The sequence below is a fragment of the Dermacentor andersoni genome, chromosome 4, assembly GCF_023375885.2.
Source record: "Dermacentor andersoni chromosome 4, qqDerAnde1_hic_scaffold, whole genome shotgun sequence".
Lineage (NCBI taxonomy): Eukaryota > Metazoa > Arthropoda > Arachnida > Ixodida > Ixodidae > Dermacentor > Dermacentor andersoni.
Window position 1 is genome coordinate 132,440,965 of NC_092817.1, and position 144,179 is coordinate 132,585,143.

Below are 144,179 nucleotides of genomic sequence, written 5' to 3' on the forward strand. Positions count from 1 at the left end.
ATGAGCAATGCGTTTTCTAGGTGCCTGTTTCAGAGAACGGTGAAACTATAGTAGCAAACTTTTCAATACCAAACTCGCCCACCTCTTTCTTTTACGCATTAATAAAGTGCCCGTATTTCACTAGAACAACTAACCAGAATAATAAGAATCGTATTGAAAGTTTCGCTGGGCAGTGTTGAAACACGGATTGATAACGTCGACATCAAATAGGAAGATTCTTCTTCCATGTAAAATGAAATGCCCCTTATAGCTAAGTACTAAAGGAATGTTAAGTGCTTAGCCGAGCATCACACATAATTTCACGTGTTGAATTTGCAGATATTCGCTTTACGCAAAATTTATGGACAGACACGGCGCATGTATGCATTGCAATACCACTAGACCCTTTCAACGCTAAATAGCTTGCGATATCCAAGCCGCAAATTTTCACGACTCCCGCGGTTTTGAAGAAGAAACTGCGGTTCAAGCATGGCAGCAGAAAGAATCCGACATATCCTTCAATAAGCACAAGAGCCACCAATATCCGAAGTATCCAAAAAAAGAACGAGTGCGCGCTGCAGCCGAGCGAGCTGGAGCGAGCGGTGTCATGGCCGTGACGTCACTCGCGAGAGGGCCCCTCGCGGGAGACGCCCACTCCATGAGAGCCCAAAGCTCTCGTGGCCTGCAGGACCTCTAATAAAGTTGATCTCCTCCTCCTCCTCCCACTACAACTTCTCGCCGCTAATGATGTTGCGCTGTTAAGCAGGAGGTCGCGGGATGAAATCCCAGCCGTGGTGGCCGCATTTCGATGGGGGCGAAATGCGAAAAGGCCCGTGTGCAGTGCTTTGGGGCACGTTGAAAATACCCTGGTAATAGAAATTAATCCGGAGTTTCGCACTACGGTGTGCCTCACAATAAAATCGTGGTTTTTGCACCTAAAACGCAAAACCTAAAATGTCAGAATTCAATTCCCTGCCATCAAAAAGTCGCAGCAGCAACAACAACAAACGCTTGATAGTTATTTGTAATGACGCAAAACTATATGAATATTAACCTAATCTAGCCGCATGTGTGCGTGAAAGAGTATGGTCATTTATTTCTGGCGATGGCATTTATTAAATACGACAATGCGTGACAGTTCCTCTGTAGACAAATGTCGTGTCCATGAAGCTTTATGCATTTCCGCCCCATCCGGCCCATGCCGGTCCATGTGTAGCAAACGTGTGATGGGACGAGCACAAACCTGCAGGTATCGCAGGATTGTGCTCGTTAAGAATGCTTATCTTTCAAAACGCAGGAAGCCTAAACGTCAGAACATCAGTGAAGAAAATACATAAGGAATTTATAGTAAAAAAGGCAAGTGCTTTATTAGGCGCTACTCATAAAAACACCAACACTAAAACGACATTAAAGCAATCACACGTGTTGACCGCAGCAATCTTGAGAAGATTTGGACCACGTATGTCTACTATTGAGTCAAGTACTTTATTCAACAGGAGTTTTGGGGGATAATGACTGTGAGCACGTCACAGTATACAAGTGGATACATTGACTTTATGTCCATGATCTCGACAAGAAGATTTAAATGGTGAGAATCACGAGAGAGCGAAAAGCTGCATTATTATAATACAACTTATAAAAAGGTAACATATGAACTTGCTTCAGGCGAACAGCTAGTAATGGGATGTTAGGAGTAGTTTTCATTTACGTTACGCTTTTTACTTACGTCATTTTTTAGACACATGAAAAATGACTGTGAAAAAACAACACTTTCTTTCTGTAACTGCTTCACAAATTACCAGCCCCATAGTAAATTTCGGAGCCGTAATTGCACTTTGTTAAATAAAGACAAGGGCCCCTTTACAGACAGCGAATTACAATAAAGTATACACACTAGAAAATGAGAACATGCAGTTAATAAAAAGTAACAAATCTCTCGTGTCAATTTATATAAATCTGTGCAATATAAAATGAAACAAAACAAATTGAAATGCAGTAAGCTACAAAGATATAATTAGATACAAGATATCTGAATCACAACACTGCATAGCAGGAAAACAAGCTCAAAGCTGGATGAAGAAAGCACTATGTACAGCTACAAAAAATCTAGAAAGAAGAATATCCATTTGTGAAAGAAACACGCTGCGTAATAACTAAAAAAAAATTGCCGATCCTGCACTGTGGGAATCGCTGTAATCGAAGCTTTGTATGCTGATTGTTTTCATCGACGATAATTAGCGATGATGTTGGCACCGAATGGGTAATTTCTTCAGCGTTTAGTCTAATACGACAGTGGTGAGTTGATGTTAAACGTTCCCTTGCGTGCACCACTGCTGTTTGTCTGCGTAGTCCGCAGAACACACAGGGAGACGCGCTTGTTTGAGGCGTTGATGTGCGTCATTGTTCATAATCTCTGCTAGAGTTGAGCATTATCGTCTCACATTGCACATCGTATCATGTAGGTGTTAAATTGACTTATGAGTCCGCATGTAATTCAAGGAATATTATATAATTGTACGTATACACTGTATACATACATTCGCGGTCCACACCACGTTTCGCTCCCCAGCGAAGACTCTCCTATTTCGCGCGACGCTTTTTGCGGGCCAAGGTGTCCTCGACGCCGAGTGCGCGCTTTTGAGCCATCTTTCTGGCGCCTGTTAACGTGCTCTTTCTCTGTACGTGACCAGCACACTGTTGAGACGCCAGCTTCAAGCGCTCTCTTCAGGTTATGAACGACTGCAATTTTACATTACCAAAGCTCAGCACGCGACCTCCACAGCCCAGCATCAGCATGCTTGTCCCATAGGAGTGCAAGCACAGCCCGTGCCATGCGAACAAACTATGGGCGTCTTGCGCTGGAGTTTGAGGTATAGTAGCGGCGCCTGGTGGCGGCGCGGGAAACGACATTTGGGTCGTACCAGCTTGGGTCGTATTGAGCCCTGGCTGTGGCGAAGCACGTTTCTAGGCCGAGTTTTGCGTCGATTCGCACTTTTTTCTGCCCTGTTGCGAGTGCGAAAAGGCTCGTCACTTCTCACAGACCACATCGACCACGCTGCGAGCTGGTCGCAGCCTATAGTTTTACGAAAACGGACTCTCCGTGTGCCGTGGGACGTAATGCTGGAAGCAGAAGGAATCGGCGACGCCGATCCGGAGGGACCTAGCTCAGCATCGAAAAAAGCGTCACCGTCGATACTGCTGCGTCGTGGGCTCCCATGAACAAGAAGGCCTGAATCCCAACATCCGATTCTATCGTTTCCCTTCAAGGCCTCACGAAGCGGAGCGTCGGGCGCGCTGTATAACTGCATTTCGTCGCGCTGGGTAAGCGAAACTTCGTGCCATGCTGACTGCTTCACCTGTCTTGAAGCTTGCTTGATTATAGATCTGCGTTCTAAAATTTGGTCTTTTGCACCTACAGTCCCGACGGCAGACCGACATAGCAGCAGGCATGGCTGGTGATTCACGATTCGAAACCCGGCCACAGCGACAATTAACAATTCGACCGGTGCGAAGTGGTGAAGTGCCCAGGTGTGTACAAATGACCACAAATGGCCGGGTTGATTCGGTGATAATTCACTACCCCACTACGAGCAGCACAGGTTAGAGAGTTAAATGTGCTCATACTTGACCTCAAGCCAGCTTGTTGAGGCAGCGCAGCAAGATAGTATTGATTACAGCAGATCGATTTTCGAGCGTTGTCATTAAAAGCTACATCAAGCGAGCAGCGCACGAGCTCGCGCTGCAGCGCGATTCGCACGTACGTGCGAGCTCATATGCATTGCATCAGTTATTACCAGTTACTAAAAGGGACAGATGGCCGCTACTACAACGCAGGCATAACTACTTGTTTAGCGGCATGCAGTCAACAAAGATTGCAGGAGACCCGCCGTTTCGCGGCATGTCGAAAGACCACTGCCGTCGCGGCGCGTACCGTCGTGTGCTCGAGCAGTTCCGTACACATGATGTCTGCTTATCGCTGCTGTTGATTCATTTATAGCAAGCATTTCCTCGCGTTTGTGCGCCTGAATCTAGCAGCGTGCAAACCTTACCTGAAGTTCCACTTCGTACGCGACTCGCTTCACTTGCGATTGACACCGCGCTAAAACTTCGCCGCTTAATTCTTGAATGGCATACACGTATTCGGCACTGCATAATTTCTTGCCTTTACGCAGCGTGCCACTCCTGAAAAAATCTTCGGCGCCCGATATTCGCTGCACGCCGTGATACAACACAACCGAAAGTGGCGGGTCCATATTGTAAACGTGCTTTCCAAAGCAGACGACCGAGCTTGGTACGACCCATTTTAGGACAGAGGGCGCTTTTTAGCACCTTTTTCGCAGTGCCCCCTGGGCAATGCAAGAGCCCCATGCATCCCGGCGGCGCCGGCCGGGATGTGTAGTGTTCCTGTATATGCTCCCGCAGGGAGCAGAGTTGCGCATAGTACCGCCGCCGTGATCCATCTCTGCAGCGAAGCCACTCCTCGCGCGCGCAGGAGCCAAATGCCGCGCGGTGTTCCGCCTTTTTCTCTGGTGGTCGCGAGCTACAAGCGCCAATTGTTCGCAGGCGCTTAGCAAAGGGCACTTGTTAATACAGGCTACGCTCGAACGAGTCATTCGTGCAGCCGGAGGGGGCGGGCTTCCAACCAACCGAAACTTTGTATGCACCTATGTAAACACGCATATACAAACACACACACGAACGTACAAATATGGGGTGGGACCGCCTTCGATTCCCCAAAATAAAATACTCCCGTGGCTCGAACAGCTCCAAAGTTCGCTCGCAAACGCGCAGTACGTTGCCACAAACAATGATTTTCAGCATGCATATGAAGTTATCTTATCATGGTCAGAAAGCAAGAAATGTTTTAAAGAGTGTTAAAAACTTCACACACGTAAGGTGGACACTTAGCGCATTTTGGCTGCCGAAACCAGCCGATTAATGACCGTCGCCAAGAGAGCTATCGTGCCTGCAGTTATGTCAGTGACCGTTAACAGAGCGCCATTTATCACTAACCATCGTTCACAACAGCTGCACGTTTTCGATACATGCGGTGCAGACACAGATTTAAGCGCATTTCAAATGTTGACATGTGCACATTTTAAGCAAAGCTTACTTTTATTTACTATTACTATTTAGTAGTACTTACTATTTAGTAGTGCTTACTATTTAGTAGCAGCAAATCTGCAAATAGAAAAAGATTCAAGATGCAAGAGCTTCTAGCTGCTCCTCTGAACGCACGATCGACGGTCCACTAATTGCACTGGCGATGGTACTGACGGAAACGACCAGTTCGCATGAGTCGGCGATACGCCCGTAAAGTTGGCTTCGCAGCGGCGCGGATCATTTGACGTCATTTTTCGCGCTCGGCCAATAGCGGTGCGAGCGGCGCCGGAAAAGGTATGCGCAACTCTGCTCCCTGCGGGAGCATATACAGGAACGCTAGGGATGTGCGGAGGCGGGCGCCATCTGGTGGTGTTGCAAGAAACCTAGTGGCACGCATGGCATGGCCACCACAGCGCCCGGAAACTCGGGAGAAGCGGCAAAGAAATCTTCGCTTTAGAAAGACTGCTATGGGTTTGTTCTCATCATCATCAGCCTACCTTTATGTTCACGGCAGGACGAATTCATGTCCCAGCGATCTCCAACTATCGCGCTCATGCGCTAGCTGTTTCGAACGTGCACCTGAAAATTTCCTAATTTCGTCATTCCACCTCATTTTCTGCCATCCTCGATTGCGCTTCCCTTCCCTTTGCACGTGTTCTGTAACTTTTATTGTCCACCTGTTATCTATCCTATGCATTACATGGCCTGCCCACCTCCATGTTTTTCTCCTTAATGTTAACTCAAATATCGGTTATCGCCGTTTGCTCTCTGATACACACCGCTCTATTCCTGTCTCTTAAAGTCACGCCTAAGATTGTCCGTTCCATCGCTCTTTGCCGGTCGTTAACTTGTCCTCGAGCTTTTTTGTTAACATATAGGTGTTTCTGCCCCATACGTTAGCGCCGGTAGGATGCAATGACTTTAATACTTTCTTTTCAACGATACTGGTAAGCTTCAAGTCAGGATTTGGTAACACCTACTGTATGCACTCCAACCCATTTTATTTTTCTTTAACTTTCATTCTCATGATCAGGGCATCCTGTGAGTAATTGAACTAGATAGACGTACTCCTGCAAAACTCTGCAGGCTGATTGGCGGTTATGAATTCTTGTTCATTTGCCAAGGTATTGAAAATTACATTTTGTCTTTTACATATTTTTATTTAACCCTACTTTTACGCTTTCTCGGTTAAGGTCCTCAATCATGTGTTGCAGTACATCCCCAGTGTTGCTGAACAGGACAATGTCATCTGCAGATCGCAGTTAACGTTCACTGTATGACCTAAGAATGTCATCTGTCACCCTGCCCACTGTTGTGCCATTACCACCAGCCCGGATTCCGAATCTACAAGATGCAGAATTTATCCTGCGAACGCCATTTGGACAAACCCGGGGCTGCGCCGAAAGGCACAGTGCCCTAAACTCTCCCCTGACAAGTCAAGATGCTGAGCCGTCAGGCAGCGGCGTCCTGAGGAGAAGCATCGGCAAGCGACATGTCCAAACGTGCAACAAAGTGCTAGACAGCCCGGAGCCGTATTTCCTTTTGCCTGGAGGTCACCGCGTGCGGCAACTTTGAACCGGGTGGCCAGCGCGGTCGGTGGTTGGACCTCTCGGACGACCGTCGAGTGCTGGCTTTGTACTGGGCCGTTTGAGTGACAATGGTTTCTCGGGGCTTTATAAGCCCCGACGCCGCCGCCGGGAGAACCGGATCCACCGACCCACCGGGAGCGAGTGCCTCTCTCGAGTGGAGTGAGATGTGTCACGCGTTTGAGTCTCACCGGACGTCGCCGAGCGGGAACAGTCGCGTTTGCTGTTAGCTCTCGGCCCCCGTGCCGATCCGAACTTGTCTTGTATAATGACCTGTATATAGCGTATAAAGTCCCTTTCGTTATTCTCACCGACGCCTGACTCGGAGTCTTCGCTACCAATGCTCTGTCACGAAACGGGTGACGAGCGCTACGGGACTACCTCAAAGTCATAACACCACGTCGGGGAGATTGAGAGGGTTCCTCTGAACCTCAACGAGTCTGCCCACAAGGCTGCGCGTGGCCTTACCGACTGCGTTGCCCTCGCATCGGGCGACTTTCTCTCCGAACACAGAGACGCTCCTATTTCGCACAATGAAATTACTAAATCCTTAGTGAGAAGGGTTTTCCCACCACCTCGTTACAAGCTAAGCAGGCCGCAGGCGGTCACGCTCAGACTCCTGCAAATTAACTCCTACCCAAATCCGGCGTCCCTTAACTGCATATATCCTGACATTTACCCGACTTGTTGTTGTGTGGCCTATGGTGAGGCTGCTATACTTTGTCTCGCATGCTCTGGGAGTGCGGGTCGTTGGGCCCGAAGTTCACCAACGAAGTGTGGGACGCGCTCCTGCAATGTCTCGTTGTTAAAGACCAAACCCTGGCTGTCTAGCGCGCCCGCGATTGGGCCGGCAGGCTAGACCTGTCGGTCCCGTCATGAGATTAGCCCGGTGCACGTTTTATAACGTTTCGCAGGACACCAAAAAAGTTTATTCACTAACTCACTCACTCATCTGTCACCTGTCCGGATATCCTCGTATGAAAATTTACATGTCAACACTTCTTGCCAAATTGGATTTCGATCTGTCTATCCAATATGGCACGCGCATGTAGACCTTGAAAGTCGCATTAACATCGCCAGACAGAAAAAACAATACGCGGCTTTAGTTACCTTAGATATATGTAAAGCCTATGACAGCATTGAACATACAATTTTAACAAATCGGTTACAGAGCCATTGTTTTCCAGGGTATAATGTAGCATGGGTGCATGAATTTTTAAAAGACAGGGAATTCTATTGTTTTCGAAGCGGCTATTCTTCTAGTAAACATAAGCAAACAAGAGGTGTGCCTCAGGGATCGGTGCTCTCACCAGTATTATTTAATATTTTACTGAGCAGAATCCCCGATCACCCAGGTGTCATTACCTACGTTTATGCTGATAACATTGCCTTTTTTGGTATGGCTAATGACATATGCTCTCTTTACGAAATTTTGCAGTCGTATCTAAGGGAACTGGAACGCTGGCTGGATACCTTACACTGAAACCTGAATGCTAATAAGTGTACTATACTTGTTTTTCCCGTTAAAGACCCAGTATACATATCGCTTAACTATAATCTTGAAGATATCCCACAAGTAGAGTCACTAAAGTACCTTGGAGTTATATACAACGGAAATCTTAACTGGCGGCCGCATATTGAATATATTGCGACAAAAGAAGCTCGTACAATGGGCATTTTGCGCAAGTTAAGCAATCGAAGAACAGGTATGCGAAGAAAATCCCTCTTAATGGTATATAAAATGTACGTTCGTCCGGTGTTAGAATTTCGATGAGTTTTATTCTCAGGTGTTCCATCATACAAGCTTCGGCCGCTAGTTTTGTTAGAACGAGAGGCACTACGTCTGTGCTTAGGCCTTCCAAAATACGTTGCAAATGCCGTATTAGACATGGAAGCAAGAATCCCACCCATATTATGCCGATTTCACCTTCTGACCGTTCAGACCTTCTTAAGGCTGTATGAATCACCATTAAACCGTCCTCAAATTATTTTCATTTCCGATACAGAATTATTTTTTCCTGTTCATTGACCCAGGTTTCATAGACTGCAGATTATATTTGTGCAAACATTACTTGAACCACTAAAGGTGCAAATTCGCAATGTGCTTCCTAATAATATACGCATTCAAATTACCCGGAGATCAGGTTCGATGACATTTTCGCAAACCACGCGAAACTACTCCCTTACAACATGATAAACGCCATATTGCAAGACCACCTAAGCACCCTAGAAACAAGCATTATCATTGCGACCGATGTCTCACAGTGCGAGGAAAAAGCTGGCATTGGAATATTTTGTCATGCACTCGACTGGTCTTCTTCTTTAAGATTGCCTGATTTTGTGCCTATTTTTCTGGCCGAGTTGTTAGTAGTAATCTTAGCTTTACGTAAATTAGACCAAATGATTACACCGGCTGCTATTCTTACTGACCCCCTTTCTGTATGCTCTTGCCTTACCGCTACTAATGAGTCACCCATGCTAAATCTCTTCCACTTACTAGTTCCTGCCAATGTGCAATGTGTTCATTTGATTCGGGTGCCTGATCATAAAGGTTTGTTTTTAATGAAACTCCCGATTCACTGGCAAATGCATCACTATCCGGCCCTGTTCTTCCTATTCTACCAGTGACAGCACAGATCACGGCGGGAAGATTTCGGATGCGATCGATTAGATTACCCTTATCAAACCCACATTTCACTGCTTCTCCAGAGTATAAGCACCTGGCATTTCCCTGGCATAGCGAATCCTGTTACACAAAGATGCTTGAGGTCTGCCTCACCAAATTACGCTGCCGCATTCCCTCCCTAAATTTCTATTTACACTGGTCGGGTTTGGTTCCCTCCCCCCTTTGTTCTTTTTGTGATGAGGAGGAGACGATACAGCACTTTCTTCTATCTTGTCGCCGCTTTACTACGTTAAGAAAAAGATTGTTGGAGATACCTTACCGAAGAATTGGCCTGGACTTGACAGAACCTGCAATTCTTTCGTTCGGTGCGCCCACTTTGGGATTCAGCAACGAGGATGCATGCTTCGCTGTCCAAACATTCCTTACAGAATCTAAACGAATGCCCTGCTAAATTATTTTTTTTACTTTTAAATTATTATTACTCATTCAACATGACCTTCCTGATTTTATTTTAACAGGTAATTCTATCCTATTCAATGCTATTTCTATAGATATAAGAAAATTTAGGCTCCACATTAATTTAGAATATTCCACCCATTTCTTTGCCAATGCCCCATCGTGGGTAGGAGCCACACGTGTCACAGACTAAAACAATAACAACAACAACAACAATAACAACAACAATAACAGCTGTCTCGCAAGTGGTGGAGGCAGCTCTCGATGCCTTGGTCCTCTAAGCCTTCGAGTTTCCCTGGAGCTTCGTTCAGGTCGCCGCTTGCTCCGCCTTTCCGCCAGGATGCCCCAAGAAGATACTCCAGGAGCCTCCAGCATCACCGTCTCTGCCCCACCGGACGTTCCTTCATGGACCGTCAGAACGCGGCAGCGCGATCCCACCATGTTCGCTGGCCTTCGTAGTGACGACGTCGACGACTGGCTGGACAATTATGACTGCGTGAGTGAATCTAACCAACGGGATGATATGCACAAGCTTCGCAACGTCGAATTCTACCTCACTGACGTTGCCAGGTCTTGGTTTCTTAACCACGAGAGCACCTTGCCTGACAGGGCGGCATTCAAACGCGAGCTTCGGCAAATTTTTGGCGCCCCCAACGTCCGCTGTGAGGTCGTCAAGAAAAAGCTTGATGAACGCATGCAACTTCCCGGGGAAACGTACACCTCTTATATCGAGGACGTCCTCGCCATTTGTCGCCGTGTTGACGCCACCATGACGAATCTGATCGTGTTCGTCATATCGTAAAGGGGATTGCCCACGTCGCGTTCAACGCAATGGCGATCAAGAATCCGAATACCGTTAACGATGTGATCGCGACTTGCCAACACCTGGACGCACTGCAGGCCATCCGTTTACAACCTGCCGCCGGTGACGCGCCTCCTTCTCGGATACGGACTTGCGTATGCTGATTCGGACTCTCATACGTGAAGAGCTCCAAGCGTGTGGGCTGCTCAGTCCGCCCGTTCTCCAGCCTCAACCTTCTGTTCCTGGCCTGCGCGACATCATCAAAGAGAAGCTGTCCTCCATGACCTGCGCTGCGAGCTGTGTCGTCGAGGTAACATAGACAAGTTTTCCACTTGAGGCCGCGAAGAACAGTGCCGATCATTCTTTCAAATGTGGCGGGAGCATTGCATAGACCGAAAAGCATTACGTTAAACTCGTAAAGACCATCCGGGGTAGAAATGGCGGTCTTTTCTTTGTCCGCTTCGTGCATTGGAATTTGCCCATATCCGGAGTGAAGATCAAGGCTTGAAAAGTATTGCGCGCCTTGCAAAGAATCAAGGGCGTCATCGATACGGAGCATCGGATATACATCCTTACGGGTGATCTTGTTTAGCACGCGGTAGTCAACACAAAATCGTACCGATCCATCCTTCTTCTGCACTAAAACGACGGGTGATGACCAAGAACTGGCGGAGGGGCGTATTATGTTTCTTTTCAGCATATCGGCGACGTTCTCCTCGATGATATTGCGTTCGGCCAAAGAGACTCGATAGGGACGACGGCGTACAACAGTCTGGCCATCGGTGTCGATACGATGGAAGGCAACGTAAGTCTGTCCGATTGACGAAGCATCCATATCAAAGGAGGCCTGATGCTTCGTGAGCAATTTTAGCAACGCTTCACTCTGAGCAGCAGTAAGGTCAGTACTTATCACGGAAGCAAAGGCAGATGAAGCAGATTTGCCCTGTTGAGGATGAGCTTGCGAGGCGGCAGGAGGAAGCAGGGGGATTGGTTGGGTATTCACATAACAGGTCACTGCGGAGCCTTGAGGTAGGAGGATTGTCTCAGTGGTCGCGTTTAAAGCGATGAATATCATCATCATCATCAGCAGCAGCAGCCTGGTTACGCCCTCTGCAGGGCAAAGGCCTCTCTCATACTTCTCCAACAACCCCGGTCATGTACTAATTGTGGCCATGTCGTCCCTGCAAACTTGTTAATCTCATCCGCCCACCTAACACCTAGCGATGAATAATGCAGAGCTTTCTTTGAACCGCACCAGGCATGAAGCGAAGACAATCCCACGGGCAAGACAGCGGCCTTAAGGAGTAATGAACACGTCGCCACTGGTGATGTTCGTAGAAGAGGGACTTATGATTTGCTCGTGGCCGGGAGGCAGTACAGAATCGGCAGTAGTGAGAAAACGCCGTCGTTGCTCATCGGCACTCCCGCTGCAATTAACTGTCTCGGTCACACGGACTACCCGTTGTCGGCAAGAGATTAGAGCGGACGCTGACGAGAGAAAGTCCCAACCTAAAGTTAGTTCATGAGTACACGGGAATAAAACCGCGAACTTAATGTGATGACGGATACCATCAATGAAGACGCGTGCTGTACATCGGGCTGATGGTCGAATGATTGCTCCATTAGCCCCAATCACGAATGATCCAATATAAGGCGTCTTCACTTTCCGCAGACGAGAGCACAGGTCCGCACACATAACAGATATAGTAGCTCCCGTGTCATTCAGAGCTAACAAACGCATACCCTCCACAGACACCAATAATATGTTCGAAGGACGTTCAGGAAGACTTGGAGCACTTCGCGGCGATGCAGCTTTCCCTCCAAAAAGTGCACTGGTTAGTTTTCCGGTCACTGGACATGGAGTTGGGAGACAGGTCGAAGTGGCGAAACAGAACGTCGGAGCGGCGATGGGGAGTGGCGTCTCGAGGCACGTGTGTTGTGTGCGGCGTTGGAGAAGTCGGCCGGAGATGGAGATCGGCGAACGGGAGGATTATCGTCATAAGTGCAGTAGACGCGAGGAGGTGGCTCATCGCGTTCAAAGGCAGCGTAACCACGACGTTCGTTTTGCTGGTGGCGACGGCAAAACCGGGAGATATGTCCTCGAAAGCCGCAGTAATAGCATATGGGCCTCGACGAACGCCAGGCAGAGAAGTAAGGCCGGTTTGGAGCTCGGGCGACTAGAGGTGCCAGGTGATCGTGAACAGGCGCAGGTGGTGTGATTGTAGACGGCGCGACTGGCATCGCAGCAGCCTGGGCGTAAGAAGTCGGTTGTGGGCAAGGAGAAGCGTTGGTATGGTGGGCGTTCTGCAGGGAGGCCAGTTCCTCCTTAATAATGCCCCGCATGTCAGTAGAAGCAGGTTGGACGCGAGCGCTGCTGCAAGGGGGTGAGCCATGCGCTTGCAATTCCTCACGAATTATGGCTCGAATGATAGACCGGAGCTCAATACTGTTTGCCAGGGGGTTGTCGGAACAGTCAGGTTGCAAGCGGATTGATTGCGGGGCGTCGAAATGCTGACAGACGGAGACGACGTCCGACACCATTGAAAGGTTTTGAGGGGCGAGCTCGTTGAAGACAGTAGATCCTATACCCTTCAGAAGGTGTCTCACGCGGTCAGCTTCTGGCATGGCACTGTCGACGCGGCGGCAAAGCGAGAATATGTCCTCAATATACGAGTATACGACTCGCCATAATGCTGGACGCGCTCGGACAGCCTCTTTTTCGCAACTTCCGAACGAACCGTGGGTGTGCCAAAAATCCGCCGTAGCTGCTCCCTGAAAGACGACCAATCACGGAAGTCTCTCTTGTGATTCGGGAACCATGTCTTGGCTACTTGAGAGGCACAAAATGGTACGTTGTTTAACCTCGATGTCTCGTTCCAGTTGTTGTATTCGCTGACACGATCGTAGTTGTCGAGCCAGTCTTCGAAGTCCTCACCAGGCAAGCCAGAGAAGGTTTCAGGATCGCGATACCGGTTGTTGGCAGAACTGGGAGGGGGGGGTGGCTGGCACTTGAACCGAGATGGTGGACGTGCGGTCTAGTCTTGCGACATGGCGGCCTCTTGGCGTAAACGGCGTCCCGAACGTTGCTCCAGGAGAGATATTGAAGTGCACTGAGGTCGAAGGGATCTTAAAGCACCTCCACAACTTGAAACACCACGGTCGAGACGACGCTTTATTCCAAGAAGGAAAAATGGCGCCGATGCAAAAATGAACACGAGCCGATGATTGATGATTACTTTGTACAGATGAAGATAAGTCCGCATAAATGCTTATAATATATTCTGGACACTGTGCATGTATGCATTGCAATACCACTAGACCCCTTCAACGCTACATCCCTTGCGATATCCAAGCCGCAAATTTTCTCGACTTATGCGGCTTTGAAGAAGGAACTGCCGTTCAAGCATGGCAGCAGAAGGAAGCCGACATATCATTCAATAAGTACAGCTCGAGCCACCAATACCCCAAGCATGCACGAGGAGAAGGAGCGAGCCGGAGCGAGCGCTGGCCTGCTCGCGACGTCACTCGCGAGAGGGCATCACTCCACATTCTCGCCGCTAATAAACATCATTTGGAAGTGGCCTGCAACACAGTACTCAGATACGCACACACGTCAGGGCTTTCTTGACCACTCTTCCCAAAAAAGTCGAGCTAAAGTGCTTCACTGAGCTGTGCAATATCATTCTACTGCCATATGTATATTAAAGCACCACTGTTGCTTTTCAGGTCAGTCGCAGCATGACGCCCTGAGAGAGGAACCAAGATCCATCGCCCAAGCAAGCAGCACGGCCTTGCACCAAAAGTTGTTTCCATAATCAGGTATCTTCACGATTGAGTTTGGAAGCAAAATTCTTCAACAACTTAATGCCGAGGCAACTTTTAGTTTTTCTTTTTTCAGCACCATAACGGTTTGATCTATAAGCTGGTTCCCTTGCCCTGTAGCAAGAAGTTCGCTGTTTCTGATTTCTTTTCATGTGGCTTATTTAGCTATCAGTTTTTCTTGCTTTAAAATAAATTAAATTTCTATTTTTGTACGAATCAAACTGCAGCCTCGATCTTCTGTGTGGCATCATTTACCACAGTTTTAGCGCTGCCACCTGCTCTTTGTCGCACATGATTCCATGAAATATCTGGTTAATTGGTTTATAGAAAAAAGAACACCCGCCGCCGTGGCTGAGCGATTATGTTGCGCTGCTAAGAACGGTATCGCCGAATCGAATCGTGGCCGCGGCGGCCGCATTTTGATGAGGGCGAAAAGCAAAAACGCCCGTGTTCCATGCATTAGGGGCATGTGAAAGATCCTTTGGGGATCAAAATAATCCTATTCCTCAACTACGGCATGCCTCATAATAAAGTTGTGCTTTTGGCACGTAATACGCTATAGAATTCATTCATAAAGAAACAAGCGTTAGAGTGAAAGTAAACAATTTTGAGGTACATGGGAACAGTTTTTGTATGTTGCCAGTCAGCTACGACGGTTAAACCTCTATCTGCCTTTCCACAACAGTTTCTTTTTACATAAAAAGGCATTCGATTGTATCTGCATTTCCAAAATGTGCAGATCTCTTCAATGTGAGCTTCGCAATATCTGGACGCTGTGACATAATACATAATGCACACCCACCATGAGGTCTCGTGCACACTGCACACCCATCTTGATGCTATTGTGTGTCGCAAATTTGTGCTTGAATACATGCCATGACTAATTTACTGACGGGGCCGGGGGAGTCCCCTAAATTGGCCATCTGTGCCTATTATACACAATGATGTGCATATTTCCTTACTTCGCTGGCCTTGCTTTGAAAGGGCATGTACTTTTTGCTGTTCTTTTTTTACGTACGCGGGCAATCCATTCCTAGCGGAAGCTTATCGATAGCCTGGGAAATTGACCTTTAAGCTGTTATAACACCTGCAGGAAAACCGATGCTGCTTGTTTTCTGAGCCTGCGCATAAGCATGCAGTTCTTTTAATATTCCTGTTTTCATATTTATCTGTCCAGTGATCTTTCAATGTAAAATAAAACAAAAATTCATTTTCTTCTAGAGTGTCCTAAATTACAAAGATTGTCTTACAGGCACTGAGAGAACAAATGTTGACCATATTTAACGTCAGCGCAAAAAAAAAACTGAGTAAAGTAAGAACAGAGACACACACGAGTGCTACGTGTGACCTTATGTCTTTTTGCGCTACAGTTGAATATTTTCAGCTTTGACCACACAGCCTTATTTTCGTTCTGAGACCTACTGCATATTTACATTGCATTTGTTATTTTATAATGATTATGCGGCACGCCAGAGAAAACTCAATCATGACAGGAGTTCACACGAAAATGCAGGCTGGATGTGATAAAGAGTGGTCGCGCAAGGAATACCGGCTGCAGTCAGCGTTTCGACGAAGAAAATTCGCTTCGTGAGGGCGGCAACTACCCTAACGAAGAGAAATGCCCTTTCAAAGCGTCGACGGAAAGCGCAGGGAAGGAAAACAGCGGCAATCTTCAAAACATGGTCCTACTTTTAAATTTATTTAGGAGGCTTATGCGAAACTACATTTTTTTGCGCCCTCTGTCGCAGCAAGCGCCTGATGAAATCGCGCATGCTCATCCATTCGTGCATTGTGTGCCTGTCAGTACCCTCTTATATCTGTTCAACCTGCTGTCAGAATCGCAATTAACGGTGCAGAAGATTACGCTACGTGTCTGTTCCGTCTGGCGGTACATGCGGTGCGTTGCCGTACGTCGCAACAGCCGAAACAGACATCGCTCTCGCACAACACCCGAGCACGAAAGGACACGCATGTGTAACGCAATATGTCTCGACACCAGGCTCGGGTACTCGTAGCCAGGCGTGCTTAGTGCCACAGAGGACGCAAGAATGCAGTTTCGCGCGCGCTCACGCTTACCCCTTGCATATCTCGCAAGTTGGTGAGAGCTTTCCTCGTTTATATATTTGAAGCCCTTCAGCGTTTAATCCTTAGGACGTGCATCCACTGCAGTTAAGAACATGCTTAAAATGTTCCGAGTACGTCCAAAGGCCGGTTTATGTCCCTCTCGCGATCGCCTCCGCACTTTTTCCATCCAGCTAACAATTCGATTCTTGCAGGTGACATACGCGGAGTGCGTTTCACGAATCGACGGTGTCTTTGCTGTAGTGTTTGCTGGAGCATGGCTTGAGCATCAGGGGAATATTACGCACAGCTAGCGACAACAGCCCGAGTGCAATTACTAGACAGGATAATTAATTGAGACAGTTCGTGTGAACGCACGCACGCGCGCGTCCGCGGAAGTACAGCAGCCGGGTTGTATCAACACGCCGGGCAGTGGCGTGCTGAACCGCTCGGTAAAATAAACGTTTTAAATTTGTAAGCATTTATATGCCTACCCAACGAGGAAACCCGCTCGTCCGTCCCTCCATCCATTGTACGTACGTAAGACGATCGCTTTCAAGAGGCCCGCAGCAGCGAGTGGATTGACCTTCTTGCTTCCTTTCGTTTCAACGCGAACAAGGCGATGAGAACACAGCGCAGACGACGCTACCAGTACTCGGCGTATTTATTCCCCATCGCAGATCACTTTCAACATAGGGCCCGCGCGGCCGCGGCAAACGCAGCCGAAGCTGTAGTACGGTTGATTACGATCGCTAATGCGTCGCATCGAAAGGAGGCTGTGTCATCGACCACGTCTACGTAAGAAGTCAACGAAACGTGACACTGTTCAGTTTCGTCACGTACTACAGTGCGCATGGCCAGTGCTCATCTTCAACGAAGCAGCGGCATCATTCAAACTCACCGTCATCCAATTTGAAAATAATGAAGAACCAAGCAAGAGACAGTGCGCATAATAAATGTGGTACCCAGGAAGCACGTAGCTAGCTAGTAGACGTCTACCTTTCAGCTTGATCTAGCTAAGGTCACAGCTAGTAGCTGTCCTTGGTAAGCTGTACTTTAGACCTGGACATCTACAAGCCAGCTCGTAGCTCAGCAAATGCTCCCCTCCCCACTTACGGCTAGTAGCCACCTTGGGAAGCACTGCTGTAGCTGCTGTGTTGGCATTCAATATCCAGTGTTGTTTCAGCTTCTCAGGTACTATAGTTAGCTCTGCTTACCATGTATACGATCCTGAAAGGTTGAATTCTTACTTTACATGACCCTACAAAAGCACAAGAAGACAGCGACCAGAGTAAAATTTTCACTTTGACTCTGGTCAGTGTCTTTCTCGGGCCAAGTCAATTCCCAACCAGGTGAGCTTTTGTACAGCCCTTGATTTCTTGCCACTGTAATATTGCACAAATATCAAATTGATAACCATTTAAAGAAGTAATAAATACTGTGCAACAAAATAGTTTTTGTCAATACGTAGCACTGCAGTACCGAAATAGTTATCCCAACGTTCACAAAGAAATGCACTTGTGCTCTATGCATTGTTCTCCCCCTCCATGTAAACTCAAAGACAACAGACAGGCTCGTGCAAGTATATCCATTTCTAGTGATCAAATGGCGTCAGCACTAACCAACTGTGGTGTGCACCAAAGTGGCTAATTAAACATTAGTGGAGGTCTTCATACAAAGTATGACACCTGCTGTTACGCATGGGCAGCAGAGCAAGCGATTTCCCATTATGCCCTTTTATTTTTAAGAATTTAAGATACAGCGTAAACAAGAGTAGCAGCTCAGCCTAAGCACCCACAAAGTGTGCATAATGCATTGCACTCAGCTCAGTTTGTTCAGCCATTCTCAACGTTCGAGCACCATATGCCTGTAAATAGTTCTACATTTTCAGAGTCAGAAAGTATCATTGCTTTGTCAAACTAGCGGATGAGTATTAGTATACTATATACCATGCATGCCGGCTGTAGCAGTGCACTTACTAAGCATGTCTGTTTGGCATAGCGCAGCAAATGTACAATTCGATTTCCCTTGTTCCACAGGCCACGAGTAGGTTCCATTGCATGCTCATCTTAGGTACCAGTAGACTTGCACTGCTATGAAAACACATGGATCCCTATGGTAAATTCATATATATCATTTCCACAACCGAATACAGCCAATAAATACCACTATTCTACCTCAAGGTTAACTTCCCTCCAAACGGTCGCATATAGTACTAATAGCAGCCGAACTGAGTGCAAGTGTGTTCAGAGTCCATTTTAAGCACGATGAAGCAGCATGCAGAGAAGCTGTTTCCTCTCTCTACACAGACACAACCCTCCAATGGCTCCAATGGTTAAAAAATGCAGTTTATTTCATAAATACAAATGTTATTCAGTATGGTTGCCATGAATGTGACGAATACAGTGGGTCCTTAGTAAATGCAACTTCTTTGCAGAGAATATAGAAATCTTAATTATCAATGCAACATAAGCTCAGTGCCCTTTCCTCCTGCGAAGAAGGATGACCAGCGAACCTGTGTATGTGGGCCCCTTAACGACGAATAACACCTCTGCATTGCATTGCACTATCTTCGTGATCGGCCCAGGTGTGGAGACTTTTGTAAACGCGTCATTTTCAACAACGTACTGCGTAATAAATAAGTGAGCATACATTATTAAAATTAGCCGATGGTAGGATTCGAACACAGGATCTCTAGCACAGAGGACTGATATTGAAACCATTGCGCCATGGACGAATGCATCGACAGGCGATGTCAAACGCACTTATTAAATTATCGCGGGCATGCCAGTGCCTTGAGACGCTTGGCGCATTTCGAGTTGGCCCCCTCAACAACCTGAATGGTTTTAATTAGTAGCGATTGTGCGTGTTCGCAGTATCTTCTGCACTTCGAAGAGTATAGCTTGCTCTAAAATTTACGACAATGAAGGCACATAAAGCGTAACAAACAAAGCCACAAGAACATCTGTATCCACAAGCAAGAAGATTAGAGAAATCCATGTATTGATGAATTTGAGTAAAGACCTGTCAGAAAACATCGACGTATGGCTATAAAAACTACTAAAAAAGCACTTTTCTTAAGTGATAAGGAATTCTGACTAGTATCGATTCAGGCAAGTCCCCCTGCACCAGCTGCACCTAGGCCTTCCATTTCCCTAGGCGCAGCGGTGCACCCTGCACGCCCGTGCTCGATTGAACGGGGTGCCAGACAAGGCGCCACCTCAGTACGGTGCACCCTTTGACTTTGCAGTGAGTAGGTGCAGCCGGGCACACCTTAACTGGCACCACCTGCACATTTCGCTGTGGTGCCTTGCACATCGAACAAACATTATTATGGAGCTCCTGCATTGCCCAGGGGGCGCTGCGAAAATTATGCTAAAGAGCGCCCTCTGTCCTGAACTGGGTAGTACCAAGCTCGGTCATCTGCTTCGGAAAGCACGTTTACAATATGGACCCGCCACTTTCGGTTGTGTTGTACCACGGCTTGCAGCGAATGTCTGGCGCCGAAGATTTTTTCAGGGGTTGCACGCTGCGTAAAGGCAAGAAATTATGCAACGCCGAATACGTGTACGCCGTTCAAGAAATAAGCGGCGAAGGTTTAGCTTGGTGTCAATCGCAAGTGAAGCGAGTCGCGTACGAAGTTGAACTTCAGGTAAGGTTTGCACGCTGCTACATTCAGGCGCAAAAACGCGAGGAAATGCTTGCTATAGACAAGAACGGCACCGAGAGCGGCGCTGCTGCGCCGGCGTGGAGAGCGCCGCATGCGGGGCAAAATTCAACTAGCGGGTGGTACGCCTCTCCCATCTCTCGTTCGCACCGCTTTGATTGCCTCTTGCACTGCGCATGTTTGGTGCACGTTTCGTGCCGCGCGCGGTGTGTGCCTACGTGTGTGTGCGTGGACGCTTTATTCGAAGGACGATGTACAGTCTGTTTCACACTTAGGGGAAAACTCGGAGCGCATTGCATCGCGATGCGGCGAGCGTTTGGGCCAGGCGGCGGCAGCAGCTCGCGCAGGTGCTCGAGGGGCGGGGTCTTGAACGGTGTCGTCTCCTACGGCCGGGCGCACTGGCCGCATTGTCGGGAAGCGTTCTACTGTCAGTTGCAGTGCGCCCATCTCATCGCTACTGCATGAAATGAGCCGGTATTTTTTACTAAGCGTTGTGCGACGCCCAGTGATACGCCTCGAAGGTAAGTTCATCGCTGAAAGGTGCAGGGCAGTCATAGACGACGTACTGATTCCATACATTTTTGACGGCCCGTTCCTGGAAGGCGACTATATATTCTAACACGATAGGCCGCCGATCCACACTGCTCGTGTTGTGCAAGAACTGCTGGAAGAGCGCGCCGTCACTCTCTTCGAGTGGCCGCCTCAATCCCCGGGTGCCAACATCATTTAACATGTCTGGAGCTCGTTGAAAATATCGCTGGTGCACCATCCCATCTATCAGTCGCCCGAGGATAGGCTTCGATCCACCATCGTCAGCGACTGAGACGTGCTGCGAATGAACACATCCCTGATCAAGTCACTCTACACTTCACTGCCTTCCAGGATGAGCGCTGTCATCGCTGCCACTGGGGACATGACGAGATACTAACTGAAGTTCGGAGCATGACGTGTCCAATTCCCTGCCGGCGGGCAGCGGCTGTCTGGTGTAATGAATGATTGTCGAGAAAAATCACTTCCAGCTCATTGTCTTAACGTAAAACATTCCTTTAATCGTATCCGTTTGTTTCATCGTGTTCAATCCCCATAGTTATCATTGTTGAGTGCGTTGTTTTCCTTTCGAGTCAAATAAAGACTGAGCACGTTGCGCGCACATTTTGGTGCGTCTTGTCGCTGCTTATTACGGTAGCAGACACAGTGAAGAAATATACGTGCACGCGCTCAGTACCCCGGCCTTTCGAAAGATCAAACGAAGCATGCTGTCAAGAGAAGTTTGTGGAACCCCATTATCGTCAATGAAGGCTCAGAGTTTGGCGTCGCACAACGTTTAGTAAAGAATATCAGCTCAGTTCCCGCAGTACCGATGAAATCGGTGCCCTGCCCCTGACAGTAGCACGCTTCCCGACAATGCGGCCAGCGCGCGCCGCCGTAGCAGACGACGCAGATCACGACTCCGCCCCTCGAGCGTCTGCGCCTGCTCAAGCTGCTGCCGCCGCACGACTCCATTGCCTGCCGCATCGCGATGCAATACGTTCCGAGTTTTCCCCTAAGTGTGAAACAGACTGCACACGCTTCTATTTGCCTTCAAGAAGATCGGTACGCTTGACGGTTATTATTATGGCTGCCATGCGGCGAAAGGGCAGCGTCTGCTTAGCCATGTAAGTGACGCTGAGCAGGTAATTGGAAACGACATCGTATGTGCCACCGGAAAAATCGTCGGCACATACGATGCGGCACATACATACGGCACATACGAGCTAAAACAATTTCTGCTTCAGCAATGCCGGCGCGACCAAGACGCGGGCGTGTATCGTCCAGTAACTCGATCGATCGGTGCAGTGGTGATGCAGGAATGAACTCCGGTCATGTTCAATGCATCGTGCATATATTCAATTTCTCGGCACGTGTGAACTTCGGCCACTGCTAGCGCATACAACAGAAGTGGTTTCCATTCTCGGGCAGCGCACACACAAAGGAAACACGAGAAAGAAGACAGGACAAGCGCTGGTCGAACAACTGAAAGTTTTTGTATGAATAAAAGGATTATATACCGAGTAACTATTACATTCATGTGGGTTACATATAAAAACCGTCATACACTCAAAAGTGATCAATGAACGAGCTCGCTTCGTTTGCCAGTTGTTTACTTCGTTCGGCGCACCGCACTAATCCATGTCTGTCGTCTGCTTTTTTCATACCATTTTCTTGTGGATCGGCAGAAATTCACTGGTGGCATCAATCACTTCGTGTTTACATTGCTATCGTGACAGTTAACAACACAATAATAATTTCCGGTCATCCGAAGGGGCGGCGTCGGAAACAAGAGACGCTTCGCGCGCAGCGCGAACTGAACGCGGGCGCGATCGTGAAGGGAAGCGGCGGCGGAAACACACCCGTTGGAGATGAAATCGTGCCGCCAGGGGAGAAACGAGCGCTGGCGTCTAGGATGAAACTTGGCTACAGTGTACTAGAACTTGGCGTGCGGACGTCCATAAATGAATTCACAGCAGCGAAAAGCAGACATCATGTGCACGGAACTGCTCGAGCGCACGATCATACGCGCCGCGACGGCAGCGGTCTTTCGACATGCCGCGAAACGGCGGGCCTCCTGTAATCTTTGTTGACTGCATGCCGCTAGATAAGTAGTTATGCCTGCGCTGTAGTAGCGGCCACCTGTCCCTTTAGGAAGTGAATAACTGATGCAATGCATATGAGCTCGCAGTAACGTACGTGCGTATCACGCTGCAGCGCGAGCTCGTGCGCTGTTCGCTTGATGTAGCTTTTAATGACAGCGCTTCAACATCGATGTGCTGCAATCCATGCTACCTTGCTGCGCTGCCTCAACGTGCTGGCTTGAGGTCAAGTATAAGCACATTTAACTCTCTAACCTGTGCTGCTCGTAGTGGGGTAGTGAATTGTCACCGAATCAGCCCAACAATTTGTGGTCATTTGCACACACCTGCTCACTTCACCACTTCGCACCGGTCGAATTGTTAATTGTCGCTGTGGCCGGGATACGAATCGTGAATCACCAGCCATGCCTGCTGCTATGTCTGTCTGCCGTCGGGACTGTAGGTGCAAAAGACCGAATTTTAGAACGCAGATAATCAAGCAAGCTTCAAGGCAGGTGAAGCAGTCAGCATGGCACGAAGTTTAGCTTACCCCGCACGACGAACTGCTGCTATCCAGCGCGCCCGATCGCTCAGCTTCGTGGGGCCTTGAAGGAAAACGATATAATATCTGATGTTGGGATTCAGGCCTTCTTGTTCATGGCAGCCCACGATGCAGCAGTAACGACGGGGACGCTTTTTCCAGGCTGAGCTACGTCGCTCCGGATCGGCGTCGCCGATTTCTTCTGCTTCCAGCATTACGTCCCACGGAGAGTCCGTTTTCGTTAAACTATAGCTAGGCTGTGGCCAGTTCGCAGCGTGGTCTGTGAGAAGTGACGAACCTTTTCGCACTCGCAACAGGGCAGAATAAAAGTGCGAATCGATGCAGAACTCGGGCTAGAAACGTGCTTCGCCACAGCCAGGGGTCAATACTATCAAAGCTGGTACTACCCAGATGACGTTTCTCGCAGCCACCAGGCACCGCTTCTATACCTCAAACTCCAGCGCAAGACGCCCATTCCCTTGACAAGTTGAGATTTGGAAGGTGATACATTTACGAATGGCTTAAGAGCGATAATTGTTCGCTTGACATATTTGATGGTACTAGAATGAGTGACAATTGCTTGCTTTTACTTAAGCACGTATACAGGGATAATAATTCCTGAATACGAATACGGAGCCACGTACCAGTTCTAACTTAACGTGACCCCTAAATTCACGTTTTAAATAAGTTGAAGGGCTGTAAACATAACAACTCCAGAAGGATCAGCTCATAATCGGCTACAGCAATGTTTTCCTCTAAGGTTATTGGTCATGGAGGCAGCATGGCGACTTTTTTGCTTGCTTTTTAAACACCTAACTGGCCATTTTTTGGCGACCTTTCGCGATTTCCTGGCTACTTTTCACTTTTTGGACATGGCAACCCTGCGCACAACACGAGTCGCCGACGAGACGTTCATTTGAGGGATCGCCAGTCGTTTGTGCGCAGGCGCGAGTAAGAGCGGGCGCGAGAGAGAAAATTTGTGGGCTTTTGCTCCTTAAATAAAGGACTTTGCCTAGGCACTACGGTGGAGGTTTCTTAGCACGTGTTGTATGCGTTTGTCCGCTAGACATTCCGGCGTTGCGGAGTGCGGTCGAGTTTGCGCTCCGCCGCTGGCTGCCCGCGCGGTGAGGCAGTGGGCACGGACGCCCCATATTTATTTATTTATTTATTTATTTATTTATTTATACAATACTGCGGACAAGAAGTCCAAGCAGGGTGAGCAAAAAACAAAGATGATATATACAGAAGAACAAGATGAAACAAGTGTGTAACACGTTTTTCACACAAATTGTTTGGTCGTAAGGTAGACGATTAAGAAAATTTTTAGCTGGATTACAATACAACTATAATTATTACACGAAATAAGAAGATTTACACAAATCATATACAGCTCACGGGCGCTGGGGGTATGCTGCAGTTAGTTTATTCCAGTCATCTATTGTTTGTGGAAAAAAAGAGAGCCGAAAAGTGTCAGTCCTTGCGAAAATAGGTGTTAGAGAATGAGGGTAGTGGTGCCGAGTGGGTCTGCTTGTCAAGGGGGATACGTATTTTGCGGTGTCTAAGGCTATCCTATGATTAAGTTTGAAAGAAACTCTAGCCGACTTTTCTTTCTTCGAATTTGTAATAGTTCAATACCGTTATCGGTTAGTAATGCAGTGGGGGAGTCAGTAGCCTTAAATTTATTGTAAATAAATCGTACTGCTTTTCTTTGAATTCTTTCTAGGTTCTTAATGTTAATTTTTGTGTGAGGGTCCCAAACTATGGAAGCATACTCAAGTTTTGGCCTAATTAAGGAAAAGTAAGAGAGTAGTTTAACGCTAGACGGAGCAGTCTTGAGTTTGTGGCGCAGAAGGCATAGTTTCCGGAAAGCGGCAGAGCAGATGGTATTTATGTGCAAGTTCCATGATAAGTCACTCGTTAATGTTAAGCCTAAATATTTATAGCATGTTACTTTCAGTAAAGGTGCTGCAGCTAAATTGTAAGTGTAGTCTAAGGGGACTTTTTGCGCGTTATGGGGACACTTAGTTGCACTAAGTTGCATTAAGAAGCATTCCCCATTGCTGACACCATTTCAAAACATTGTCTAAGTTAGAGTTAAGGTCATATTGGTCAGTAATGCAGGTAACTTCTCTAAACAAAACACAATCATCAGCAAATAGACGAATCTGAACTGGGGTGTTGACGACATTGACAATATCATCAATATATAGTAAAAAAAGTAGAGGGCCAAGTACGCTCCCCTGCGGAACGCCAGAAGTTACCGGAAGGCAGCCAGAGACTTGTTCTCCTACCTGAACGTACTGGTTGCGGTTGTACAGATGGGCTGAAATCCAGGAAATGAATAATTCTGGTATGCCAATCATGCGAAGCTTAGTAATTAGTTTATCGTGTGGGACTGTATCTAATGCTTTGCTTTAATCTAGGAATATTACATCAATTTGATTGTTCGTATCTAGACAAGCTGCGAAGGTGTGAACTATAGTAACCAATTATGTTGTGGTAGAAAATCCTTTTCGAAATCCATGTTGATGATTTGATAAAACTGAGTTTTCGTCTAAGAATTCGTGTAATTTGTGAGCTATTATATGTTCGATAAGTTTACAACGTGAAGATGTTAAGGAGATCGGGCGATAATTATGTACTAATAGACGGTCGCCTTTCTTGAATATAGGCACAACTCGGGCTGACTTCCAGCCATCTGGCAATTCCGCTAATAGCAGAGAGACACGAAAAATAATAACTAAGTATTTAGCAACAGACTCGGCAAAGCGATGAAGAAATATGTTCGGTATATTGTCGGGACCACAAGAAGTTTTAGTCTTAGAGTCAAGCAACATAGGAAGGTTGCCAGGATAAGAAATGAAGTTTACATTTGCAGCATGGTCCATGTTTCTAGTGGGTAGAGAAGCATTATCAGCAGAAAATACACTATGGAAATAGTCATTGAAGTGTTGAGCAATGGCGGTCTGATCAGATACCAATGAACCATCGACAAGAACCTGTGATATGGGTTTCTTTTTTTCGCTGATATAGTTCCAAAACTTCTTTGGATCATTTTTGATGAAGTTTGGGAGTGACGTATTGAAGTAGTAGTCTTTCGAGGTAAGCACCGCACGTGCAAGTTTATTTAGAGTGTCGGATAAAAGTTGGGGATCAGCATTCTTTTTATTTAATCTTTTTGCTTTACGCTTGAGGTGAATGATGCTTCTCGTCATCCATGCATATTTATGCACCTTCTTTCGTTTAAGCGGTATAAAGTTTTCAATGCAGTAGAAGCATATGCGTTTAAATTGGTCCCACAAACTGCAAACATCCGTATTGACATAATCTGTTAGACAAGTTTCTAGGTGGTCGATAATGCGTGCATCACGGCCACGCGTGTAGTCTTTCACATAATGAAAGGACGGGTTTGCAGTCTGCGAAAGCGGCACCAGGGGAATAGGGGCAACAAGGGAAAGGTTCTGACTGGTGTCGTACAAGTCGCGGGTCGTTCTTTTCGTCGCGACGATAGATTGGATTTTTTACAAGCACTGCTCCAGGAGGGCACATGTAACCGACAAACGGAGGCCTCAGGAGAGCACCTGTTATAATAAAGTAGGCGGCGCAGGATCTCCAGGGATAGTGGCCGGGGGGCCACCCAAGAGATAGTGGGAGGCCAACCCGAACTGGTCCGTGAGTTGGCGCTCGCCGAGGCCTGCGCGTGCCTGGGGTGCATAAGATCGGCTGCCCGCTGTCGCGGACAGCCAATCTTTTAGGCGAACACCCCCTGGCACGCTTCGGCCTCCGCGGCTCCAACCCACAGGCCGCTCTGCTTCCCGCTTTGGTGTACCCGTTGCCGCTTTGGTGTCCTGGAGGCGCCACCATAATGCGAAATAATGACGCGTTGCCACAATTAGTAAAAAAAAAAAAAAAACACGATTGGATAAATATAATTACGTCCAGCCGCCAACTTGTGACGCTAAGTTCAGCAGTACCGCGCCCGGCGACTTGTGCAACACCGTGCCGTCAGAACTTTGTCTCTGAAGGTACGTCAGACAGACTTTCTGGCGCCTGCGGCGCTGCTACTGAGTCAGTCATCGTCAGCGGCGGCCTTTTAGCCACTTGCGTTCAACCGCGATTGCTAAGGCGCTCTGCATTCTAGGTTTTCAATCCATGCGGCCCGGGCTCTACTACGGTCGCTACGGTTCCCACAGAAACATCGGTAGGTACATCGCCGTAAGGCGCGAGAAAGCTATGATCCGCCACGACTGACTCAGCACGAGCGCAGCAGGTGCGAGACAGTCTGTCCGACACAGCGGTCGCCAAATCGGGCGTCAGTGGCCGCTGCTTCAGCTATTTCACCGCGCCGGCAGCCAGCGTCGGAGCGTAAACAAACTCAACCCCATTCCGCAATACCGGGATGCCTAGGGACAAATGCCTACAACACGCGCTAAGAAACCTCCTCCGTAGTACCTAGGCAGAGTCATATTCAAGGAGCAAAAACCCCCAGATTTTCTCTCTCGCGCCGGTTCTCACTCGCGCCTGCGCACAAACGGATGGCGATCCCTCAAATGAACGTCTCGTGAGTCGTCGCACTCGCAGCGTTTTAGCGGCATGTTTGAGGTGCACTGCGCGCTTTGTTGTCGTACTTGTGTTTTTCTGCTGCGTGAACGTTTTAGTCCAGCTTTGTTGGTCTTTCCATCCTGCATACATCATCTGACCGCATCAGCAACTCTAGAGGTAAGCCGAAGGCGCGGGCTAGTAGTACTCTCGCGTAAAGACAAAAAGACAGACCGTCACTGAACAACCTCAGTTGTTTCGGAATGAAATGCCTCCGCGGTCTTGTCATTGCTCATGACATTTTGTGCTGTCATGCCTACTTGTCACGTTCGGAGGCGCGCACTTATTTAAAACACATTGTTGTGGAAAACTTCGCCGAGCACGGTGTTAGCTGTCAATGTATTGACGGCTGCGAACATATTTCTTTTGTGACAGTTCTTGAAAGAACTGTAAGGTCGAGTAACCTCACGCAACTGCGCCAGTAAGAGCGTTTTAGCACTGTGCGATCTACTGAGCAGTAGTTTCGGAAATTGCATATTTTGTGTATAACTTTACGGCCACTTGGCGCAAAACATGCTGGTAATATTAAGTGGCATTTGCCACAGGTTTCGTAAGACGTTTCTCTGGCGCTGCTTTTTATTGCCCCTGCACAGTTACTTGCGGGAGTGACCAGAAATGAAGCTAGTATATATGCTCCCCTACGCGGATAATATGATGGGCTAGATTATCAGTACCCTCTGGCTCTTACGTGTTGTCGTGGCCGTTTTTGTCGTCTTTCATTATACGTAAAGAGTTTTCAGAGAGCAAGAAGAAAAGACGAACACAGTTTTCTTCGCGCTGAAATATTGACAAGCGTCGTGCATGCCGTTTCCGAACAGGAAACCTTGTCTATAGTTCTTGGCAGGTCAAGAGTGTATCTTTGCCCCACATAGCTAATCTATTACATGCAGAAGCTACTGCGTATTGAAAATGTGACAGAGGTGGTCGTGTATGTGCCAAGCTGTGGACGGGATGCTAGGCAAAGTCAGATATGTGCCTCCTGATTCCTTTTCAAATATCCCTGAATGCTGTTCATAGCCACGGTCCATTTGTTGTTGCTTTTGATTAAGCCACTGGTTTACCTTAGAAGAGTTAAGTGCTGGGCTAGTTGGTGATCTTGCATAGTGAAAAGATTTTGCGCCAAAAAACAACACACACAAGAAAGACGACGACTCCACGGGCGCTACTTCAACTGTTTAATGAGGGTGAAAGCACTCGACATATATAGCCCTGCACAACACCGCGCATGCGTACAAGGCAACATGGAGTACAAGGTTTTATCAGAGTAGGCGTGATAGAAACTTCAGCTCAGCATCGTAAAGAAAAACCGACGTATCACTAACACAGTTCGGACCCGCTTTCTTGATGTAGAAGGCTTCCAATGTTTTACGTGATGTTTACCACTGGTTTACCACCTCTCTATGGCTGTGCGAACCATCAGGGAACCATTTTCTGGGACCGTGGTGACCAGGCACATCATACATTTAGAGGGAAAATCTTGTGTATTCTTAAGTGCCCATGTGTATGAGTTGTCGCTGTGGCTACTGCACAGGATTTATGTTCTTTGGTTTCTTTCTTGCTACACAGCACAGAACCAGGCGAAGAATGCAAACTAGGAACATAGACAAGCACTGAGTCGCACCCAATTTTTATTTTTTGATAGCAGCACATAAAAATATATGTAAGGCCACATGCAATTTCATGGTTTCACAATCACCCAGGTGCACTTAAATGTCACACCTTTGTTTGACGGGATCAAAAACTTTACTAAAACGAAGTGGATGGGCACACTACTCCCCACACATCCCCAGAATGATAGCTCTCTATGCGACAGGGCTATGGAAGGCTTACTGATTGCTCTTCATTCTTCTATAGCCACAACGTCTATTACCATTGTGGTCTGATTGCCAGGCTTTCCTATTTCTGTTCTGTGATTTTATTCCAGAGGGGAGTACAAAACTCTTGTGAGTTTCACTTTAATAACTGTGTGGTGCCGCAGGGGCATCAGCAGATTGTTTGGTATGTTCTGACACCATGGATCTGAGCACATGGTGGTTGGACCCTCCCGCATTTAGCCTTGTCTCGGGGAAGGGGGATCCTGGGGTTTGAGTCGATACTCGGTGTTTGTACCTTTAAGGCGTCTTGGTGGAGGAGATGCACCTCATTTGCCTCTGTTTCGCATAGACGGCACCTCCAGACTGGCCCACCTGGAGAAAATCGGCAGTGGCCTTTTCCTGTCTCTCTCTTCACTTTTTCTATTTCACTGTTTCTTCTTTGCTGTATTATATTCAATTCTTGTCACCTCGAGTTTCAGGGGGGCAAGGGTTAACCATGTGTGGCGAACCAGTCTTGGTTATGCTGTATTTGGTTATAGCAGCGATATACAGCTGGCATGACAGGGCTTCCCTTGCAGAAACTCCTGTCATGTCAGATCGAGAGCCAATCAGTTGCAAGCAATGAAATGTTTCATGGTGGCCCTCAGCAGCCTTTATCGACAATATGGCACACGTCTCACGCAACGATAGTAACCGACTGTTGTTATTGCGAGGCACGCATTGTTTGCGAAACCCATCAGTTCACTACAACTTCATATTGAGACCATGAAGCAGTTTTTCACAGCGCCAATTGCGATGCCTAAAGTATACAGGAGGTACTACAGTGCAGCTTGGGGTGTCTAGAAAAGAAAAATCCAAGCACCTTCTGCCTCACCACGTCTCGATCCAGTGTTGTTTAATTATGCAAAGGGAGAACTATTCGCTTCGTCATTACATAAAAGAGAACCTCGTAAACCTTCATAAGGAAGACACCACAAGCCTTACGTATTTGACTTGATTTTTGACCCTTCACCAGGGAATGATATCTTCAATATGTCCCATATTACTAATGAATGACACTTCGGCTTCTTTCTGGCTGCAGCCATACGGTCCAAAAGGCTTGTCTCACCTAAAGAATTTGGGCCAAGCAGCCTGTGTCAGTTCGCCAAACAGATTCGTCATGGAATTCCTCAAGCAACAAACACCAGTAAATTGCTTAAGTGAGTTGAATGTGTAGCATGAAAAAGGGCATATATATTGGTACATTTCTTTTCGTATTCTGCGAACTGCTGTAAATTACTGCCACTTAAAGGGACCCTGCAGCGATTTTGACAATCTTCTACAAACGTACTGAGTTGTTAGAGTAGGCCCTTCTGATCATTAATTGACGCATCTAAGTGCTCTGCGTAAAGTGTGTAATTTATTATAAGGTTTTAAAAATGCACATTGCTGCCAATCGCAGCACACTGCGCGGCGGAATTTTAAGCCGCCCCTACCCATATGACGTCAGTGGGGCGAGCTATCCGATTGTCTGACCAGGGCGCATGATCGATAATTTTTCCAACTTTAGGCTAAACAAATGATGTTCGTAATAGTTGGAATGTTAGTTAATTTGGTTTTATAAAAAGAAAGTAACATAAAGGGAATGCACAAGAACAATTTTTTAGTAAACTTAAAGGGACCCTGAAACGATTTTGACGATTTTCTACAAACGTACTGAGTCGTTAGAGTAGGTCCTTCTGATCATTAATTGACACATCTAAGTGCTCCGCGTAAAGCGTGTAATTTATTATAAGGTTTTAAAAATGCACATCGCTGCCGATCGGAGCACGCTGCTCGGCGGAATTTTAAGCCGCCCCTACCCATATGACGAAAATCACCCATATGACGTCAGCGGGGCGAGCTATCCGATTGGCTGACCAGGGCGCGTGATCAATAATTTTTCCAACTTTATGGTAAACAAATGATCTTCGTAATAGTTGGAATTTTAGTTCATTTGTTTTTATAAACAGAAAGTAACATAAAGAGAATGCACAAGAACGATTTTTCAATACAATTAAGCACTTCCGGCACACAGCAAGTGTCGTCTGCTTGTGTTACAACGTACTCCATTTTGACGAGAGCTCCGCGGGCAGAGTCGGTCTCAGTCTTTTCGCGAGCACTATGATTCGACTTTGTTGCTTTGTGGACTGCAAACGTAGCGACTGGCAATATGTCAAGCTGCGACATCGTGTCCCTCTGCAAGGCAGCATACGAGCGAGCTGGCTGCTGCGCATCGGACTGCCGCTATCCGATCGGCGCCAGGGTTTGCGCGTTTGTGGCCGTCACTTTACACCGGAAGATTACTAACGCAATAGCGTTTCGCGAGTCCGGTATTAGGGCAAATGCAAGCGCAAGGGAACAGGGTCTGGCCGCTTGACTGTGCCGTAGCGGGATGAGCCATGGGATGAGCAGAATCGCATATGCGAATGGTCTGCACGGTGCAGCCACCTGGTGGCAGAGAGCTCAACCATACACAGTAGCAGTAACGAAGTGTATTCTTCTTTGCTGCTGGTGTGTATTTTTCGCAGGAGTGTAATCATCAACACTTTGTTTTTATAAATGTTTAAAATGTTTTACACTTGGTTAGAGCAATATTGGCACTTTGTTTGGCTGGTTAAGCGCTGCGCCAACAAGTGGCTGGACCGTGCAGACCGATCAGGCCGCACTTACGTCGACGCTAAAGTTCCTTCATCAGCTTGAGTTTATGCCTCCAGTCATTTGCCGAAATGACTAGCTTGCCTGTGGTTACCGGAATACCAGACACGTTCGGCGCTACGACAGAATGCTCGCAACGCACGCTGCTTCGATAGCTCTCGCTTGGGGTCGACGGCCAAGCGGCTAGCGGAGAGGCTTCACGCGGGCGGGGGCATAGCGGGGGCGGGCTCCAAAACAACCGGAAGTGGACGATATGACGTCGCATCGTGACGCGAAACCAGTGAAGGCGGAGCTTAGCCCCGATCGCTCGGCGAACGAGTTGAGGAGGAAAAGCATGACTAGGGAGGAGGGTAACTTCTAATCGCTTGTAGCTCCATTAATACGTAACACTTCACTTAAATTGTGGTGTGAATGTTCTACTTAAGCTGTACCCTACGCGTCTACAAAATTTGTCCGAACCGTTTCAGGGGCCCTTTAAGCACTTCCGGCACACAGCAAGTATCGTCTGCTTGTGTTACAACGTGCTCCCTCTTTGACGAGAGCTCCGCCGTCTGTGCCGGTCTGTCTTTTCGCGAGCGCTATGATTCGATTTTGTTGCATTGTGGACTGCAAACATAGAGATTGACAATATGTCAAGCTGCGACATCGTGTCCCTCTGCAAGCCAGTACACAAGCGGACTGGCTGCAGCGCATCAGACTGCCACTATCCAGTGGGCACCAGGATTTGCGCGATTGCGGCCGTCACTTTACACCGGAATATAACTGACGCAATAGCGTTTCGCGAGTCCGGTATTAGGGTAAACGCAAGTGCAAGGGGACAGGGCTTGGCCGGTATCCCCTTGTGTCGTTTCAGGGGATGAACAGAAGCGCAAATGTGAATGGTCTGCACGGTGCAGCCACCTGGTGGCATAGGGCTCAACCACACGCAGTAGCAGTAACAAAGTGTATACTTTGCTGCTGGTGTAAATTTTTTGCAAGAGTTAATCGTTAACACATTGTTTTTGTAAATGTTTTACACTTGGTTAGAGCAATATTAGCTCTTTCTCTGGCTGGTTAAGGTCTGCGCCAGCGGGTGGCTGGATCGTGGAGACCGATCAGGCAGCTCGCGTACGTCTACGCTAAAGTTCCTTCATCAGCTTGAGTTTATGCCTCCACTGTTCCGTCGAAACACCCGGCTCGCCTGTGGTTACTGGAATACTAGATACGTTCGGCGCTGCGACAGAATGCTCGCAACGCACGCTGCGTCGATAGCTCTCGCTTGAGGTCGACAGCCAAGCGGCTAGCGCAGAGGTTTCGCGCGGGTGGGGGCGGGCTCGAACACAACCAGAAGTGGACGATGTGATGTCGCATCGTGACGCAGCACCAGTGAAGGCGGAACTTAGCCCCGATCGCTCGGTGAACGAGTTGAGGAGGAAGAGCATGGCTAGGGAGGGAGGTAACTTGTAATCGCTTGTAGCTCCATTAATACGTAACGCTTCACTTAAATTGTGGTGCGAATGTTCTACTTAAGCTGTACCCTACGCGACTACAAAATTTGTCCGAACCATTTCAGGGGCCCTTTAAACACGTGAGGAACTGCCATATCTTGAGTTTTGAGAAGTGTGTTAAAGGGACACTAAAGGCGAATATTAAGTCAAGCTAAAGTGATAGATCAGCGCTTGAGAATCTCTAAGGCATCAATATCATCACGAACAGGGCCTTAATAATGGAGAAACAGGTAAATGCAGGACGTGATTAGAGACTCCCCCAGGACATTCAAGCACTTGCCTGATAATGAAAGCACTCCTCAGTTAATTTATGTCACTAGTACACAACCAGGCATTGCAAAAAACATTTTTTTTTTTGCATAAAGAATCATTGTATTGTATTATAAGACAAGTTAAAATGTTACTTCTTCAGTGCTATCTTATTTTGAAGAATAAAGAACTCATTGAAATTACCCTTGACAACGACGCGGGTGGTCGAAAGGTTTCCTGTTTGCTCGACTCAGTGCCGCCCACGCTTTCGTTTTTCAGCAGTTTTGTTATCACGTAGTACTGCCCTGGTTTTGCTCGCTCGCACAAACTGCAAATAGCAGAGAAATCAACTTTCATGTTATGTCGCAGGATGCCCAAACAGTCAACGCCACTTGACCAAAAAGCATCTGCAGCGACGAATACTCTTGGCTCGGTGCCAACATCTGTTGGGCGCCATTTTACTCACCACTTATTATTTGCCTTTAGTGCCCTTTTAAAGAAGCAAGTGGTGCTGGTAGAATCCAAACTACAGTGTTAAGTTGTCGTGTTACTGCCGAGCGTTTCTGTGAAGAAATGCAAAAATTCGATATTGTGCCATGAACTCAATGCGACAAACCTGTTTTAGTGGATTAAAATCATGGTAGCTGTTGTAGAAATCATATATAGGCAGGGTTTGTGACATACTTGTTGCACTGTGGCAAGTATGGTATCATAATTGTATTCTTATATGCTATGTTTTTGCAGTTGTCTATTTGTGCATGAAGAACATGCAGTGGGCTCCTTCAGCTGACACTGTAGCGTTGCCTTTGAGAACTGTGTTGCCATCTAAGAAATAAGCTCTTTGAATAAATTTTCGCGAGCGTACACGTCGAAAAAATATATTTGAGGTGACCGCCACAAGTATCCAAGCAGAGGGAACAAGAGCGAACAAACTGCAGAAAGCGGCCGGGCACTGCCCAAACTGCAGCAGACGACAGGTGCAAGCCCTGACATCATACGAGAGGCACTCGCAGCGCCCCTGTAGTTCATTCTTGTGGCTAATGGCACTTCCTCCTGCCTCAGATAGACCTCTGAAAAGCGGCCGGATGGATGTAACCTGTCAATTTTTGGCAAGATCTACAACAGCCTCATTAATTACATGTCATCCACTGCAAAAGATGTGAGCCTAAAGCCTGATTAATCACTCCTTTTGTTGTTGTAAAATGCCTGAGGCTACTGGCATAGGCTACAAAGCTACTAAGATGGCAAATGGAGACTTACTTCTAGAAGTACGCAACAAAGCCCAGCAGAGCAAACTAAGCAGTCTTGCGAGTTTTGGTCACATCCCAATGTCAGTCATTGCACACTGTGCCATGAAAACGACCAAATGTGTTGTCTCAGAAGTTGACTTAATGAATGTTAGTGATTCTGAATTCTGGACTGATGGAGAGAAGAGAATGTCATGGATGTTCATAGAATTAAGATCAGATGCAATGACCAGGATATACCCACTCAACATCTGATACTCGCTTTCGGCAGCAGCGCACTTCCAGAAACAGTTCAAAAGGAATATGTAGAGATCAGAGTATGAGCCATATACCAAACCCGAGGCACTGCTTTAAATGCCAAAAGTTTGGACACGGGTCCCAGTTTCCGAGGTTGGCTGAATTGTGCAAAATGGGCTGGGAAAGACCATGCTTTCGACAATTGCGAAGAAACACTCCACTGTCCCAACTGTGAAGGAAACCACAGGGCAGGCATGCTCTCGGTCGTGTCCCATGTGGAAAAAAAAGGAAAAGAAATAACCATTGAAGTATGAGAAACTTAACAGTTTAGAAAGCATACAATTGTGGGTCGTGGTTTCCATTCGCATGTTACAGCGATTTGGCATGACAGTAGGCAGTGCCGCAGAAGCTTTTCGTGTCCACCCATGCCACGTCTAGTGGGTCAACAGTTACACCTCCCACCCCATGGTGGATGTAATGTGTAGTGAAAGGTGCCCTACACTCCATGAAGACAGGTCAGCAAGCCTCTGGGTTGCCAGGCCTGATGGCTCTTGCCCAGGCGGCAGACGCTCAGACCCCCAACACATCTGCAGAAACAGCAAACATCCAGCATGTCAAGACAAGGTGATCGACACTAGCTCAAGCACCTCAGTGTCGTTAGTACCAAAGGAAAGGGGTGGCTCTCTAGAGCATGCCAGGAAAAACAAAAATCCCATAACAGGGCCGAAAGGTGGCCCTGCTACCTACAAAGTGCAACTCTGAAAATAGAACACATCTTCTTTCTTAAATAAAGCATACGAAACATACGTCCACTCTAAAATGGAGTATGCCTCAGCCGTATGGAACCCTCACCAGCTTTACTTGATTCAGTCGCTCAAAGCCATTCAGAACCGGGCAGCTCGCTTCATAACTTCCCAGTACTTACCTTGGCACAGCGCTACTAACATGAAATTGTCTCTCGGACTCGAACCCCTAGCACTCCGCCGAAAACTTGCAATGCTCTGTCTTTTTCATAAATTATACTTTAACTTTCCTGCACTGCGCGAGAACTTATTACATGCTCCGTTACGCTCATCTCACCGTTTGTTTAACTCCCTTAGCATACAGTGTTTACATAGATCTTCCAACGCCTTCAACAAATCCTTCCTCCCCATCGCCATAGAAGAATAGAACAATCTTCCTGAAGCCGTGGTCTCAAGAGTCAAATTCCTCCAAATTTAGGCAGTTACTACCAGCCCATTTTAACCCAAAATAGCCACTTTTCCTCACGTTTCCTCTCCCGGCAATCCGACTTGCTTGTGTCATCGCCTATTTTCCCTTCTCTTCTTTTTTGCCACTCTTGTTTAGCGTTTTTCATATTTACGTCTACATTTTTGTTTTAATTTATTCCTACTCAATTTGAGATATTTTCATTGTTCTATTTATATTTGATGGTTTCTACACGGTTTATTATTTATTTTTCTGTTACCTTTGTTTGCTTTTTTTTTTTTGAGCTGATGTATGGCACTTTCCCATCGCTGTCTCCCCCCCCCCTTATGTAATGTCCCTGAAGGGATCCTTAAGGGAATAGTAAATGATGATGATGACATCAGAGAGACAATACAAGAGTTTAATCTGTGGCTGTTATGTGTTCAAGAAATGCACCTGAAATCAATTAACAACAAACTTCTTAAACCAATACTCGGTATCCTGTAAGGATTGTAATGACAGCCACGCTGCGTCAGGCGCCTTGGCAATTATAGCTCAGAGTTTGGTTGCTTGCCAGCACCTACGCCTTCAAACGAATCTAGACGCAGTAGCTGTCACAGCCATTCTATTTGGCAGACTTGTGACAGTGTGCTCTTTGGATGTCCCACCCAACTACCGCCTGGCACTTGGAGAATTTGAGTCACTAGTTAAGCAGCTAGCTCCCTGACCCCTACATCTTAACAGATGACGTAAATGCCCATAACTGTCTCCGGGGTGACCCTCATTGTGACGCAAGAGGTCGTAGAATCAAAAACTTCCTTCCGTTCTGGTGCGATTCTACTGAATAAAAAGGAGCCTACCTTCTATAGTGCCGCACATAAATCGCACTTTCCCTTAGATTTGAGTATAGCTTCAGCTGAAATAATGCCATATCTTGGCTGGAAAGTAATAAAAGATCCTCCGGGAAGTGGCTATTTTCCAGTAGTCCTCAGCCACACCACACACTGAATTTCCTTCGTATACAACCTGCTAGAAAATGTAATTGGCTGACTGGGAGTATTATCGCCAACTTAGGCTTCTGAGGCGAGTGACATAGCAGCTTGGGCTGCTAAGCTCGAAGATGCGGGATAAAATCCCAGTCATAGTGACTGTATTTCAATGGAGGTGAAATGCAAAAATACCCCTGTGCTTAGATTTAGGTCCGCGGTAAAGAAACCCTGGTCGTCAAAATTAATCCGGAGTCTCCCACTACAAACAGATCGTGGTTTTGCCACTTGAAACCCGATAATTTAATTTTTAAACTTCTTTTTCCGACATAGCAACCTTTAGCATAGACGAGGCTGTTGCATACTAGACATCTCTCATTATTGATGCGGCATCCAAATGCATTCGACAAACAAATGTAGGTCCTGGTAAACAATGGGTCCCGTGGTGGAATCAAGAATGCTTGTAAGAACCAAAACAAAGCTTGGGGGCACCTACAGAAGTGTCCAGCTGCTGAAAATGTAATCAATTTCAAATGTATCAAGTCACAGGGAAGGAGAACGCATAGACAGGCCAAGCGTGAAAGCTGGCTAAAGTACTTAGCAGAAATAAACTCTTATACAGATCAGAAACAAAAGCTCGGAGCAGGGTTGGGAAAATAAATGGTCGGCCACCACATCCAATTCAATTAGTGAGTCGTCAAGGTAACAGACTAGAAAATAAGGCGGACTCTCTCGGAGCTCACTTTGAGCAAATATCTAGCACTGCCAATTATCCATGGGAATTTTTAAGACGTAAGCAGCTTTTCAAAAGGAAGCCACATGAGCGCAAACGCAGGTCACCTTAGGAGTATAAGAGTCCATTTAATATAGCCGAACTCCATGCAGCACTTAATTCCTGTAATGCGTCTGCACCATAACCTGACTGCATTGTATATGGTATGAGAAAACACCTACACCCGGAAACTCTAATGACACTTCTTTCACTGTTTAATATTGTATGAGCAGCTCGATATGTTTGTGCCTCTTGGAGGGAGGCTATTATAATTCCTATTCTTAAGGAGGGAAAGGACCTCTCCTTCTCGAGCAGCTAAAGTTAGCATTGGCTAGCTGCATCTGTAAAATGCTTGAGAAAATGATAAACCGGTGCCTAATGCATTTAATAGAAACCAACAAGCTGTTAGACCCATTCCAGTGTGGTTACAGAAAAGGTAGGTCAATAACCACCTTGTCTGCATTGAGTGAAGCATTTGTGAAGAAGAAGACGCGCCTCGCGGCACAGCCGCATCGCCAACACGCGGCTCGTCTCCGCTCGCGCTGTTCATTGCTGGCGTCCGTTTGGACAGTACTTCGGGCTGCCTCGCCATTCCCGGTCGCTGTGCCTTCGCATTAGGCGCCACCAATAAACCTTTTCACAATGTGTACAAAATTGTACATGCCGCGCCAGTAGTAGCGGTGGCGAATTCGTTCGTACGTCTTGAAGACTCCGGCGTGGCCACACTGCGGATCGTTGTGGAAAGCGGCACATATTTGAGACCTTAAGCTGCGGGGAACCACCAGAAGCCACCGACGACCTTCAGGAGTGTAATTGCGTCGGTGCAGCAGTTGGTCACGAATGGCAAAATGAACTGCTTGGCGTCTGAGGGTTCGGGATACAGGGATGGTCGATGATCCAGAAAGATAGTCGAAAAGAGAAGCGATCCACGGGTCACGACGTTGTGCGGTGACAAAGGAGTCCATATCGAGAGATGACACGGAATGTGCGGAAGTTGTTCCGCAGGCCGAGTCTGGAGGTAAAGGTGAACGAGACAAGGCGTCTGCGTCGGAGTGTGTGCGTCCGCTGCGGTATACGACGCGAATATCGTACTCCTGGATGCGTAGTGCCCAACGGGCTAGGCGGCCAGTGGGATCTTTCAAGTTGGCGAGCCAACAAAGCGCATGGTGATCTGTGACCAAGTCGAATGGGCGCCCGTACAGATATGGTCGGAACTTGCCAAGTGCCCATACTAAAGCCAAGCACTCTTTTTCGGTCACGCTGTAATTGGCCTCAGGCTTCGTCAGCGTGCGACTCGCATAGGCGACTACGTATTCGAGGTAGCCCATCTTTCGTTGGGCGAGGACGGCGCCGAGACCGACCCTGCTGGCATCAGTATGTACCTCAGTTGCAGCTGACGGGTCGAAATGGGGAAGAATAGGTGGGGAGATGAGAAGACGACGCAGCGTCGCAAAGGCGGAGTCACATGCAGGGGACCAGCAGGAGAGGGCGGCGTCACCGCGTAGAAGCTGAGTCAATGGCGCCATGATCGATGCGAAATTTCGAACAAAGCGCCGAAAATATGAGCATAGGCCCACGAAGCTTCGAAGTTCTTTGATGGTCTGAGGCTTCGGAAATTCAGCGACTGCTCGAAGTTTTGCAGGATCGGGTAGAACGCCATGCTTGGACACAACGTGGCCTAAAATGGTAAGCTCTCGCGCGGCGAAGCGGCACTTCTTGAGGTTGAGTTGAAGGCCAGCGTTCGTTAGACAGGTCAAAACTTGTCTGAGGCGGAGCAGGTGAGTAGGAAAATCAGGCGAGAAAACCACGACATCGTCGAGGTAACACAGACATATAGACCACTTGAGGCCACGCAGCGTGTTGTCCATGAGTCGTTCAAAGGTGGCAGGGGCGTTACAAAGCCCGAAAGGCATCACCTTAAATTCATATAAGCCGTCAGGTGTAATGAATGCGGTTTTCTGGCGATCGGCAGCAGCCATCGGGACCTGCCAGTACCCTGAACGCAAGTCAAGGGACGAGAAGAATTCAGCTCCCTGAAGACTGTCGAGGGCGTCGTCGATGCGCGGCAAAGGATAGACGTTGTAAGGTCGCTCTGATCGTTCGTGTTCTTAAGTGTCACGAATCTACCACGTGCTGTGTGTATAGAGAGGGGGTTCACTCCCCCCCCCCCCATGTCAGCGGGGCAACCGTTTCTGTATTATGTAGGGTCACGGACCGCGCGGTGTTGGGTGACGCGTCGCGGCAGGCGCCAGGAGGGCGAGTGCCGATTCCGGGAGGTCGGTATTGTGCGCAGGGTGTTGGCAGTCCGCCAACGGTCACACGAGTCCGCACAGACCTGCCTTGAAAGGGACCGCTGTACACTGTATCGTGGGCCTGGCGCCCGAGTGCCTGACTAATTGGAGGTGCCGCCGAGGTTAAGAAGGGCTTAGCACACTTGACCCCGTGCCGCGCGTCCGGAACGCAATCGCCAGCCTTGTTGTTGGGTGCGACTGCCTGTGTGGTGTCGATGCCCCTGCTTCCGAGACATTTGCGGCCTAGACGCCGTTGGGATTTGAGGCTGTCTAGCGATAACTTGTTCGGGCCTGGCGTGTTTTGCTGAGCCCGTCACTAACTACGTAGAAACAAGAGGGCAGCGGAGTTTTGGGGAAGAAGGAAAAGAGCTTTGTTTTTCAATATGTTTATCTTTAAGAGTAAGCCCATCCCTGTGGGTTGTGGCTTAACAAACGGTTGACTCTGATTGGCAACTGAACCTGTGGGACGGGCCAACGGCCCTACCGTTTTTTTTTTTTTTGTATATTTGGGCTATAAAAATCGGGACGACATGCTGTCCCTCAGACTTGGCTGAAATCAGGATTGCTGATAGATCAGTGAGCCTCCGTACTATGTACGTTAAAACGAGTCTGGGCTCTAACAGTCATTGAGACAGTCGAAGAGTGAGACTTTGTTTCTCAATTGTTCAAGTTTGTAATGTATTTGTTTTACCTGCCATGTATATAGAAAAGTTTACCTATAAATATTTCTTGTACATCTGATCTCATCGCTTCCTGCCTGCATTTGATCAACAACTGCCGATCATCGTCCGAGAAGCTTCAAGTTCCTACGGTGAAGCGAGGACAGAGAACGAACGAAACTTTACTGACGTCTTTGCGCGTTACCTTATTTAACCGACGGTAGTCGACGCAAAAGCGAATAGACCCGTCCTTCTTGCGAACGAGAACGACAGGAGATGCCCAGGGACTGTGCGAAGGTTGAATAACATCACGGCGCAGCATATCTTCGACTTGGGTGGTAATGACACGACGCTCTTCGGCAGAAACGCGGTACGGTCGTTGACGTAACGGCTGATGTGAACCGGTGTCAATGTAGTGCTGCACTTCCGCCGTGCGGCCCAGGCGAGGTTGTGAAACGTCGAATGAATTTCTAAATTTGTGCAGGAGATCAAGAAGGTCGGCGCGTTCGGCAGGTGTGAGGGTATCGGCGATGGCATTCGAGAACGCATCCCTGGACGTGTCCTCAAGCGCGGACATCGAAGATGGTTGGCCGGAGTCGACATCAAAAGAGTCTCCGGGGACGTCAACCAAAGACGAAGAGTCGAGGAGTTCCACGAAGCCAAGGCATTCGCCAACGAGCAACGTAATTGGCGCACAGAGGGGATTGTAAAAGTATATATTGCTGCAGCCGCCAGCCATGTCAAGCGTCGCGAAGGGTAGTGGGAGAGATTTACGGCTCATGAAGACGTCGGACGGTGTGAAGAGGACCGTTGCATCAGCGATGGCATCGCAAGAGACAGGTACGAGGGCGAAGGAGCCAGGTGGAATATCTGTGTCCTCGCGCACGGTAAGTTTAGAAGGGCGGTCGCAATCTTCGTCCAAGGGTGCGTCACATGGGGAAAATTCAACTTCGGCACGTGCGCAGTCGATCACGGCTTTATGGCGGGATAAGAAGTCCCATCCGAGGATGACGTCATGTGAGCAGGTGGGAAGAACAATACACTCGAGGATGTGAACAATGCCGTGAATAAGCACACGTAGAGTACAGGCTGCGTGCGGAGTGACATGCTGCGCGCTTGCCGTACGAAGCGACAGTCCAGAAAGCGGCGTGGTCACCTTGCGCAGCGAACGGCACAGTTTGGCGGCTATCATAGAAACGGCTGCGCCGGTATCCACAAGAGCGAATGCAGGAACACCTTCTACACAAATTTCGACCACGTTAGCAGGAGAGGCGCGAGGACTTAGACAGTTCGAATGGGGCGCAGTTCTTGCCTCTTGAACTGCGACGTTCAGTTTTCCTGGTCAGGTGGTGCGGGTCGCCGACGCATTGGGGAGAGCGAGCGTCGGCGAGGGGATGGCGAGCGACGTGAAGGAAATCCTGGGATGTCAGCACGAGCGTACGGTGGGGGGGAAGGAGCCGCGTGTTGGCGAAATGGCTGGCTGCCGTACTGGAAGGGCCGCGAGGCGTCGCCGAATGTTTGAGGGCGACGGCGGCAATATCGGGCGATGTGTCCGGGAGTGCAGCAAGAATAACAGATAGGTCGATTGTCAGGTGTCCTCCAAGGATTAGCTCGCGATGCGGTCCAAGATGCAGCATGGGTTTCCGGTGGCAGCGGTTGGGACTGGGTCGCGAAAGACGCCTGTGGAGGCCTGCGTACTGCCTGCGCGTACGTGAGAGGCGCGGCCACAGGCAGGACTGGCTGCGCATAGGTGAGAGGCGTGGCGACAGGCTGCACTGCCAGCGCAGAGTTGAGATTCGTGGCTGCAGGCGGCTGATGGTGTGCGGAAGGGACAACTTGGGCGACCTCTTCTGAAATGAGGGTGCGGAGCGTGTTTGGAATACGGGAGGTGGGCTCCTGAGTGAAGGGGACTAAAGAAAGTTGGCGGGCAACTTCCTCACGCACGAAGTCCTTGACCCGCTGAAGGAATGAGGATGGGTCGTACATGTTGTCAAGGCTCGCCAACAAGTCGTCGCTTCCCAGAGGACGCCGAGTCGAAGCGCGTTGCTTCCTTAACTCATCGTAACTTTGGCATAGGCTGACAACTTCAGACACAGTGTGCGGATTCCTGGCTAGGAGCATCTGGAATGCGCCGTCATCGATGCCTTTCAGTATATGGCGAATTCGCTCAGCTTCGGGCATTGCGGCGTTGACTCGTTTACAAAGGTCCACGACGTCTTCTATGTAGCTTGTGAACGTTTCTGCCGTCTGCTGTGCTCGGGCGCGCAAGCGTTGTTCGGCACGCAGCTTGCGAACAGCGGGTCGGCCGAACACTTCCGTAAAGGTTGTCTTGAAGAGTGACCATGTGGGTACGTCACTTTCGTGGTTGTGAAACCACAGTTGGGCAACGCCAGCCAGATAAAAGATGACGTGCGTTAACTTGGCTGGATCATCCCACTTGTTGTGTGCGCTCACCCGTTCATATGACGCAAACCAGTCTTCTACATCTTCGTCGTCTGTACCGCTGAAGATCTTGGGGTCCCGTTGTCGTGGAACGCCGGTGCAGGTGACGGACTGTGGCGTAGGTGCCGTTTGGGATGAGCTGTCGGTCATGGCTGGCGGTAGCATTCTTGATCTTAGCTCCAGGGTTTCAAGCGACGGGGTTTGAGTCCCCGCACCTCCACCAATTGTGAAAAGGTTTATTGGTGGCGCCTAATGCGAAGGCACAGCGACCGGGAACGGCGAGGCAGCCCGAAGCACTCTCCAAACGGACGCCAGCAATGAACAGCGCGAGCGGAGACGAGCCGCGTGTTGGCGATGCGGCTGTGCCGCGAGGCGCGTCTTCTTCTTCACACATTAGAGACATATGCAAAAAAATTTTTTGCTCAGTGTTTCTAGACTTAGAAAAATGCTGTGATATGACATGGCGCTATTGAATCCTGCAACATTTGTCTGCTGTGGGAATCCGGGAAGCTACCTGCCAAATTGAGTAATCTGTGTAAAGATTGACAATACTCTGTCCCAGACGTTTATTCAGGAGACCAAAGTGCCTCAGGAAGGTGTACTAAGCTGCATTCTCTTTGTAGTTAAAATGAATTCTCTGTATAATTCATTAACACCAACAATGTTTTGTGTGTGCATGTCGATGATGTTCAGCTGGGTAATTAGTCTTGCAACCTCGCCATCTGTGGAAGACAAGTTCAGCTCAGTCTGAACAAAGTATCAAAATGAGTAAATGAGGATGGGTTTTATCTGAATGCGAGTAAACGCCTCTTTGTGTTTTCTTCACAAAGAGGCATGGTCCTGATTCCAGTCTTTATGGACAGCAGTTATCTCTAAACACACAGCACAAATTTTTAGGCACAATATTGGACCTAAAAGTAACCTTAATTCCACATTTAAAGCACCTGAAACAGAAATGTCTGAAAACAACTAACCTTCTTAAAATTTTACCACATATAACATGGGGCTGTGATAGGAAGTGCTTAGTGAAACCGTATGAGAGCCTCATACTTACACATTAGGACTATGGTGCTATAGCGTACCAGTCCGCTACGTCGCGCACACTAAATATGCTTGATCCTGTTCACCACTTGGGAAGCCAGCTGGCCACAGGTGCCTTCAGGATGAGTCCTGTGCTAAATCTAAATATGCAAAGACTTTACGACTTTATCTGCAAAAGTGTTTTGCCAATTTCATGTATTTCTTAAAGGTACATGCCAGCTCTGGACGTCCTTGATACCTAATTGGGAATGAACTGACATGTGCTACACTTTTTATGAAACCAATCTGCAGGCACTGAACCCTTCTCACTGCGTGTGGCGAAAGCATAGCAAAAAAGAAAGTTGCAGTTTCGCCTGAAAGGCAAAGCATTCATTGTGATAGCAAGTTAGTGGACAGCTATGTGAAGTAAGGATAGTAGTTTCATCGGTTGTATAAACATAGGCATACTAACTAAATTAACAAGCATGGTGTCATGTGCCCGCAAGCAAACATGAACACATCTCACTCGATGTCCGCGGAAACTCACTGTCAAAACGCTGCAGTGAGGAAACGCAGCAGCAGCAGTGAGCGAATTAACCTTCATGCTGCTGCTTGCATCAACATGAATTATGCCGTGAAAACACAGTGCAGCGTGGACTCTGTACCTGTCACAGCTGGCTTTCAAGATACAGCGGCCCGACATGTCACGCATGATCGCCTGGGTCACCCGAAGTAGAATGTGCACCTCCTCCCTACCCTCCCCCCGATGCCTTGTGCACAACGGAAGACGGCATGCTTCCTCCCCACTTTCTGCCTTTGTGTGCGCAAGATTGAGTTGCGATTGCCGGCTCACCCTCGCATGCTTTCACTCGGACATACAGCATATGGTACGCAGCGACAATTTTATCGCCCTTGGACTTGTTACGGAACATCACAACCTCATGGCAGCATCGACGGCAGAAATGCACCTGGAGTGTCCATATAGTTGCTATCACAATAAAATGGGTGTTTCACTAATTCTAAATCCTCTAATGGGGATAGCGAAGCTGTTGCAATGGAAGTGGCAGCTTGTCGAATGTGACATCGTTTGTTGACATGACAGAGCATGCATCACAGGCACACATCCAAATGCAGGTTTTAGAGCTTCAGTCAGTGTACTTATGTCTTGAATTCTACACTGATGCATCAGTCACGCATGTATTTCTTATGCAGCAGTTGGACCATCTTTATCAGAATGTGACATCCTGCACCCGCAAATGAGTATCTTCACAGCAGAGGTCTAAGCAGTATTACTGGCGGTGAAACACGTTAAAGGGAAGCTGAAGAGTCTGTCGAATTCAATAAGACGCTCATATATGGATGCGGGAACCTTATAAACCATGCAGGTAAAATTTTGGGGGTGATTTTTCGCTTAGGAGCGACGCAATCGTTGGTTAAAATTGCGCTGTAGCTGCACCTCCCGTCGAGCGCCGCGCGCTGCTGCTGATGATGACGATGCGAGCGGAGACTGGAAACCGCGGCGTAGTGACGTCAGCACTGGTGTTCCGTTCCTTCGCAGTCTCTGCGACCATGCCTCACTGGGCTTATTTCTGCGTGCGTGCCATCCTAATCTGCTGCGCTCGTCCTTACATTCCTTTGTTTGTGTGTATATAGGAGTGGTAGTTGACGTGCGCAGCATCAGTGGAACTTGTAGGCTGATCATGCCGGCGTTCTGTGCAGCCTACGCTTGCACGAACACCAGCGGCCGCGACGATGTACCGATGTTCCATTAGTTCCTGCAAGACAAGAAGCTTTCAGCTAAGTGGGAGGCTGCTGTGAAGTGAAGCAACTTCAACCGCTCAAGAACAACTGTGTTGTGCTCCAACCACTTCCGTGACGATTACTAATGGAGTTTATCAATAATGCGTGCTTTGGGTTCTCCTTCGTGTTAGCACGCTGAACGGAAGGTGCATGATTATCTCCCACCCTTGACGCAGGTTTCATCGCCAAGCGCCGTGAATTTTCTATTCGCACATGTGTTGTGAAACAGCCTGCATGCAGCTACCATAACGCAGTGCAAGCGTAAAGTTTGCATGTGTTGGAAAGCCTGCTCACGCCAGGACGCTGCGCTCTTCTCTCGCACACATAGAGAAACCGACCATCTCACGTAGCCAACGGAATTTGCCAATTATGAGTAGTGTGTGGATGGCGCACTGATGAAGGTTCTATACTACATGTGCTACAACAGCCGGTAAACTGTTCCTACGTTTAAACCGTCTGTGTAGATTGCCGACAGCTTTGGGGCAGCGCACAAATGCCGAAGATCGCATCACCGCTTACGTTCTACGAGGAGGCATGCAGGAACATAACACTACAGTTGTTTGCCCGGAAACGTACTCACTGGAACGCTGAATGCAGCTTACCAAAAAACATACTCACCAAAGAACATTTCCAACACAAGGAGATGCTAACAACTTCGCCTTCGTTCGCGTGGAAAGCAGTGCTTGCACCAGCATTTTTTGCTTCTTGGAGAGGCCGGCTCTTTGCAGTCGGCTGGTACATGTAGGGAGTAAAGTATAAACCCCTCACAAGTGATCTTGCAACGCGACAAGCCAGGCGATGGCTGTCGCGTTCACTTGTCGCCTGCAAGCCGAACTCCACGCGAGCGACGGCTTTGAGCGACGACTTCCCGGTATGAGGGCAGCAATATAAGCCCCGAAACTAGCGTGACGCATGCTTTATCAATTTAAGTTGATGTATTTTACTGAAAAAGGAGCATAAAATATTTCCGAAGGTCTTGCACTAGGTTCTTATTCTTGCACGTGCAAAATTCAATAGTATGCTCGTTCCATGCGACAAACAGTAGTATTTGAGTTATGTACATAGAGTTCCGGCTTCGCACTATTGGCTAGTCGCTCATAGTACTTACGGGCGACAAGCGACAAGTCCTAGATTTCTAGAATCGAGCGACAACACCGAGCGATCTGTTCAAGCGACGGCCTGTTTTGTCGTTCGAAGCCGTCGCCCATCACCGTCGTGCGCGAAATCGCTCTCGTGGAGTTTCGATTTAACGCCGAGCTCCTCAGAGAAACGCAAGCTCTCGAGATTTTCCATGACCGTCTCAGTAAAACAGCACCAAACTACCTTGCACCATGTTTCGTGTGTAGCGGCAGCAGTCGGTCCAGACGAACACCAATGTTGACGTCGCGAGGCGCCCGACCAATCACAGGCGGAAACGAGGCGCACGAGCTGGGCGTGTCTGCTGCTGCACTTTTCGTCGAAATAAAATATGTTTGTGCTTTCTTTCGCTCAATTTCGATGCGATATTCGAATTCAGAGGGTTGAAAACCACGACGTACTGCTCTTCACTCATTTTTTCTGGAAAAGCTTTCAGCTTCCCTTTAACAAATTGAAGCTGTCAAAAGCAATCATATTTACACACTCATTGAGCGTCATAAAAGCTTTATTCTTTCCGAACAAGCATAAGAACCCGGTAATTATTTATTTTTATTTGCCCCTGTATGAAAACTGCACATCTGAGCAACATGTCATAATATGCTGGGTGCCTGGACACCAAAGGATTCAAGGCAACATGTTCACAGATGAAATTGCCATGTCCATAGCAAGGAAGGCTAACAGCAGTTCCATAGGTATGCCCAGCACAGATTTAAAATCTTTCTGGCAAAGAAAGTGAAGTCATTAGCAAGGAATGTGGGATAGTTAAACGTCAAAGAAGCTGCATTTAATTAAGCTCTGTTTAGGAAACTGGCTGTCAACAACAAAAATATGATAAACTGAGATCACTTTCTGCACACCTCGGATAGGCCATACATATGGTATGGACTCCTACCTTTTGATCGATGATGAATTTCCAATCTCCAATAAATGTTGTGAGATGCTGTCCTCCATGTCTTGCTTCAGTGTCAAGAAGTAGAAGTTGAAAACATTACCCTTCATCTGGCATTGTTCCTTGAATCAGAACTGTGTTTTTTTACCAAATAACTTTTGCACTTTTTATGTGATGTTGACTTATTACATGTTATAAGTACGAGACTCATAGCACATCAGTTAATTTTTTTTCCCCTTTATCCTCTGCTATCTTCAACACTAGTTAAGGAGGGAAGGTGTTTAAGGTCCGAAGTCTGCGCCCCTCGATTGACTCGAGTGCACAGCGGCAGCGCAAAGAAAGAGCCATTGCCCGGTAAAGAGACGCTTTATTCAAATGCCAAGGCCGGGTCCTAGCCCGAACCTCCGCTCTCTTTCACACAACCAAAACATGACTAAACCCTCAGTTGCACAAGGCGTTGCAAACCAGTCAATCACATATGGGGGTTCACACCATTGCAACCAATAGCACCTAAGCTTTCGGGATGGCCATGGCATTGGTCAAAACAATGACACAGTCTGCAACACACAAGGGCATAGCTACACTGAAAGACGTGTCATCTCACTCTCCCCTTGATGTCCTCCGGCACAAGGCTCGAGCTCGCACGTGTAACCATAGATTGTCTGCATCGTTCCCATTTGTCTACGCGCAAGCTCGTGGGCTGTACATCTCCTGCAAGAAGCTAGCATGCCAACTACGAGAATGTCCCCTAGAAGCCAAGGCTATTGAGGATATGGGCGACTGACATAGAGCTGCCCGGACAGTGCTAAGAAAGCTTGGCCAACCCATGCAGCTGTGGGCTGGTTTGCAGAAATGTCCCAAACACAGTAATTGTGGCCTAATGGCGATCCCACACAAATGCACCCATTGCTCACAGCTCACTAAGTGGTTATCGAAAGATCTCAGTTTTCTCAAGCATTCTCAAAATGTGCACCGATGCCACAAGCAGTGACGCTGAAACCATGTATTGCGTTGCCCAATGTCCGTGAATACGCCTCCCCATCCTGTGATGAGGCCCGTAAACAAACTACAGCGGTGGCCGAGAATGTCATCATGACATCTGGGATGCCCGGAGGCATCTAGCGTTAGCAGTAACTTCAGCCACACTCTCTCCTCTTCTCATCACGCCCGTCTCCCTGAATGCTTCCCGTCTTTCCTTTTGTTGCGAGTGAGAGTGTGCCTTTGGCAGCTCTTCTATGGTGCAGCTAAGGCGAATTTCTTTCCGTGCGTGCATGTCTACTGTGTCCCCTCTTCGTGCAGCCAACCCGCGTCCTTTGTTTGAAAGAAGCATATACAATAGAACCATTACATGGTAAAAGGTCGATATAGCAGCGTAAGAAATTGTCTTGCACTTTGCAGCATTTGCATAAACTGGGCCTATATGCCTTATGCTGATACCTTATGCTGAACACATCCTCTCGCCAGAGACTCTTGCTGTGATAGTAGCGTTTTGTTTGGCACATGTCCGCACGAGGGCCCCTCACCAGGTTTGGCTATTTCGAACTGACAAGCGCAGTGCATACAATGTAGGCTAATGATTGTCCCTGCAAAGTATTTCACCACTAGCAGTGTGAAAAGAGCTCAAATTTCAAATCAACTGCTTTGTGCCCTTCTCCTCGCAAGCCAGAGAGTCGATTTCAGTCGTACAAATGCGCCTACGTAGTTTATTGTACTGTGCCGTCACTCTAAGGGGCATGTGAATTTGAGAATTATTCAAGGCATGAGCATTTATTTGTATGATCTGTTGCTTCAATAGGCAAATTAAAGTTTAGAGAAATAACAAGACCTACAAACCGGATGTCTGCATGTCTTTGTTTTACTTCGTACCGTAGCAAAAGCGATGTGCTTCTGTTTCGTCTGCCTGTTCCTAGGTCATGCACTTGCACGCAAAGAGAGCGAAACTGTGATTTTCTACCGTGTTCCAGTGTGCGATCATGCTGTGATCTGCTTGCATCTGCCTCAATGTTTGTGTAGCACTGACTTATACCGCTAGTCAGGTATCCTCGTGCACATCGTGCAAAATTGTGTGCTGTGTAAAACAAGAAAAATGGAACAGCTTGCACATGAGGCCACAGCAGAAGTGCGCCTCATGGCATAAAAGCAAGAAAAAAGAAAGACAGAGCTTGAGATGTATACGTCACGATCCTCGAGCTCCAGTATGGGAGAACGCAGGGAAGGAATTTCACTTGTGGATTCTAGACAGCGGCAAGTGAAGAGAATGTCTATGTTGACAGTAAGGCTTGCCTCCTGAAATCATAGGTTTGCGGCGCTGAATATTTCTGTCTCTGCCATTAATGAACAAATTTGAAAAATTCTTGTGGTAGAACACTCCCTAGAGGGCATGTAACGATTTCCAGCGTATAACCAAAATTTGCTATGTGGCCTGGTGAGGAGCCCTTTAAAGGCTCTGTTGAGGCATTGACGCTACTTACAGCAACATATTTTAGTATGTAACCTGTCCGTAATATATATTTTGTTCACAGCACACGTCACTTGTCATTGTCGTAGTTTTTATACATGTATGTTTTATGCACCTTTCAGCAGGTGTTTTTTAGGCCTCTATACAGCCATGTTTCATCCACCCCTCAAAATTTGGAGTTCGTGTACCATTGACGAGCCATTATCATTGCCTTGGTGCTCTTTGACCACATCTGGCCCTTGCACCAATAAACCCTACTAATCGTCAATAACTGTGTGGATTGACCAAAAGTTTCGACATCACTGATGTTTTGGGTGATGTGCTGATTGCTTCCAGCTTTTGTGCAAGTAAGCTGGGCTATGGGTTTGGACCGAAGTACTCTGTTGGCTACCAATGGTATCTGTGTCATACATTCACACAGTGGTGCCTGTCTTATGATGTAGAATGCTGTAGTAACGCACGAAACCGAGTTATTGCGAATCTCATTTGTGACGTAGATTTTAGACACGGCTCGTATACAAATGCTTTTAGCATGACCTGTTAAGCGGATGAAAATTACTGTCAGTATGTCAGAGCGGAACGAAAAAAAAAAAAATATTTTTGACCAGAACAAACATATTGCCGAAACATTATTTCCTATCGGAGTAAAACCGAAATATTTTTTATGGGTTTTTGGTTCAAGAGGAAAGCTTGCAATCCAAAACAACCGACGGCAAGCAACATCAGAGTTAGTGCTTATCTCAAGGGTCCACATAAGCGTGTATCTCAGGCAGGGATAGTGCAAGCGATAGCTGGTCGAGCACTCCACTTATCCAAGCCTGCCACTCGGTGCACCAGCAGATTGGCACCGCAGCAAAACCCAGCGCTTGCACCCTGAAGAGCTTATCATGTTGTTATGTAAGGGTACCGCAATTTATTACCGAAGTTTTATCTTTTGTGTTCATTGAAGTTCATTTTATCGGAACAGCGGTCTTGCATTTCGGTGAGTACACTCGATGACGTGCTGCTTCAAGGTCATGCTCGGTGACGTGACTCAAGCCCTACGCATGATCTCATAATTCACTCATCGAGAAAAATAAATATAATGTTTGGTTCAAAAATTTCTAAAACCAAAACCATTATCAACCGTTACAGATCATTTTTTTTGTTCCGTAGCAGAACTGGAATGGAACATTTTTAAGTGGAACGAAAATAAAACCAGAATGAAAAATATTTTGTTCCAATACGCAACCTAGTTGCTATAGGAGCCTGCTGGTAAGAGATCGTGATGTATTCCAGTTGCACAAGCAGAAACATGGACACAAAAAGGCTAGTGTATGTCTTTTTGCGTTCGTGTGCTGCTTAAGCTACTAGAATACCATATGATCTGGTACACTGTTTGGTTTTTAATTTGTAGTACTGACATCTTCACACAAGAAGAATCTGAGAAACAAGGGGCCTGATTCTTAGTAACAACCACACAAAGCGAAGGAAAGCTAATGGGTATTTGTGTTTCTGGGAAAATGTCATTGCGCATTTAATAGGTAACTCATCAGTTTGGGATAGCGTAAATATTCTCAGCAGAAAAGTAAAACTAAGGCAGCAGGGAAGGCAACTGTTGCTGCCACTGGGAGCTGAACGCAGAATGTCTGCTTGACGTACGTGATCATCTCCCAGTTAAATGCGTAATAAGTATGATAAAGTTTATGCGTAATATGAAGCATATTGCAAACTTATCTCTCTGATTTTACAGCCTAGCAAAAAGAAGTTATTTAAATCACTCTGTGCTTTCCTTGGCTTCATCATCTTTCGTCTTACGATTTTGACGTCTTTAATAAATGTGCAGTAGTTTGTAATTTCTTTTCACTTCATCGCTCTTTGACCCCAGTTAGCCTTTTAAATAAGCAGCTGCCTGGCTCAGGAGAGTTTGTTGTAGGACCAGTTGGTACAGGATTTTAAACAAGAAAGAGACAGACACCATGCAATGATTTGCAACTTGGAATTTTATTTTTCACACAGTAAAATATGGGCACAAAAAGGACGAGGGTACAGGGCAGTAAAGATGAGCAAGAACCACAACAAACAGGAGAATGAGGATGCATAGATTGACGAGCTGTCGTGTGCACACACTGGCACCCAGGCTCGTAAAGGTTAACAGGAAAGGCATGTTAGTTGTGCCATTCATAATCGCAAATTCCTTGTGAATTCTCTTGCCTCAGGATGGCATCCTGTCCCGTTGAAACCCCGCTTTCAAGCTATGTCCTGCGGGTCAAGCGAATGGAGCCTAACCTTCCGGATCCTGCCGCTCTCGAGCGAGAGCTGCTGTTGCTGCGCTCACCCTTCAGCAGGACCAGATTCCAGCTTCCCCTGCAATGCACTGAGACCCTGACGAGGGCTTGTTGTCTCTTTGAGCACCTGGACGTGTTGAATGAGATGCTCTGGTTCATCGGATTCGAAGTCACTGAGGTTGCACCGGGAAGAATTGCCATCGGTCACCTGGAGGATGCCACAGTTACAGGCAAGAACTGTGACAAGGATTCCATCGAATACGGAGCCATCATGTTGCACTGTCTTCTGGCTAAGCACCGCTGTGTCAGGAGCATGGAGGTATGGGAAATTCAGTGGCCTTGTTATTACCAGCCGGATTAGCTACAGCGAGTGTTGCTCCTCAATGCATTCAACTTGCTAAGCAGTGACAAGCAGCAGCATTTCCTTCCTAGCTCATTCAATCGCAACAGCCATGTTCTGGCTGACAAATCTTCTTTGATGTTGAATTACATAAAATTTAATGCTAGAGAATAGAAGAGTACATGAGCTATACTGTTATGTTTTAGTACCTGCATTGGAAGGATGAGTCGACTGGCAGCTTTGGGTAGAGCATGGCAGGCAGCAGTTAAATTATTTTTGCTTCTTCGCTTGTCTCTGAAGAAAGCTTATTTAGAGATGTTACGACTGAGGACTTCCTCAGCGCCATCACATCTCCTATACTTTGGTCCTGTGGTTGTAACTGCGAGACCTCACCAGTGCAGGTTCTTTTATCCTTCTGCCATCACCAGTAAAAAGATTATCCCAGCAGAATAAAAAAGCCAAATTTTAACAACACGGCACAGGGCTAGAAACAAGATCAAGGACGTGCTCTGTAAATCCGCCTTTTTAGTAAGGCGTACCAAATATAACCACTTTGAGCAATGATGATGTTACAGCAGATATTATATCACTTAAAAAGCAGCTGCTGCACTGCAGGTGATTTGTTCTGTCAGGGGCAAATGTTTACGAACCACAGTTTCGATAAAAATTAAATGTTGCTCCCTTATAACTTCAGTTGCCTAAAATAGGGACTTGCACCCTCCAAGATGCTCAAAAGAGGTAGTACAACCTGCATTTCTCAACTGTGGTGTTAGGTTGAAACCATACTTGGTTTTCTTTTTTTGTTACATCTGTAGCCCACTAACTTTTGTCGGTGATAGTACATGTGTTTAACCCTTTCACTGTCGGACCTTTCTGGCCGTGACGCACCCCCAGTGTCGGCTTGGTTTCAGGGAACGAGCATAACAGGGAATGAACATAGCCGTTTATTTCTGATTATGATTGGTATACAAATAACATAGTCAGTGGAATATGGACATTTGAGTGTTCTGCAGCTGTTGTTAGTAAACATCATCATCATCAGCCTGACTATAACATCCATTCAACATCCTAATCTGACGATGCGGGACTCATCTCTTCCTCGCATGAGACGCTGTCCGAGTCCGAATCTGAGCTCAGCTCGTATTCTGAATCGGAAGAGCCACCGCTCCAATGAGCAGACGAAGGTTCCGCGCGCTCAGCCATCCAAAAGCAGCCGCGCGCAAGGAGGATGCGCTTTCAGCCGCCCGCACAACGGAGAGAAATGGGACGTTGTGTGATCAAGAAGACAGAGGGAGATGGAAAAAGGCTGAAACAAAGTTCGAGGGGCTTCACGTTTACTGCTGCAAGCCGGAAGCGAGGGTGCGGTGAGAGAGCGAAAGCAGCAATCGAGTCATGTGTCGGTCTCTTTTCAGAGAGGCAACGCGTGCCCCTGAACTTGACGCGCCGTAGCAGACACACCAACAGAAGAAAAACAAAAACCTTCAAACCAGCAGAGATAGCAGAACAACCCTTGAACACATAACCACACGCAGCGACGCATGATCCAGTGAACGCAGAGCGACCGCGCCACTCAGCAAAGAGAAAGCGGGGAGTGGCAGTCACACCGTACTCTTCAATACATGTACCAACACAGTGCGGGGCGAAAATACGAACTTGTAGAAAGATTCAACAGATGGTGCGGCCAGTCCAGTAGCGCCAGCTCTGTGCTCGGGCACGAAATTTTGAACGCTCGATAGAGAACGTACCGGTATGTCAGTGACACTGTGGGGGGGGGGGAGCGCGAAGATCGAAACGGTTAACTGTGTGCTTCCTCACTAGGAGTGAATGGTCACGAGTACCGAGGTAGTGGCCTGTAACAATTGGGAGTTGAAATCTTTTGGTTGTCGTGACATGCGCTTTCCTATGGCAACATGAACTTTTTGACTGCTGGGTTTTTTTCTTGACTGCGTCTCAGCTTCATTAATTTCTTATTTTTTTGTTGTTTCAGTGGAAATTTCATGCTACACACAATTCCGTTTTTCATTGTCAGTTTTTTCTGATTCAGAATTTGGCTTTAATAAATCTCTTTGTTAAAGTGCACTTAAACCTACCCCAGAAGTTTACTATGGCTTTTCTGCAGAGAAAAAAAAAATGACAGTGCACCAAGAGATTTGCTCCACCTGCCGTCAGAAATTTAACTTGCAAGGTTTGTGTGTCTGGATGACCTCTCCAGCAGTGGTACAACAGGTAGACAATGTTCATTACTGCATGAGTTACATCTGGAGAGGCAGAGAATGCACTGAAAACACAAAACGAGTACATTTGGGCATGCTTGGGGCAGTGCAAGTGTGGGTGCCCGAGTTATCTTGGGAGTGTATGGGTTAAAAGGAAACTCTAGCTTGGTTTCAGCACAGATTTCCCTATTCAAATGCATGTAAAATGCACGAATCCTTTTATGAAATCGATTACACTAAGTTTGTTGCATTTGAGAAATTAAATTCTTGTAACTGTAAAAGCAGAATTTTAATTTATGGCCTGAAATTTTTTTTTAATTTCAGAAAATCGACGAGGTAAATACTGTGAAACCTCATTAAACCGTAGTTGGCCGGAGCATGGAAAAAGTATGTACTAAATGGTAGTACTGCTTAACCGAAATAGCATGAGATCCCCCACTTACCTGTCAAAAACAGAATTCAGTGAGAGTGCATTGAAAGGGGAAAGAAAACATGCAGAAACTTAGCATGACAAAAGCTTTATTTTCGTTTGATGCCACGGCGGCCTAGTAGCGACGACAGCGGTCTCAAACGTCCCGAAGGAAGCTGTGAGCCGGCGTTTCAGCCAGCCACCTCGGCAAACACTCGCATGGCAGATTCCTTGTTGGCATTAGATATTCTTCCTGCACGGGCACGGTAGCATTGCAGAAGTCGCAGAACGCCTTTTTCATTGCGGGGTGCTGTTCTTGTCGCGATGATTGCATTCATGAGGCTGACGTAACGCATAGCTTCTGCCACTGTCGGGCCTGAATCGGCCGTGCTGTCGATTTCCATGTCGTCCTCATCACTGTCACTAGTCGACACTTCGGCAACAACACAGGCAACGATGGTGAAAAATTGAACCTCGTAGCCGACATCTTTTCATGGTCGCAGCATCACTTCCGCGCAACTTCTTCGCATTCCAAATGCCACACATCGTAGTCAACAGTACATTCCTGTACCGTGCCAGCGCCAACTTCTTCATGTTATTCGATAACATGAACGATGTCTAATTTTTCTTGTATGCTGAGCACCTGGCGTCTTCTTTATCCGAGCTTCGACAATGATGGGAGTCCTTGCTTGCACGATGCCACAATGCTCTCTGGCACGGCGCTGAAATGATGTTGATGTTGATGCGACTTCACGCGCAAACGCACAGGGCGCTTGGAGGCCGTTGTTCTGATCTCTAAGGCTTGTTCTGCCGGGCCGCCCGATGGAGATGACGCACCGCTGTGTTTGCGCGACAAAAAGTGGAAACACTATGTGTTAACCAATACGTACGCAATAAGCTGGTACAGCTTATGCGGATACAAAACATATTATGTTCTATGGCCGCTGAGTCGGGGATATTAATTTACTACTTTTAAAACGAAACTACTGTTTAAGCAGGTACGGTTTAATGAGGTTTTCTGCATAAAGAAATGGTAGGCGTCCATAATCTTCAACTTACATGTCCCTTAGTGGCACTCGTACCTTGGTGTTGGAGTTCTTTAGGTTAAGCGAGCAAACGTCTTTTCCCTGGCACAATATGCAGGGTGTGTACCAACCTGGAAAACCGGGAATTCTCAGGGATTTTGAGTAGTCTGGAAAAACTCAGGGAAACTCGGGGAATTTGTGCTTCTATCAGGGAAAATTAGCTGTAATTTTATTGAAAGGGTCGAAAGTTGAGGTAATGCTGGCTTGAGAAACCGAAAGGAATCGTAATGAATCTAAAGACAAAAGGCCGTCTTTTATGCCCTGTTGTCGGCTGGAGGAGTTGCCAGTGCACAGTGAATGACCTACTTTCCGGATTGCCGATAATTTGGATGACTTCGCGGCACCACCACGTACCCCATATAGTCAATGTGTTAGAACGTCTGAAATTCCAAACGTAAGAACTCTTCGCCGTCTGAGTGCAGACGAGAAGAATCGAAATGTGCCTTTTTTGTTCTTGACCACAACCATTATAAAGCCTATGCATAATAAAGGCAAGTGTGGTTGTTGTTTTTTTGTCATGGAAGTGCAGAAAGTGATGAAAGGAATTAAATGGGGCATCTGCTTAAGAATGTTTGGTGCGTGCAGACCGCTTGGTTTGTCTTGAAGAGTCGTTCGCGTAGCATTCGACAGATGGTGAGCGCGATCATTATTAGCTACACTTGGCACACGACGTATCGTTGCGGCAAGTTCAGGGTGCGATCATTACACGGGAAATAAAAAAAATTGAATTTTGATGACAATATTCAGGGGTGCCATCATTACGCGAGTGCGATCATTATGTGAGTAAATACGGTAATTCCGGTTCCCTGAAAGTCAGCTTCGCCTCCATAGACGAATGTTACTTGGTGAAGCATACGCAAAAGTATTGCAGTGAAGCATAACAAGCTAAGAAGGGGCTAGTGCCATGGGACACAGTACGTATTCCTTAATTATACACACGTGCACACAGTATTTCCTGTCGCAGTATGAGCACCGATATGCCTAATATGTGTACCTGTAGGTCTTCAGAGCTTTTTCGAATGTGCCTGTGGCGGTTTGAGCCCTTAAGGGCAGTAAATGACACGCATTTATTTTTTCCAGCTGGCCGATTTTTCTGACGTTATCACGGCCCCTAGGAAGTTAAAAAAATCAGACGTGGACTGTGCAACTGACCAAGAAGATGGTTCAAGTGGTCTGTGGGGCAAACGAGTAGCGGAAGGAGGACAAGAAGTGAAAGGACCTATGCATTGAGGAATTAAAGGGAAAGGAAGCGTGCTGCTGCCGTTTTGAAGGAGCTCGAGCTCAAAAAATCTTGGCTGATGCCGAGATGCAGGTGTCCCTCATCCAAACCAAAATAAACTCTTTAACCCTTTGAGGGTCGATTTTTTTCGATATATGCGACCACCCAGGGTCGATTTTTTTTTTATAGCAGATTCCGATTCTTCATAGGCACTTATTTCGAAAAAAATTTACCGTTATTTTTCTAGGGTGACCGTAAAGTAAGAAAAAAATGTTTTGTGTTGGTATATATGCACTCTTCATTCATGAATAACAACAATAAAAAAGGAAATAAACTTATCAGAATGACAAATTTGATGCATTTTTATGCACATAGTTCAAGGCTTTGAAAATATGCACACGAGAATATTTCGCAAGCCTCAAATGTTACTGCTCTTACACTAATATGTACGTCCATAGCGTAATCGAACTGCGTAGGTGCCCGCACTCAAGAAAACTGTTTGGTTCTGTGCCCATAAAAAAAAAGCAACACGTGTGACAAACTTCCGCCAATTTTCATCTTATCGCCAACCAGCTAGGGCAGTTAGTTTTCGCGAGTCTTAAAAAAAAGAAAAGAAACGGAAACGCATGCATAGCTGCATCCTTCCTATGCACACCCCTGTAAGCACTAAACGAGCGAGATACAAGCGGTCGCCCTTTGAGCGATTAGGAACGAGATAGCCATCAGTTTCGCAAGCGCAAAAAGCTGAAACCGCCCGGGAAACAAAATCCAAACGGCCGCCCGCCCATGCGCACGCCAATGTGCGAGCGGTAGTATATAGACACGCGGGAGCAAACTAGCGCTAAACCAAACCACGCAACGAAAACCGAGAGAGGGAGGCACGCGAAAAAAATTTCCTGTATCCCCACACAGTGACAGTACATGACAGAAAAGAAAAAGTAAGGAAATTGCCGAGCTTTTTAAATGTACAGACGGTGCCGCAAATATACGACATCGACCATTTTCGAACTTGTTCGCAGCGCCGTATATTTACGTCATTGACCGTCAAAGGGTTAAAGCAGCGAAACACAACACTGAGGCGTCGTGCGTGGGCTGAGAGTATGTCAGGACAGATGAGGTTGACTTACGAGCTGTTGAGAGAGAATCTAAATTGCGACAAAGTTCGGGCCTCGTACCACTGAGCTTGCTATCAGTTGATAGAAATAGCTCATATTCGAAAATATTTGCTTTTGTATGCATCTCCTCTTTATTCATATTTGAGAATGTCCGACTCGATTTGCAATCTTTTTCGAAGACATATTATTTGCTGTGCATTTTACTAACTCCTCCCTTCTATTCTCTTTTTGAATAACATAAACAGTACTCCTTACTAAGTAGTTTTTTTTTTTTAATTTTTCGTATGCTTACTAGAGAGTGACAGCATTGGGCGATATGGTTTCAGCCCGTCTTGACATAAAACATAGTTCTGCATCACTTGGGGAATTTTGCAAAGGCACTCAGGGAAAACCTGTAAAACTCGGGGAATTTGGAAATGTCAACTTGGTAGACACCCTGAATATGCGGGCGAGGAGTGAGGAAGGGCCAGAGGGAATAGTGTTCCTGTATATGCTCCCGCAGGGAGCAGAGTTGCGCATACGTCCGCCGCCGTGATCCAGCTCTGCAGCGAAGCCACTCCTCGCGCGCGCAGGAGCCAAATGCCGCGCGGTGTTCCGCCTTTTTCTCTAGTGGTCGCGAGTTACAAGCGCCAATTGTTCGCAGGCGCTTAGCAAAGGGCACTTCTTAATACAGGCTACGCTCGAACGAGTCATTCGTGCAGCCGGAGGGGGTGGGCTTCCAACCAAACGAAACTTTGTATGTACCTATGTAAACACGCGTATACAAACACACACACGAACGTACAAATAGGGAGTAGGACCGCCTTCGATTCCCCAAAATAAAATACTCCCGTGGCTCGAACAGCTCCAAAGTTCGCTCGCAAACGCGCAGTCCGTTGCCACAAAAAGCGGTGCAGTGATTTTCAGCATGCATATTAAGTTGTCTTATCATGGTCAGAAAGCAAGAAATGTTTTAAAGAGTGTTTACAGCTTCACACACGTAAGGTGGACACTTAGCGCATTTTGGCTGCCGAAACCAGCCAATTAATGACCGTCGCCAAGAGAGCTATCGTGCCTGCAGTTATGTCAGTGACCGTTAACAGAGTGCCATTTATCACTAACCATGGTTCACAACAGCTGCACGTTTTCGATACATGCGGTGCAGACACAGATTTAAGCGCATTTCAAATGTTGACATGCGCACATTTTAAGCAAAGCTTACTTTTATTTACTATTACAATTTAGTAGTACTTACTATTTAGTAGTGCTTACTATTTAGTAGCAACAAATCTGCAAGTAGAAAAAGATTCAAGATGCAAGAGCTTCTAGCTGCTCCTCTGAACGCACGATCGACGGTCCACTGATTGCAATGGCGATGGTACGGACGGAAACGACGAGTTCGCATGAGTCGGCGATGCGTCCGTAAAGTTGGCTTCGCAGCGGCACGGATCATTTGACGTCATTTTTCGCGCTCGGCCAATAGCGGTGCGAGCGGCGCCGGAAAAGTTATGCGCAACTCTGCTCCCTGCGGGAGCATATACAGGAACACTAAGAGGGAAGTGCAGTGCGCGCCACCTGGTGGGGCGTAGCCCCCTAGCGAGCAGCACATGAAATGCACCTTACACGCTCTCTCCGGTGATGTCGAGCATGTAACGAGTGCTCACGCACAGCTGTTGCGAGCGAGCAGGTGAGTGCCGGGACCCACAAGAGAGGAGGGAGTCGCGTCACATCCACTCTGCTAGGCAGATGTTCATGTTATGCCAGGCAAATGTTTTCCATTAATTAGCTGGTTAAATGTCATGCCACCTTCTTGTCCGTGACGTCATTACTTCCGCTTTCTGCTTCCTGGTATCACGTAATTTTGCCAAATTTATGCTCATGTGGCAGGTCTCAAGTATACGATTTTGTGTTTGGTGTGTGGTAATCAGTGATTTCTAAATAATTATAATTATTCCAGACACTTCAGCAACTCAACTTGTAGCTAAACTTATGCTCTGATGTCATATCAATAATGCAACCCATAAATTTTGTACTGTACTACAGTAAAAGCTCATTAATTCGACACCCATTCATTCGGATAATTCGGATGGCTCTGTTGGTCCCGGCCAAAGTGCATGTTAGTCTATGAGACCAAACCTTTGTTAATTTGTCAGAATTTGGCCCCGCACTGCTTAATTCGGACAAATGCTGACGGGTGCCGATACATGAAAGTGTGGTAAAGCAGTGCTGCCACCACTGGAGTGAAACCAAAACCTGAGAGGCATCGCTATCGTCATCAATTAGTGGAGGCGATCGCAGCGTCACCGAAGGTCGGTGTCTTCTTTCTTCGCTCCACTGCGCCTTCGACACCATTTTCCCTTGTGTTGTTGAGTCGGCATCATCTGTTCTTGCGGAGTTTTCTTTTTTCATTGTTACCGTGTTTTGCATGCCACCACCATCTTCTGCTACAATGATGGCAACACCGGCAGAGCGGCAGAAGTACAAAGCCAAGAACTTGGTGACTAAGGTGGAAATTTTGCAGGCTTTGAAGAACGGTGAATCGCGACAGCATGTTATGACCAAGTACAATGTGAAGCGGAGCTCGTTAGGAACGTACGTGACAAATGAACAACAGATTCTTAAGCCTTTGAAAGCGCGAAGTTTCATGCATCAAGAAAGCAGTTGCGAACCGCAGCTCATCCCCATCTTGAAGAAGCTTTGCTCCAGTGGGTTACTGACTGTCGCAACGCGCATCTGCCATTGAGCAGACCTCTCATGTTATGGCACAAGGTGAGAAGTACGCTGCAATGATGAACATTGAATCGTTCAGAGCTTCAAAAGGGTGGTTCATGAGGTTTCAGGAGAGACATGAATGCGTCTTCTGAAGCGTGTGCGGCAAAAAGGCCAGCCTTGACGAAAGCGTGACCATCCAGTGGAAAAATGTGAAGTTGCTTGAGCACATCGCTGCACATGAACCAAGTGATGTGCTCAATGCAGACGAAACTGTTCTATTTTTCAGAGCTCTGCCCGACAAAACAAAGTGACCTTCAAAGGGGACCCGTGCATTGGTGGCAAGTGCAAGCAAAGGATAACTGTGCTTCTTGCCGCCAATATCACTGGCACGGAGCGCTTGCCACTTGTCATCGGGAAGATGCATAAGCCACGTTTTAAAAACATCAAAAGCCTTCCTGTCGAGTACAGAGCGAACAGGAAGGCTTGGATCACCTCGGACATTTTTCGAGGCTGGCTGTAGCAGTTAGACCAGCACTTCACGTCTAAGGACCACAAGATAATTAGTGTTGTTGACAACTGCAGTGCACATAAGTGTACAGCCGAACTGAAGAGCGTCAAGGTAGTTTTTTTGCCACCCAACACTAAATGTGCCCTTCAGCCAGGGTATCATTCACTATGTGAAGTCGAAGTACCGAAAGCACCTGCTACAGTGAATGATCTTATGCTCAGAAGTTTGAAAGCTGTATGAAGTGTACTTACTCGGTGCAGTGTACATCATCGCCCACATGTGAAAAAAGACACCTCCGCAAGTCATCGCCAGCTGTTTTCGGCACAGCGGTTTTGTGAGGCTCGAGCATGCGGCAGTAGCTAACGAGGCGTCAGCCAAGTCCACCGATAACTGCCCAACCTTCGATGCTGTCCTTTGCACAGATGTGACCCTTCAGGACTACATCGCGATTGATGATTGTGTCGCCACGACTGGTCTCCTGACCGATGAAGAAATTATTAGTGATGTCACGGGCGCCCGGGAAGACCATGATTTAGATGGAGTCATGCGAGGAGGTGCAGTCGCGACCTCATCGCACCTCATGAGAAGTCATGGATGCGCTTTTGATATTGGAGGACATTTGCCTGAGCATTTTCGACAGTTCACGGGCTGTTGGCCACTTGGAAGAGTTAAGAAAAATTGTGATGTCAGCCAAAATCTGCACGAGAAAGCAGACGACTATAGCAAAATACTTCAGTAAATAAAGGTATGCTTCTCCAACTTGATTTTAATGTTGTTTTTCCTGCTCATTCATTAATTTGTCATTCAGATAATTCGGTCATTTTTCCCGGTCCCGTGAAATCCGAATTAACGAGCTTTTACTGTATGTTTTGCTCATTTTTTTTTATTTCGTCCCCGGCCCTCTCGGGAGGTGAACTGCAAGTGCTGCGCAGGAAACAAGATTGTCACTTTATGCTCATGCCACTAATAAAGCATGAACAGTGGGGGTCCAACCATTTTAGGATTTCGAGAAATTTTTGGAGCAGGAAAAATGTTGTTCTGGAGCAGTTTAGGAGCAGCCACACCAGCACTTCGGAGCAGTTTCATAGCAGAAAAATTGATCAGTTTGAAACATTTGGAGTAGTACAGCAGTAATCGGTAGCCATTTGGCAAAGTTTTTTATTAGTGTGTAATCAGTAAGTGCTGCTCAAGAGTGAAGCAAGACACAATGCTAACAGCAGCCAATTAAGCTTGCCTTCCCACGGACGGTATACCATGCACAGTATGTTGCAAACACTTTTATATGGGTAAGCAAGAAACATCCTTTCGTAGGCAAATCAAATTTTGGAGCCCAGCAAGACCAAAGATATGCGCCTGGGTGCAAGACATATAAAGTTACATATGAGCTAAAACAATTTGCACTGTCAGGTGCAAGACAAAAAGTGATGGCAAATGTCTTACATGTGTTCCAAATGACAGATGTGCTTATGATATGCTTGGTCACAGAAGACAATGTGTATTACGCCCAATAGCAATGTTAGAAGCTTGACAAGAGAATATGCCTCTACGAACGGCGCTGAGATGAGATGCCACCATAGGGTGTGTTACAGAGATGGTGATGGCAGTCGAGAACAATGTTCTTACCATCTTACCATCCTGTATACACGCTTACATTGCGAGGCAGTGCGTCAGCTTCCCATGTGTCGTGTGGCCTCTGTGAACAGATACGAGTCGATTTGGCATAAAACCATAACTTTTGTCTTTGATACCCAACCAACCTTTTGAAGCACTGGCTTTTGCTTGCCCCATTAGCCCAAATTGCCACAGGCAAGTCAGAAATAGCCCTGAAAGCAGGCCATTACAATTATTAGGCATATCAGTGCTCATACTTGGGCTGGAGATGGCGGGGGCACACACGTGTCTAATTAAGGAATACGTACTGTGTCCCGTGACAATTGCCTCTTTCCGCTCTTTGTATGCTTCACCGCAACACGTTGCTTGTGCTTCACTGCGTAACACTGCTACAGTGAGGCGAAGCTGACTTTAGGGCTCCGGCAGAATGCCACGCATTATGCTTTCCAAGTTTTGAAGTCATTGGCGAGGATTGCAAAGGCAGAGTTAGTGCTATTGCTAACAGTGGTAAATCGTTTTAATGAAAAATGTGGCACTGAACAGCAAGAAGCTTGGTAGCAAACGTCGAAGTAGGTAGGCCTAGCGTTGCTGCAGTTGGGGCTACAGCTGCCAGTGGACCTCCGTGCGAAAGCGCCGGTTCAAGGCGGCGGGATATCAAAATGGTGGTGGTGGTGGCTTCCATCAATGCCATTTTGGACCTGAAAGGTCTGGAAAATCGGACGGCAAAGGGTTTTTGCGTGCTAAATTTCAGGCGTTCTTATACATTGATTCTATGGGGTACTTGGCGGTGCTGCGAAGGTGTCTGAATTATCGGTCATCGACTGTAGTTGCATAACCCTGCTGAAAACATTGCATTGCCGTGAAAACGCAAATATACCACACTTTTGCGCAGTTGGTGCAAATGGCACTTGAGACGGTGCAGCCAGGAGCATGCAAGTCGGATTATAGCACAATGGCGCAGATGATGAATCTATCTGTGCATCACACGACCAGCGGGCAAAATAAAATTGAGGTAACATGCAGTTTCAAGACCATCATGCATGGCCTCAACACATTAATGGGACATTTGACGGCGCTTCGTGAAACGCATATATATAAGACGTTTATTTTCTGACATTATAGCACGAGTCCTCTGTTTTGTGAGCACAGATGGACGAGCATCAGTGCGGAAAACTTAGCATTGATAGATAGAAGGTACTGTGGAGGAACGCACTGAACAGTTCGGAAAAGCGTACCATAACATGTGCGAGCTGCTCGAGCCTACGAGCGTCTTTATTAGCGTTGCATTTTAGGAAGCTGTAAACCCACTCAATAGCACGCAGCTCAGGACAGAGTGCTGGCAACGTCGCAGCGAACAAGAACTCTTCGGCAACACAAGCACATTTTGGGCTCTGACCATCTTCATATGCAGCGAATTTTCTTGCGCAGACGGCTGAGAGAGCCACAGCAGTGGCCATGGGAAGTTAAATGCATGTTATTGCTCTCCATGAAGCCGAAAACTATGGACAAGTACATGTGTCTAACTAAATATGGCTGCAAGCATAGTGCGTCACTTTCTGGAACGCTTCTGCCTCCTACGCCACGTGCTGCACAGCCGTGGAATTCGAAGAGTGAACAGTGAAGGCACGTGCCGCACTATCCTTTTCCTCGATGTGTTATCAAGGAGAGCACGAAAGGGAGAGGTATGCACCCCCCTCCTGGCATATGTTCGAAGCCAGCACGTGCCATGGCGGGCTTGCAACGGCAGCACCGCGCTAGAGGCAAACTGCGCTTCCTTGGCCGGGCGGGGCCGCCTGGGAAAGTCTGACCACCCCTGTACACATCTTGCTACTGTACAAAGCAAAACAAAAATGCGCGGACATTCGCTTTGTACATTTTATTATTTCTCTAAACTTTAATGGGTCTATTGAAGCAACAGATTATACAACTAACTGATGTTACCTTGAATGATTCTCGAGGTCATGTGTCACCGAGAGTAACGTCATAGCACTGCCATGTATGTAGGCGCACTTGCGCAATTGATGTCTACTGTTCAGCCAGGAGCGCGGCACCCGTGGCGTGAATGGCGCTTTCTTTGAAATTTAATCTCTTTCCGTTGTGTCTAGGGCTGTAATACTTAGCAGGCATGGTCGCTGGTGCACATTGTATGCACTGTGCTTGTGGGCTCAAAATGGCCAGACCTGGCGAGGGGCCCTTTAAGGCATGCCATCATGTATACTGTGATGGCTCGGAGGTGTGTTGTTTTATACAATTCCATCTTGTTAGAAGAGTATTTTATAACAGCAATCTGGAATGTATTCTCAGATCGTCCTTCATCCGTGGCGTGGTACATGGCATACGCCGTTGCATGCATGCTCATTTCACACTTATTACTTCTTGCGGTCACACCTGACCACAACAACAGCGGGAAAAGCAGGGTCTGTATAACTTAGTGGAACAAAACACGGAGACAAATGCAATCCTGCACACACAGTGCCTTTGCCATGGTTTAGAGACCTGCGGGGCAGCACACGCATGATGCACATTGCCATAACAAAACTGCTATTGTGCCCCGACAACATGGCCGCTGCAGTTGAAAAGTACCATGTGACTTTCTCCAAACTTTTGTCCAAACGCATGGAAGGGGTAGAGCCTCTCCCGAGTTTTTTTCCTTTCTCCATGAGCTCAAATAACCGAGCTTATTCAAAATATAGGTTGACGACGCAGATCAAAAAGCCAGTGAACATTTTTATCCCTTTATTGTTCAAAAAAATATCATGGAGCTTTTTTCTTGGTAAGCAATGTAAAATACTGGCCAACATGCAATGACCAGTATGTCACTTCACATTTACTCTGCAGTATTCTGCCATCGTAACTGAAGGTTGCTAAGAATTGAAAATTACCAGAAGTTACTACGCGAACGACGTTCACTGTACCTTGGTGGGTGCTGTTTATGGTGGCTGCTGCAAATATTTCTCATTCAGTGTGCACGAAAACGTTTAATTAGCTAACTTTATAAATTTACCTATTGAATGAGACGTCAATGAAAAAGTTTTGTATCACGTTGAGAAATTACCAATAACAGCATTTAAAGTTACCTAGGATTCTTGATGGATCCGACGATTTTAATGAAAAGGAAAGCCTGCATAATAAATAAATGAAATTTTTAAAAACAGTGTGAGTGTAACCATGACAATGCCTCTGTGCACAAACGTTGTTGCATCAATCTTTACGCAAACCTCGTCAAATACTGGAAACAAGCGTCTGTGCTTTTTTTCTCAATTATTGCACTTTTTCGCGCACATCTTCGGTCCTTATCAAACGTGAGGTACTGCAATCTTGTGACGGTTCCCTTTCGAACCATCACAAGACCGCGGCCCTGGTTTACACGTTCGTAATGTACACAATGTACGAGATGACGATGTTTCCATCTGAGACTGCTTTTATTACTGGCGCCGGGATGAATTTTCACAAGGATATTTAAAAATGATTTTACAGGCTTTTCCTCGTCTTTTTCTCTGCGTTTTCTTGTGCGTGTGTGTGTTTTTTTTTTTGTCACAAATAAAGGACCACACAAGACCTAAGTTGCTATTATGTGCTGTTATCAGTCATTTCTCATTATATTCCACAACCTTTGTATTGGCATCGCATTAAGTAAAGTAATAAACGTTTGCTCATTAAACTGAAATGTTAGTTGCTTGTTCACAATAAAAAAATTCTAATTAACAATAGCATATCAATGCAGAGCGGGCACTCTTCACGGAAAGCCCTTGGTTATTTTCTTTGTTGGCCACATTTAGTTTTTTACTTCCTTTCAAGAATTTCATAAGAGTGTATGTGCCAACTCTCCCAAAAAAGCGCGAGAAAAACAGATGTAAATTAACGGAAAGGCCTTATCAGTAACCAAGATGTTAGAACATTCAAGTAGAACCTAAAACATTTATCTACCTATTTGTGAGCAGATCCCAATCTTATAATTTTCCTGAATTGTGGTGATGATTGAACATGTACATATACTGCTTGACAAATGTGGATTTTTATTGTGTGTGTAGTCAGAAGGAACTGTCAGAGTAAGAACTACTGCATAACATTGTAAGAGCTTGTTTCGGTAAGCACTATTGCCACTGAATGTGAGAACTTGTGTGCTTGTGTCACGAAAACATTATTAGTACTGTGTTTTTTTTTCTTATATGAAAAACACAGGGAAGGCAAGAAATGGAAATTCAAGACGATAAGCAAAATGAGAACGAGGTGAAAGCAGGAGCCAATGTTTCGACAAGTGGACTTGTCTTCATATGTTGCCTTGCACTTGTCGAAACTTTGGCTCTTGCTTTCACCTTGCTCTCGTTTTACTCATCGTCTTTTTCTTATGTGGTCACATATAGCGCCTGTGGTGCATCTTAGATAAGTTCAGGTGAAAAAAGTGGATTCGAGATGCTTGATTTTTCTTAGTTACAAGTGGGTCAAGGAAACAATGAAGGCAAGGAAACCACAGGGAAAAATTAATTGTTTTCGTAATTGAAATGTTTAAATAGTAAGAACAAAGGAAATTAATGTGTATGAATGCAGCATGTGTGAGCGGAGCCCACATCTTTTTCATTAGGCATGCGATGCCTTTGCCAATATGCTACTGCAGCGGTCATCCTCACTCCTCGGTATCTTGCAGTTTAAGAAATGGAAGTTTTGCGTTAATTAGCATTGTTAATAGCTGTCGATAGGTGGACTGCTACGTATGGGCTACTAGCTCTTGATTCCTTCTTGTTACAGCTTGTGCTTCCAACAGCGCGCCAAAGTACCTTCCTGCTCCTCTTCTGTGAAGCCTTGCGCTCAAACGAGTCGCTGACATGCCTGCGGCTGAGCCAGTGCGACCTGCGCACCAGGATCACGGCCTGTGCCATCTTCGTCATCTGCCGTCTGCTGGCAACCCAGCTTTGTGAGCTGACGCTGGATTCCCTACAGCTCATTGGCGACGTGTGGTCATCGCTGGAGATCCTCAGGGATGGACTGGCCGCGACTCGGACGCTCAAGATGCTCAAGGTCGTTGACGTCCACATCACTGGAACGGTGAGAAATGGTGCCTCCATATTTGTGATGCCATATTTGTGACTTCCATGACACTAGTGCTATTTGTGTGTCTGTGCACCTATGAAGGAAACCTTGCAAACAGCATCTCGTTAAAGCACAAACCATTGGCAACGTGTTTTAAAGTTGTGGTGCTGATGGAAAGATTGTCTGATGATGATAGAAACAAGTATAATGTTTTTGCTCACAAGGAAATATACATAGACTTCTGGCTACACTGTGCAGGATGTCTACCAACTGGGAAAACCTCAAAACAAAAACTGGGAAATTCTCAGGGATTTTGAGAAGTTAGGAAAAACTTGGAGAATCAGGGAAAATTAGTTGTAATTTTGTTGAAAGAGAATGAAAGTTGCGTTAATTCTGGCTCAAGTAACAGAGAGGAGTCCTAACGAATGGTCTTTGACGCCGTCTCATCGGCTGGAGGAGTTGCCAGTGTACAGTTAACAGCCGGCTTTCTGGATTTCCAATAATTCGGACAGCTTCGTGACACGACCACATATGTACCCCATAAAGTCTATGTATAAGAATGTCTGAAATTTTGAACCCAAGAGCCCTTAGCTGTCTAATTTTCTGGACTTTCTGCCTTGATCACAGGTCCAAAGCGGCATTAATCAAAGCCACCACCGCCGCCATTTTGATTACTTTGCCGCCTCAAGCCGGCGCTCTCGCATGCAGATCCGCTGGCAGTCGTAGCCACCGCCGCGGCAACGCTAGGCCTAGCTGCTTCGACGTTCGCTGTTAAACCTCTTGCCTTTCGGTGCCGTGTTTTTCATTGAAAGAATTTGCTGCTGTCAGCAGTGGCCCCTACTCCGCCTTTGTGGTCCTCGCGATTGGCTTCGAAGCTTAGAAAGCACGGCACATTTCTTAATGCCACTTTCCGAAAGTCAGCTTCGCCTCAATACCCAATGTTACGCTCTGGAGCATAAGCGAACATACTGCGGTGAAGCATAACAGGCGTGGGAAGGGTCAGTTGTCACTGGGCACAGTATGTACAGTCGCTGACTGATTTTTCAGACTCCAAAAATTTGGACATGCTCGTTTATTCGGTCTGCTTCGCGGCACCGCCATTCTCCCCATAGACCATAATGTATAACAACTGCCGAAAGTTCGGACACCTTGCAACCTCTCGTCCGATTTTTCGGACACTCCTTGAGCCAACTCGATCGAAAGCACCATGCACCGACTCTGACGGGTGCATGGTTCGACTTGCTGAACGCCATTTTTGTTTTGAATGGAACTTCCTTGCTGCCCCACGAAGTAGCGCTACTGCAAGACCCCGCTCATTATTATCGTTTCTGCCTGGTTTGTGGCTACAGCAGTTCCGGTCTCAGCTTAGTAAGCCATGTCAAGACAATCCAGCAGCTGATTTGTATGTTTCTTCGTGCACAACGCTGCGAGTAGGCCATGTTTTTCGTTTGTGCGACTGGTATCGACCTGACGGCGTGGTGATGTTTGCTTTGTGCGCTGTGTCGAGGTTGCGGTGATGCAACATGGCATATTGAAACATAGCGCCAAGTGTTTAATGGCACCGACAGTGCCCGCGCAGACTGCGCTGGGGAATGCCGGCAAGTGGGTGCCGGGAGCCTAGGATTTGTTGCCTTCCGAGGTGCACCCTACTGACGCCGAAAGTGTTCTGCCGAGACCTGTGCAGTGGTTCCGGACACCGTCTCATTTGACAGTCTCACAGGTGCTCACGCTGCTGTACTGACATGCGCAGAACTCGATGATGGCGAGATCATTTGTCAGGTTTCTGCTGCACTGCCGGACGATGACTCCAAGTCGGAAGATGACGCACCATGTGCTACGCTGCCGTCGCATACGGAGCGTGCACAAGCAGTGACTGTGCTTTCAGCTGCCTATAGTGACCGTACGACCCTCTCTGAGATTCAGGCTTATCTGATTGCGCGTAAACGGAACAGCGTGCAGCGGCGCATTACGATTTCTTCAACCCTACTGCCGAGCCAGAATAAGTGCGTGGAAATAAAGGATTTCTTTTTTTCTTAATCTGATTTTTCAGACACCTGTTTATTCGGACATTTCTGCAGTCCCTGTGAGGTCCGAATAAACGGTCGGCGATTGTATTCCTTAATTATACACGCGTGCACCTGCCACCTCCTCTCACAGTACGAGCACCGGCATGCCTAATAAGTGTACTGGCAGGCTTTCAGAGCTTTTTCAGATGTGCCTGTGGCCATTTGCGCCCTTAAGGGCAATAAAAGAGAAGCATTCATTTTTTTTAACTGCCCGATTTTTCGGACGTTCTCACAGCCCCTAGGGAGTCCGAAACATTGGGCGCTGTCTGTACAATTGACCAAGAGGATGCTTGAAATGGTCCGTAGGGCGAATGCGCGGTGGAAGGAGCACAAGAACACAAAGACCTACACATTGAGGATTGAACGGGAAAGGAAGTGTGCTGCCACTTCTTTGAAGGAGCTTGAGCTCAAAAAAACAAAGTGTTGGCTTAAGCTGTGATGCTCGTGTCCCTCATCCAAGCTGAAATAAACTCTTTAAAGCAGGGAAATGCAACACTATGGCATGCGCGGACTGATAGTATATCAGGACAGTTGAGGTTGTCTTTCCAGCTACTGAGAGAGAATCTCACTTGTGTCAAAGTTAGGGCCTCATACCAATGAGCTTGCTACCAGTTGATAGAAATAGCTCGTGTTCAAAAATATTTGCTTCTGTATGCATCTCCTCTTTTTGTTCGTATTTGAGAATGTTGGACTCGATTTGCAATGAGTTTTAGGATTCTTTATAAAGTTATTTTATTCGCTTTGCATTTTACTAACCCCTGGCTTCTTTGTTCTTTTGGAATAAAATAAACACTGCTCCTTACTAGTCAAACTGGATTAAGTCGCTTTCTTTATTTTTTAGCATGCTTACTAGAGAGTAACAACATTGGGCAACATGGTGCCAGCCCCTCTCGACACAAGTTCTGGGTCACTCCTGGAAAACTGGAAACCTGGAAAACTCGGAGAATTTGGAAATGTCAATTTGTTAGACACCCTGACTGTGCTTGTGGTTGACGCTTTCTTGTCCTTGCAAATTCCCGTAGATAGCCCACTGTCGATTGTTGCAAATTCATATTTTGCTGCTCTCAGGGTGCTTCTGTGTGGCTAGTGCCATCGAATGGTTTAAAGATAAATTATTTTGTTTCGTTTTGCTTTTGCATTTCTTTTTTCCACTGCGCTAAGTTGTTTAAATTTTTTCCTGGTTGGGCTGATGAGTACTTGTAGTTTCGAAGATACCATTGATGTCGTGCACACTGCTCCACGGGAACGATGAATTTCAGTGCATTCTGATTGCATCTGGGCTCAAGTTTCTGAACGATGGTAGCAGTACAGACTCAGAAGATGACACAAATGCGTCCAGATAAGAGTATTTACTGGGAAATGATGCAGGATATTACAGAAATTGTTCTTTTATGAGCATGCATAATAATTACAGTTTAACATGACATAATATATCAATCTGTTTGGTAACTGTTTGTGCTCACATTATAGACAAAGAATGCAAAATGAGCTTGGCTAGTGACTTTAGAATTATATCTTGTAATGGAATGTTTAGAGTGTTTCTGTAGTCATAATGACATGTGTGATAATGTAAACGCACATTTAGGCTAGAAGAGAAGAGTATTATATTGTGGCAGTGTAATGTTGCATAGCTGTGTACTGGTCGGCACATTTATTTTGTGCAACAAAAGATGATAGTGCAGCAAGGGCTGTGACCAGATTGGCAATTAATGTTTTATAGCTGGTGCTAACATGCCGGCATCTAGTAACTTCTCCCAGGAATAAACTTTTTTGGTGGCATAGCCCTGTCTTTTTTTTTTTATTAACAAAGGAATACAACATGAGTTACAGTGGGTGCGCAGTATCTGCGCATATTTCATGAGTAATTAAAAAGAACTGAATTTCGACTTTTTTTGTACACATATATGCTAATGCACGCGAAGGCACTCTACTTATCTGTGCGTTTTCTTGACAGTGCTCTGAAACCGAATGTCAATGATAATTCCTTGTTTATTCAGGCTCAATTGTGTTCACTCAAAAGCAGCATAGGGGGACATTTCTGTGAATGCCCTGCCTTGATGCCTAAAGATTTCTGTGCACCAGCTGGGAACTGTCCTAACAATGCAAGTTGAGAACATAGTTCCCATGATCTCGGAACATGGATGAGAGTTTAGTCATGTGTATGCAGCAAAGAAAGTACAAGCCATCCATGAGATGCATGGCCAGCTGTCACTCAGTATTAGCAGCAGCTTTCTGATTGCCTCAGCCAGAAAGCTTGAAATTAGAGCATCCGTGTGGTGTTCTTGAGGTTGGACAGTGTGGTGTGTATGTGCTGTTGTGCTGTGATGTATTGCCAAAAATGTCGCCTTAAATATTAGGTCTTATTATGCACTTGCTGTTTTTCAGAACAGCAGTTATTTAATATTTTTTTTTGGTCATGGAACAGATATTACATAGGTCACTTACACTTACTCAATGACTGAAAATGTATTGCAATTGCAATACAGTGAAACCTTGCTATAACAAAATAGGTAAAGTCGGCAATTTGCTTTGTTACCGTATTTTCTCACATAATGAACGCACTTTTCTTCCCAAAAAATATGTGCAATGTTGGAGGGTGCATCCATTATGCGGGGTGAAAGTTTGAGTTGAGCGATTTTTTTTCCACCGCCACCCCTAAAGAGAAGTCAGTTTCACCCGAAATGCGAACCATCGATTGTGAGAGCAAATGTGTAGACAGCTACACGATGTAAGGATAGTAGTTTTATCGGCCGTATAAACTTGCAAGCATTCACTCCAGTACACACTGAGCGGCGAGAACGCGGCCTCTGACACAGATCGCTTTGAAGATAAGGCTTGCCGTGGCCGTGCAATGTGCAGTTGCTGCCGGTGTAACATGCCGCGCTCCCCCCCACCCCCCCTCCTCCTGGCGCCATGTACGCGACGGAAGACTGCGTGTTTTCTTCCCGCTTTCCTCCCTTGTACGCGGTAGATTAAGCCGCGATTGTCGGTTTCCCTCACGTGCTTTTTCTCACACCTACACCATGTGGCACGCAGCGATGACAATGACGGCGGCGGCAAAAATGTGCCTGGAGTGTCCATGTAATTGCTATTGCAATAAAAGTATGAGACACGATACGATTTGGCGTCTGACATGGCGTCAGACACAATTGCACCCACCAGACACAGTATGAGACGCCGAATCGTACCATGTGTCTCCTACTTCAGGGCAGCACATTCAGGGTGCGATCATTATGAGAGTAAAAGAAGAAAACAAACTCCTTTAGTAGAAAAGTGGGATGCTTTCATTGCGCAAGTGAATTCATTATGTGAGGAAATACAGTGTATCGAAATTTTGTTTTATTGAAATTTGATCTTTTATTCAAATAAGTGCAATTGTCGATCGATTTTCCTTACACAAAAATGGGCCACAGAATTTTACAAATTATCGGGCAATCGAAAAAAGCAAATTTGAATGAGAAAACAATTCATTTTGCTGAATTTGGGAGTTCACAACAAATTGTAAGGTTTCATGCCGCATCAACGATATCTTTCCATCAGCTGTACGAATTAAGCGAAGCCAGCCATATTTTCACATGCACTCCGTCCCTGCGGCTGGTAGCGTCGCCCGCACTGAGAGAGTGCTATCATGAAAAGCGCCGGCAGCGGAAAGCAAATGCTTTATCTGCCTCTTGCTCCAACGGGTTGCCGAAAGTCAAGCTTATGCAACCTTCAATACTAATCACGCATTAAGACAACTTACATGATGCCACGCCGTTTCGGCACACCCACCCTTTGCACATGCAGCAGATACTTTTAAAGCAGGGTGCGCGGCTGTGTATGTGCTCAGCCATGCTTAGAGCCATGCAAACACGGCCGAGATGCATGCCAAATCCCCCTCCCTGGCCCACCCCTCAAATGTGCTTAATCGCGTTACAGTGAGCTTGCTCCGCTCCCCCGCTTTCCCTTTGCTTGCACGGGAAGGTGGCACTCAAGAAGCCATCATCTTTCTTGTCTCATCCTTGCATGATTTCACTCGTACCTAAAGCACAAAGTGTGCAGGACGCGATAGGATCTTATTGCACTTGGACTTTATACAGAACATGATGCAGCTCCACTTTAGCGGTTGCTCTTGTCGTTTGTAATCTGTGTGTTTGCAAGCAGCCACTTGTAATTCAACCATTGGACCATCTGCATCCACGGAAGATTTATGCAACACATGAAGGCCAGTCATCAAAGAGAATATTCCTCCTCTCAGTTGAACCGTCATTCAGATTGGAGGCATGTAACAATGGAAACCTGAGCGAGCTTGAAGACATAGACAACCGATAACATGCTTCCTAATCCAAACAAATATATATAAACAATGTGTTTTGCTTTATTCACCCAGGGGATCTGGAAAACCAACTACATCTCAGGCGTATGATGCATGAAAATAGGGAAGGAAATGGCTATTCCGTAAATGTTTTCAAAACACACAATTAAGTTACAAAAATAAATGTGCTGCGCGTAACGAATAATGTTAGTGACCCACATTTTCCCTAAATGTCAAATTGCTGTCGTTATGAGGGCATTGGGGAAATTTTGTTAGCATTCAATATATCGCCTTGAGAAAGGAAAAAAACAAAGGTCTACCAATATTATTTAACCCCTAATTATGCCACACAGCTCATTTATTCCTGTACCTCATCCCATACTGCACATGATCCCCATTTCTTCGGAATATGAGCTCTGCATTTTGTTATATCTTGACACAGTGAAACAAGCACATAAGGTTTAAAAAGGAAAGCAAACTGCAAACGCAATCCATCTGACTGCGTGGCTCTGGCTAATCCAGACATAGTCATCCTCGAACGCAACTGCAATGCTGCGCTCGACGGCGGCTGTGCTTCTGTTCGGCACGCGACGCTGCCAACCGGCGCCTCCGCGGCCTCCACTGCGCATGGGGGCGTGGCGTCCAGAAGAATGCAACAGTGGCGCCATCTGGATTTTCAATAAAAAATTCCTCAGCGCGGAGCCCTCGTTGGACCCACTCTCCCAATCGAGTAGGAGAGTCCTAACATGACCATACGCGATGCTAGCGCTGATGCCTATGCTGCTGGGGCTGTACCCGTTGAATTGGGTTCCCTAGCGCATGGCTGCTGCTGCTGCGAATGATGATAGGTGTAGGCCTCAGGGATTCGGTACTGAAACTTCAACAGAACTTCATAATAACGAAGCATCTTGGTGATTACGGGATTAAATTACGGACATAATTCTGAAATATTCCGTAATCTGAAATTCGTAGTATTCAGTTTTTCATATTGAAACTATAGGCATTTTGGCGGGGTTTAAAAAAACAATTGTAAATCTGAAAAGTTTGGTAATGTGGTGTTCGTAGTAACGATATATTACTGTACAGTGAAACTTGTCATCTAGGGAGCGTTCTGCTGCAAAAATTTTTCAAATCAGCTCAATAATAGCAGAGATAGAACTATTTCAGTGCCGCGAACCTATGATTTCAGAAGGTGAGCTCCACTGCACAGTGAGACGCTCTCTCCACTCGCCCCGTCTAGCCTCTGCAAGCAGAATTCCTTCCCTGTGTTGTCTTATACCGAACCTCGAGGATTGCGTGATGCATACAACACGGGCCCCGCCTTGATTGTTTTTTTTCTTTCCTCGCCTTTTGTTTGTGTGTGTGTGTGTGTGTGTGTGTGTGTGTGTGTGTGTGTGTGTGTGTGTGTGGCGCCGCGCACGAGCTGTTGTGATTGTCTGGTACGGTGCAGCACACGATTTTGCGGGCTGTGCACAAAGACACATAACTAGCAGTATAATTCAGTGCTACACGAATGCTGAGGCAGAACAAGCGGATCGCAGAGCATGGTCACACGCTAGAACACGGTAGAAAATGGTGCAGTTTCGGTATCTGCGCACGTGACTGCACGACCGTGCGAACAAGCAGACGAAGCGGAAGTACATCTCTCTTGCTTCGGTGCAAAGTAAAACAAAAAACACGCAGACATTCTGTTTGTGTGCTTTATTATTTCTCTAAACATTAATTTGTCAATTCAAGCAACAGATCATGCGAATAACAGATGGTGCCTTGAATAATTCTCGAAGTTGCCTGTCACCACGAGCTACGTGGCACTGCGGACCCGAGTAAGTAGGCGTAGGGACGCCAGTACGTCACCGTCCGGCTTCTAGTGCAGTGGCCGTGAGGAGAAGGGAAAACGGCATTCGGATTGACATTTCAGACCTTTCCGTGGCGCGTAGCAATGTAATTCTTTGCAAACACGATTGTTGGCGCGCATTATATGCTCTGCACTTGTCAGCTCAAAATGGCCAGACCTGGTGAGGGGCCCTTTAAAGAAAACCATAGGTGGCTTGGGGTAAAGCCCACTTCCAGTCTTGTCTTTGGTTCCTCCCCAACTGCTGAAAAGTTTCTGCAAAATATTTCTTCTTTCCATTGATCATAGTTATTGTCGATTTGTTTTGCACATTTAGATAGAAAAGCAGGCTCTTGAGCAGTCTTTTAGTTTACATAAGAAATGCTCTTGCTAGTATTCATTAAGCCAATATTTAGTATGTTGGTGCTGCTGTGCTGCCTAGAAGCCCCTTTGAACATGGGCACTGCGTTGCAGCTCACATTGAACATGACTGTACAGCAATGGCTGCACATTTGAAAGAACACACCTTTTTGGAAGAAAGTGTCCCATATACTTGCATGGCAATGAGGGAGAGATGCGGAGGCAAAACACGCACAGTTAAAAGTGCTCCTGAAAAATTTGCCATATTTTCATCTGTATGTTGGGGAAAACATGGACATGCTATTTACAACAACATAGTAAGACAAAATGTGCTACAAAATGCTAAATTTATCTTATTTTTCTGCTTTTTTTTTCTACGTTTGGGTGAATGCGAAATTGTCGCACGTGGAAGCTATACTGATTCAGTATTTTTTTCCAAGAAAACAAATTCACTCTCAAATGCTACCAGAATAATTGGCGCAGTAACACACATGCAAGCCTCATAGCATTTGCTTTATACCCACAGAAAGTTGTTTAGGAGTATATCATTTTGTGGGAGTTGTTGCTACCTCGTGTGACTTCCAAAATAGTTTTTCTATTATGCCGTTGCCTCTCAGTTCCTGTTAAAACTAATTTTTCACTTTTCTTTATGGTGCCTACCATCGTAGCAGCTGGGAGCGTCTACACTTTGCCTTGTTTATGGTACCGACCTCTTTCTTTGTGCCCCATGACGCAAGCAGCATGCTTGTAAGCAACAATGATGACTTGAGCTTGCAGATCTGTGACACACACTAGCACACCATCTACGATGCCATCCGTGCTCCTGTTTTGTCTGCTAATTTGGCGGGAAACATGTGCATTGCTACACTGTCATGATACCTCATTGGACAGAAGTCCTCTATGCAGTATGATCTTGACATTATAATATGAAACACGTTAGACAGTTTTAGCCATACTTTGTGTATCCGCAAACTTCTTAACATTTGCAGTTTGCTAGGCAACTGGAGAGATGTGGGGCAAGAACAATGCTGGTAGTGACATCTGGTTATGCAGCATCTAACCGGAGAACATGCAAAACTAATACTGCAATTAACATCTTACCTGAGTGGCTGTTGTAAAGCATTGGTAGCAACATAATCATTAACATATCATACTATTGCGGTAATTTCCTTCGACAATAACACTGATACAACAAAAAAATTATTTGAATGCATTGTAGTTGTTACAAATCGTCACAAGATGGCACCACCAGCTTTGCTACTGCTGGCCGTGGCACTAGTAACCTGGTAATCCATAAACAAGAAGTAGTTTGCTGGATGCTTCGTGTGCGGTCAGGGCAAGACACACAATGCAAACAATGCTGAAACATCTTGAGAATGGTGAGACTAGCCAATGACGTTGCTAGTCACCGAAATCAGTCGTTGGAACTCATGACTTCACATTTTTTACAAATATGACTTATGCTGAGGATTACGTCAGTAGGTGTCGCACTCTCCGATTCGTCGCTCCCACAAACTTCAATATTAAGATATGCTCTAAGCTGCATTTGTTATTGATACTCTACAGATGATACCTATAAGCTCGAAGCATTGTAATCTATCAGTTATTTCAAGTTGGAATTTGTGTGAGTATTCCTTTAAAATAATTCCCTCTCTAACAGGTGTTATTGAAAAGTGGTGTTTTTGCGGGGTGCCATAGCCAGATGAAAATTTAACTATATTTGTTATGTTGACTATTTGATGCTCTTCATTTCACTGGCAAAGGAACTTCAGACTAGAGCCATGGTTTCTCTGGCTAAGGGTTAGCGGCTTAAATAGAACGAACAGAATTTCAGTGATGGATGTGCAGCCAAAGCTAAGAAAAGCAAAGTGAACTGCTTTTAGTGCTAGTTTTTGTTGCCTGCAGGGAGAAGGTGCAGCAGGGGGCTCGGCCAGCATCGCCGCAGTAATCCTGGAGGGTCTGGCCGCCAACACGAGCGTGTGCAGCCTTGCCATAGACAGCTGGTTCACTGTGCACGACAATGAGGAAACGTTCAAGCAGCTGCTGGCTGATTCCACGTCCCTGTGCGAGCTCAGCGTGCTGTGTGCTAGGCGCATCCATGACGCAAGCTCAGTCTTCCAGGCGATGGCCGGCAACTCCAGCATCACTGAACTTGTCCTTGAAGGCTTCCGCATGAGCCAGCCTGATGGAGAGTCCCTTGTCAAGTTGCTTGCTAGGAATAAGACCTTGAAAGGGGTCTGCTTCACTGACTGCACGTGGGACGTCTGGGAACGTAATGAGCAGGTAACTGTCGCACAAATCAGTCCCAGTCTTGCTGACATGGACATATTCATTGGGTCAAAACGTTCCATCTTGCACGAAGAGCCACTAGTGATGGTGATGACATCCTAAGAATTTTTTTTAATGTTTCAATCGTTCTGAGGCACCTTCCTTATTATATTTAAACTACAGTATATTTCCAATAATTCTACTACTGTTGATTCAATTTTTCGGTTAATTCGATCTCGAGTGAATGTCCCGGCCGGCATCTACACATTTCTGTGGGACCAAAATTTAGTTATTTCGATCCTTGAAGTGGCCTTCACTGGATAAATAAAGCTTGACCAGTCGGCGCGCATACACTTGATCCCTGTAGTGATTCCAATAATGACCTCTTTAGTGGCAGTGTCTGTCATGGCAGAGCTTAAGGACAGTGAATGGGTTGAATACATATCATTTCCCGTTGTAAATGCCTATTTCCAAACTGCCATAGGAAGGTTTTCAGGCAATAACCGTAGCTCACAATGTCTCATTACGGTATTTACCCGATTCTGAAGTGCTCCTTATCCAGAAAATTTGGCCATAAATTGTCTGCGCAGTGCACTCAGATGTGAAACCAAAACCGCCTTCGCTTCATAAGCTAAACTACTTCTACCACAGTGTTCCTATGCTGTGTAATTGACTGCAACAATTGAATGTGTGGCTACTGGGTGTCCGTGCCGAAATGAAAAAGAACACGAAAAAAAAAAAAAGAACTCAAGCTGCTGCACCCATCTGTGGGCTGCACATGCTGTGCGCATTTGCTGCATTGCCAGGGTTGCGTGCCTCTTGTGTCTCCGTTCCAGCCCTCTGGAACACGAGTCAACAGCGCCGGTAGCAGCCTTTGCCAGCACGCACGCGTTGGCGCTGTGGACTCATGCGTTGGAAAGATGGAAGAGGAACAGGAGAGAGGTGCACGAGGCTGGTAGTGTGATGGAGGTGTGGATGCGCTGCACACAAATGGATACGGTGGCTTTAATGTTTTACAGTGTAAGCTGTTATGGGCTCATTCTAATAGCCATTTTGGTTTGCGATGGTGTCTTCTGCCATCGGTGTCCGTCGCACTTATCGCCGGGAATGCAAAAAAAAAAAAAACCTAGTTCCTGCCAGGATAGAACCTTACCCGCTTGACGGGAGGGAGTCAGCTGCTCTGCCACTGAGCCACGCCAGTGATCACTAGTTTGTAGCAGAAAAATGCCCTGCACACGTGGCCTAACACACAAGGAGACATGCAATGTGAGGTGCGCACCACATAGCGTCTATACGTGCATGCTTCGCATTGCAGTTGCACGACGTAACACCAGGTGGCACGCCATGTAGCAGTTGCGCAGGTAGCGCGGTACAAGGTACATAAAGAAGTCTTGAGGAAGAAAAAGAAGATTAAGGAGATGTATAAAAAAAATCCTAGAATTTAACACATGTATGGCATACCTGGTTAAATCAAGCAGGCTAAGTAACTGTTCGTCACCACCCTGTTTCAAAGGAGATGCCAATAAAACATCATTATTATAATTATTAGCATCACATTGTGCCAGCTGTCATGCGATGTGAAATGCACGCTGCATAGCGTCGATACATTCACACTTCGCATTGTAGTTGCAAATTATGGCACCAGGTGGTACGCCATGTAGCAGTTTATCGGTAGCGGTTCAAGGTAGACAGGAAAGGTTTGAGGAAGCAAAAGAATATTAAGGTGATGCATGCAAAAATGCTAGAACAAAGAACATGTACAATATACCTTATTAAATCAAGCTGGCTAGCTGACTGTGTCAGCACCTCCTCTGAAAGGGGATGCCAATAAATAATGATCATCATCATTAACATCAAATTGTGCCACATGCCACAAATGTGAGAGGCGCGCTGCATAGCGTTGATGTATGCACACTTTGCATTGCTGTTGCGTATTACACCAGGTGGCATGACATGCAGCAGAGGTAGATAGAGAATGTTTGAGGAAGAAAAAGAAGATTAAGGAGACTTGTACAAAAATACTGGGTAGCAGTACAAGGTAGATAGAGCAGGTTTGAGGAAAGAAGGAAGATTAAGGAGACACATACAAAAGTGCTGGAATAAAAACATGTATAGCATACCTGAACAAATCAAGCCGGCTAGGTTACTCTTTGTCACCACCCTGTTTCAATGTGGATGCCAATAAGTAATCATCATCATCATCATTAGCATCGTATCGTGCCACTTGTCGCAACTTCACATGCATGCTGTGTAGTGTCAAGAAGTGCAAATTTTGCATTGCAGTTGTGTTTTATTCCACCATGTGCCCTGACATGTAGCAGTTGCTTGTAGCATGTATAGCTGGACCTGGCAACTCAAGCAGGCTAGGTAACTGTTTGTGATGGCCTCATGTCAAAGGGGATGCAAATAGATCGTCATCATCATCATCAACAGCATCATATCATACCATGGGTCAAAGGATTTGACATTTGCGCCGCATAGTCTCAATACCTGTGTTTACTCTTCGGTGCACATTATAGCTCCTTTTTGCAAGGTACGAACCCTCAAGTGCGAGCTGCCAAAAATGGCGCTCCTATGGAGGTGCTCCTTCAGCTTACACTGTGACTGTGGTGTGCGTACTGCGCAGGCTGCGACTTTTTTTTCTCTTTTCTAGGATATTGTGTTCCTTTTCCTTTTGGTGCAGGTACCCAGTAGCGGCACATTTAATTGTAATAATCAATTACGTGGCATGGGGATATCGTAGTACGCAGTTTATTTTACCATAAAATATGTGCACATGTTCATGGTGCCACGGCTGCTCCTTGTTACATCAAGTAGTATGGTTAAAACCAGTAATGTTATAAGTGGGTTGGACAGTGCTATTTTCTGCCTAATTTAAATGTTTGTATGTCTGTCCTCTCTGATTTTTCTGTGTAAACCATTTATAACAATTATCGGTTATAACAATGGAATTTTCTTGGCACTTTAATATCGTTACGAGTGGATTAGACTGTATTATCAAGTCGGCACTCGAAATTCTGTGATGAAATTTATGGACACTCCTGAAATACTGAGGACAAATTGTAACCCTCGGACCATAGACCTAGGGTTACCTTATGCAAGTCAAGGGCTCTTGCATTGTTGTGTCAGGATAACCAGTCATTTAGTTTTCCGAGCTGCTGCTGTGATTACAACGTGAAACCTCAATGAGCATTGGATTTGGAAAACTGGCATCTCAGTTCTGCCTGTACTAGTCTGTTCAGCATGAGCTTAGAGGTTGACAAAGAAAATTGAAATGAAGCCAAGGTCTGCAGAACAAGTGATTGAACTAAGGTGACATGCATAACATTAAAGGAGTACTGACACAAAAATTCGAAGTCGAGTTAACGTGCGAAGTCGATTTATGTGGGCACACACACATACCTGCCAACCCTCCCAATTCGCCTGGGAGACTCCCGATTTTCTACTGAACTTTCCGATCGTACGATCACTGTCTTATATCTCTCGAAAAGTTGTCTCTGTTCGCGCAATAATGGTTTTTGCGAAACCGGCACCGCCAAATCTGCAGCCACATCGTAATCGTCAGCATCACCAACAACGGCTGAACTAGCGCTATCGGTATCATCGACTAAGCAGCCGACTACGGTGCCTAGTAAGCCGACCAAAGCCAGTGCCAATGTAGCTCTTGCATTTCATGCATGCCTTCCTCCATGGTGCATTGTTACTTCTGTTTGTGTGTATGATTAGTGTTGGCTAGGCCGTGTGTGCAGTGCACCACATTAAGTTAGAAACCTTGTGTGCTTGATGCCATGGCACTGTCTAAGCCCAAGAAAAGGTATTTGGAGAAGTTTTTGCGATCTTGCACTTCTCAATTTCTGTGCTTTTTGGCATCAAGAAATGGAGAACATTTTGCATATTGTACAATGTGTGGATGCGACGTCGGCGTGCCTCACGGTGGCAAAGGTGACTTCAAACTGCACGTTTCTACGGCGAAGCATCAAAGCTCTGTTCGCACCGCTGAGCAGCAAGACAACATAGTGAACTTTCTCCGGAACAACTGCGACGACAGTGTCATACATGTGGAGTGCCTGCTTACGGGATTCCTCGCCGAACACAACCTACCCCTTAGTGTCAGCGACCACGTTAGGCCTTTTCTACGGAAAATGTTTCCAAAATGCGACGAGGCGAAGCGTCATGGATGTGGACGCAACTCTGAAGCGCAACTCTGGAGAATGCGGAGCTGGCCAACTTGAATTTTATTTCACAGGCATCGCTTTCGAGTCTTCATTTCTTTATTCAGTTTCCCTCAGCTGCTGCCCCGAGATTCCAATGAATCTCCTGATGACGCTTTAGATGCTCTCGAAGCTGAGTTTGCCACTCTACAGGCATACAGTCTTTCAGAGGACATTCTGAATGAAGAAAGGTGGGATGTGCAGTGGTCTATGGTTGGAAAAATGAAAAAAAACTGATGGAAAACGTGTTTCACCGAGTTGCTAAGGGGATGCTGGATTTACTCGTCATACCGCATAGCTACGCAGTGTGTGAGAGTATCTTTTAGCATGGCGCCAAAAACTAGGACTGAATTCTGCTCATCGACGTGCTATACAAGCCTCCAACACCTGTTGCCAGTGGAGGGCCGTCAGTCTGGACCATGTTTTGAGCAAAGCTACTACGACAAATTTTTGAAGTGAGCAAAGTCTGCTACTGCAAGGTCCCTGCAAAAGGACTCGCCGAACACTGCATGAAAGTTTAAACGCCTCCCCCCCTTTCCACCGGAAGTTGAAACATTAAATGCAACGCTACCCCCCCCCCCTCCATTGGCATGAATAAAAGGTCTCCCGATTTTTGATCTCGCCAGGTTGGCAGGTATGCACACACATCGTCTGCAATATGTAAATGACGAATATAGTTTAGAACATATTTAAAATCAATGTTAAAGTGCACATGCGCACAGCCAACTGCAGAACGTAGCACCTCGCAACATCGACAAAGGAAGGAATGTAAACAAGCGAGAAAACACTGCGTCATGAGTTTGCGCTGCCGTCGGGGCGGGCCCTGCGAGCAAGTTTCTTGCCACTACGATAGCCCCGATGTTCTTATTTTCGCCGCTGGCGGCAGTGCGGAAAATCAGCTAACATTTGTTTCCTACACGAAATAACTCGGAGTAAAGTGACCTCAAAAGTGTGCATGTCATAAAACGTTGCACGAAATACTAAATCATTGGCATGATTTTGACACGTAAGCGGTCAGCTCTGCCGCCGCAGCAATCGTCTCTGCAAAGCGGCTCGCCTGGCTCATGTGTTCTCATCGCTACCAACGGCGTCGGGAAAATTAATTGTATTGTTACTTATAAGCGACATAAATGTGCAGACATTGTGTTGACGAATATAGGTGCTTTATTACGAGCTGCGGACGGATCGGATGTGCCGTCGGCCTCGGATCCGACGGCCAACGAGCTAGGCCTATGCCATTTCCTAGCGATAGCCAGCTCGTCTGGCTTGCTCGTTCGCTACCGTCGGCGTCGATGAGTGGCAGAAGTAGTCCGAGTTTGTGCGCGCCGCTGGACGCTTAGAATGGATCCCGTTGAAGAGCAGCCAGCTTTGCTCATTTCGAGCGTGCCTGGTATAAACAAAACCCGCCGAGCTTAGAGTAGTTCGATGATCTTCCACCAAGACTACGTACTCCCAAGACTGATGCTGTGCCGACTTTTACCCGCCTTGTATCCTGCTCCGGAATATGCTTCATTCCCAAAGCGCTCACAACGAATGGTTTGTACTACTTGTAGCAGTGCGTACGCATATTGATAGCTGTTGCTGGCCGCACTTTCCGAGTCGCTGCTTTGCGGTGGATCCAATCAGAAATGGTTGGCCACGTCTAATATGGTGGAAACTTCCACCTGCAGGAAATAGTCGCGGCTGGAGGACGAAAACGAGTACGATGATGACGGCGAGGGCATCGCAAAGCATGTGCAGACGTAGCAGACGAACTAGCAACACGAAGCTCATGCGCCGGCGTGCGTACGTCACAGTTTTGTACGATCATGTGCCCAGCTGTGTTTACATTCCTTTGGCCATCTCGTTGCTCTCTGAAACCGAAACTTGGACTGATCGCTACAAACAAGACTCCAAATGGAGCAAATGATGCTTCGTGTCGTGATTGCTGGGTCATTAGCTACTTATTGCAGCGGAAAAACCAAGATGGGAAATTTTTGTGTCAGTACTCTTTTAAGATTTAGGCAGCAAACATGGGTAGCTGATATTCCGGTAGAGTTGGGAAGGTCACATAATCACATAATGCATAGGGCATATAGCTTCTAGTTTTGTGCATAGTAACACATTGGGTGCCAAGGGGAGGGAAGCGCAGGTAAGGACTGCGGCAAATTAGGTGTTATGAAACTAGGTAATTTGTGGGTGAAGGTGGAGTCTGCTGGTGAAGGGCAGGGGTGGTTGGTCATAGCTGGGAGTGGGCTTCATCCTGCTGTGGACATAACATAGGCTGATGATGATGATCTCAATTGCTGGCCACATGGCAGCAGCATCTGACACAGCTGTCAGACCCAAAGAATTGTTCAGTGCTACATCAGGATAACTTCATTTATCCAGGGAGAAAAGGTGCGCATGTCGTGGCATGTGGATGCCCTGGTCGACGCTCTCAAACGCACCAGGTCACTGCGTTGCTTGGACGTCGACTGCAACCTGACACTGCGCGAGGTCCGCCTGCTGCTAGAAGCAGCTGGCGACTGCGCGTCACTCAAGGAGCTGCACATTGCTTCGCTGCGCCTCACCAACCTGGAGCCGTACTGCCAGGCTCTTGAAGAGACGGGCATGTCCCACAAGGTGAAGGTCAGGAGGTGAGCACAAGTTGCTGCTGACCTCAATCTCTTACCTGCGATAAGTGGCTTGGCTCCGAGTGCACGATGTCTTCGGCACAAAAAAAAATTGTCATTGAATCTGCTATGCATTATGAAACAAGGAACCAACGAACCTACTTGTCCTTGTTAACATTGCCTTGTTAAAGGAGTACTGACAGAAAGGTTCTCTCCCATTTTTATTTCTTTGTGGTATACCTGATTGCACTGTTTAGCCTCTATGCCCTGAGAATGCAACAAATAATTATGTTCAATACTTATGCCAGATGCAGTGCACCTCCAAGCATAAAAGAAAAGACTGTTCACCTCACCGAAACATGATGTGGCAGTGTTGTGGTACCCGGCAGCACTGATGCGTTCAAACGTACTGCGATTGCTTCCAAAAGCCGAGTCCTTTCAGTGCTCAATGGGACGAGAGTGGGTTCTCCTGCATTTCCTTGGGAAGTGCACGATTGGATGGGCCAGCCTGGCAGCTCTTGCTAACGCGGTCACTGCATGACCTTCGACCTCTACACTGGGCTGACTGATGTCCTTTTGAGTAGTTTGTGGTACCATGTGTCCACTGCTCCAATTTTCAGTGACATGAATGGTCTCCTTTTTTTACACTTTCCTGTCCGCGTCTATTCCATCGATAGTGGGCTATCGATGACTGCAGATTTGGATTTTGCCACTTTCCGAGTGCTTTTCGACAGCTAGTGCCATTTACAGCGTAGACCGCTTATAACAGAACTCACCGGAGTCGTGGATATCCGCGCCATAAGTGGTACTGCACTGCAGTCGACAACCGATAATTCGAACTCCACAGGGAACGTTAATGAGTGTAAACTATCGAATGTCCAAAAAAAAGACAAATGTATCTAAATAAGATTACTTTATTTACGTTTTAAGGCCCCAGTGCAAAGAATAAGAGGCCACCTAAGCATTCTTGGACCAGTACCCCAGCAAAATCTATCCATCAAGTATAAAGTGTAATGCCTTGTATCTACATAAAAATGCATAATTTGCAAAGTTAACATATTGAATTATTATAATGTGTAAACGCAGATGATTTGCACCTTTATAAGCGATAAGGAACAATTGGAACAAAAAAAAAAAAAAACTGAGAGACATGATCAGGGCGAACACCCATATGATGACATTCATGCATACCTATAGGCATATAGGGCTCCATAGAAAATGCATAGGGAAGTCTATAGTAGGGGTGGGTCACCTTAAATATACAAGTGGGCCAAATTGAAATTTGGGGGAGAGCCAGCTTAATATTTGGGGAAGGGCCAGCTTGATATTTAGGGTTGGGTCAACTTAACATTTGGGGTTGGGCCAACTTAAATTTGGGGGGGGAGGTGTTTACACATAGTTAGACAACTGCAGTGGAGTTTCTGCATAATGTTTTACGAGGTAACTGTACAACAGGCATCTAGACTCTGAACAACTAGTTGAATCGTTAATTCAGGAAATGTTGCATGGGAAAAGCAAGAATGTCACGCCCTGAAGTGCACCGCAAAGAACATAGTAAAAAAAAAGAAAAGAATTGAAATGGACCTAGCAGCCGTGAAAAAATCAGCGGAACAAGCTGAGCAGGAGGCAAGAAAAACAGTTCTGAGAAAATGACTTTCAATGTTGTAGCTTAGATTTCAAGTTATCAAAATGCACGAGGACTGTACTCTGCAATCCTCAGACTTGTGCACGGACACTGTGCGTGGACTGCACTCCAGGCGATGCAAGCAGCTGCAAGCGCCCACCTGCCCGGTCCGCCCGGAGTAGAATGCGCCTGAACCTTGCGCGCGACAGGAGACGGTGCACTTCTCCGCTTTTCTCTGTTGCATGTGCCAGATTGACCAGTGATTGCCGGCTCACTCACGCACGCTTTCCATCGCACGTACAGCATGTGGCGCGCAGTCGCGGTCTTGTCGCCCTTCGGTTTTATGCGGAACCTCATGGTGACGGTGAAGGCTTAAATGCACCTGGAGTGTCCGTATAATTGCTGTCGCAATAAAAACAAGTTCGTCTTTTCAGTCAGCTTGTGGATGGATTAGATCGAGACGCAAAGGTACGGGTTGCGAACGCAACGCTGTAAACTGAGCAATTTAGGATAATTGTTTTCAATTGTGAATTTTACTGTTATTGGAGTGTAATGCGTAGGTCAAGCTTAAGCAACAAAAAGCTTGAAAAAAGCTGCCATTGCAATAGAGTAAATACGGTAATGTTTGGATCAGTTACCATATTACCATATTGCCGCGTTTCGATGGAGGTGAAGTGCGAAAGCGCCCATGTACTTAAATTTTGGCGCACATTAAAGAAACCGGGCTGGTCTAAATTATTGCGGAGTCCCTCACTATGGCGTGTCTCATCATGAGATCATGGTTTTGACACTTAAAACCCCATAATTTAATTTGATCTTTTTTAAATATTGTGAGCATGGCTAAATGACGTCCTTCATCCCCCACGATAATTTGCATTTTAATTTTTCTTAGCACCTTCACATCCGACTCACACTTTGGGTGTGAACGAATTAAGGTAATCAAGCAAAAAAAAAAAGATGAAGCTCCAACCTGCCCTATAGGTCAAAATATCACATGCAATAAATATAAGTAAAGAAGTAATATGTAAATGATTGAAATAAATGCCCGACATCGTTGCGCGATGCGCTTAATGGCGGAGTCCAAGACGCCGATGTATGAAATGCTGAGCCGCAGGTCCTAGAATTGCTTGCACGATGTGTTTGGAAGTAAACTTGGAAGCGAAGTCCAAAGATACTATGCATGAAGTACTTGTTCGCGAAGTTTGCGTCACTGATGCTCTTCATGATTAGCCATGTTTCTGAGACATCGAGTAACTTAGGGGTCGGCCGCACTCCTGCAGAGTCTACATTGCGCATGTTTCGACACTTGTTCAGATAGCAGTGGTCGAGGCACAGAGAGCAGACGATGTGCCTACAGAGCGAGTGCTGGACCAAGGGTGAACCGCAGTGGAGTCCTGTGGCAGTTGCAGACAATCGAAGACTCCAGAATGACCGTTTCTGTATGGAGGGTATCACCGAAGCAGCAGACTTGAAGATGGATAAATGCACTTTCCGGCGAAACCGAGATGGCGGCGCTCGTTTGTGCCATTCAGGAGATATTGTGGCTTGAAAAACACTGTGCTTTTGTGATTTCGTCAAACTGTTTTGCCACTTTGGCTGATCTAACAAATTTTTAGAACATTTCTACATAGTTTTTCGGAGGTTTCGGGGCCCCTAGAGAGTCAGAGAAATCGGGACGTTGACTGTAAAACTGACCAAGAGGAAGCTTCAAAAGGTCCATGGGACGAACGCGCGGTGGAAGGAGGACGAGAATAGAAAGGACTGTCGCATTGAGGATTGATTGGGAAAGGAACTGTGCTGCCTTTTTTTAAAGGATCTTGAGCTCAAAAAGCAGTGTTGGTTGATGCTGAAATGCAGGTGACCCTCATCCAAACCAAAATAAACTCCTTAAAGCAGTGAAATGCAACACTGAGGCATTGTGCGCGGGCTGAGAGTATGTCAGGACAGTTGAGGTTGACTTTCCAGCTGCTGAGAGAGAATCCTAGTTGTGACAAGGCCCCATAATGATGAGCTTGCTATCATATGATAGAAATAGCTCATTTTCGAAAATATTTGCTTGTGTGTGCATCTCCTTTTTATTTGTATTTGAGAATGTTTGACTTGATTTGCTGTGGGTGTTACTTTTTTTTTCAAAGATATATTTGCTGTGTATTTTACTAACCCTTCCCTTCAGTTTTCTATTTTGAATAAAATAAACACTACTGCTTACTATTCCGACTGGAATAAATAGATTTATAAATAATATTTTTATATGCTTACTAAAGAGTGACAGCAGTGGGCAACATGGTGTTAGCCTGTCTTGACATGAAACGAAGTTCTGTGTCACTCAGGGAATTTTTCAAAGGCACTCATGGAAAACCTGGAAAACTCAGGGAATTTGAAAATGTCAACTTGGTAGACGCCCTGAATTATCTTTTTATTACGACAAGTTGAGTACAAGCAAATAAAATAAGGAGTGCCTTCGTCATCGGTCTATTTCTTGAATGTCCCTGGTGAGTTGTAAATTGTGTCCTGCATTTACCGCTATTTTTCGATTACTAAAACTTTTGCAATAATATTGGTGCATTAAGTTTCCTTGAGCATTAATCAATCACTTCAGCTTGACTAAATATTTGCCTTTAGTGACCCTTTAAAAGGGGGAGACGCGGCTTTTGCATTTTGAAAAATGCCAAAAAAGAGGATTTTTTGAAAATCACATATTTGGAATCAAATATCTTAATGGAAAACCAAGTAGAAGTGCTCTAAAAAATTTGTTGCATCAGCCATGGTGATCAGGAGCTTTGTGGAAATCGCGAGAAAATGGCGTTTTCCAAGCCGCTTTATCTGCAGAATGGCACAACTAAGTGCTGCTATCTTGGTCTCGTCAGAAAGCGCATTTCTCCAGTTTCAAATTTTCAGCCTCGGCCATCTCCTCCACACAAAAGTTTGTTTCACAGGGTGCGATTTTTACGCTCCGGAAATACTTTGGAAATATTGGAAATCGCAGTCGCAGTGCCGACTCCCCCCCCTCCCCTTTTGACTGCGACGAACTAGCATGCGAAGCGAGAAGAAAAATTATTCCTTCGTGGTTGTACCACGAAGGAATAAGAATGAAAGCTTGTACCGCAGATTCTATTCTGCCATTTCTATGCATTCGTTGACACACTGCATAGCAAATGAAATGCATTTTCACGTTTGCTTCATATGCTGTAGATCTGGTACTTACTATCCACCTTTGTGAGTTGCCAATACTATGAGGTGTTCATTCCCCACAAGACAAAATGTCCTTTTCGGGCCACCACAACTTTTTTAATTGTTTAGTAGCATACAAAATTTGTGCGTACGGAGGAGTTTAAATAATTGCAAACTCAGCAAGGGCAAATGATGATACATCAAGGTACCCGAATCTTCAACATTACGCTGAACGTGCGGCTGTTTAGTTGCATTCTTTTCCTGTCAGTTTCCCTGTCACGCGTAAAATTCCCAGTGCATCTTGAGAGGTTATCTTACCTCACATGCTTATTAAATCTGACGTGCCAAAGGTGCAGTCAATTCTAATGAATTTTCTACAATAGCATATTTAACCCTTTCGCTGTCACTGACGTACCGGTACGTCATCGCGCTTCCCCCCCACGGTGTCACTGACGTACCGGTACGTTCTCTATCGTGCGTTCAAAATTTCGCGCCTGAGCGCAAAAACAGGCGCTCCTGGATTGACCACGCCATCTGTTGACTCTTTCTACAAGTTCGTATATTCGCTCCGACCTGTGTTAACCCATGTATTGAAGAGTACGGTGCGACTGCCACTCCCCACTTTCTCTTTGCTGAGTGGCGCGGTGGCTCCGCGTTCGCTGGATCATGCGTCGCGCGCGTGTGGTTATGGGTTCAAGGGTTGTTCTGTAATCTCCGCTGGTTTGAAGGTTTTTATTTTTCTTCTGTTGGTGTGCCTGCTACGGCGCGTCAAATTCAGGCGCACGTGCCGTTGCCTCTCCAAAAAGGGTGACTCGATTGCTGCTTTCGCTCTCTCGCCGCACCCTCGCTTCCGACTTGCAGCAGTAAACGTAAAGCCCTTCGAACTTTGTTTAGCCTTTTTTCATCTCCCTCTGTCTTCTTGATCACGCAACGTCCCATTTCTCTCCGTTGCGCGGGCGACTGAAAGCGCATCCTCCCTGCGCGCGGTTACTTTCGGATGGCTCGGCGCGCGGGACGTTCGTCTGCTCATGGGAGCGGTGGCTGAATTCCGATTCAGAATACGAGCCGAGCTCGGATTCGGACTCGGACAAAGTCGCTTGAGACGAAGAGGGTTCCGCATCGTCAGATTCGGATGTTGAACAGATTTTATAGTCAGGCTGATGATGATGATGATGTTTACTAACAACAGCTGCAGAACACTGAAATGTGCATATTGCATTGACTATGGTATTTGTATGCCAATCATAATAAAAAATAAATTGCTATGTTCATTCCCTGTTATGCTCGTTCCCTGAAACCAAGCCGACACTGGGGGTGCGTCACGGCCAGAAACGTCCGACAGCGAAAGGGTTAACTCCATAGTTTGAATAAACAGCGCCGTCACTTTATTTTCGAATGCTTTGTGCATGTTAAGTTGTATCTTCGCTCTGATGGATAATTTCTTTTTTCTTTTTCCTGCCCAGAAACCAATAAATCTTGAATGTATTGTGGACTTTGCATCCTTGCTGCACAAGCGTTAACCATTGGTTTGAATGGTAATTAACTGTACAGTTACATAACATTATTGGCTTGCTGTAGCAGCCGTGACAACAGTCTCCTGCAGTGTCATGTAAAACTCGTGCAACAATACAAAAAGCAGGCAAACAGCCTGTTCTTATGTAAATGAAACAGTAGAAGACGACGTTCACTATGTATTCAATTCGGTGATATTCCTACTTCTTAGAAATTGCTCTTACTTTTATGGGGCAGCAACTAGTAATTGTAATAAATTACATTTCTGAACTAAGTAATTGTAATCGGTAACTTTTTTTTCTGTAACTTTACATGTCTGGTCAGTATTGGCGTTTGCAGCACGGCAAAGCGTGGCCTTCGAAATTAGCTTATATTAGCCCAATAGTGCATCCGAGAGGCGTAGATGAAGGCGAATACATTTTCTTATTTTTCTTGACGTGAACGGAGTAACAATGCCGTATAGTATACGTAACGATTGCAACTGTAAAATCGATGTTGCTGCAAAATTTGAGCAAGAACAGAGCAGTCTCAAGTGCAAAATGTTTTTTTGCGTGCACAACACACATTCCCATGTTTCCCTAGCTGTCGCAATCACCGCTTGCACCTCTGGCAGTATACCGTGAAATCTCGTTTGCGCAGCTGCACTTCGTCGGCCCAGTACCTAGCGCCAATGGTGATCGGTGCAGGAAAGGCACCTCCAGCTGTCGGACAGCTTCGGCTCAACTGCGTGGACAACAAATCCCTGCACGACGCGTGCTGGGCCCTGGCCAACGACTCGAGCCAGCACGTCACCTCTCTGCAGCTGCACAACACGACGCTGTGCGTGGAACCCGAGGCGGCGCAAGAGCTGGGCTCCTACCTGGCCTCGACCAAGTGCCTGCAAGAGCTGGACCTGAAGCTCCCCAAGTTGTCTCACTGGTCACACATGGTTGCTGCTGGCCTTGCTCAGAACAACAGCATCCGGAAACTGAAGCTCAAAGGTGCTGGGCCACATCCCTAGGGGGGCCACGTAGGGGTTGGTCATTTTTTGGCGGCTTCGAGGAAAGCGCTTTGCTTCTCAAAGTTATGGCTAATAGGGGCTTTAGGAGCAAATGTTGAAGGCAAGCCAAGGAAATTACTAAGCATTCTTTAAAATAGTGTAGTTTATACCCTTCAGCCCTAAATACACAAAACGTGCAATGATTTGATGTAAGTGTGTCAAGCTTGTAGACGTGAAATTTACTAATAACCATGAAACATGTGTCTTAGTGACACAGAAAGTAAGTTCTAACTGCAAAAGTGTAATTTTGGCTTACTTGCAGATGCTGGAAAGTAGCAATTTGATGCAGCTTTTGCATTCTGTCACGTGAGCCATTATAATGGGCTTGGCATGTGCTCTGACAAAACTCTGGACTGCATAAAAGCTTGTGATTGCATGAGATGGCATCGGAAGGAACCCATGTTCTGTGGCCGTGTCTTCGCCCACCGTTGAAGGGAAGTCGTGAGCACTCCTGTCGAGAGCTCTGTCCCTGAACAGGCCCACGAATTTTAGCCACAGTCGTACCAAGGACTGCATCAACTGGAGCACCACCATGGCCCAAGCTTGAGTGCTGCTGTACCTACCATATTTACTTGAATCTAACGCGCACTTTTTTTCCAATAATATGGGTCCAAAAATTATGTGCGCTTTAGAATTGAGTACGACCTTAAATCTGCGTTACCATATCGCCATTCTAAAATCACCGCCTCATATGCACTTCGAGCCTAGCTGCCATAGCTTCCTCCATGTGCTGTAGTAGGCCTTCCCGTTTTCTGCGTTTGCTCTGTTGGCATGGAAGTGCCGACTGCGAAGACACGCCGAGTTCAACGTATGCGGAGACGGATGTAAATCGGTGTGTATCACCGGTGTTAGGAGTTCCTGAAACTTGTGTGCGGGACTGGTACAAACAGGAGAGTCTTTCTACTTCAGCAGCTGCTGTGTATTGGTGTATTGTGCAACCTATATTGAAAGCGATCTGTGATGGAGATGAGAGTCTATGCATCTAGGTGCACCATGCTGTGTTCTAGTCGTGAGTTCACGTTGAAGCGAGCGGCCGCACAAAGGTCGATTCGCTCGCTCCTGCTTATGCACTCCAGCATTTTGATAAAAGAGTTTCCGTGGTCATTGAGTGAGACATGTTTATGTTAGCTTTTGCGCGCGTGACACCATGCTTATTAATCTAGTTAGTAAGCAAATGTTTAAAAGTTTATACGGCCGATAAAACTACTATCCTTACTTTTCGTAGACCTGTCTGCAAATTTGCTCACACAATTGAGGTTTCACTTTTCAGGCAGAACTGCAAACTTCTTAATTTATGGCAACTTTAGTGCATTGGAAGTAAATCTTTCTTTCCAAATGAGAGAATGTTGCATTTCTGTGTGAAAGAATGAGCTGCGGGGTACTGTAAAGGACTTTTTTTTCTTTAGGTCATGTCAAATGGGTGCACCTTACAATCGAGGACGTTTCTTTTTTTCTTTTTTTTTCCTTTTTGGTCACGGAAAACGGGTGTGTTACAAGCAAGGGCGCGTTAGAATTGAGTAAGTACGGTAAGTGTCTTAAGTGTTGCTGGGCTCCTTCCTTCTCTCTTCTGTCATTGCACCAATTTCTTTGTACAGTTAAACCTGGATGTAATGTAATATTTATTAAATACAGGTTTTCGTTACATGTAATTTTACATGAAAACTGGGAAGTATCATGCAAAAAAAAAAAAGCCAGAATGAGATGAATTTCACTTAATGTGAGCTCACCTCTGAAACATTTATTCAGGAGAAAAGACTGCGTCATTTCAGCTTGTTTCTTCTGCATGATTGATCACATCAAGCGGCGCTCCAATGAAGCTAAATCATGCAATGCGGCTTCATCATCCTGCACGCCAACGGAACGACACAAGACGCCCAATGTGTCCATCACCTATCTTGCGGCAGGTACGGCAAACAGCAGATCTGCCTCTCATGCACATTCCTCGTCACCGCGATCTTGCATGATTTCAACAAGTACCACATCTGACATTATTTCAGTGCGTAAAGCACCATTGTCAGCATACAAAAATATGCCAAGTTCAACATCATCGGGCGCCTCGCCATTCGCACGTAGTGCGTCCCATGCTTCGGTGACATCAGGTGGGTTCTTCAGTCTCCTCTTCGTCGTCACAGATTCCCGCTTGAACTACCTTTATTTGGGCCTTGGCGAAGCAATTTGAAAGCATCTAGGTTCCAACTTCCTGCCACCACACAGCAAGTATCTCGATCGCTTGATATACAGTAGAACCTTGTTCATATGTGTTGGAAAAAAAACTTGAGAAATAAAATGTAATAACCAGGAAAACGTACCATGCGAACTAACTAAAAACATTTGACAGACTCGGCTGTTCAAATCTACGTAATGCGAAGCATCGTACGGATCACTACGGCAGGAGACGCCGACGTGCGTCGAGCTGGTGGTGCTCTGGCAGCCAGAGGTGCATTTTGTTGTTGTTTTCCTATTGTGTGGTGTTTTAAGAGGCCGACGGGAAACCAAAATGAAATCGAGCTGGTGGGCGACAACAGATGCTGCCAAAGCGAAACGTGATGCTGACATTGCGCCGCCTGCAGCATGGAACGGCAGTGCGTTTGGATTATCGCCTACTAAAAGCATGCCGTATGCTACCTATGGCACAACGCACTACGCACTGTGAAACAGATAAGTGAAGACGCTTCTTGCAATATGCAATAAGATGTGAGACGTACGGCTATGAACTATTCTTGATCGCATGTGCCTTGTTCACATGGGATCTAGTGGCAAGAAAATGTATACGATCGCAGTCTGCAGCCGGGAACGGTGTTGTGTTTCGGTTGCCGCCTATTAAAAGCATGTGCTATGCTTCCGACGGCACCATGTGCTATGAGACAGATAGGTGAAGATGCGTGCTGCAGTAGGATTGGCAGTGATAGCTGTGAATGCCGTGTGTGACGTCCCCGGAGTTTTGCCGATACCGAAATGAGAAACTGGGTGCGCGCTGGCACTTTCACGTAAGATGGAAGGGCAGGTATTGCGGTGAAGCTGCTATATAGTGTTATCAATCGCGCGCGCGCCTCACGCATTTTCTTGTTTACATGGGATCTAGTGGCCGGAAAATGTATCATACGATCACAGTTTGGCGACTTACTGAACATCGGTGCCAAAAGGTTGTGTGTTCCGGGAATGTATGAACTCGTAAAAAATGAGTACAGCTCTATTGAGTAATTCTTTGTGTTCTTGACTGCAAACGTTGGTGCTAGGAAAACCTATGTAATGGAAATGTATCAACGAGGTTCTACTGTATGTTTATCTTCGTCTACCGTTCAAAACGGATGTTGAGAAGGATCTTATCTATCACACGACAGTGGTAGCAGCATATGCAGCTGTTGATGATTTCTTTGTCCAATGGCTGTATCAGGGATGTGCAATTGGGAGAAAAATATATCAACTCGAGGTTTGACAGCTGAAGCTTGACAGCAGGTCGTCGATGTGGTGTGTGGAGCAGAGCAGCAAGCAGATGTGGCAGCCTTGTCGCTTGATGTTTTCACTGAACTCTTTTTACCAGTCAGAAAAAATCGCCTGCAACATCCATGCTTTAGAATTGACAACATATTTAACTGGCATTCACTTCTTTCCCTTGAAGCATCTGAGCTGGGCACTTTTCTTGATAACGGGTTCATTTTTCACTGCCATCGCTGTTGGCGCAAAGCAAAACTCCTGCGAAGTTTGCTTTGCTCGCCACCGCGGCAGTCTTCTGCTTTAAGCGCCAGTGTGCAATTTGGCAACATCTGATAAAACAGCGCCGTCTCATCAGTGTTGTAGCTATCAGCCACCTCGTAGCGGCTGAAAATGCCAGGCAGCTTCTTGGCAACCCACAATGCAGAAGCATCGCTGTTGGCAGAGGCAGAGTCGCTGCTAATGATTTTCCTGATGGCTCCGTTTGGGCTCTTAAATCCTTGCAACCAGCCGTTGCTAGCTCTGAAGTCGTGGCCCAGTATGCATACAAAATTCTTCACTTTCTGCTGCAGGATTGTGCCACTTATGGGCATGTTTTGTGCTCGTGTGTCCAAAAACCATGTAAACGCCTTTGTCCACATCGGCGTAAGTCAATAACTTCATCTTGTTTTCTGCTAACTTGTATCCGACTCCACTGCACTGCGAATGCTTTCTTTCGCATTTAGGATAGTTGACAGGGTGCTGGCTGAGTTGTTGAACCGGGCAGCGATATCCTTCGTGCCCTTGGCAACTGCATTCGCAATTGAAAGCTCCTCAAAAGAGATAACTTTGCACTTCTTGCCAAACTCATTTCCGAAGCAAAAAAACACTGTGAGAAATTTGCGATACACTGCTGAAGGTAAAACTAGCATCGATTCAGCTCTCGCATTCGCACACATGCCACTGTGCCACGCCAACATGCATAAGCCTAAAGAAAACTGAAACAGGCCGGCATGGTAGTGACACCTGGTGTCCCGCTCCATAAACGAAAAATGCAGAGACTGATTCGATTATCACAAAGTGGCTCTAAGGAAGCTTATGGCTTTCATCATCATCATTGCGGCACACGGTTGATTGCTCTGGCTTGCCGCAATCACATGTGTTCCTCTCGTGATCAGCCGCTTGCCTTATTTATCAATTACAAAAGTTATGCATTATTTACCAAAATTTTTAGTAGAGCTACTGCTCAAGATAAGTGATGAGTGTTGAAAATTCGTTGCAACAAGGTCACTTGCCACAATACCTTCGTTACATGGAGGTCAGAAATACACGGGCTTTTATAGGGGTGGCGTTGGGAAATAAAAAAAAAGATTAGGTAAATCCAGGAATTCCTTTGGTAGAGGTTCATTGCACCCAAGTTTTAACTGTACATATTCCTGTACATGTCTTTCGTTTATTTGTTGTGCTCACCTTAGGCAGCCTTTTTATAGTGAAGCTGTTTGCCTCTAGTTGGTTGGGATTTCTTGTGGTGTGCTCACCCTAAAAAATGGCAACTGGAAAAGGGGTTTGTGTTTAAGTTTTCTTGTAACAGGATTATGTTTTCTCATTTATTAAAATTACATTCTGGTGCTAACATGTCTGTAGGTTTTCTTCAAGTCGTACCTTACAGATTTCTGATGTATTTTATTTTGAGAAATTCAATTAGTTAAATAATGCACTTGCACTACGTGAAGGGCCTGCGAGAATGAGGATGTATGCTGTTCTAACGGTACCGCCACCTGGCTGCCATGGCCATTCAGACAGACCTCAAATGGCAGCGGGAAAAGGTCTTTGACTTTCAGTTTCCGCGTAACAGATTTATGTTTTCTCGTATGTTCGAATAACAATCTGAAGCTATCATGTCTGCAGCTTGCGTGTAAATTATACTTTATGCATTTTTTGATCCAATTTACTTTTAAACATCGGTTTAGATCAATCAGGCACCTGGGCTTGGTGCATGGTCTAGAAGAATGAGAATGTATGCCGCACTTCCATAAACGTGCATGCGTGTATAACATATGTCACTTGTGGTGGCGGTGCCTGTGTAGCGTGACTTAATGTCAGTGGGGTGGTGTTACTTGTCTAACGTCTACAGCAGCTTTGCTGTACATCCACTTTCACAGGGTGGAATGGAGGTGGATTTCTTTGTTTTTCCACTATACTTGCAACTTCGTCTCATGGATACTCTTTTCTTCATCCTCTACTCTACCAGACTGTCTTCTTTGTTCTCTTCTTTTACCTTTATCTTCTATAATTTCTTTTATTGACTCTTACCAAAGTCTAAGGTAACATTCAGTACCTTGGCAAGCACATAAGTGTGTGTAAGAACAGTTTCAGTTTAACACTGCTTGCATATTCAGAGCATGTGGCAAGCCCCTCCCCCCCCTTTTACTGTGTATGCTTTGATTAGGCTAACCACTGAGCCTGCCCTGGATCCACTCCTATAATGACAAAAGGGCAGACCCAAACATCCTGCTATGATTCCTCAAACTCTGCATTAAAAAAAAGAAAAGCATCTTTTTACCAGGAAGCAACGACTTTAATTTCCCCTGATTGTTTAGGTTCAACATAGGGGTCAACCCATGGAAAAGTTTCCATTATAATAATTGTAACACCATTGATTTTTGCCTGGAGAGGGAATGGACAACAAATCTGTTGCATGTAAGTTGTGCTTTCAATGCTTGTCGTGTTTGAAAATATAAAGGTGTGATTGCTTGTTGTGCAGAGAAGCCAGCACCTCAAGCTTTCTGGAACATTCTTTTTTTTTATATATTATTTCAGCATAACAATGTTTCTGAAATCACACTTTTCTATATGTGTTTAATTGTGAGTTTAGCGTGTCATCGTTCTGAACCATGCATCTGCTTGTGCAGGCATATTCACAAGTGCAGATGTGGAGACACTGTGCGATTGGCTGGCCGAAAGCCAAATTGTGCACAGCCTGGAGTTCTGGTCCACCAGTGCGATTGCTGGACTGCTGGTGGACACACTGGCCGACTCACTGGACGAGAGCTACACGCTGACCTGGTTCAAAGTCGTCGAATGCGGGAAGAACAAGTCATCGTGGCAACGAGTTAGGAGTCTGGTTGGTGACCGTTGCTGTTGGCACAGTTTTCAGGGAGAGGGCTGCCAAGTAGAATTTGTGGCACTAGTGTTCACTGTTCCGAAGTCACTGTTTCAGTCAGAACCAAAAACCTCGGAAGAGCAGAAAAGGTTGTGCACCATACCAGCTTGCTAAATTTTTCGTCATGAAGCATTCTCTAATGACAGAAAATGGAAAACCACATCAAGTGTCGAGATGGCACAATACCATATTTACTTGAGTCTAACGCACACTTTTTTTCCGATAAAACGGGCCGAAAAATTTCATGTGCGTTAGAATCGAATATGACCCTAAATCTGCATTACCATATCGCCATCAGCATTTCAACATTGCCATCTCGTACGCGCCTTGAGCCTAGCTGCCGTAGTTTTCACCATGTGCTGTAGTACGTGTGCATACGCAATGCTTCCTCTGGCTTACGCATAGCTTAGGTTAGTGCACCGTCTGTCTTCATTTTCTGTGTTTACTCTATCAGCATGGAAGTGCCGACTGCAAAGACATTCCAAGTTCATCACGATGCCGCAATTAAAAGGAAAGTGATCACGTGTGTGGAGACGGGACGGAAATCGGGCCACATCATGGGCAGTCGGCACACCTATATTAGCGAGATATTAGGGACGTTACGGCAAGGATGATATTTTATGTTCCCTGTACAGCTCTACCCGTAGCATTTGGCTATTCTGTGCACTTGTTTGAATGAATTTTTCTATGTTTTAAAACTTCTACTGTGCACACAGTATACATGGGAATTTCATTGTTGATAGAAGGGCTGCTGCTACCATTGCGGTGACACTGACACATGGAATAGTGATGCATTCAGGAAGTATCAACAGTTGATGGAAGAGTTGACACTTCTGTCTCATTGTGTGTTGCGTTTGCCTTTTTTGCTGACCACATTTTATTGTTGTGCTTCCTCAGTCATCATGGGTGCTCCGTGGTTGATAAGCACTATGCACTCATTCACGGCAACGTTCAAGAAGGCTGCCGGTTCTTCACATTGAGTAGCAAGTTTGAAGTTTCAGAATGCGTGATGCAGGAGTAGCTTGAGTAGCATCAAGGCAAAATTTTCAGTTGTAATAGCATGCGAAGAGGTTTCTGCAGGCCAGAACTCTCTACAGCTGGAAGCCAAGCTTGCAGCACATGTAAAGGAAATGTGCGATCGGTCGCTGCTTATAACCACGCAACAAGCATGGGTTCTTGCTATGGAAGCAAGACCACCCAGGGCAAACTTCAAAGCCAGAGAGGGCTTGGGCCTTGAAGTTTATTAAGTGAGCTGGCTTCTCTCATTTGATGCGATGCTGTTTCATATCATTTCCCGGCGCAAACATTCGTTATTGAGAGCACCAAAAATAACCCAATACAGTTACGCTTCTTTACTGGTAATATGTCCCCAGGGAACACAACCTTCTGGCATTAACATTCAGTACATTGGAAAACTGCGATCGTGTATGTTTTCCAGTCACGAGATCACACATGAAAAAGAAAAAGCGCGAGGCATGTGCGATTGAAAGCAATAGGCACCCACCACCTCAACTTGCCCACTGTACTAAACCGCCCGTGTCATGTGACAATGACAGCAACTCTGTTTCCTCTTCCAGTGTCAGCAAATCTCCTTGTGAGTGGTCCCACTTCACATTTGCAGCTATCACCACCAACACTACTGTGATAAACAGCTTCACATACCTGCTTCACATGGTGTGTGGTGGTGTCGTTAAAGCATACTGCTATATTTTAAGGGGGGACGCGGCACTTTAAAGACAAGTATCGACCTGAAAATCGCATTTTTCAGTCTTCATTTTCGCGTTCACGAGACCCTTCTGCACCGATCTGCCACTTTTGGTTTCAGAGTTACGCCTATTTTACAAGTTAAAGGTAAACACAGCAAGTGCGCGCACCCGGACCTTTAAATTGAAGTCTAAATTCACCCTATTTCAATCACCCATAGCCCACAAAATACGCGCTTCACCACTGCCATATTGGTCTTGTTAGAAAGCTCGTGTTTCCAGCATTTCATATTTTTTTTTTCAGTAAGCAACCATGCTCACCAGGTGAAAGCAAAAAAAGCAACGACAAAATAATGCGCAGCGTGTGCTTCTATTGGTTGGTTCGTGCATGTGACCAAAATGGCGGTGTTTGAGTGGCTAGGGAAGCTTGTTTTCAACGTTGGCATGCCTGCGCTGCCATTATGAAGAGGTATTTCTTTTGCGAAGGTATGTTACCTCTAACATGATCGTGCAGTTCACAATGCCTGGCGGTATGAAGAAGATCTGATCTGTGCATCATTTCGACTGTACATGAAAGAAAAGCTGGGACATAAAGCGTGTTGGAGCTGCTAGTGGGTCGTGGGAGCATGTGAGGAACAGTCAAGCTACGACATCTCCTGATAACACTGTTGTGACCGAGAACGTTTCCCTGGAAAGCATGCACAGTGTGGACTCCACCTGCGTAAAGGTAGATGTTATTGGCGACAGAGATGTATGTGAGATTGCTTCCAGCATGGATTCTGGCCGCGTTAGGATAAACAGTGATACTATCGGCGACTGCGAGGTGCACGAAGACGATTCCCGTGCCTGTGCGCACAATGTCGACTCTAGCTGCATGAGAATAGACACTGGTGTTATCGGTGTCGGAGCAGTGTGCGAGGCGTGCGCCCGTGAGGAAACCGCACTTGAAGGGCTTTCGTCGGCACCGGGAACGGCATGGAAGGTTGAGCCTTTTGCAGAGGCAAGCGGTGCAGCGACAACGCCAGCGTCAGATGAATGTACCACTCCTTACAGGATAGTGAACCTGGAGTTCCTCAACTCGCTCATCTGAGTTTTGGGATGTGAAACGTGCAGCGGACCACTGCAGCTAGTGAGGGGTGATAGCAACTATGGCCTTGCAGTGAAGCTGACTGTTTGCAACAATTGTGGAGACATTGCGGCTGGATGGAGCTCTTCACTGGCAGTATCTGTCTCGGTGGAGCTTAGGGGTCAGTGATCGTGTTGAACATATTGACGCAAAATAAGTTTGCACGTGATGACACGGGACCCTTAAGGCGAGAACGACGAAGTTCGTGGTTGCGCACGCGCTCTCCGAGGACCAGCCATTGCTAAAGCCAGACGTTTTTTTGCCAATCTGTCGGTGGTAAAATGTTTTAGTTGTAATAGCTTTTGACAATATGTCATCTCCCTTCGAAAACTCCTATTTTCGTCCTTCCCTAGGAAGCTTTTCAGTGACTGTAATGCACAATCTGTCATTACAGTGTTTACTCGATTTTAATGCAGACAGATTTTTAAAAAAGAAAATGTTGCAGTTTCACCCGAAAAGTAAAGTATTCATTGTGATCACAAACTTTTAGACAGCTATACGAATTAAAGTATCGACTGCTGCAAACATTCGCTTACTAACTAAGTTAACAAGTACAGTATCATGTATGGACAGGCAAACATGTAGACATCTCACTTAATGACCGTGGAGACTCACTGTCGGAATGCTAGCATCATGAAGAGTGGCAGCAGTGGCGAGCGAATTTCCCTTTGTGCTGCCCCTCACTTCAACACAAACTAGGCGCACAAGAACACAGCGAGCACGACGCCATCAGCTTCGAACCCACCTCAGATTACCAGTACATTTGAATAAACTCGCATAGATGGTGTCACCAAATCTTCCCTCTAGGTATATTACTGTAGTAAACTTTGTGATGGTTAGTCTTTCTTATTTATTTTCATGTTGAGGTCAGCTTTTTTTATGGGCTCCGGTGCTTACACCGTCTCTGGTCGATATACTTTGGGAAGCCCTGCGCTCATCCATTGGTGCTATTTACAGTACATCTGCTGGAAGTGAACTTGTGCACGTGAACTGTTGTCATCTGTTGCAGGTACAGCGCAACGCAGGTCTGGTGCAGTGTGCGGCCGGATTTGCCCTCGGCTCAGAGTTGACGCGTGCCGCGCTAGGCTATGAACTGGTTGCACCGTGGCACCCGCAGCTTCTTGGAGCAGTGCAGCGCATGGGGTCTCTGACTCGAATTGACGCAGAGAAGCGTATCAAGAGTGCTGCCAGGCGCATTCATGCCAAGGTACGGGCACAAATGTTCTTAGTACGATTAACCGGGCTGGTACAGCTACACTGATTGCACCAAATTGCTGCATTTGCAGCCTGTTGCACCAAAACCATAAAGCAGGTGCGAAATGTACCATAGCTGCTGCAAAATATTCAGTGCAACCACCAAGGGTTTGTGCTCGGGCTCGTTTTCAAAGGAAGTGCCAGCGAGGTGAATAGCACGGAAGCTGCTAGTGCAACTATGGAAGCACTTAAAAACGTTATCTGGTGGGCTCTGGCAGTATCATGTAGAAACTGATCATTCACTGAGTTCTCATTTAGAGGAAATGTTTTTATTCTTTTTTCTGCCCTCTTCAACACATTTGCTGTAGCGACAGCCCTAGCTGACGTTGGTGTTATTGTGCTTATCATGGACGTGCAGTTCTGGCAGCTTGCTGGCATCGTGTGCGAGGAACTAGTCTGCCACGAGTTGCCACCCGACCTGACTGGCTTGACGCGGTGCCGGCTGCAGCTCGACCAACTCAACAGCCGAGTCTTGGAGCACATCTGCTCCTACCTCAAGGTCAGCGACGTGCTGGTGACCAAAGATGTCGACAAGACAAGAGCAGATGATGGCTTCACGAAGAAAGAGCTCCGGCACAAGAAGACGGGATAAGAAGCGCACATATCCTGGCCGGGCTCTGTAGAAGCCTGCACAGATCCCTGGTGCTCTTTGACTATGGAAGGTACCAGAACACCGTGCATTTTTGCAGCCGAAGTGCGCAACGCATTGTTGTGTGTGTGATGTTAAGCCATGTCAAGTGCCAAAGCTGTGTGAGTGATTTTCCTTTTTTTTTTTTTTCGCACAGCTTTCTTGTTGCGAAAACACCCGTGTGTACCTGTATGATATGTTTTCAGTGGAAGTGGTGTTTGTGGACTGTGAATGAGTCTCTGTAGCAGTTTCACTGTTCGCTGATGCTCCTCCACTTCTGAACACTTCTTTCTTAAATGTTGACTTGTTGCCTAAGTGTGAGCGTGAACAGCAAAGGACGTGCAGCCAAACTTGCAGATAACCGGCTTTGCTTCCTGGACAGTGAGTGCAAGCAACCTGTGGCATTTTTGTCAAAACGTACGCATACGTGCTGGTTCAGTGGCAGCTGTCTTGGAAGTGCCAAGCAGAAGGGATTTAAAACAGAGTGGAGGTTTCTGGGCAAAGATATATGGCAATGGCCGGCGTCAAAGCTGGCATGCGAACTGGCTGTAAAGTAGTTATTTAACTAAATTAATTGATAATTATTTTCATGCACATATCGGAGTTGCAAAATTGAAACCTGTCGGAGCTCGAAGCAGGAATCCTGAGGACAGTGCTGTTTTGACTCTTGTGACGACAGTGCACCCACTTCTGCTCCAAGTGCGCCAAATTGCACCAAGTGAGATTTCCTGTGCCATCCTGATAAAGAAACACATTTTTGCACCGAAGTGCACTAGAATTATAGAATCTGGCGGAACGCACCGCTACAAAATTGTGGTACAGAATTTGACTGTGCTGTCATAGCTGAATGGCAATGGGTTTCTTTAGCAACAGTCATTGTCCATGTCGGCGCAGGCATCAAGAGTGGAGTCGGTACCGCCTAAACAACTTGAAATCACTGGAACCGTGTCGCTATTCAACATGCAAATGAACAACGCTGGATGTGCGAATGGCTCGCTGTAGTTTGCTACGGTTTTGGTGCAATAGGTGCCGGTAGTTTTGGTTTCAAGGTGATGTCAGCAAGATGGCCAACAACCATGCAGCAGCGATTGCAGTGATATATCAAAGCCAAAATATTGCTGTTACCGGTCAACTTGGCTGTCATAGTAGCACGCAGTTGTGCAGGCGAAGTCCCAATTACTGAATGGCGTGCCTTAAGGTATCCTGAATTTCTGTCATACGTGTACATTTCATTTACAGGCAGGTGATGGTGCCTCGGAGTAGTGCGAATAATCAAGCTTGTCTGAATAGCTGGTGTCAAAACAATTGGTCGGTGCCAGTTGTAAATCAGCCAGTTGCTGAGCAGAGGCTTCAGTTTTATGACTAAAAGCAGACCATTAAAAAGTGCCTGGCGTCGTCTAAAGCAATGCATGAGCATCACGAGCGGCTTATCAAGGCTGGCTTGGCTCAGACAAAATTGATGATGTTGAGTCTGGCCAGGTGTTTTTCACTGATTCTAGCTCTAGCCTTGCTGAAAACATGGCTTAGCTGGCAGCTGTCCAAAATTTCAGAAGACGTAAAAGGCAACGTCTCAGCAGCTTCACTCAATTTTTATTAAACTAATTGCAGTACGCTGTGTGAACAGGCTTGCTGTCTTCATTCTAATTAAACATATTCAAGTTGAAGATTCTTTTTTCTTTTTTTATTTAGAGGCAGGGCAGTGTTGTTTTACAGCAAGCAAATACTTTCTGGAATAACGCTTGTCAACTTTAAGTGCTTTAAATTGCCTAGAATGTGTCCAGAATTTGCCAATTATTTCCTCCAAAGCACTCTAAAAATCTGTATTTGGGTACTCCAAACTGCCCCAATATTAACATTTTGCTGCTCCAAAAATTGCTCCAAATCTCAGTTCATCGGTGATGGCGCCGCTGTGATGACCATGCTCAGGCTTGCGGCTATGTGGATTTGTGTTTTAATTATGATTTTATGACAAAACTTTCCTTGGGCACAGTTTCGCAGAGCTGCCTTGAATGCCAGTGTATTTTGTCACTGATTATAGAGACAGATACAATTAGTGTTGTATGCCTCGAGCACCGGCTGCCTTCAGTTCTACCATTACGTTATGTTGCGCTTAACCGTGTATTGCCCAATGGGGTATCGTATATGCTATGCTGAGTTTGAAGCCTGAAAATGCTGATTGTAGTGTGGGAAACCTAATCCAAGGCTCATAGTTGCCTTTTTAATGTGCTGGAGTGAAGTTTCAGCTGAGAATAGTGCAACAAACCATTTGCTAATTAATTAGTACAGTAATTAAATTGTAACTGAAAGAACATTTCTTGATTGTTTTTCTACAAATGGTCTACTCTCGATGGCCAGAAATAAATGCAAACGATTCCAGTTTTTCTTCGTGTGGAACTGTGGGGGCATTACAGGGTTAATTGTTAATGAAAAGTTACTTGCATACTTCCATTATTTTTAAGGTGTATTGACAGTTGTCACACAATTTCTGGCATCTTCCAATGCAATGCATTAAGGCCAGCAAAAATAATTGTCGTTTCACTGCAATCTCCTCCTTTTAGTAACTCGAAAACAGTCATACAGTTGTCACTGAAACACATTGCATATATTATTGTGCATACTGTCACAGGCTGCTCCTGCCTGGGTCATGTGACATCACATGGTGGTTGTGCTGTGCTAAGCCATACAGTATGCATACAGCCATACACTTTGCTTGTGTGGCTGTAGTTGCTAGATGATGCTAGGCCACATACTAATTTGTCAAAGCATGAAGCACTGCAGGTTAGCGGAGGCAAACTCACTCATTTGTTCTCGCATGGTATTTTTTTATCTCTGTGCTGCGCAGTATTTAAAAACATTTAATTTCATTTCCTATATCTTGTACGGAAGTACAGGACACTGTCAACGTAACTTGTGTAGTAACTCTTTAGAACTAAAGACCACAACATTGTGATAATGAGCATCCTTGGTCACACGAGATTTGAGCAGGCCAAGGGTGTTCTGTACAGAATTCCACTGTCTCTAAACATTTTACGATTGCTGGAATATCTAATAGCTTCGATGGTTCCAAGTACGACCATCTTCGAAGATGTAGATGAAGCAAGCTCCAGTGAAGATGGGAGCAACTTTGGTAGCAGAAGCAAAAAAAAAAGCTAAATCTTCTATGAATATGTGTCTGTGTGTGTGTAGTGGGCAGCAAGCGTTTTCATTCTGATTCTGTACATCATTTGTGATATTGTCCACAGATTTAGTGGGTAGTCATCTTTCTTCTGTGGGGGCTGTCATGCCAAAGAAAAACTTCGGGCCTTAGTAAATACGCTATGCCCGCATTAAAGGGACCCTTGAACGATTTTGACGATTGTGTACAAACTTTCTGAGCTGGTAGGGCAGGTCTTTCTGATCACTAAGAGACATATTTAAGCACTTTGCGTAAACCATGTCATTTATTACAAAGTTTTAAAAATGTGCATCACTGCCCGTTGCAGCGGTGCTGCTCCTCTGCGTTTTCATCCGCCCATTCCTAGGTTACGTGGCGTGAATGATGTCACTCAGGCAAGCGATCTGGTTGGCTTCCAACATTAGGTCATCTGGAGTGGTTGATAGAAGCATATTTTTAATAGCATATATATGCATTGTAATTTCCGTGCCTTTAAATCTTAGTGCACAAATGCAATAAATCAACGTTTCTTGAAACCATTCACCCACTTCCACCTGAGAATGCGGATCGTCTGCTACAGCTCTGGCATTGACGGCCGATGGGGCGCCGAGGGCTTCTCACATAAGCAGCGATCTCTCCTTTGGCGGCAGGAACATAAACTGTACCAGCGCTGCACTGAGCTCGTCTTGCACTACAGATGTGTGCAGGGAGTCAACTGCAGTGACCGTGCCCTGTTAAAGATGCGAGCGCTACACGTCAATGTAAAAGCTAACCTGCTTGGTCAACAGCGATCACCCACAGTTTTGAAAAGAAAGGTGCTTTTAGTGGTAACCATAAGTTCCGCATTTGTCAGAAAATTAAGTTTTGTATATTTACCCACTGTGATAACATAAAAATATCCTAACTAGCCAAGGTCCGGAAACGAAGTGTTGCAAGTGCACTTGAACGAGCTTTACAGTGTGTCAAAACGTCCGTCAGAAAGCTGCCATCTTGAGTTAGACTTTCGTGTAATGGTACCATCTCTGCCTCCCATGCAGAAAGTGTGGGTTTGATTCCTGATGTACTCTAAGTGTGTTGGCATTATTAGGGTACTTCACACACTTTCCAGGGGCTAACTATATATCTATGTTTGTCTCTAACCATTTACTGGCCTACCTGGGTCACTGGGTAGTCCATGGTCGAATGGGTAGAGCATCGGGCTGCTGTGCCGAGGGAACTGAGTTCATAACCAACCGCAAGACCAACTTGGGTCACTGAGTACATGGCAATGTGTACAGATGTGCTGCTCTTCAATGAAGCTTTTTCATGCCGACATGGGTCATTGTAGGTGCGGGACTGGGTAGGTACCACAGTTTGGAGAAACTCTGACGCTTACTTGGGTCACTGGTTATGTGCCAGTAGATGAGTGCCACTCTTTCACGTCAACTTGGGTGGCTAGGTATGTGCCACTGCGAATGTGCCGTTCTGCAATGAGGAAAAATATCCTTTAAATTTCCCCGATACTGGGTGGAAACGAACCCACGTCACAAGGTTTCCTTAAGGGCAGCAATCCGACGTGCTTGCAGGCTGCTGCGCCGCAAATTCACTGGGTCTGTGCTGCTTTTCGGTGCACATCTTTCACACCACCACTTTAGAGCAAGCTGCACTGTGAATGCACTGTGTCTGTGCCGCTCTTCAATGAACCTCTCGCCGACTTGGGTCACCGAGTATGTGCCACTGAGTGTATGGCAAGCAAGGGAGCAATTCTCAGCATTTCAAAGCACTGGCGTGTCACGCTGTGTCTTGGAGGCCGCCCGTGGACTTGCCACTAGATGACAAAGCATGTCCGGAAAGAAGCGCGAGAGGAGCCAGGTTGCCTCATTGCGCTTTTCTCAGTGCTCACTTGCACTGCCAAGCCATGCATTTCGGAGGCTGCATGCAGGCTTTGTGGCAGCACCGCTACGTTGTGCCGAGTGTTCTTGGGAAAGCGGGAAAGTCGACTCCCGCTGCAGTGCATGCCTCATACATAACTTGTTTCAATGGTGGCAGTACAGTGTGTTGATATATTGATTCAATGCTAAATGCATTATCGTTAACAGGCATCATCGGATGAGGTCTACCGATGTTTAAATGTGATTAGCATCCTTAAGGTACTAAGCGCACTTTCCAAGGGCTGACTACCGTACTTATTCAAATATTGGACGACCTTTTTTTTTCCAGAAACGTTACTCATAGTTAGCCATCAACCTATATTCGTGACCGAAGAGTCTCGACCTATATTCGTGACCAAAGCTAGCAAAATTACTGAGCTAATGGAGTTCCAATGTGAAACAGAGTTGCCTCCGGAGCCCTGAGGGACAAGGCCACAAACCGAAATGCCCTGCCATGCATGCTGATACCATACGTCGAAGCTGCAGTTGCGCAAAACACAAGTACCATAATTACTCGATTCTAGTGCGCACCCATACAATTCAATACTAACTAAATTAACAAGCATGGTTGTCACACGCACAAGCAAACATGAACACATCTCATTTGATGACCGTGGAAATTTGGTGTCAAAATGCTGGAGTGAAGAAGCATGGCAGCAGCTGCCTCTCGCTCCAATGCGAAGTATAAGCGGCGAAAACATAGCGGGCAGCGGACTGTCCCTGTCGCAGATCGCTTTAAATGTAGGGCCGAGGTGATCGTATCGCTGAAGTGGATCGTCGCAAATACATCCTGCTTCGGTCCGCTGTGTTACTTTGCTGGCGAAAACCATCTTCTGTTTGGGCCCGTCCCGTATGCAAGTTTTGGGTACTCCGAACGCCTGTGATGAGACCCAATTTCCATCTATCTGCACACACATGATCACTTTCCTTTTAAATGTGGCATCATGATGAACTCTGCACTTCGTGCCGATAGAGCAAATGCAGAAAACGGGAAGACAGATGGTGGACTAAGGCTCAAGTACACATACTAAAGCACATGGAGAAAGCTATAGCAGCTAGCCTCAAAGCACATACGATGCGGCCATCTTGAAATGCCGATGGCGATAGGGTAACGGAGATTTAGGGTTGTACTTGATTCTAACATGCAGATTCTAATGGGTTGACCTCTATTGGAATAATTCTTTTTTATTCCTCGGAGAGGACAATATATAGGTTTCAACCTATTTCATTCTCAACCTATTTTCGAGCAAATACAGTCATCCATCCAACCATCCATCCATCCATCCATGTGTCTGTTTTCCCGCCAGCATGGGTAACTGGGTAGTGCATGGTCAAGTGGGTAGCGCATCAGGCTGCTGTGGGAGGGAGAGGAACAGGGTCCTTAACCAACCACTGGTTGAACTTGGGTCACTGGGTATGTTGCACAGGGCCTCTTCAATTATCAGTCCCTAACCATCTCGGACTGCTTGGGACTGCTGTCCCGCATTCGAATTTCTCGGCTACCTTCGGAACCTACGCCTACCAGTTTGAGAACTGCCAGAATTGCCTTCGTTTTTCACTGACTGGAAGTCGCGGACTGTCAGCATACATTCAGAGCTGTTAGCAGATTTTTGCTCGCACAAGTGCAAGTAGCTAGCAGACGATGGCTGTTCGAAAAAGATCCGCGGGGCTTCTGCCGCCATGTTGTGAAAGCTGTTGTTTGCTTCTGAGTACTTTGTGCAATCCAGATGACAAATACCGTGAACTCAGCTATCGCATCTGTTACATCGGTGCTTTCTGTGCTATCATGCAAGCTTTTCATGAGCCGTGTAATTTCTGCCGCATTAGTCTGCGTCCTTTTACTCTTTTGTTACTGTGAGAAAATGCATGTTTTTTATAGGTCTCGAAAAAAAATTTTTCCACTACAAATTATGTTCTAGCACATATTGCAGCATAGCATATTGTGCATAATGAAATGCTCTTTCCGAAAACATACGTTGCCAAACAAAATTTATCAAGTAAAACTAAATATTCTAGAAAGCGCCATTCTTGCTGCCAGTTGATAAAAACAATAAAAAACCATATCTACGAAAACAATAATATCAAACGAAATTCAGAATATATATATCAAAGATAACCCAGGAATAGTGTCTGAATGAAAAAAAGAAATGCTCAGTACACTGCTGTTCTTCAGACACAAAAAAAAGATACTAAGACTAGTGCATCGCTCATGCCATGCAGTGAAGCAGTTCCTGGATTTTGTGAAGCATAGCAGCACTCTGCACTTTTCCCACAGAATGTCTGGTTTTTGTTTAACTTTGCGGTCCTCGTAACACATTTTGGAGTTCTGCCTTTTCGGCATCTTCTGAGGATGGTCCGATGAGAAGTCCGAGCAATGTACTTCACCAGTTCGTCTAGAGTCATGCACCTCATCCAGGACCAATTGCTCAGCATAGCTGGGCAACTACAAGATTATGCATTCAAGCATGTCTGTTTGCATTTTACAGATTGTGTTTATCACGTCTGCAGAGAAGAAGAGTAGAAAGAAATCCCACACCGTTGTAAACTGTCTTGCGCTGCTCCATAGTGCTTGGCCAAGATGTGCTACGGCTGCCTTCTTGGTGTGAAGGGAAGTTCCTTTGCTGCTGATGGCAGCACATCATAATCGAGTGAAGTTAACCCTGAAGATAATCAGTAGAGCGCTCAGGTTGTGCAAGGTCAGCAAATAAACGTGCACAAGGAAGGAGACTGCTCAGAGCCATAAAAGAAACTCACCGGTGAGCAGCTGCAAATGTCCCATGCTGACGCCAACATTGTCGCCGTCAGCGTTTGAATCTGCTTTGCTGTCACCTTCGGAATCGTAACTCCAGTCCTCGTCACTAAATTGAAGTGCAGGTGCAGCATAGTTTTGAGCACAACGGTTTTCTTGCAACGCAGCCATGCGGGATGATGCCATGGGAGCTACTTTCGATACCTGCACAGTGACACCGACAGTGCCCCTTGCCTGGATTTTACGAGAGAAGCGAAACCGAAACTCTTGGTAACTGATTGAAAATGCGAGGTCCTCATGTTGGACATACGGTGGACCTTCAGAAATACACTTTGGCAGAATAAAACGACTCGGACTCCGAATCAAAGCTCACTAGTGAGCAGGTGGTGTAATTTTTGGTTAATTATCACCGCTTAGCACTCCTGGACGGCAAAGTCGGCGATATAATTTAATTCTTGACTTGCTGGGAGTCATTATGATTACAAAATTTTGACGCTAGTGCAGCATAATCATGAGCGGCGTGCTTTTTTCTAGAGTGCAGCAGGGATTGACAGCTACGCCTCTTTTCGCTATAATATGAGTGCATTAGTTTGCAAAAGGATTCGTAAAAAATCATAACATTGTCGGAGTGTGAAAATTTAAACTGATTTTGAAAGTTCAGTGCCTGTAATAACTACTGGATGGCCTTAAATGCATAAAAAAACAGCTCCAACATGTCGAAATCTGTGATCGAAAGCATCAATCACCGGTGATCAATATGAAAGATGTGGTAACGAAAGAGTTAAATACACAAGCTTAATGATCAGGCGCAATGCTTGGTTTTCTTCACTCGTTTCGAGAAATCTGTCATGCTCATTGCTGTGTGTGTAGTAAACAGGTGGATTTCCCTTTTCAGGTGAGCGAAGCTTGCATGTGTGGCTGTTTTTTGCTGGTAGCTGGGTGTTGCATATCGAACTACATGCTAAGCCGAGAGCCAGGAAAATGACAGTGTTCATCCAGTGCTCTGCGTTTAAGTAATCTATGTTTTGCCTCTGACGTCACCACGCAACATAGTTTATGCTTGTGTGCTGCTTATCACAATGACATGCCTTGCTATACAGCACTCCTCCCATTTACAGGTCAAGACGTTGCCGGGGATGTCTCACTCTGGTTGATTTTGAAGTGGTTGATTTACAGGATGCTGTATGTCCCCATCACTGGGACCACTGTTGGCCACCGGGGTCGTTCCGACAGCATTTGTGATTGCATCTGGCGTAACTGGGGTAGAAACGGCTTGTGGGATCTTTGGCGTAGCAGGCGTACGAGGCCTCAGCTGATCGGTATGACAGTGTTTCTATTCTGTCACGTGGATGTGCAGCCCGGGGCCCGAAACGTCGGTTCTTTATTTTTATTTTATTCTTGGCAAGTGCACGTTTTTTGGTACCACCAGGATGCGCAGCTAGCTTTCATGCAACAGAGGGCAACAGTGTGGACCGAGGGAGTGCCGTGGGAACGGATGACGTATCAGTTCGCCGGCGCCACGTGGACTATTCCTGTTACAAAAAATACCAACTCATAAAGCGAATGGACAATCATGAAGGAGGGGAGAATGGAGCTTCAACATGCAGTGGTGGGGGAGAGAGTGAGGTTCTCTAGGAGATAACGAAGCTAAATGGCAGAAAACTGCGTTGAGGTGTCGCTACAGGGCAGCGCGTGTCACGCTGCTGTGAAGCCTTACCTCCAGGTGAAATTTGCACATAACTCGCACCCAACTCCACTGTTACCTTTCTTGAATTTTAAGTGTGGGTTATATGATAAAAAATACAGTATTCCTCGAGGATTTCAGTTGCCATCACGAGTCTTCTTTCTTCTATCTATGCTCATGTGATAGGAATCGTTGTTCGTCAGTTTTAAAATCTGGCAAGTTAATGCATGAGAAAGATAATTACTCATGAAGAGATCCATATCACTCATCACAGAATCGCTGACCAACAATTTAGGTCCCTCTTGTTGCGTAATATGATTTTCATGGCCTGCCATAACTGATCCAGCTCATCGCTGGTGCCGGTTCGGTAGAAAGAGTGACGTGTGCTTGTGCAGAGATGTGCCCAACATTAATTTGTACCTTGCCATGTTTCCTTTGCAAGTGAACCATTCACAGAGGTTGCGAGACTAGCTGTGTGTGGATTCTCAGCAAGAAAAGTGGGGTTGTGCACTTAGCTCATTGCACATGTATGGCAGGCACAGGGGAGGCATGTTCTCATGTTGGAACCTGTCTGTATGCAGTTGAAACCGGTGTAAGAATAGAAAATGCTACCAGCTGCACCTCGGACAGCAATATCTGTCTTCCTGCCCTATCTGGAAAAGGTAGAGTTGTAAAAGACTCAAGGATATTGACTTCGCTTCGTCCAGGGTGGTAAAGCAAAGCTGGATGATGTAATCAACAACTTCAGTTCACGAGACACCGAAAAAAAAAAAAGACCGATATCCCACCACCAACAGAGGAGGAACTGGGAGACTTCTACAAAGCTTTTAAAAGCATGAGCATTGTAGCTGCAATATTTTCAGTGCTGCCGGAATATTACAGAAACTATCAGGAACACGTATAGACAAAGCCTGCTCATTTAAGGATGTTTTGATGATCATGACGTACTTCTGTGAAAGGCTAACAACTTTCTGTCCACATTTTCACTTGGAGAGAACACAGTAAAATCAGTTGAGGCTGCAACAAGACACCAAAGCAACTCGCCAGACTGGTTTGTTTACCGTCTGGGAGAGTAACAGTTTCACTGATGAAAAGGGTGTGCCACACGAGTGTTGAAAGCCCCAGCTTGTCACTGTTAAAGTCAATATGCTACCATAAAAAAGCTGCATCAAAGTTCTTTCCATCATGTGGGGGTTGGACCATGAGCAAGATGCTTTTCGGGCTTGCAAAGCTAAACAATCTGCCAGACATCACGACTTCCAGTGCCCAAGGTTTGGGCTGCACCTGAGTGCTGCTTACCCCCTTCATCGGTGTGTCACCAGATGCCATCGTCTCGTGTGGCTGCCATGAAAAAGGTGTCATAGAGTTCAAGGACTCATTTTTGCTAAGTTGCTACTAAGTTGTCTAAAAGACCACAGCGTTCAGTAATGTGCCTGTCACTAGTGCCCTCCCCAGCCTTTGGAGATGAAGTCGATGATACCTTGTGCAATTGCAATTAAGTACTTCACCATATTGCTGCCTTTATATTGAGATCATGTCTCACTTCTGGGAAAATAGAAGGATGGTCTCTCTGTCTTGACCTCAAAGTAGTCAATTATAACGTCAACATTTCACCCAAAGGAATCTTAAAATGCTTGAGGCATTGTGCATTGTAGGGCACTTCATTGTTGCCACAATATTTGGGTCTTCGGATGGCAGTAGGCAACATGCAGCCATTTGTTGAATATGCGTGACACTGTGGCATCAGACACCTTAAATCAGAAAGTGAAGTCAGTATTGTGCAAATTTAGTTTCAACTTCATTATGAAGAGCACAAGATCCTTGAACTTGAGCAAACTGTTATTTTCATTGTGTGGCATAAACCCCTCTAGGACATTAAAGAGTGGGTAAAGAATTGTGAAGTTTGCCGTACCAGTGTTGCTACATTTGAGGGCATTTTCTGTAACCTCCAGCAACTTGTTTTCGTTTTGTGAAGTGTAAAGACACTCATTGAGTGACACACACTCCATCTGCAATGCTTCAATGTCACCCATTGTGATGTCTGTCTTTACTGCAATTCCTGGAACTAAATTAATTTTGTGGTGTAGTGGTGTGGTTTGTGGTGTAGTGTAGTTCATGTGCTGCAAAAAATTAACATAAGATGGGGGGGGGGGAGGCTTGTAGGAAGGCACGAGAGACGGGGAGCTGGCCCTCCACCCCCATTTTTCCTCTTTCACCTCACCCGTTCCCAAGCGCACAATGAAGAGGCTCACCTGTTTCATTGTCTTCTATGTCGACTTTGTCTTCCGCTTGCAGCAAGGACGACAGAGGCGGCAGAAATCTTCGGGTTCGTTGCCTCTGTTGTTCTTGCTTCTGCCCTGCGCTTTGCCTGAGCCCGCCTATATCTGGCTCCGTCGTCTTGCTGTGCAAGCGTGGTGTCCGGGATCTCCATGTTTTGCGCTGTAGACGAGCAAAAAAGTAGGAACCTAGTTTGGGTCTGCCTCTTCTCTCTCTATATTTTAAAAATTAGATGTTCCTCTGCCCTTGTACATCCGGCAGCAAAAGAAACATTGCGCATATGCCATGTGCTTGCCTTTTAAAAAGTGGGCACCACGAACACGTATGCCCGTCCTTTTAGGGTTGAGGTCGGCTTATTTTGTCGGAGCCAGCCACAGTTGCGATTTTGTGACGTAGTGTGACAGGCAGGTGAAGTGGGTGCAGCCTGAAAACTTGACCAGTAGCCGAGGGCTAATGGCAAAAAAGTGTCGAATCAGAAATGACTATTTTTCTGTTCGGTCATATCATGCATAACCAATGTGTACACGTCATACCAGATGGGGAGCTGCCGCGGTTTTGATGACGTCGCGTGACACAGGTGAGGTGGGGGTGGTCCTAAAAAGGTTTTGACCAATCGCAGGGGGCTGATTGCAGAAGTGGAACAGAAAAGTTTGGAATAGTTTTTACATTATACCACCTCTGGACCCCCAGTACGTGTGTCACGTCTGCAAAGGAGACAGAAATTAACAGAACAGGCAGACGGCATACATAATACAGTATGAAAGGACTATAATCTTACGAATAATCAAGGCAACCTTTTGCGGGCTCGGCTGCTTCCGTGTTACAGCAGTGCGGTTCTTGTAATCTTTTGGGGCTATTTTGCCCTGAGAACTACGCTCGGCAGATTCTTCATGGCCCCATATCGCTTGTGCCATAGCCTTCACAAGTGAAGCCTTCTTGTAGCCGAGAATTTTCTCCGCCTGTTTGCTGCCAATAATTAGGCAATCTTTTACGTGATACTAAAAACAAAAAATGATTAGAAAAGAGACGGAGATTGCAGTGGTACAGTTGTCTTCGCCGATATTGGTGAAGAGGACCATGGGCCTTTGGGTCAGCCACTGAAGAGAAATAAAAAGTAAAGGTTTGCATCAAAATAATATCACTGACACAGGGGCATTCAAAACTTACTGCCTCCTACCTGTGGGCAGTGCCTTTGCAGCAGGCTCTGGACGTCTTGTCCAGCTCTTTAACGGATAGGGTTGGACCCATATGCGTAACCAGTAGCGTTGGCTTAGGGGCTCTGTGTGGTGCTTCTTTGACCATATGTTCTTTGCGCCCCCGTTCGTCGGCATAGTCATAATCATGCTCTCATTCAGTGGCAGCACCTGCAGTATAGAAGAATCTCGACAGAAAACGCCCCACTCTCAATAAAACTAGGTTCATTGTCATGAGCCGGCAATACTGTTACTCTTTCTTTCTGCACTGTCTGGTGACAAGTATTTGTTTGAGCATGACTACAGATAATATTTCTATTCTGACATGAGCACCTGATTGCTGTATATTAGGAGGCACATATAAAAGAATTCACTGGCTATTCTCCAGATCAACTTTGTAATTCTCAACGTATAACCGAAAGGCCGCGGGTTCAGCATTTCGATGAAGAAAAAGGTTTTACAACTTTATAAAGTTTCATTGAATGTGTGTCCTTTACCTGTAGAGGGCTCCTGTGCTCTGGAGTTTCGGGGCACTTGACTGCAGCATTTCTAGTACTGAAGAGGCAGAAAACCACTCATATATAGTAAAACCTCGTTATAACGAAATGGGATATAACGAACTAATGGATATAATGAAGCAATCGTAATTCCCCTTGAAATTCTGATACCCCTTTATTGAAAACCTCGTTTTAACGTAGCTAAAATTTTTCGCAGTGGGTATAACGAACCTTTTTTTTCTTCCACAACGAGCATTTACTGATCATTTTGGTACCCGTCAGGTCAATGTCTTATAGCGCACGACGTGTGCGTCTCCCGGCCTCCCTTTTCCCGTGGAACTGGTGGACCGGCCTGCTCTTCCGCTACGCGCGTGGGGCAGCCCCGACTGCGGTTTTGTTGCTTGTAGTTGCTTGTCTGCATGCGCATCAAGGATAGTGTTTCTATCGGTTCGTTCGTACGAGTTCCCGCCGCCAGAAAGGAGATGGACGATGGCAACGGCAAACGGAAGCACAAAACGATATCGATCGAGCAGACGGTGGCTATGCTGAAAGCCGTCGAGTCTCGCGTGAAGAAGAAAAAGTGGCCGAACATTTCGGCATAGCTTTGAGCACGCTTTGGACGATTTCGAGCAGCAAAGAATCTGTCACCGGTGCTGTCGCACGTGGCGTAAAAGGAGACTGCACGTCGTAAAAGAATGCACACAGGACAGTCGTCGACTGTCCTGTGCATTCTTTCTGTGTCCTGTCCTCAAAATTCCCCGTTAAAACCATGTTCATCAAGCCAGCAACCAACTTGCCCATCTTAAGTCTGTTAAGCTCTTAATGCCACGCATCAGATGTAGTAATTTCTTCAGCCATGTTTGGATCAGCGCGCTTGAAGAGGTGGGGCATGTCCTCGATATACGTGCCGACACTCGTTGGTGCACTGGTTTTTGACTTGTAGAGCGTTCTCTGCCTTCTCATGCCCATCGATGCTGGCATACATGACAACAATTGTCGCCGAAATTCTTCCCATGAAGTTAGCGTCGCTTCGTGGTTCACGTGCTATGTCCTCGCCGACTCTTCTAACGCGAAGTACATACACATTGTGAAGCTCCCATGCGTCGTCCCAGCCATTCAAATCTGCGACTCGCCCAAAGTGTTCTAACCAGTTTTCCACATCTTCGAACGTATTGCCGTGGAAGGACTCAGGCGCGAGTGGTGGGTACACGTTGAGCTGGGGCGACGACACCGGGCTGGTCATGGTTGTGCCGTCGGTGGTAATCATGCCTGTGCTGCTGCAGCAACAGGAAACGGTCCGAACTCGGGCGGGTATCCTCTGAGGCGGCGGTTTATGCGCTGGTGCACTCGGAGTGCCTACCAACCGGGAATTCTCGGGGATTTTGAATAGTCTGGAAATACTTAGGGAATTTAATTGTGTTTCTATCAGGGAAAGTTAGCTGTAATTTTATTGAAAGCGAACAAAAGTCGCGGTATGGTGGCTAGAGTAACAGAGGGATCATAACGAATCGTCTCTTGAAGCTGTGATCGGCTGGAGGAATTTGCAGTGTACAATCAACTACCGACTTTCCGGACGCCCGGTAATTCGGACAGCTTCGCGGAACCACCACGTACCCCGTAGAGTCAATGTATAAGAACGTCTGAAATTTCGGAGGCAAGAACCCTTCTCTGTTCGATCTTCCGGACTTTTTCCCGTGACCACAGGTCCGAAATGGCATTAATCAAAGCCACCATTGCCGCCGTTTTTATTATCTCCCCGCCTCGAACCGGCGCTCTCGCACGCAGATCCGCTGGCAGCCGTAGCCACTACCGCGGCAAACGCTAAGCCTAGCTGCTTCGAAGTTCGCTATTAAGTTTCTTGCCGTTCGGCACCGTGTTTTTCATTGAGAGAATTCGTCGCTGTCAGCAATGGAACCGACTCTGCCTTTGTGATCCTCGCGATTGGCTTCGAAGCTCGGAAAGCACAGCGCGTTGCATAATGCGGGGGTCCCGAAAGTCAGCTTCGCCTCAATACAGAATTGCTACGTGGTCAAGCATGTGCTAAAATATCGCAATGAAGTATTACAAGCGTGGGAAGGGGCAATTGTCACGGGACACAGTATGTATTCCTTAATTATACACGTGTCTACCCGCCATCTCTTGCCGCAGTACGAGCACCGACATGCCTTAAAAGTGCACTGGCAGGCCTTTTCGGATGTGCCTGTGGCGTTTTGAGCCCTTAAGGGCAGTAAAAGACACGCATCATTTTTCGAACTATCCGATTTTTCGGACGTTTTCAGCGCCCCTCGGGAGTCCGAAAAATCGGACGTTGACTATAAAAGTGACGAAGAGGATGCTTCAAATGGTCCGTGGGACGAACGCGCGGTGGAAGAAGGACGAGAACAGAAAGGACCTACGCATTGAGGAATTAACGGAAAAGGAAGCCTGCCGCCGCTTCTTTCAAGGAGCTTATGTAAAAAACAGTGTTGGCTGATGCTGAGATGCAGGTGTCCCTCATCCAAACCAAGATAAACTTTTTATGCAGTGAAACGCAACACTGATGCGTTGTGCGCGGGCTGAGAGTATGTTAGGACAGTTGAAGTTGACCCACCAGCTGTTGCCAGAGAATCTCACTTGTGACAAAGTTCGGGCCTCATACCAATGAGCTGGCCATCAGTTGATAGAAATAGCTAACATCCCCATGAGTCACATCGTCCACGTTTGTGGACACGACCTATTTTTGCCATTTCTGTGCAGTGGTAGCAAGGAATAGAGCACAAACGTTAAGCTTAGGGTAAATTGAACATTCTGATAACCTAAATTACTTCCATTTTACTTCTGAGTGATATGTATCGTTACAGAGTACAGCTTTGGTGAAGTCACTGCCGTGTTTTACGTGATGTGTGACGTGGACCATGTCGGTGACAACCTCGAAATATTTTTTTTCTTGAACTGCTTGAGGCCAATGAATAACTTGTGCATGTAATTCGAGCATGGGACTTAATCCTTCTAATGAAGAAATGTAGCATTACTGGCTTTACAGTATTCAAATATTTAGTTACTCTGCAATTATAATGACTCATCATAAAAAAGCCCAAAGAGTCATTCTTTTGCTTTCAGTGGAGTCTCAAGCAACATTATGTTTCGCACATGCATCGACAGTCGATCATAATTCGTGATGAAGGGGATATTCGAAAATATTTGGTTCTCTATGCATCTCTTTTTTTATTCGTATTTAATAATGTTCCAACTGCATTTGCAATAAGCTTTACTATTTCTTTCAAAGATATTTTATTCGCTGTGCATTAAACTAACCCCTCCCCCTCTGATTTCTTTTTCAATAATGTAAATGCTACTCCTTACTATTCAAACTGGATTCAGTCGTCTTTTTAAAAATTTTTTTAGCATGCTTACTAGAGTGACAGCATCGGGCTACATGGTGTCAGCCTGTCCTGACATAAAACAAGGTTCTGTGTCACTCGGGGAATTTCGCAAAGGCGCTCAGGGAAAACATGGAAAACTCGGGGCATTTGGAAACGTAAACTTGGTAGACACCCTGTGTACTGGAGTCAGTTCTCCGGGTTCCAGTTGCTGAGGGTTGGGTATCCGCTCTCTTGCGCACTGGAGCCTTCCAGTCATACGCACCACCAGAAATTAGCACTCTTCAACGAAGCACACTAAACAAACTAGTTAATTGAGAGTGAATTTGCGCCCGGAAACTCAAAATTAAAACAATTTCACACAATTAGCAAGCAGAGTTAACTGGAGCCTCTTCAACAGTCAACCACATCTTCACACCCAACACACTTTCACGCGCCCCCGATGACCAAGAGCCACGCCGTGACTTCGCATTAGACGGGAGACTTGGGCGTTGTTGCGTGCAAGTGCACAAGAGACGCGCTGTTTTGCCATGCATAAGGTGTTGCTGGCGTTCTTCTCTAGGCAAACCTACGCGTACGCGTGCTGACGCACGAAAGGTCGCGCCCATGCGCCTCACGCGTGCAGAGATGGTGCAAGAGAGATTATACGCGCAGTGGCGTGCCAACTATTTTCGAATGGGTGGGGGCAAGTCACCCTCTCTCTCTCTCTATTATATATATATATATATATATATATATATATATATATATATATATATATATATATATATATATATATATATATATATATATATATATATATATATATATTGGTCTTCTACGCCTTCGAGTTTCCCCGGAGCTTCGTTCAGGTCGCCGCTTGCTCCGCCTGTCCGCCACCATGCCCCAAGAAGATCCACCAGGAGACCCCGGCGTCACCATCGCTGCCCCACCGGCCGTTCCTTCATGGACCGTCAGCACGCGGCAGCGCGATCCCACCATGTTCGCTGGCCTTCGTAGTGACGACGTTGATGACTGGCTGGACAATTATGACCGCGTGAGTGAGTCTAACCGGTGGGATGATATGCACAAGCTTCGCAACGGTCGCGTTCTACCTCACTGACGTTGCCAGGACTTGGTTTCTGAACCAAGAGAGCACCTTGCCTGACTGGGCGGCATTCAAACACCAGCTTCGGCAGATTTTTGGCGCCCCCAACGTCCGCTCTGAGGTCGCCAAGAAAAAGCTTGATGGACGCATGCAACTTCCCGGGGAAACGTACACCTCTTATGTCGAGGACGTCCTCGCCATTTGTCGCCGTGTTGATGCCACCATGACGGAATCTTATCGTGTTCGTCATATCCTAAGGCAGATTGCCCACGTCGCATTCAACGCAATGGCGATCAAGAATCGAAATACCGTTAACGATGTGATCGCGACTTGCCAACACCTGGACGCACTGCAGGCCATCCGTTTACAACCTGTCGCCAGTGACACGCCTCCTTCTCGGATACGGACTTGTGCATGCTGATTCGGACTCTCATACGTGAAGAGCTCCAAGCGTGTGGCCTGCTCAGTCCTCCCGTTCTCCAGCCTCAACCTTCGGTTGCTGGCCTGCGCGACATCATCAAAGAAGAGCTGTCCTCCATGACCTGCGCTGCGAGCTGTGCCCCTCCTTCGCCGTCGACCTCGTATGCTCAGGTTGCGGCTATGCAACCAGCGCTCGTTCGGACAGCGCCTCCTGCTCCTGCTACTGCTCCTAACCATCTGGCGATTCTAGTACCCCGTCCGCCCGCCACAGCATTTTACACTACCCGGCCTGCGCCCCGCCCGATTGCGGTATTCGTGGGCATATATCGCGTTTTTGCCGAAGACGACAACAGGACGAACGCCCTGGCTACGATATTTATGAGAAACCCGTTGCTTCCTCCGAGTCCCTACCAGCGCCGGCTTTCCCCACGCTCACTGTCTCCACCTCCCGAGGCGCCTCGCAACTTCCGTCCAGGGCGCCGCCGCTCGCCCTCCCCTCTCCGACGCTGGACATCACCACTGCAACCGGCCACCCGCACTCCTGACTACCGATCGTAAAACTAGATGGTGCAGTTTTTGGAGTAAGCTGCATGGCTCGCACAGACTACAATTCCTCTAGCGTGCCCGGCCAATACTTTACTCGTGTGTAGAGAAGGTGTACCAGTTCTAGCATTGATTGATACGGAAGCAGCTATTTCTATTCACGCTGGCTTGTGCTCTCGTCTACGCAAAGTTACTACATCTTACAATGGAGCTCTTCTTCGTGGTGCAAATAATGTTGTTATTTGGCCATCGGCGCAATGCACCGTTCGAGTTTCGATCGACAGGATACGCCACCATATCCAGTTCGCAGTTGACTTCCTGTGCTCACATGCTTATACTAGGGTGGGACTTTCTCTCTTCGGCGTCTGCTTTCATCTCGTGCCGTCAATGCCTCGTTAACTTGACAGACACCGACAATTCTGACGGCGTGCACGAACCGCGCCTTCGCTTACGAACTGCTTACAATTGTATGGTGCCACCTGGCCGCGAACAACTCCTTGTAGTTAACTCTGACATCACCGATGGTGACGTTTTAGTTGCACTGTCAGCCCGTTGCCTATCCAAAGGGATTGCTCTGACACCCAGCCTTAACTGTTCGCTTCATCAACGGCACGGCCACTTTGGCTGTACTGAACACAACCACTGATCCAGTCCTGCTTCCTAAAGTCGCCGTTCTCATGTGCGTCTTAGAAACTCAGCCTGTCTCTGTGCTTACCTCGACTACTGCTGTTTCACAACCACCCACAGTTATAGATCCGCTCCCTGCTTCTGTTCTCGCTAGTGCCATCAGCTCCGATCTAATGCCACAGCAGACGGGGCAGTTACTGGCGTTGTAATCCAAGCATAAAGACTCCTTCGACGTCCACTCTCCTCTTCTGGGACAGACTTTTGCGACGGCTCATCGCATACACACAGATGGAACTTCCATCGTGCGCCGGCGGCCATATCACGTTTCTTCCGCTGAACGCCAGATCATCGATATACCCACGTTGCCGACATGCTGAAACGTAGCATAATTCGCCCTTCCTCAAACCCTTGGTCGTCGCCTATCGTTTTGGTGCGTAAGAAAGACGGCTCAGTGCGATTTTGCGTAGACTACCTTGGCTTGAACAATATAACCCGCAAAGATGTATATCCACTGCGCCGAATCGATGATGCGTTAGGTTCATTACAAGGCGCGGAGTATTTCTCCAGCCTTGAGCTACGCTCCGGATACTGGCAGATCCCCATGCACGAAGCAGACAAGGAGAAAACCGCCTTTGCCACACCTGATTTACTTTACGAATTTAACGTAATGCCTTTCGGCCTGGGTAATGCTGCCGCCACATTTGAGCGGATGATTGACACCGTACTACGGGGCCTAAAGTGGTAGACTTGCTTATGCTACCTTGATGATATCATCATATTTTCGTCGACCTTCTATCAGCACTTGCAGCGCCTCGACGAAGTCCTGACATGCCTCTCAGCTGCTGGCCTTCAGCTGAATACAAAAAAGTGCCACTTCGCCAGCAAAATCATTAAAATACTCGGACACCTTGTCAGCAAGCAGGGCCTTCGACCCGACCCCGACAAGATAACCGCTGTCCTCCGCTTCCCCAGGCCTCAACACGCCAAAGACTTGCGTAGCTTCCTTGGCCAACCTCGTATTTCCGGCGGTGCATACGTAACTTTTCCACCATTGCGGCGCCGCTCCATCAACTCCTTCCTTCTGGAGCTCCCTACGTATGGTCGGACGAATGCCAACCTACTTTTGACGCCCTCAAGCGTGCCCTCACTTCCGAACCTGTGCTTTGTCATTTCGACAACACCGCACCCACTCTTCTACATACTGACGCCAGCGGCCACGTTATCGGTACTATTCTTCTGCAACGTCAGCAAAATTTCGAAGAACGTGTGGTTGCGTACGCAAGTCGCACGCTAACAGCTGCAGAGAAAAATGATATGATTACTGAGCAAGAGTGTCTCGCCGTTGTTTGGTCCGTCCAAAAATTTCGGCTTTATTTGCACGGCCGCCACTTTAGGGTCGTTACTGATCACCACGCCTTGTGCTGGTTGGCGACGCTAAAGCATTTAACGGGACGTCTCGGCCGTTGGATACTTCGTTTACAAGAATACGACTTCGACGTCACCTGCAAGTCTGGAAAGAAACACCAGGATGCCGATGCTCTCTCTCGTTGTCCCCTACCACCGTCTTCAAACGCTGCTGGCTTACCACCTTCCGTTAGAAAACCGCAGGACGCGTCGCCTGCATTCCCTTCGCTCGCAGCTCCCGACCGGCTCCCATACAGCCATTCTCATACGTTTGCCTCTTATATCTTATTATTGCTATTATTATAACGAAAACAACAAAACGCTTGAAACGCGTGCTGTTGTAAACACCAATACATATGTTCACATTGTGATTAATCTGCATTTTGTTTTCAGCAACAGCTAGGCTTTAAGGAAATGTTTAGTGCACTCAAGACGAACAAGAACGTAGAAAAGACAACGCAGCTCAGATGTCGATCCTTCTGAAGCTAGGCTTTGTTTGCGTCACTAAGTTTAATACGGTGAGGAGACGCATGGTTGTATCCAAAACATTCTTTATTAAAATTCAAGCATCAGACTGCAGTAATCGTTATGCACGTTACTCTATAAATATGCAATAGATATATACAATACTTAAGGCAATACAAACACCATAAAAATGCATTAGAATACAGATGAAAATTGCAAACTGTAATTACAAAACATTATTTGAAAATATTTTCGTTAAAGGTAAGACAAGCAAGGACGACACCAAGTAAACGTGGCACTATCAAAAACAACAAAAATGCACTTCTGTATAAGCATGCTAAATATCACGAGAAGATCAAACAAGAGGCGAACAACGAAGATTTGCATATCTTGAATTACACTGCTCAGAGTTTCGTTGGCAACGTGGAGGTTGGGAGGCGACACAACGAACTTATTGGAACTATTAATGTATAGCGCAAACAGTCCTCTTTTAAAATGGCATCTTTCGCGCCTTCGCTTTGGCGAAATCGGATATAGTATGTTCGAAGGATAGATCGCGGAGGAGGTCACTTTCAATGTACATGATAGCGAGTTCACCTTGTCAAGAAGGCTCGAACGAAGGTGATTTTTTATCAGCGACAACTTGGAAAACGATCGTTCGGTCTCACAGTTTGCCACGGGTATGCTTAACTACATTCGCAAAGCAATGGAAAGGTTTGCAAACATATCAATAAGCTTTCTATCGTGTAGCAACTTCATTATTCCCAAGGGACTCGTGTCCTGGGACACAGCACACAGAGTTGTGCAGAAAGTTCCCAAACTGAACGATTTCAGCGGAAAATGCTGGCTCCAAATAATTTTTGTAGGTTTTCACCAACTTCTCAGCCAGCTGTGCCGGAGAGGCCTCGCTCCCAACTTCTGTCAGCAATTTTATGAATCCGAATTTTCGCAGAGTTCAGTGTAGGCAGCCTTTTGCACTCGCAAAGCAGAGCCTAGACTGTCAAGTACGACATTGTAGGTCTCTACGTTAAACTTTTTTCTACCTTGTAGCGCACTATCGCTTTTTCCGTCCGGGTACTTACACAAAACGATGCGTTTGCCCTCATCCTGATAATATTGATTGGTACTTAGCGTGCGTGCTCTCTCTTCGAAGGTATCAAGAGAGGTCGCAAAGAATTAACAAAGCCTTCTAGAGAGCTCAGCAAGTCTACAGCAGTTCAAATGTCTAGGCCTGGTCTCTGAAGTGCTAGGCTCGTTTTGTCAAAGCGCTCCAAGATTTCACTCCAGAAAATCGCCATGAATGCAGTCTCTAGTTTTGTCGTTTTCTTGGAGAGTGCGCTTCGTTCCTGGTGTCACCGTTTTCTTCCTCGTTCTTTGATATAGCTTCAAGGCAACACAAGACTGCATTGAAATTTTTCAGAATGGCCTTACATGATTCAGCGTGTCTTGTCCACCTGGTCTCAGAGAGACTTTTCAAAACAAGCTGCTGGCCAGTTTCGCCCATGCTGTCCAAAAGATACCTCCATCGCTTAGGTGAGGCAGGAAAGAACACATGCAGTTTCTGAATTACAGTGAAAAATTTGACTGCCTCAAGGCAACTGTCAACGCTACACGCGCCAACTAAGTTCAGTGAATGAGCATCACACGGCACGTAGACTGCCAATTTGTTCAGGTGTTTGATTTGAGCGTGCAGTCTTTTGTATTTTCCTTACATAATACTCGCATTATCATAAGCTCGGCCCCTACAATCAATTGAAATGCCATTGGTCGTCAAGAGGGACATCACGGTATCGAAAAGATACAAGCCGGTATGCGATTCAATTGGAACAAATGCAAAAAAGCGTTCGTACACTTTGCCATTTAAATAGTATCGTAAAACAACTGACAGCTGATCAACGTGAGTAAGGTCTGGAGTCGAATCTACAATTAAAGAGAAGTATTTTGTGCGTTTCACTTCGTCAACGAGACGTTCCTTGACAGCCTTTGCCATATGCTCGATAAATTCATCACAAATGGTTTTTGACAGATACAATGAGTGACCTTTTCCATTGTTCCCGTAGCGTTTGATGTGCTCCTCTAGAAAGGGATCAAACTTGGGAATGACCTTTAGCACTCCCATATAATTGCCATTTCTCGGTGGACCAAAAATTTCCTCACTGCCCCTAAACGCTAGGTTACGCTCAGCTAGAAGCTTAACTACAACAACTACGCGCTTCAACACCTCTGTCCAGAAGCGGTCTCAGTGACAAGATGCTTAACCAGCTCCTTGTCAATTGTGCAGTTCGAGTTAGAGCGGGCGCGCCATGCTGCCATGTAGTTCCGGTGCTCGACGCTATTTTCATCTGCGCAAACATTTTATTGTGCCCTTTTCAAATCAGAAAAGCCGTGCGTGGTGAAAGCACTGGGGTTGCTTGAAATCGAAAACAGTTTGCACATGAAATGGTAAACGGAACCTTTGGACTCCGAGTACATTAACCAGTGTCGCTCGTACGCCTCCCCATTTACAGCCTTTCGCACGAAAAGATGAGGTGACATATAGCGTTTCTGAGTTTTGTATTGCCTTTCGGAAGACGGAAAATTTTCTGCCTGATTTTCAAAATACAATGGCCCTTTCTCAAGGCATACACTCCGAAAGCTGTCAGTAATAACGTCCGGCCACTTAGCAGGGTCACTTCGGAGAATCTCGCAATGTACCTCTTGCTGCGGGGGTGTCTGTACTTCTCTGTAGCCGCAACGAGAACTTGTCTCGTTCGCCCTCTCGAGGCACACTTTGTGGGTGGGAAAATGATTATTTGAAGCCATACTAACAGGAAACAATTGAGTCGGTTCTTGGAGTGTTGTTTCCTGGCGCTCGTCAGTAGAAGGAGGCTCATCGGGGAGGTTTGGCACCTGTTGGTCAGCAGTAGTAGAAATCGGGCTTGGCGGACCGGACACCTGGAGCTCTGTGGCAGGGGTCCGGCCGAGTAGCATAGACTTTGCTGACTCAGGAACAGGACAGGGCTCGGTTAGCGTCGGTTGCTCAGAAATATGAACGACCGAGGTTGGCAGCGTTTTCACAGGATCCAGACAACCAAGATGAGCCAAACCTTGCTTCTTGCCAGGAAACCGTGGTGATGGAGTTGGCAAGTCCTCCGCAGAAGCACAGTCGGTACTATTGGGAGTTTGACACGGACTCTGGGTAGAGCGATCATACTGCTCCGCGGAAGCTGCATTCAGTAGGAACTTTGTCATCTTTGGTAGCTTCTTTTCACGCTCTTCTCTTTCTAACTTCGCCTTTCATTTAGACGCACCACTTTGATGCTTTCGACCGAGCATTTTCGCATGAATGGATGCTAATTGTTCACCGGGAACTTCGTCAGTCCGACGCGACCGCAGGTGTCCAACGGTGGCCGTCCCGATGACTGTCGCACGCTGCCTGGATGGTCCGTGGTTGGCCGAGAGTGGTGCGTCCCCCGGGAGCTCCTCAGCTGGCGGGCCTATGCAAGCTTAACCGGCGGCTCGGGGCTGAATCGCAGTCCCCGATCCACTTCTTTTTATAGACGCGCGCCGCGTCTGTCTGTTACTAGCGCTAAAGCCGGCGTTCACATACGCATGGAGTTCCTTGTACAAATTCCCACCTTCTCCGTACAAACTCACTCCTCACGTTCCGGTCTCGTCTTCTATTGGCTAGGAGCAATAATCTGTTCTGGGAGGTTCTCGATTTTCCTTTCGCCCCATCGACGCCGAGCGCGAGAACGAAGGGGAGAGGGCGACTCCTAGCGCGCGCGAAGTTAAACGCCCTCCGTCGCCTCCCGAGTCATCCTTTTCTACTTCTTTCTGGAAAGTTCGGCGCCAGTCTGACCTACTTTTTCCGTCGAGGGTGCGCAGCCACTAGGCAGGAATGGGCCCTGGAGACGGGCCTTCGTGTCCAGCTCTCCAACTTCCCCCTTCACTCTTCCACAACCCTAGCCCGAACAGTGAACATTCCATGCCCCACGGCACGCGATCGTGTGACGTCTTCTTTCGTTTCCTGCCTAGACTCTGCCATCGGACTCATCATCATCTGCTATCGGACTCATCCTCCCCCGCCCGAGTTACCATCATAGTAAAGAAAGGTCGAGTGGAAGGCACTGTTGGGCACTGCAGCACATCCTTTCTATGAAAAGGACAGCGGTGGAACTATTTGAGAGGTGTAAGGAGGCGTGGTGGGGACGAGGGGCAGGGAGATTTAGGTCCTCATCCCACATTACACATTTTAGGTGTTTCCCCTTTGCCCTTCCTTCCAAACAGCACTGGACAGACGGACTGACAGGAAACTACGAAAACTCTTCCAAGCAAACGCACCTCGCTTTGTAAGAAAGAGTGCCCCGCCGGGGTGGCGGGGGATCCCTGTTTTTGCAGCTCGACAAACTCTCCCCAAATGATAAGGCTAAACGCATGCTGTTACATTAGGCGGAGGGCCCCGTCTGCTCGTTCTGGTTTTCTCGCTTCATATATGTCGCTCGAAGTTCCGTTGCCCATGGATCCATATACTAAGCAGGTTAGAATAAATGGGCCCTCTTCTCCTACTGTCCGGGGTGAGGCCCTGGGCTGCAGCCCCCTTAGCCTCCCCCCCCCCCTTAATCCAGCGCTGATCACTGTCGAGCTTGCTTATTGCTCCCAGACAGACTGATGAAGGATCTCTGCTGCCTCAAATCAGAGCCTTCATTTGTTGTCTTGGTGTTGGGTTTGCTACCTAAAATCAAAGCCACAATTACCTGCTTTTGGGTATTATTGCGCTCAAGAACTATGTGGAGTTTAGCATCAACCCTATTTGTAGAACTATGACTTCAGTCAGAAACACATCCTATTTTCGGGGTGTTCCTCGCACCACTGACAGGCACGCATTGTGCCATTGTCTAAGTTATCAGTGTAACTACGGTGCTCCTAAAATATCTGAAGTACTGTAGCGCAGCCATAGCTCTCTAGGCTGATGTTACGAAGTGTTACTCTAGAACCTGCACTTTCCGTCTGCACCACTGAAGAGGAAGTCGCCTCCAAGTGGGACCTTCTTCCCAGTGACATTGCCAGGCTCCGTGAGGTGCATGTGCTACCATCGCGAACGTAAAACAACAACGAAGACCCGCGCTCGATTGCGCAAGGGAACAAGGAAGATTGCGAGAAGAAAGAAAAATGCAGCTTTATGCCCACAAAACGAGGACAGGGAAGATGCTAAGGCACACGAGTGCAGACTTACACAGACTTCTCTCTGCACTCGTCTTGTGCGCACAAAGCTGCATTCACGTCTTACCAACATGCCAAAACTGTCATCTTAGTGAAAAAGAAACATCACCGGAGAGCCTCGAGGCGGAAGCATGAAACGGAATCTGCGCCATTGTGACCAAGGAAGCCAAGGGAAGAAGGTAGCAGCAGCGGAAGAAGCAGCCTTTCAGACGACAGGTCCGGGCTCCTGCCTATGCCTGGTGCTCCTGAGTTTAGGGCCCAACATGGGAAGCTGGTGTGCGTTTGCGACGCGTCCAGCAGAGCACAAATGACAGCCTGTATGCTCTTTTCTCTCTTTTCTGGCCTACGTTTCTGTCCCGTAAAGCCCCGTCGTCTCGCCGCGCACCGCCAGCTAGAGTACCTCAGCAGCAGCCCACTTAACGCCTGCACCATTTCGGCCATGAACTTCACCGCCACTGCACACCGAACCATGGTGATATGTGAACTTCAGTAATTTACTTATGTGCCTTGTAGACTAATTATTGACTTTATGCCTATAGGTGTTCCTATTTCATATATCGTTCAAGTTATATTTCGTTGATGTCTTATACAGCGTGTTCGTGTGCCTCAGATAGCTTTCTTTTGTAGTTTTATTGTCGTGATGAAACGCTAGCTGCTCGGTCGGCCAATGTATGTCGGTCCACGAGGAAAGCAGAAAACGGAAACGATAGGGTATGCGCATTGTTAGGATCACAAAACTGCCTCCGTGTTTTTTCTCGCGAGCTTCGCTCTTGCTATGGCTCGCAAGTTTTAGCTAATATTGAATGCGAAGATACACTTTGAAGACCATACACCTAAGATTTTTGAGATTTTGCGCCTTGTAAAGCAGTCTCTTGAAATGCTATGGTAAGTTGAATATAGCACGATTTGTTACTGCGGTTGATTGAATGTACCTGTTTTTTTTACTACAACAGTTAGGTGTTCGAAACCAAGTTTGCTTTGAAAGTAAACAAAAGATTAAATGAGCAGGTTAGAGTTGACTAGAGCAGATGGTCAACTTAACCGAACCTTAAGTTCGAAGTTCGACGAGAGACTGAGCCTAACTTTTTTGTTCATGGCGGTTCAACGTGTTACGACGTGGTCTAAATTTTGCCAGTTGAAAATATTTCAGACAGCAATGCTGCATCATGTTTATTATGGCTCCCTTTTAGTGCCAAGAAGGCGAGGTTAACTTCGCCTTCTTGGCACTATTATTATTAGAACCACAAGGCAATTGCCTTGTGGCTCTAATAAGCTTCTAGGAGTTGAGCAAATTAACCACATTAATTGTTCCAGTAATTTAGTACGGCAACGTCCAATCACCTGTAGCTGCCCGATGTACCTGCTGCATAGCATTTGAACTCGCCTATAAATGTAACTTTTCTTGCATAATATTTGAAATGTACTGCTTCTCCGCTAGCGATGAAGCGGTCGCTGTGTAAAATTCCTGTTGCTCTCCAGGCTGAAAAGTGGCCTACAACATCTCGGCTTTGCGTTATTCAGCTCCGGGGCGAAATATTCTTTCATAATAATGTTACAAGTTAATGATGCAGTGCCGCCTATGAGATTTCGGTGTGATGCTTTCTCTCCGCATTTGCACTGCTGTTACGTCGAACACTTGATGGCTGCCAAACATGTGATGTTATACCTAAGCACTCTGTGGAATTGACTTTGTGATGTCGCTGTTGGCAGCATACTCGGTCAAAGCTGTCGGCATTGTTTTCAATCAAGCGCGGCATCTGTTTGGTGGGTCTCTACCATATGTAAAGCTCATCATCATCACCATGTAACCCTACTTTCTCCTTGTGCCGTTGATGCTGTTTTCAGGTCAAGGACGACAAAGTATTCCATGTCTACACACCGCCATCTTCTCAAGAACAACTTCAGTCTGATGCACAAAATGACATTCATTCAATACAGCATTGCTTCTTTTGGATTTCAAGATACATGTACAGACGCCACAATTAGGATATTTTGTGCAACACAACACCGTGCACTATTTGGTCGTCGCTGGAGTGCATTTTTGTCTGACATCTTTTAGGAAACGCTTAAGAAAGACAGACATTATTATCATTATTATTCACAGATATCTCGGCGACCTGCCTTAAGATATGATTCTGCTGTTCGGCTTGCATTGCCTCTGGCGAAGTAGGATGTTGAAGCCCTCAGGCCTACTAGATATTTTTTCCTGGAGTCTGCAGCCCATGTAAGACTGCATATATTGCTCAGGGGCAGTCGCCAGATTTGATGATGATGATGTTGAATTCCTCCATATGTTTACTTCAGGTTTAGGTGTTTTGTATTCAGATTCACTGTTTTTGCATTTCTGTTTGAATGTGTGGTCTTTTTTGCCTTAAAGAAGAAAAAGGTTGCGCATTTGTGCAGATGTTCGAGCACCCGACTGCAAAATTCACGTCGCGAAAGACGGGTGCGAAACTAGTGGGGGTGGCACATATATGTTAAAACTAAGAATTACGAGGCTGCCTGACGAATCTGAAATGACGACGTTGTGCTACTGAATGATTGAAACAGTAAATAGGCTTTTTTTTTAACAGCGAAGCTGTTAGCCCCTAGTTGGTCGCAATTTTTCGTGGCGTGCTCACCACAAAACCGGCAGCTGGAAAAGGGGCTTGCGTTTGTGTTTCCGCGAAACAGAGTTATGCTAACTCGTGTATTCGAATTACAGTCCGATGCTATCATTTCTGTAGGTTGTGTGTGAGTCGTATGTCACAAATTTTGTGACAGTTTGAGAAATTCAATTAGTTCAATAACACACTTCCGTCAGGTGGAGGGTCTACAAGAATGAGGATATATGCTACAATAGCGCACACGTTCGTGCGCTCTTCACGAACGTGCGCACATGATGTAGCTTCTCGGCCTTTTGGCCTACATCAGTCTATCACATGTCCCGGAAAGTTGGTGTGTGTTTTCTCGTCGAGCACGGATGGATTGATGCTATAAGCGTCCTGTTTGGAACGGGGCGATGGGTTGCACCACCAAGCTCGTTTTATATTGCCTATTGTCCTACCTATCCTCTTGAAGAAAGAAAACACGAAGAACTCCCATCACCAAACATTCTGAACCTCTATTGGGAACTTTGTTTTTGTACGCCGCCGTTGTTTTTCGTTTCCCTACTTCTGCCAATCTTCCGATCGCCCAATACTTAGTACGGTTCGCACGGCCAGGGCCATCTTCCGGATCTAGGTGGTCGTCTGCATCGTGAGGATGGTGTCCCGTGCCTCCTCCCTAGAGGCGCACTGTTCTTACTTCAGTCCTCCGACCCACGCTGCCGCCCGCGACCTTATTGACGTCATTGAAGAGACCACAGGACCGAAAAGCGTGAAGTCCTTGCAGCATCAAGGTGGAAACAAGTTGTGCATAACGGTCGCCTCAGCGGCTTCTGCAGCCGAGCTCTTAGCACATGGCAGCTTTGTCCTTTATAGAGAATCAGTACGTATAGTCTAGGTATGCCCTCAAGTTTTACTGGGGACAGCTTTTAGATGTCCGCTATTTGTTGGAAACGCTTCTTTAGCCGCGGCGTTTGCCCCGTAGGCAATGCTCTAGAAATTCATGAAAAGTTGTTTAAAAGAAGACAGTATGTTGGTAACAGCCTGTGGATGGTCCACATTGAAATTCTCAAGCCCGTACTGAACTCATGACAGTGCATGGCCACCGAATAATGTGCGACTACAGATGCGACACTAAGGTGTTCTCTTGGTGTGCCCCAGAAGGCCAGTTCTCGGCGACCACAGTTCTCGGCAACTAGCTTACACCGAACATGTTACGCAACCTTAAAATAGTAGGAAATATTAAGCTTCTGGGGGTAAAGTTCATTCGATCTATCGTCGGCCCAGGTGTATGGTAACCGCTTGTCCAAGATGTTATGAATGCTGCTCAGAGGGAGAGAATGCATTTTTTCTTCTGCGGAGAAAGCCTATCTTGTTAAGTGTATATTTCTTGCGCATTTCTTTTATGTTGCACGTGTTGTACTACCTCCGAGACCAGTGCTGAAGGCCCTCAGCAGTGTCATGTTCTCTTCTGGGATGGTGGCACAGAGTGTTTGCAGAGGTACGCCCTACGGTTATGGCGTCTCAGGGGCTTGAACCTGCCCTGTATTGAAACGATGACGCTACTGCTTGGCCTCGAGACACTAATGACAATTCTAGACGACGTAGAGGCACCAGTAAGGCGGCTCGCCATGTATTTCTTCGGTCAACTTCGCAAAGTACTAGTCCCCCGAGCGATAGGGAATCGGTACCCGAGTGCTGAAGACATGCCACAGTATTACAGGGCAGCCATCTCGCTCTTCCGGGAACTCAGCGCCGTCGACCCAGAGGTTGAGCCAAGGGAAGTAGCGCCGGCGTGGCTCTGCGAAATGCTCGCACCTGCCTAGTCCCCCTTCAATAAATAGCCCACCACCTACGTTTTCATTGTTGGAATTAACGTCGGCTAGGCTCCCCATGAGGAAGCGGACATGCAGTAGCAAAGGACATGGAGAAATTTGTCTACACCAGAATGCCTACAGCGCTGTGGTATGGTCCAACACGCGAGGTCCTCCAACTGCGGAAACACGGAGACGGCGGCTGATACCGTCGCATGTACGCTGGACTTTTTGGCTTCTCGTGCACCCATCCATGTCCAATTTATGTGTGGCCCACTAAAACATGAGGGGCTGGTCTTCCCAAGGCTCCTCAAGACCAAAGCTGGTCCTCACCGTCGGCGCATATGCGCTTTGGTGCAACAATTGCAGGGCGGTTGGCAGTCGCCTACGGCAGCAGTGTCCTTCCATGGCTCACTTTAGGAGGATTTTACTAGTATTGATTGAGATCTAACTGGTAACACATGGCGAGGTTGAGTTCCTGCTGCCATGGTCCTGCACAGTGGTCGTTCCAGCGGAAGGCAAGGTTAGACTTTCTGTGGTCTTTCTTGATGTTGAAGTGTTCTAATTTGTTTATGCTAAAGTGCCGAACAGCAGCCACCTTTTGATGTAGATGTTAACAGCCGCGTCTCCTTATAGACTGTTTGCCATCGCGTTGGTACGGTTGTGAAATTATGCAATCGTTTTTGGGTTGTATGATCACACAGTATAGGCCTCCCAGTGTACTACCTTCACAGCAACGTTGCTCTAAGGCATTTGCGCTTGACGTACGGCCTAGAAGAATGAGAATGTATGCTGCACGTGTGCGTGCACGCATGAAGTAGGTCACTTGTGGTAGTGGTGCTTCTGTGACGTCGAGTAACATCAGTTGGGGTAAAAATTTAGGGAAAACACGGGGAATGTGGGAGATTGAAATTTAGGACGATGAGCAAAACAAGAACAAGGTGAAAACAGGAGCGAATGTTTCGACAAGTGGACTTGTCTTTTTCAAGGTGACATATGTGCTAATCGGCACAGTATATATAGTACAATAGTACAATAGTATAGTATATTTATATAACAGAGTTTTCAAGGTGCATGTGCATCAAGGAATTCTTTTTTTGATATGAAAACAGGATGGAGACTCTCTTAGACCACCTATCACGTGGACACCGGAAGCCAAGCATTGCCCAGGCCTCAATTTATACAAAAAGCTAATCTCAAAGGAAATTTTAGAGTCAACGCGACATCACCACTAGCGCAAAAATTTGTCCTCCGCTCAGCACCAAATTCTTGAAGACCTCGCGGAAAACCAGCTGACAAAGGTGGCAGTATCGTAATCTAACCTATAGAAAAGTACAAAAATGAGGCCTTCGAACAATTGTGAAACCATGCCCATTGCAGAAAACTCAACTCTAACCCAACTTCGGACTACAGCAAGTTAAGGTAAAGTACGAATAGCGGAACTCCTGTCACAGGAACTAATCACCCAGCCGGAATATCATGTCATGATGCCCAATAAAAAAGAAGCCGACCGCTTTTACGTTCTTAATATACATGAGGTTCACGCAGAAGAAATTTTTACAACAGAAACCCCAAGCAGGCCTATAGTGTCAAATAACAAGACACCTACCGAGTCACTACATATACTCTTAAATCACCATCGGCCAAACAACCCGATCACCCTACCATCTTTTATTCAAGATACGCCCCACTTCCTCCGAATTATCGACTCGACTAACGCCAGCCAAATCATCTCCGACCGCGCTATTCTAGTAGCCATAGATGTTTCTGCTCTTTACACTAACATGCCCATGAGTGATAGAATTGGAGCCGTATCGAAATCTCTCGCAATCAATCCTCAAGCACACGCTTCTGAAGTTTACCTGTCACTTCTTCAGTTAGTTCTCACGCTGAACTATTTCAAATTCGATTCTATTCACTACCTACAAACTTTCGGCACAAGCATGGGAATACCATTCGCTCCTACATATACCAACATTTTCATGGGCCAGGTTGAAGCAAACCTGATAAAATAGTACCCTTTAAAACCCCACACCTACCTGCATTACATTGACGACATATTCATAATGTGGGAACACAGAACAAACGCGCTAGCTGACCTAACTAGACATTTCAACCGCTTTCACCCGAGTATTAAGTTTACTGCTCACCACTCTCCTAGTCAAATCAACTTCCTAGACTTGACGGTTTACATAGAAAATGTAAAACTGAGAACGACACTATACCAGAAGACTATACATAGCCAGCAGCATTTAGACTACACCAGTCATCACCCCCGACATTGCAAGCGGACAATTTTTTGTCAGACAAACGAAACGAATAAGAAGAATCTGTAGCGAGGACAAAGATTATGTCCACCATCTAAAGAACCTTAATGTAAGACCAGTGGAAATAAACGGAAGTCCACAGATTCCTCTTGACCGGACTTGTGGCATCGCATCAAGATTAAAGAGGTAGTCGGAATTCGCTAAGAAACAACCTACACCTGAATATGAGAGACCGCCAGATGTTCTAATGCCCTCCCAAACACAAAGAACAGCCGACGAAGATACCGCCCAATATTATCAAGTAACGTGCGTCTGAGAAAAGCTTTCCCGGATGTGTCAAGAATTACCTATCGCCGCAACAGAGTACTAATACATTTGTACTGTGCCGAGGAGAGCATCCTCATAGAGTATCCATAGAGCATCCCAATAATGCTGCAGTAGAAACAACAACGCTCGTCCTGTCGTGGTTGTTTTCTTGTTCCTATCCTCGTGCCTTGGCACTGTTTTGATAGAGCCACACATGATGTCATGCAGCCCTAGCATGTACGCTACTAGATAGAAGTGACAATGCTCCATTTCGTTATCGTCGCTCGCACTTGGAGCCACCACTTGTCCCCGATGACGGTTGGCCGGTCCAGCCTCTGCTTCAGTCCATGTTCAGAAAATTGATGATGGATTAAAAAAAAAAAAACAATTTCTCAGTTTTATATGCATCCGATTTCCTCCGTATAATCAAGGGCAATTTAACAGCTGAGGTAAAAAAAGAACTGCATGTGGACTGTTACAAAAGGCTAGCACTTTCCATGCTTTGTCTCAATAAATACTGCCTACTTCAAGAAAATTCACGTTTGGATACACTCCACACGCAATGATGGCGAAGGCATTTTTTTTCTTTTGTCGAAACGTTGGCTCCTGCATTCACCTTGTTCTCGTTTTGCCCATCGTCACTTCGGATAGTGGCACTTGTCTGCCGTCCACACTAGCTTCGCTGTAGATACACTTTCATAGAGTGAAATGGAGGCGAATTTACAGCACTTCTTACAGCGACCACAAAGCAACCTCACAGCGACGACACCCATTCGGAAACGTAATAAACATGATACATCATTAGAGTCAGAATAATAAAACTTTTCAAACCAGAGAAATTTTGGAAATTCGGGCAACCAAAATGAGATGATAGTCTTAACAGTGCGAGATCGCTGCTGTTGCAATATAATTCGTTGGGTGCCAAAGAAGCGACAAAACTACGTTGTGTTTTTGCTTTTGTCCTTTAGACCTTTAGATCCTTTAGACCAATAAACCAACTGATACAATTAAAATTTGGATCGTTTCTACCGTTGCTACACGTCGCTTGTTATAAGCAAATTTCAATAAGTGTAGTAAAACAATCTTATTTAACTAACAGCGATGACAATTTATTGTAATCTAGAACCCAATGTCACGTTGTAAGCTCGCATCGAACTGCCAGCGTAGAAATAATGTCTTTGCTGCCATATACGATCGTCTTCGACAGGGTCGCCATCGTGCTGCGGTCATCATACACATGTATGGTTGGGAGCTATTCACACAACTACCAAATTCACAAAAACGTTGGTTCTCCTGGTAACAGCGATCCCCAAAATGCTTGGAGTCTGCACAATTTTTTTTCTTGCAACGCCTAGTGTGCTCGTGCCCTACTCATGCGGCACGTCATCGCTGTCGTTTTTCTCCCCACATGGAGTGGCCTCTGCCATTACCCCTACCATTCTGGTAGGCACCGCTATCGAACATAAACCTGGAGCTCCAGCTCTTGCTGACCATCGGGGCATCTGACGATCACGGCTTCCTGAACAGAGGAATTCAGCCTGAACAAATGCAACCGCTTCAACGTTTATTCAATAAGTCAGTGGCGCGCAAAACTCACATGACACTCCAGTCTCGCAAGTGTCTCCTACCACGAACGCTGTGATGACTGGACCTTTGTCATTTTGCTCACATCATTGCAATAAGTACATGAGTACACGGGTTTCGAAATTTTTCCAGGATAGAAAGCGTTCGGAATCTTAGCGTGACATGCATAAATATTATGAAACATGCTTTTACGGCACAATTATAGACAATGCAAGGCGAAATACACCGGACGAACGACGATCCTTTGTATCTCGCTGTGTCCCGTCTAAAATTTCAGCGTAAATTACTCGTAACTAGTCCACCTTAGTTTTTTGCACATATATAAGAGTATAATGTCTACAACATGAATTCTCGCGCACAGCTGCTGCGCTCTCGACAGCACCTAGAGTCCACTTTTCGCTAAGAATGCACACATTGCACACACTGCACACATCGTCATACAAGAAGGTAATATCGCACTTGTAAATCAACCTTATCAGGCTCGTAGAACACACACACAAAATATTGCATGCACAGCGAACACAATTTTAGTGCCTCAATAGTATGACAGCCCCGAGCCTTTGTCAAACGGGATGTGCAGTCCGTACGATCTTTTCATCCTAGAATGCGACAGATGTATAAAAATCTCACTAAGGGGCTATTGTCTCAGCACACTGTAAGGGGTAGCAGCAGTGATCCTTTCGTCTGGCACTTCTGCCCTAGAAATGGCTGTTACGTTGTTGTCGTGTAGACAAGTCACATCGTCAAATGATTATGGAAAATAACCTGCGAAGATCGATGAACAAAATCCACAAGCTGTCTATTTACGGACACTGATTCTGGGTAACCTCTGGACTTAGAACAAGTCTACTTTTCATGGCACCTATACCATTTATTACATTGCCCTTCTAAATGGTTCTTTCTTTTATTCAGAAGAAATGGCCACCGGTAGCGGGTGCGGGCTGCATGGGCAATCCCATTCTCGGAATCCGGGGATCCTTCGCTAGACAATTGAACTTTCTTTTAATGCAATTGCAACTGTTTTCCTATCTATCTATCTATCTATCTATCTATCTATCTATCTATCTATCTATCTATCTATCTATCTATCTATCTATCTATCTATCTATCTATCTATCTATCTATCTATCTATCTATCTATCTATCTATCTATCTATCTATCTATCTATCTATCTATCTATCTATCTATCTATCTATCTATCTATCTATCTATCTATCTATCTATCTATCTATCTTGCTATCTATCTTGCTATCTATCTGTGTGTCTGTGTGTCTGTCTGTCTGTCTGTCTGTCTGTCTGTCTTTCTGTCTGTCTGTCTGTCTGTCTGTCTGTCTGTCTGTCTGTCTGTCTCTGTCTGCCTGTCTGTCTGTCTGTCTGTCTAGCGCTTTACGCCTGCAAATTCACCCAAATTGTCTACCAGCTTGGGCCACTAGGTTTGTGCTCGTGGTCGTAGCCTCGTCATCATTTTAGCTTTGTAAAACGACTGCCATAACGTCGTGTTTAAGCTGTTGTCGTTACGTCATCGTCATCATAAAGTCGTCATGCAGTGGCTGTCACATTGCCGTCGTGATGTCATCGTGGTCATTCCATCGTCGTCACTGCAGCTTCGTCATCCGACACTCATCGTGCCATTGTTATCACGCAATCGTTGTCACGCAGGCTCCGTGATGCAGTCTTCGTCACACCACCGCCCTCATACACTTGTCATGCCATCGTCGTCATTGTGTCTCGTCACAAAGTCGTCATCAGGCATTCGTATTGTCATGCCGTTGTGATGCCGTCGCGGTCGCTTCATTGTCATCATTACTTAGTCATCCAACTCTCGTCATGCCGTAGTCGTCACGTCATCGTCATCACGCAGTCGTCGTCATAACACCTTTCTCGTTCATCCGACATCAATTCCCCTAAGCCATTCTATCATCATCAAGCTGTCGTCATTCAGTGGTGAATATACTGTTGTTGTCATCGTGACCGCGTCACCATTAGACATTAGCGCAACCTCTTGGGCTAGTTGGTGCATGATGAACTTGAAGAAGGGAGTACCAGTGAAAACACAAAGGACGCGCACACAAAGAAAAGGCGTTAGACACGGACAGACGCTGGCGTCCGTCCGTGTGCGCGTCCTTTGTGTTTTCACTGGTACCCCCTTTTTCAAGCCATTAGACAGTCGGTATAATGCACCCATTGCTACACCGTCATCATGTGTAGTAGTGGTATCATCGTCTTCATTCCGGCTTCGTCATCACTTTGTCCCCACACGATCGACGTCACTCCATCATCGTCATAATACACTTGTCGTTTTGCCATTATCGTCATACCTCCATTGTATTTTCATAGGTTTCGTTCTGTCTTCATCATTCAATCGTCATACTTGCGTCGGCGTCATAGACTCCTTGTCAATCCACCATGCTAATGGCTGGTCTTGGCAAGCAAATACCACAGCAAATAGGGGTGATACAGGAGTATGCTGCATTTTCCAAAACAACGGAAGTCTCAGAGTGACCACAACACGTGTTAAGTAAATGTGGCTTCAGAAATATTGTGTGTCGCTGCATAGCACGAATGCTAATGGCATTCTCGTCATCGTCTGATGGGTTTTGTCGTAATTTTCTTTGCAATGACAATATTACAGCTCTGCCTTTTTGGCTGCCCCGAAATCTGCTATAGTGTCTACATTTCCTGTGGTGACTTTGGGGTGGTCATCACCACGCATTCTGAGAAGTGTCGTCAAAGGGTACTTTTTATATTATCGCACTCACTACGAGCGCACGACAAGGTCCCTCATAGCATTCGGTGTGATCCAGTTGCTCCTACATATGATAGGTCTTAGTGTTCACTGTAGGCTTTCTCCCTTAGAGTTATCTATCCTTTGACCTAATTTGTGCGTCGTTTCAGTAGATCTGGCCACAGAATACAATGAGGGAGGTTCGCTGCTATTTGTTACAGACGCATGCGTGCTGCGTGCCATGACCTAATACAACCTCAGCCACAGTTGCGCCACCTGGCCCTCTTTCGTTTCAAATTCTTTTGCAAACGATTCTTTGAAAATATTTTCGTTTGGACAGCAATCCGCTCTTTATTTCAACATCGAGTTCCTTTCGAACTAT

At 46.4% G+C, this 144,179-nt stretch overlaps 1 protein-coding gene across 2 annotated transcripts; it reads left to right on the forward strand.

The window, feature by feature from the left end:
- Positions 1-26,680: 26,680 nt before the first annotated feature.
- Positions 26,681-109,296, forward strand: LOC126537821 (uncharacterized). 2 transcript variants are annotated; one of them, XM_050184904.3, is made up of 9 exons: positions 27,883-27,971; positions 53,402-53,789; positions 69,408-69,704; positions 80,146-80,523; positions 87,090-87,337; positions 94,260-94,600; positions 100,983-101,194; positions 105,072-105,269; positions 105,675-109,296. In XM_050184904.3, the coding sequence occupies exons 2-9, from the start codon at positions 53,403-53,405 to the stop codon at positions 105,906-105,908; spliced, it is 2,295 nt and encodes a 764-aa protein (XP_050040861.1). In that variant the 5' UTR covers positions 27,883-27,971; position 53,402; the 3' UTR covers positions 105,909-109,296. The 2 variants fall into 2 exon arrangements, with proteins under 2 accessions (XP_054930433.1, XP_050040861.1); XM_055074458.2 differs by lacking the exon at positions 53,402-53,789 and having other exon boundaries at positions 26,681-27,971.
- Positions 109,297-144,179: the final 34,883 nt, after the last annotated feature.

What these genes read in the sequence shown, in the direction of transcription:
- LOC126537821 (XM_050184904.3), top strand. Translation starts at nt 53,403, where the DNA reads ATGGCATCCTGTCCCGTTGAAACCCCGCTTTCAAGCTATGTCCTGCGG. An exon ending in CACAAGGTGAAGGTCAGGAG is followed by an intron (nt 87,338 to 94,259) that starts GTGAGCACAAGT and finishes TCGTTTGCGCAG; the next exon opens with CTGCACTTCGTCGGCCCAGT. An exon ending in CCAGGCGCATTCATGCCAAG is followed by an intron (nt 105,270 to 105,674) that starts GTACGGGCACAA and finishes ATGGACGTGCAG; the next exon opens with TTCTGGCAGCTTGCTGGCAT.